The sequence below is a fragment of the Onychomys torridus genome, chromosome 3, assembly GCF_903995425.1.
Source record: "Onychomys torridus chromosome 3, mOncTor1.1, whole genome shotgun sequence".
Taxonomy (NCBI): Eukaryota; Metazoa; Chordata; class Mammalia; order Rodentia; family Cricetidae; genus Onychomys; species Onychomys torridus.
This window is the reverse complement of record NC_050445.1, coordinates 135,307,287-135,410,910: the sequence shown is the minus strand read 5'-3', so window position 1 is coordinate 135,410,910 and position 103,624 is coordinate 135,307,287. Positions and strand designations below refer to the sequence as shown.

The following is a 103,624-nucleotide window of genomic DNA, read 5'->3' as shown; positions in this document are numbered from 1 at the left end:
CCGAAAGGTACACAAACACTGCCTTTGGACTGCCTTTTCTTTCCCACTCCAGATGAACACCAGGCTCCATCTGTTAGTCTCCATGTTTTTGTCACGCTACTGGGTTCTGATGGTCCCTTCTCTCCTCCATCGGCCTGTGAGCCTGGTTCACTCTGCACCAGGTGTTACGTATCCTCTGCCAGCCTCCAAGCCTGATTCTCTCCCACACTGTTATGCTCTACCTTGTCAGTCTCTGGCCCCTCTCTCTCCCTGCTCCTCTGTCTGTTACCCTCCTCCACCAGTAGACAAGATCTGCGGCGGCAGCCCTACGGTGAAGTCAGTTTTTTCCTCCTCTGCTGAGCTCACCACTGATAGCATGAACATTGTCAAAATCCCAGGTTGGGTCTGAAGACTCCAAGGTACTTCTCAGTTGGTCCTTCAGGACAATGACTGCCAGTCATGGGCGTAGGGCATTCAGTCATTAGAACCATTGGCATCTTTCTTCCTTTACAGACCCCCCAACTCCTTGTCTCGGGCCCTTCCCTAACTCCTAAAAGCAGGGCAGCTCAAGTGGGCCCCACAGTCTGAAAGTTCCTTTCACTCCTTCCATAAAGATAAACTCTTTACCACCCTTCTCAAAGCTCGTAGCCACTCAGCTCCCCCCTCTCTCATTCCCCCTTTTGGCTGGCTTTTGTGAAAGACATGTGATGGTTAATTTTCAATACCAGAGTGTCTTAGATGGGCACAGACTTCAGATAAGCAAGAGACACGTGTGGCAGGAATCTTAAAGAGTCTTATTAATAAAACTAACTCAGGGCCTTGTACTGGGGTGAACGCTGGAAGATCAGAGAAGCAGAACAAGCCACAGCCACCTCACCTTGCCAGTTCCTCAGCTGATCCTGTTTCCTCAGACTGGAAGCCCCTGAGTCCTCATCCACATGAATTTCAGCTAAACTGCTTGCTGCTCTAAAGCCTAAAAGCTTAACCAGCCAAAAGCTTCTAGTTTCTGGTCTTCACGCCTTATATATCTTCCTGCATTCTGCCATCACTCCCTGGGATTAAAGACTGGCTTTCTGAGATTAAAAGCGTGATTCACCATGCTTGGCTGTATCCTTGTGGCCTTGAACTCACAGAGATCCAGAGGGATTTCTGCCTCTGGAATGCTAGGATTAAAGGCGTGAGTGCCACCATTTTCTAGCCTCAGTATCTAGTGGCTTTTCTGCTCTGACCCCAGATGAGTTTATTAGGGTACACAATATTTTTGGGGAATACAATACCACCACAGGCACTGGGTCCCCTGCCCCAAAGTTGGCACCTGCTTGTCAGCCTTTTCGTTACCCTTCATTCAAACAAAAAGCTTATCTCCAGGGCTGGAGAGATGGCTCAGAGGTTAAGAACACTGGCTGCTCTTCCAGAGGTCCTGAGATCAATTCCCAGCAACCACATGGTGGCTCACAACCATCTGTAATGAGATCTGGCTCCCTCTTCTGGCCTGCAGGGATACATGCAAACAGAACACTGTATACTTAATAAATAAATCTTAAAATTAAAAAAAAAAAAAGCTTATCTCCAGAGGAGAAAATGCAGGCTGCACACTATGTGGCTAAGCATGGGGGTGCGGGAGGGTGGGTAAAACTTGTGTGATGTGTGGGAAGCCTGTATTTCCCTCTGTATTGAACCAATGGCGAAGAGCGGGGGTCCTGTTGATTAGAGCCACAAGAATGACTTCCACTGGGCATGGTGACCCATGTCTCAGCACTCTGTAGAGGCAGGTGGATCTCTGCGAGTTCCAGGTCACCCTAGTTCAGTTACATAGTGAGGGAGTTCCAGACCAGCCAGGACTATATAGTGAGGTCTTGTCTCAAAAACGAAGAAAAACAACACAACACAAAACACCCGACTACGATGATGACAAAAGCCTGTTTCACGACTAATCAGAGCACCTGCCCTGCAGCTCATAAAAGTTAGCTTTCTCCGTTTGGCCATTCTGAGTCTCTGGGACTCAGTTTTGCTGTGGGATGTTCTGTATGTCAAATGTGTTGCTCTGATTGGTTAATAAATAAAACACTGATTGGCCAGTAGCCAGGCAGGAAGTATAGGCAGGACAAGCAGAGAAGAGAATTCAGAGAAGTGGAAGGCTGAGGAGAGAGACACCGCCAGCGGCTGCCATGACAAGGAAGATGTAAGGTACTGGTAAGCCATGAGCCACATGGCAACTTGTAGACTAATAGAAATGGGTTAATTTAAGATGTAAGAACTAGATAGCTAGAAGCCTGAGCCAATTAGGCCAAACAGTTTCAATAATGTAAGCGTCTGTGTGCTTCTTTTGTAAGTGGGCTGCAGGACTGCCAGGCTTGGCGGGACCCAGAGAGAAACTCTAGCTACAGGGTTTATGAATTTGGGGTTCCATTCCTCACAATCTGGGGGCTTCTCTGGTACATCTGTGTTTAGAGAAAAATCCTCCCAGAGAGTGGGAGGAGTCCTGTCTTACTTGAGAGTGGTCAGCTCTGCCAGATCTTTGCCTCTGGTGGGAAACCCATGCAGGAGACTTGGAGAGTGCTTTGTCAGAAAGGGACATCTGAATCAGCCACCTAAGTACACAGGCAAGGCAGGAAAAGTTGAACCTAGCACTGGCTTGGACAGTTTTGGAAGGTGAAAGTTTGTGATTACTAAGACAACTAACTGCTCAATGGTACTCACTACTAGGTAAAAGAGATCTTGGAAACAAGGACCCTGTTCTTAAGGGATGTACAAATACATCATGTATTGCAAAGTCTCCCCACCCCCCAGACAAATACATCATCTACTGTAAACTCCCATAGAAGAATAGTACAGGTCACTGTGAGAGTGAATAAAAGGCCTCTAGAGGGAGGCAATACTTGTGCCGACTTCTCAGAAATAAAGCTACAGCGTTACAGAGGCAAGCCTGGAATATACCGTGAATGACAGTATGGCTGAGGCACTCTGACTGTGGACTTCTGTAAAAGGTAAGCTTAGAGAGGGATGGCAGGCAGACTGCACAGGACAAAACAGATCAGTGCTATGGAATAATCCTCCTGTACACTGTCAAGATTAGTAATCACTCAAATTGGTTTAATAAAATGCTGATTGGCCAATCAGCAGGTAAGAAGTACAGATGGGGTGACCCAACTAAGAATGTTGGGAAGGGGAAGGGCAGAGTCAGGAGTCTCCAGCCAGATACAGAGGAAGCAAGATGAGAATGCCTTACTGAGAAAAGGTACCAAGCCACATGGCTAAACATAGATAAGAATTATGGGTTAATTTAAGTGTAAAAGCTAGTTAGTAATAAGCCTGAGCTACCAGTCCAGCATTTATAATTTATATTAAGCCTCTGAGTGATTGAGGGTGGCTGCAGGACACAGGAAAACTTCCATTTACACATCAGCTCTTCAATTACCAGACTAAATGCTGATCCAGAAACAGAAAGCAGGGGAAGAAGAGTCAAGGGCTTGAACCATTGCATTACAATGGCAACAGAGATGTCAAGTGACAATTTAGTGACAAGACTTGGGAATCACATCATCAAAAAGTAGTAATTAGGAAAACAGGATACAGAGAAGACTCCCTAATTTTAAGCAGGTAAAGGAAAATAAAAAAACAAAAAACTAGTGACTAGGCCAACAAAAAGTTCTTGGGTGGTGGTGGTGGACAACAGTCATGGCTGGAGAAGAACCAAAAGTCCACTGACTTAGCAACAGTGTTCATTGATGATCTTAGTAGGGATAACTTCAATGAGATGCAAAGGTAAATCTCAGATTGCTCTAAATGAGGAATGACTGGGAAGTGAAATAGTTTGGCAACAATGGAAAGAGAAAGCAGGAAAGAGTTAAGATGGATTCAAGAAAGAATATTAACATAGGAGAAACATATTCGTATGCTAAAAGTGGGAGACACCCAAGATAAAAGAGGGGACAATGGATTGAGGAGATGGCACAGTAAGGTGCTTAGTATGCAAGCATGAGGACTTCAGTTTGATTCCCTAAGAGCAAATAAAAGCTAGGTGCAGTGGCTTCCAAAGAGGTCGGTGATAAGCTGCTTGCCTTAATAAGGCCAAATACACTACAGCAGGCTAAGATCAGAAAGAAGAGCTGCTTGTACCCAGCTGACCTGTTCTCATGGGATATACAAACAAATCCCATGTGGAGGCAAGAAGGGAACCATGCACATTTTAGGAGAACATCCGTGCTCTTGACTGATGCACGGGACTGCAGTCTTGGGGTCCACGTGGAGATGCTTCTGCAAAGTTCAGAGCCAAGCAGAGGATGGCTAGCAGCAAGCCCTAAGAAGTGTCGTTGACCAGCCATTAGACACATCTTTCTGTAAGTCGACTGGGGACAGTCAACACAGGTTCAAAGAGTATGAGATCTTTCTGTATTTCCTTATGACATCGCCATTTACAAATGACTTCCCTCCTAAAGGTTACAGAGTAATTTCTGTATCAAGTAGGGATCTGTACCACTTAAGCTCTAGCACGTTCTTTACACCCTATAATCTCTCAAGGGAGTCATGTTCATTAAATTTGTCTGTCATATTCTGCCAAGGAGAAAGATAACTCAAATCCCTTTGGATTCACCCAAACTAACCTACAAATGGTAGGAAACCATGCTTACATATCTAACATAGAGCTAAAGCCCAAATTATCTCACTTCTAAATCCTTTTTTAAACTTCACCTAGAAGTCCCTGACAACTTAAAGGTTCCTTAGTAAAAGTTTAACACACGGAACCATGCCCTCATTTCTCAGGCTCCTCAGTGCCTTTTTGTTCACTGAGAAGATACACGATGCAGTTTCAAAACTCACATCTAACTTCCCTTTATAGAAATTATAAATATTTCCTTCCTATTAAATTACAGCAGAAACATACCTTATGGAGCAAACATATGGGAAATAATAGTTCCACAATCGCTCACTCAGGAGTTTATTTGCACAATACTTGGTTATGTTCTTTTGCATTTTTCTCTACTTCTATCATGTGGCCTTCCATTTAGTGATGAAAATGAAGAAAATCAGGATTATCTTTTTTTTTTTTTTTTTTTTTTTTGCTGTCAACTACTGAGTGAAGCCCCCAAGATATATTTCATCTAGAACAAGGAATACCACACAAGTCTGACAGGCCTTGTCAACTTAAGATTTCAAACATCTCTCAAAATCATTTTACAAGTTAAGAGATCACCAGCTCTCCTCCCAGCACATACATGGAACTGCACACTTCTTGAAGCTACCGGAGAGCAATACTACTTACTGCAGGCATTAGCTTTTCCAGCAATGATCTGTCAACCACACTTACACAATCTGGTAGTCTTGGCAATGGAAGTCATTTACTTTGCTTTTTTGAGACAGTTTTTTTTCTGTGTAGCCCTGGCTGTCCTGGAGCCTACTCTGTAGACCAGGCTGGCCTCAAACTCCAAGATCCGCCTGCCTCTGCCTCCTGAGTGATGTAATTAAAGGCATGTACCACCACCACCACCACCCAGTGTCATTTACTCTTCTAAGGTAACCTGGGTTTAAATTACTTGTGAGCATTAGAAGGCCAAAGGAAAAAAAGGAATTATTTCCTTGTTTTTCCCATTGTTGGCTCTCAGCAAAGGGAGTAAGTCTAAGAACCAAAAGTAATAAAGGTCTAATGGTGTAGGCTTCTATCACTAACTACATGGGAGCCAGGAGCAGACACAATGAAAGCAAAAGGCTCATCTGGGGGCTACAGAATAAGTTCAAGGCTAGCTTGAGCAACTTAATGTTAAAAGTAAAAAGGGGGGTTGGGGGTTTAGCTCAGTGGTAGAGCACTTGCCTAGCAAGCACAGGCCCTGGGTTTGGTCCTCAGCTCCAGAAAATAAAAATTAAAAAAAAAGTAAAAAGGTGGTTGAGACCATAACTCAGTGGTGGATGTACAATCTCCACTATTTGAGAGAGGCAAAGAAAGGATGTCTTTTGGTTATGGTTTCTTAATGAAAACAGGACAAGTGGGATGATATAAGCCTGTGCTAAATAGGTCATCTTGAAAAACAAAACAGAACAAAATAGACATGTAAAATCATCAGGAACTACTTCTTCCACATCCCATTCCAAACAAACACATACCCCATTTCTCAGCAGTGATAACAAGTTAACACCACCAATCAAGTTATTCTTCCAGCTTAGCTCTTTATGTTATAGATAATAAGTAAGGTATTAGAAACAGCTTTGGCCCAGGTTAAATGTGGCTCCCACTTATTGGCTAATTTTCCTCAATATTTCCGGTATTCATTCTCAGAATTTACCTTTACTTGGTTACCATTTGAAATCACACCAATACAAATGATGGGATGGGCTGAGAGTTGGGATGAGAAATCTGAGCACAGACACATAATGAAAAAAAAAAAGAGGTAATAAAATTCGCCATATTTACCACTATTTTAGAAGACAAAAACAAACAATAACAACAACAACAACAAAAAGACCATGCTCAAACATCATGAAACCAAGTTATTTCTGTAACTTACCATCAATAACTGGTAAATTTCAATGAGCATGTAAGTGGGAGGTTCAGGTCCTTAAAATACATTGTTTAGACAAACACATCATTGAGGGAGAGCATGATGGTGTCTTTTCAGTGCACATCCTATGCTGCACAGAGGTCAGTGGATCCAGGCCAAGAGAATACTCCAATTTCAAAGACACTAATGTTCATTCTTTCCCTCTTATGCTATAAATACCACCTGGCAAATCCCTACTCAAAGTAACAGTGTGGTTTGGCTTAAAGGAACAGGTTTGAATGGTGCTGTACTCAAGGACCTAAAACAAAAGAAACATTTTTTCCAGACTCTCCCCAAGCCTGGTCTCAGAGCCAGGGGAAGGGGAAGAGTTCTGGAGGTGGGGTGCAAGCAGCAGGGAAAATAAATTAAAAAAAAAAAAAAAAAAAAAAAAGAAACATTTTACACACATGAAGCTAATTCACATGTGAAACTTTATTGGACCTGGTCTTAAGGTTATATGGGGCTTCAACAACTTAAAATTTCCACAATTTGCAATTTTCAAAATTCATCCCAAATTGTTGCTTTCTCCTACAAGTAGACTTTCCTTTTTGAAAGGTAGGCTTTCTTAATTTCCCTTTTCCTACTTTATTGGCTGAGACACAGATGTATTACAGAATTAAATCACTGACAAATAGTTTCTTTTTTTCTTTTCAGACAGGTTTTCCCTATCATGTAGCTCTGGCTGTCCTGGAACGTGCTATGTAACCAGCCAGCTTCTGTCTCTCAGAGTGTCAGGATTAAAGGTGCGTGCCATCACACCCAGCTGACAAGCAGTGTCTTTACATGAACTGCATCCAGCAAACTAAGAAAACTGACGTTTCCTGAACTCCTGTTGAGGACAAGGCAGAGATGGAAGGGAAGCGCTAGGGAACTCATGCTAATCTTAGGGGTCTGGCTGTATCTGGCTCACTTTTATCATGGGCAATCACAGACTTAATGTTCGCCTTCTAGTTCTTTGAAGTGTGACATGCGGTAATTCATATCTCACTGAGGCACAAGTCAAGAGTCAGAAAGGCCACACTGGTTTACAGCAGCTTAGTGAGGGAGCCACGTCTCTCCATCTCCACATTCCACGTGGCTTCTGCAGAACACAGAAGTGAAATAACATTTATGAGAGGATGATGATATCTCTTCTCCCTAACTAGGGACTATTAGGTAACTATTGCCACCTTGTACTTCTGAATATGGGGAGTGCATATAGTTCTAATGACAAGAACTGCCCTGTCAAGAACTACCAAAGACTTAACTACTACTACTATTTTTTTGAGCCAGGGTCTTACTATGTAGCCCTGGCTAATGTGGAACTCGCTATGTTGACGAGGCTGGCCATGAACTCCTGCCTCTGCCTCCCACATGCTGGGATTAGTGTGTATATCACCACACTTCACAGACTTCAACTTTTTTTCATTCTGTTGAAATATCTATAATGTCAAAATATCTATAATGAAGGCAGTGAGAAATATTTAAAAAAAATATTAAACATTTAAGTTAAAACACTAATAATGAAGAATTGCAACTCTGAGGAGACAGAAAGAGAAACATTATAAATCAAGTTTTAATACAAAATGTAAACAAACAATACAGAATGGAGTTAGCTGTAATTTTTGTGAAACAATGTTTTACATTAGAACATCTACTTTTCCTTAAATAGATGACTCTTATTTCATTAACTCACAAACTATAGGTTTTTTTTAATTTGTGGTGTGGGTAGAGTGCTAGTTTCTTTCTCATATCCTTAGAAGAATATTTTATAATATAATTACTTCTATTTTATGTGTTTGAATATTTTCCTGAATGTATGTCTGTGCACACGTGTGCAGTGCTCTTGGAGGTCAGAAGAGGACATAAGATCCCCTGGAACTATAGTTACTGATGGTGTGGGCCACCATGTAGTGTTGAGAATTGAACCTGGGTCCTCTGGAAGAGCAGTCGGTGCTCTTAACTGTTGAAACATCTTTCTGGACCCTCTCTTATATTCTTTTGAGTTTTGGCATAAATCTATGGTTAAGATAAAAACCAAATTTCTCAAATAAGTACAGAAAGAGTCAAGTGAATCAATTAAATTATATATTTAAAGTTTCAAAATGTCAGAAGAGACAGGCAGCTAATCACAGGTACAGACTGCCTATTTCTGAGGTCTCCAGTGGACACTGTACAAAGTACACAAATTATTCCCCAAACAGTCACCCTTCAGCATCCTCATGGCTCTGTTCTGGTAACAGTTAATGGAAAATAGTTAATTGGAAGGAAAATCAAAATTTTTAAATGCATTCTGGGATTCCATCACTTACATTTTAAATTTCTGAAGGGTAGGAGTACACTCAATTTTTAAACCACAGGTATTTCAAGTCTTTTACAAAGACAAAAAGGTTAAAAAAAAAAAATTGTGCTGCTTTTTTTTTTTTTGTTATAACATCAACCAAATAAAATTCTTAAATGATAATCTTCATAGTTTGGTAAAACAAAATATATGAAATTAACTAATTAATTAATTAATCAGTAAATGCTACTCACACCCACATGGAGATGGAAATTCAGGACACAAGCACAACACGTTCAAACTACATAACTGGTCAAGATGTATCAAAGTTAGCTAGTAAGTGAAGAGACCAAAAAGTAGGTAGTATAAACCAGAAACTGGATGTTGTACCTACAGCCGTACCACCTGCATGTGTATGTCTCATCTGACCTCGAAAGCTAAGCAGGGTCAAGCCTGGCTAGCATTTGGGAAGGAGGCATTTTGTAAGAAAAACCTTTTCTCTTTTTAAGATGCCTTTTGAGGTAACCCTCATACCCACACAGTCTGTAACTGGACAGTACATCTTACTTCTAGTTACTAGAAGACAATTCCTTAAGAGACCGGGGCAATGGGGAGCAGAGACCACAAACTTTCTAGGTTTGCTCAATGCCCCCTTTAAGAGGACAACTGATGAGTTTAAGTCAAACTGCAGATTCTTAAACCAAAATAAAGAACACAGGATAGTGAAGATAAATATTTTTAGAAAATTGTTTGTCCTTTAAAATATATTAGTCCCTTCCAGTAGAGTTTACAGAGTACACCTAACACCTTTATAAGAGCACAGGACACAACAGGGGGAGAGGACACAGCACCATAGTTTCAAACATACAAAACATTCAGCACTGACTAGAGTAAGACCAAGCTGCCCAACAGACAGGGACAAGTCCCAACATGGAGGAAATATATTATCTATTCGAAGAGAAGAAAAGTGGAAGCTATGTTTAGGTGAGCATGGAGAAGGGAGTGCTAACCCTTGTACTACAAGGAAGGAATGGGATTTCTTTATCAAAAAGCAGGAAGAAAATGCAAGCTCCCAAATGGATTTCTGATGCTCAAACTCTGTCATACGCTGCTGGTAACAGTAAATATATATATATCTATATATCTATATTCATATATGTATATTAAAAAAGGAAAAATAATCTATAGAACAGTCAGTAGTCAGAGACATTTAGAAAAAAGTAAAAACAAGTCTTTCTTTCTTTTTAAAAACGGATTTACTAAAACAGCTTCACACCCAGAGGACCTATAACCCCATATCCTCTGATGAAGCCATGGTGTTATTCATCAACATCTTCTGGGGACTATGTTGGAAACTACAGGCATCAGGGGTTAGGTAGGGCTGCAAGGCAAAAGCTGTTATTTGCCAGTCTTGCTCATGGCCATGCCTGAAGCATGGTGGAGTCTGGAATACTTGTGAATGAGGGTTTCCCAGATAAGCATGCATCACTGAGGCTCAGTAAAATGTTCTCATTAGTCATCCCTATTCCCTCCAGAAACCTGGATCCATGTACCTCTTTTTTTCTAAAACAGACCCAGACAGACTTCTCAAACCAATGGGCTAACTTGCCTTGATATAAGAAAAAAACCTTCTTCCCAGAATCCAGTCTAGTCAGATTTCCTAACCTGCTGATATCCTCCTAAGGAAAGTGAGGGGCTCTTTTGGAGGATTTTCTTACTGGTATAAGTAAGCACAAGCAGCTGAGGTCCACACTGCCCCCCGAGACTTGTAGAAGGGATAACTCTGGCCTGCCCCTCCTAGCTGGATCAGCAGGGCCTAAATGCCAGTAAACTATGGAAAGAGTTGTACTCTGACTCCTGTTCAATTATCTTAATTAAGGAGATTCAAACAATCAGGGCCTTCTGATGGCACCACCTGCAGGTTGTAACCTTTTACAACTAGTTTCAGTTGGTCACAAGCCACCCCTAATATGCCCCACTAAGCACATCAATGTGTTAATGACACACAGCCTTCCAAGAGTTCCATCAAGAACCTGATCTTAATGTAGCAAACCATACTCAAAGGAGTCAAGAGCTAAAATACTGGCTGCTGTACCAAAGAAGACATCCTCTGCACAGATGATTGAGAATGTAGCCCACACAATCCATGCACAGAGGAAGCCAGCACTAAGAGGACTTTCTCTGAAGTCCATTCATCTTTGGAAACAACATTCTGAGTGGTCGAAACCACTCTGCTTGATGAGTAAGGTCTCAATGTGGTCCACTTCCCCCCATGTTGCAAGTTAACCAAGCATTTGCTAACTGGTCTCTTTAAGATCCTCCATTGGAAGTTTGTAGCTCATTATGAAGGGAGGAGGTGGTGCTTGGCCTGGGCTATCTGGCCCCTGCTTCTTTGCACAGTTTATACAGATGTAATCTTCATTTTCAGCCATTTCTGGGGATACACCAACACAAACTTGATGAAACCACTCATCACAGCCACCATCACATTGCACCCAGTCTACCTGTAGAAGATAAAGATTGGGAAATGTTTAGTATCCTAACAGTAAGACCAGAATAAAAGCAAACCAAAGAGCTTTCTTGGCTTAAAGGAGAGCAAACAATTGGGATATCCAGAGATAGATATGACTTCTTATGGGGTTATTTTTCAAAGAAAGAAGCTGATAAGTTAATTCCCCCAAATTATAGTTTACCATAGTGTGTCCACAAAATTAGGCCTCTTAGGTACTCTATTACCTCATGAATACCTGGGGTTCCGTGTGAGGCAGAAACATGATTGGGGAATACTTGACAAAAAAAGAAACTTCTAATAGAGCAGCCAAGTAGTTTTAGCTAATATTAACAGTTTCTAGGCTCTAAGACAATGCAATTAACAATCAAGAAAAGGAGGAGTACAACAATGTGAGGCAATCCTGTGGATTAGCTTTATTTCAAAGAGATAAGCCAAAGTACTAAGAGCATTAAATACCTTTTTAGAAAAGCAGTCACATAGGCCACTTTTAAAACTACTATTTTTTATTCTTCTCTTCTTCCGTTACAAATACAACTCCCTATAAAAAGTTAGCAAATATCAGAGGTCAAATCTTACAAGTTAACCAATTACAACAGTCAAAGACACAGGTCAATAGATTACTCTGGGGTTTAAAATTAGTCTGAAAAAATGACAAGTGTCAGTGGCAGATGCCAGGCCAACACTGATCCTTCAGGGCCTACAGTGACTACAGGAGACAGGAAAGGGCTTTGGCTTGGTGACCTTACACCTTGGTGTTTACAGTAAGGCAAGGTAGTGTAACTTCAGGCTTTCGTTTGGAAGGCAATGTGGTAATAAGTGTAATTCTTACACTTAATGTCACAGTAGACAAGATTCTATCAAGATGAAAAGAGCTAGTCCTCCTCCTTCACAATACAAAGGCTGATCACTGTGGTGGTGATACAGGAAGCAACTTAAAACCATGAGCTTTATCAGACATTAGAACAAAGGAAAATGAAGGGATCAAAGAGCTCTCTCAGCACAGCCAGTGGAGAACAAAGGAGGCCTTGGCTAAGGTAAGTAAGTTTTATTCAGGGAAAGTGAGTGGTTTTCAAAATGTTTCTGTAGCTTGTAAAATTTACAACAATCATGTCAGTAATTCTGGACTTGTAATAAAAGATGGAAAAATTATTTATAAAAAACTGTCATTTGGCTTTTGTTAACTTTTATCATTTCTATTTTAAGCACTCTTAAATAGTTGTATTTTTCTAAAATATTTTTTTTTCTTCCCGTAATCAAATTCTTCAGGTGTTCCCCTTAGGCATATAGTCTTACTGTATAGCCTAGGCTAGCCTGAAACTTCATCTTCGGTCTAGCACTCCACCAGATCTCTGTCTTAGCCTTCACAATGTTGGGATCTCTGAGGCAAAGTTTTAAGTTTGTTAAAGGAAAGTACACACTTAGAACTTGAGTGTGGACTTTAAGACATTCTAGATGATTCAGACCACTGTGTCTCTTCTTTGTGATATTGATTCCTGTAAGTTCAGAGCAACTTAACTACTCCCACCAAAACTAAATTCTATTTATTTGTAACTGTATGTTTTTCCTCAGAAGAAAACAAAAGTATTGTTAAGAAACAGATCACAATGATCCCGCTATAACCAGAGAAAAATTAGCAGATAACAGGCTGTAGAATAAAGTAAATATAAAGGAACTATAGGAAAGTAAACATTTATAAACTGCTAACCACTGCAGGTGAACTGAAGATGCACGTTTTAGGTGTTTGGAGTCTATAAAGGAATTAAAAAAATGATCTGTGTTTCATGGAATTGCATAAATTTGGGATAATATGATTCCCCCCATCCCCAAGACAGTGTTTCTCTGTGAAGCCCTGACTATCCTGGAACTTACACTGTAGATCAGGCTGGCCTTGAACTCAGAGATGTACCTGCTTTTGCCTCCCAAGTGCTGGGACTAAAAGTGTGCGCCATCATACCCAGCTACTATGATGTTTTATGATGCCACTCCAACCAACAGATTCCTCCACTCCTACCTCTAATCCTATTAATCCAATCAAGACATTTATGCTAGTCCACAGTAAAAAAAGCTACCAATTTAGAAATATTTGCTACCAAAAAAAAAAATCATTCTATGGTTTTTAAATTTTTCACTGTGCCCACTGGCTTCCAGTTTCTAAAAACTAAATCTATTATTTCTTTTTAAGGAAGGAAGGTATGAGCCAGGCATCATGGTGGTGCATGCCTTTAATCCCAGGACTTGGGAGGTAGAGGTGGGCAGATCTCTGCGAGTTTGAGGCCAGCCTAGTCTATAAAGTGAATTCTGAGACAGCTAAGGCTATTACACAAAGAAACCTTGTCTTGAAAAATAAAAAAACCAACAAATAAATAAATAAATAAATAAATGTGTGTGTCTGTGTGTGTATAATATATATAAAATTAAGAAAAAGCAGTATTTTCTCTTGTGTGATTTTGACTAGAAGTACCTTCCTGTTCTAGCTCTTCCACTATTTCAAAAAAGATACCATTTTTCTTGAGTTAGTCATTGATGCACACATTCTCCTGCAGCCTTCTAGTTATGGAACAATCTACCCTGATAATACAGTAAGGAAAACTGTATCCTTCACTTACCAATTCCTTTATGACAATCAACCTGAATTCCACTGCCATATGAAAATCCCCACAAGATCAAAAAAAAAAAAAAAAAAAAAAAAAAAAGTTCAGAATGTCAACTGAATCCACAGACAATTCTGAGAGAGGCAACAACCTATATAATAACCTAAAAGTTCCTAAGCAGGGAATCTGGCTAACTGCATTCTACATTCTAATAGTCATACCTACCTGCATGCACTGTTCAGGGAAACGGGCTTCATCATTCAGTAAATTAAAAAAATAGTAATTAACTAATTCCTCCAAAATGCAAGCATGGTGGCATGTGTCTACAGTCCCTTAGAGAGGCACTGGCAGGAGGATCCCTTGAAGCCTTACAGGCAGCATAGCAAGACTCTGGATCTTAAAAACAAACAAAAAAACCTACACCAACTATGAGCTGATAAACTAAATGGTAAAAATCTAGTAATACAGTACAAATTGATTACTGTGTTCAGATGTAAGAGAAACAGAGCCAGAAAGATCTCTTGTAGGAAGAGCACTTGCTGCCAAGCCTGACAATCAATATGAGTTGATGTCTTGGGTAGATTCCACATGGTGGAGAGAGAACTGACTACTCTCTCCTCTGACTACCATGTGAACCCCCCCCCCCCCCCCCCCCCACATAGACATACACGTTAAGTAATATATTGAGTTGGGGTGTTTAGCAGCTCAGTGCTAAGAATGCTTGCCTAGTGTCTTTAAGGATTTAAGGACCTGGGTTTTATTCCAGTATAATCAAGAGAGAAAGAAATGGAATGTGAAAAGAGAGGGAAACAGAGTAGCAGAAATAATGATAGCCTGACATTCTGTTGTATGATTTCACACTCATACTTAAGTTCTTGACAATTTGTAGTCTGTTCAGACCTTAGAGCATAATACTGTTTGGTGGGGGAAGGGGGGGGGGGAATTGCTATTTAGTAATACTCTTAGTTTACAAACAGTGTGAGTAACCCTTCCAGTTTGCCTAGGAATGACAGATTTTCTACAAAGGGAATAAATTAAATGGAGAGAAAAACGTATATCATTATATGTAAAATGATTATTCTTGTTTCATTTTTTTGTGAGACAGAGTCTCACTATGTAGCCTAATGCTGAAAATTTAAAAAGCTACTCAAATATTAACCTAAAAGAATTTTTTCTTTTAAGCATGTTTCACTGTTAACACAAGTAAGATAGATACAGGAGCAGACTTCAGGGAGAAAAGGCTTTTCTGGATTTTAAAACATTTCTGATCTCTCTCTCTCTCTCTCATATATATATACATATACAGGAGACAGGGTTTCTCTGTAGCTTTGGAGCCTATCCTGGACTAGCTCTGTAGACCAGGCTGGTCTCGAACTCAGAGAGATCTGCTTGCCTCTGGCTCCCTAGTGCTGGGATTATAGGTGTACGCTACCATCGCCCGGCCAATTTTTTTTTCCTCAGAGCTGAGGATCGAACCCAGGGCCTTGATGTAGGCAAGCACTCTACCACTGAGCCAAATCCCCAACCCTTAATGTTTTAAAAATTAATTTTAGCTCAAACTTCATAACTGATGGAAGAAACAGCCTTTCAGAACCCTTCACAGTACTCTGGTTTATCTTCCTTTACTCTTTCTGTTTTGAAACCGAAGCTAGGAACATTGAAATAACCACTTAATTTTTCTATCTTTAGAAAAAATAACAGCCATTACTGATAGGAGAAATGATGAAGGGACATTCAGCTAAAAACCAATGAACTCTAAGGTTTTTCTTCTTCGCATGATATTTTCCTGAGGAAGTGTTTTTCTTATCTGAAGCTATATGTCATTTGTTAGACACTTAACTGCAAATTAAGAAAGTTGGAAATTCTTAGTAAAACTAGTGCCAGAAATAAACTGCAAAATAGCAAAGGCAGATCAAATATTTATAATCTGAAATAATCTGTATAGAATTAACAGAGAAATATAACATTAAATTTATTTCACTTAAGTTAATGACAGGGAAAAACACATTATGCTCATCTTTAATATAGACATTTTCCCTGAATATGTAGCTAAATCTATGTTCTATGAAAATGTACCTACTCAAATATTATTATTATTGTAGGAGCAAATTTCATGGTTCATTTAAAAGTAATGATTGCCTCTTACACTTATATAGCACTTCCTGTTATGAAGTGTCTTCACAATGTTCTCTCTTTTTCGTAAGTTAATTTTATAGTTAATTATATAGTGAATGGGGTGGTAGTACCTGCAGTGTTTGCATGCTGAAGGAAGAGGACAGGATAATCAGTGAACTGACATATTGCTAGCACTGAAATTATTGAAAATTAGCCAAAGAAGAAGGAAGAAGAAAGAAGAAAGATCTAACAGCAATGAGCTACTAATATTTTCATAGCCAAAGAAGAAAAGCTAACCTTCCATCTGCCTGTTTAGTAAATAAACAAAAAAATTATCCAGGAGTTGGGAACCTGATAGAGAACTTCAGTCTGGAACAGTCAAAGAGCCAAGGTTGGCTTTTAAAAGGTTTTGGGTGGGGTTCTACCACTAGTTAGTTCTGTAAGTATGGTCATATCATATATGCAAATGTCTCCACATCTGCCCTCCCTCCCCGTTTTGCCTCAGTGCTGTTGTCACAGACATGACTGTGATGCCCAGCTTTGATATAGGTTCTTGTACTCAGAACCTTAGTTGCAAGCACTTCACAGCTGAGCTTTCTCCCTAGCCCTTTAAGATTATAATTATTGGTTTTACAATTTATTGTTGAGACAAGATCTCACTAGGTAGTCCAACTTAGTTTCTAAGTTGAAACCTTCCTTTTCTTTGCCACCCAGATGTTGAATTACAAATGTGTACCGCCAAATAACTCGTTATTAGTATTCTTGACTGGAAACATCTTTTATTCTTCCTATCACTTAAAGAACTGAAATCCCCCCCCAATAAAGTCTGTCCATTTCTTCCCAGAAATTAACATAACTATCACCTAAAAAATAGCCAACATGGAATTACTGTACTTAAAATTTAGGGTTAAGAATGTTATTACATGTATATGAAATAAAAATCACAGTCCACATATGTGAGTCAGAGGACAACTCAAGGAAGCTAGTTCTGTCCTTCTGCCATATAGTCCTTGGAATGAACTCAGACTGTCAAGCTTTGCAACAAGCACCTTTAACCACTGAGCCATCTACTAGCCCAAGCTGAAAAATTCTAAGAATACCATTAAGAGTATGAATTATTTGCTTAAAAAAATCATATTCTATTTAAGAGAGTATCCTTCATCTAGAGTGTGAGTAACCTAAGCATGGACTTTTTTCAGGTTATTGTGGCTAATAGACCAGTCATCTAGTTCTGAATCACACCAAGGGAGGTTGGAAGAGTGGTTTGAAGCTTGACCTTCACACTGTGTATGAAATACACAGCTTGCCAAGAGTGTCAAGTGACTTTTCTAGCCTTCTGTGTATCTCTAAATAAATGATTTAAAAAAACCCATTTCCTCCACTAGGCACACTTAAATAGCTTCACTATTTAAAATGGTTTATAAAAACTATAGAAAAAAAAATGATGCTAGCAGTCCCAATCCTGGAATCACAAATACAGTTATCATTTTGCATACACATCTCCACAAGCGTCATTAGCTCTGGCCCTTTCACACCCATCGATGGGCCCTGGCACCTCACCTTGTCCTTACACGGCCTCTGGCAGTTCTGTGCTGCACACACGGCATTCTCATCATCAGACTCCTCTGCTCCTGACCAGTCATACTTTGAGGGTATGTCCAGCACTTTTTTCTCTCTTTTCTTCTCAGTGTTCTCTTTCACAAGTTCAACTTTGGCTGCAGCAGCCTTTTCTTTCTTTTTCTTTCTCTCTTCTTCTTTTGCTAGCTTCTTGGCCAATTTGTTCAGCTCTTTTGATTTGTCCACATTTAATTTTAATTTTTTCTTTTTAGGTTTATCTATTTTCTTTAGCTCCTTGGTCTTCTGTTTTCCTTCTCCAAAAAACTGTTCTACCTTCTCTAGCTTCCGCTTCCGTTTCTTCTCTGAAGAATCCTTTCCTTTCATTTTCAGTGGTTTCTCTTCCATGCTATCATCCTTCAAAAATATAAATTCATCAGAATCTTAATGCAAAACTTTAAAGAAATAGTGCCATTCTATTCTGTGAGGTACTTAGAACAAATGAATTAGCAGACACAAAAAGTAGACTAGGAGGTGAAAGAGAGGAAACAGACTTATTGTCTAAAGGTACAGATTTCCTGTTTGGGATGATAGCAGAGTTGTGGGAAGCATTGGCTGTACACATCTGTAATCTCAACACTTGGGAAGCACTGGCAAGGGGGATGCAGCAGGTTCAAGGACAGCCTGGTCTATGTAATGAGAGTGTGTCTCAACTTCCCAGGCCCCAAAATGAGTTCTAGGGATGGACTGTGGTGGTATTTACACACCATATGAATGTACATAATACAACTGGGAGATGTAGCCACTGCACCAAAGATTTTTTTTCTTTTTTAAAGATTTATTTATTTATTATGGATACAGTATTCTGCCTAGATTTTTGCTTGCAGGTCAGAAGAGGGCGCCAGATCTCATTACAGATGGTTGTGAGTTACCATGTGGGTGCTGGGAATTGAACTTAGGACCGCTGGAAGAGCAGCCAGTGCTCTTAACCACTGAGCCATCCTACAGCTCTGCACCAAAAATTTTTAAATGACAAAAATGGTACTATTATAAAGCTGTTTAAGAGACAGATTGGCTGGGCATGTAGCTCAGCAGGTAGATCATTCATAAAGCCCTGAATTTGATCCCCAGTGCACCATAACAGATGTAAGGGAGGGGGAGGTGCTTGCCTATAACCCCATCACATGGGAGGTAGAGGCAGGAAGATCAGAAGGTTAAGGTCATCCTTTGCTACTCAGAAAGTTTGGGCTTCCAAAGTTCCTGTCTCAAAGAAAAAAGGAAAATAAATAAGAGACTGATTAAGCCAAGTACAGTTGTGCACACTTTTAACTGCCCAGCACACCAGAGGCAGGAGTAGGTGGATCTCCTCAAGATCAAAGACAGCCGAGGCTACATAGTGAGACCCATTTGAGAGAGAATATTTAATGAAGAAAAAAAATGCCTGACTTGGTTGCTGATGCCTATAATCCTAGTATGATCAAAGGAGATATACACCATTATGAAATACAAGCTGCTAATGTAAATGTAGTACATGACTGTGAATTCTCCTTTCCAACTTGTCTAGTTCTACATAACCACTCCCTTACCTTTTTTCCTGAGCACACGCGCACACCTGTGGCATGTGTATACATATGTATATAAGTTCCAATGTGTGTGGAAGCCTGAAGTTGATATCTGGGTCTTCCTCAATCACTCTCCACCTTATAAAAATTGAGGTATGTTTTCTTGCTCAACATGGAGTTCACCATTTTGGCTAGTGTGACTAGATAGTTTGCTCCAAAGATTCCCTGTCTCTCATCTACTGGGATTATTTAAAGACCAAGATCACCCATTTTTTGTTTGTTTGTTTGTTTGAATGTAGGTGCTAGAGATCCAAACTTTGGTCCTCATATTGGCACAGCAAGCACTTTACCTACTGAGCCATCTCCCCAGCCGCACCTTCTAAAAAGTACATTTATCCAATTCTAAGACAACTGTTCTAAAACTGTTTGATTTTTTAAAGAGACATTTTAAATTATATGTATATGTGTGTGTTTCTGTGTGGCTATATGCATGTGAGCTGAGGATATTCTCTCTTAAACACTGAGTTATCTCTCTAGCCCCTAAACTGCTTGATTTTTGTTTATTTGTTTGTAGCCCAGGATGGCTTCAAAGTAGCCAAGGATGACTTTTAATGCCTGCTCTTCTGCCTCCACATCCTTTGTTTTATTATTATAAGTCTGTACCATGATACTTGGTTAAACTGTTTTTGGTTTTTTTTTTTTTTTTTTTTTTTTTTTGAGCTGAGGACTGAACCCAGGGTCTCAAGCGCTCTAACACTGAGCTAAATCCCCAACCCCTGGCTAAACTGTTTTTTAATTCTTGCTTTTTTTCAAGCAAAAATAAAAGAACTAATTCATAAAATTTCAATAAAGAAAACAAAGGAGGCCAGGTGGTGGTGCACGCCTTTAATCCCAGCACTCGGAGGCAGAGCCAGGCAGATCTCTGTGAGTTCAAGGCCAGCCTGGGTTACAGAGTAAGATCCAGGACAGGCACCAAAAACTATACAGAGAAACCCTGCGGGGTTGGGATGGGGGGATGACACGACACACACATAGGAACAAATATTTTTGCTTAAATGAGAGAACAGGACTGCCAAATTACTACACACTCAGCCATCCCTTTGACAGTATTTGACATCCCTAAGGACATGTTAAACATCTTTAAAAATCACTATTCGGCTGGGCAGTGGTGGTGCACGCCTTTAATCCCAGCACTCGGGGAGGCAGAGGCAGGTGGATCTCTGTGAGTTCGAGGCCAGCCTGGTCTACAGAGAGTTCCAGGACAGCCTCCAAAAGCTACAGAGAAACCCTGTCTCGAAAAACCAAAAAAAAAAAAAATCACTATTAAAGTTAGTATGAAGTCCATACCTCCATGATATGTAAGAATCTGTCCTCTGAGGGTGGGTGTGTGGCCTGCAGAATCCGCCATATGTGCTGTGTCTCATCCAGAGACACTTCTAGGAGGTCTCCAACCATCATGAGTTCTTCTAGCTGGGCTTTTGCTCCAGGAGACAACTCCAACACTGGAGGCTCCAAACTTCGGGGGACCAAAGGGCTCTTCCGAGGCTGCTTTCTGGGTGTGCTAGAACCTTTCCCCAAAGGCATCAGGAAACAAAGAAGTGGAGATGGCACACAAATGTTTTCAAAGGAAATGTTTAGGAAAGGAATTTACCTCTCCCCTCTATAGTAAATTTAGATAGCTGAATTCATTATATCACTATCAAAAAAGGGCTTTCTGCAGGTTTTTGCTGGGGTGGGGGAGCAACCCCCTCCCAAAGAAAGTTATTATATTGCCTGGAATGGTTTCAAAAGGTTCCCTCATTTCAAGCTCCCAAGTAGCTAGAATATAGGCATGCACTATCAGACTTTAAAATAAAAATGAAATTAAAAAAATGAATATAGGAAGTTGGGGACATGGCTCAATGGGCAAAGCATTTGCTACACAAGCTTAAGGACCTGAGTTTGGATCCCCAGCACCCACCCACAGGAAGCTGGGTGTGGCAGTTGGCAACTCTAACTGTAACCTAGGGCTGTGATACAGAGACAGCAATACCCCAGTGGCAGCCAGTCTAGTCCATCAGTGAGCTTCAGGTTCGAATGAGAGGTCCTGTTACAAAAACCAGGACTGAAACTGACAGTGAAAACACCTGACATCTACTTTATGCCTTCAAGCACATACACCCCATATACACACCCCACACACGAAGCTAAAATCCTAAGGGCCACCCTCAACAGCTGATTTACAGTGTAAAACTGGTTTTTACAGAGCGGTGGTGGTGCACACCTTTAACCCCAGCACTAGGAATTAAGGGCAGAGGCAGGTGGATCTCTGGGAATTAGAGGCCATTATCCACAGCAGTGAAATAAAGTATTACTTATTTTCTTTGGGTAGAAGAAAAATGAACATCATTGAGAAAACATTCATCAATAGAAAGCATTGTCTTTCTAACAATTAAGAATAGCAAAACGTGGGACTTGAGAGATGGCTCAGTGGTTAAAAACACTTGTTGCTCTTGCAGAAGATACAGGTTAAATTCCCAGCACTCACATGGTTAGCTTACAACTACCCATAACTCTAGTTCCAAGGGATCCAATGTCTTCTTTTGACTTCCCTCGGCACTAGGCATAGACACAGTGCACATACATACAAGCAGGCTAAACACTCATACACATTTTAAAAAGAAAAAAAAATTAAGACAAAACAAAACAAAAACAACAACACAATAACAACAAGCCCATAATACTGAAACCCAATTGGGTACAGTGGCACACATTTGTAATCCCAACACTCAGGAAGCTGACACACAGGACTTTACAGAGAATTAAACCAGCTAAAGCTAGAGTAAGGCTGTCTCTAAACACCTCCCAAAAAACTCCACAAGAGAAAAGAATACTCAAGCCCAGCATGAATATTCTTAAGCAGCGCTGAGTTTCTTGACAGCTGGTAATGATCAAGCAGAGGGTTTAAGTGAAGGTCTGCCAGAGATTCTACAAATATGACATGTGACTGCAAGACCTATAAAATTTTCCTAATTAGGATTCTATAATTCTATTACCTTTTCAGGCTGTCATCTAATGAGAGAAAATGAAAAACAGATTTTTACTTTCTCCAAGCACAATAATGTTTTCAAGTTCTCTTAGTAAGTGACAATCAGGTATGTATTCAAGAGGGATTAACAACCTAAATTAATATGATGTCTTTTCTATCTGTTTCAATTTACTTTCTATACATATATAATTTTTGTTTTTTGTTTTTCTCAGTGCTGAGGATCAAACCCAGGCCCTGCACTTGTTAGGCAAACACTCTATCACTGAACTAAATACCCAATCCTTACGTTTTCAGTTAGTTTATTTTTTATTTATTGTGTGAGTACAGCCACAGCATGCGGGGGTTAGACGACAGTGTCTCCCGTCCTTGTTGAGGGACCTGTTTTTCCTGCTGTGCTGCTTACTGCAGACTAGCTGGCCAAGAATTCCTAGCCAAATCTCCTGCACCAGCACTAGGATTACAGAGGAAAGCCATTGTATGAGGGTTCTGGAAATCAGACCTAAGTTGTCAGACTTGCATGGATTGTGCTGAACCATCTCCCAGGCTCACTTCTGTTTTTATAAAGACATGCTCTCATGTAGTCCAGGCTGGCCTTAAACTTGCTATCTAGTTAGGAAAGAACTTGATCTCCTGGGCTCTCCTGTCTGTACCTCCTGTCTGTACCTAAGTGCTTGGATGACAAGCATGTGCCAGCATGTTCAAATCCTACACATCTTTCCAAGAGTAATTATTACCTTGAGAACAAGTCTTAGAAGCAGAAGAATATGCATGTTCTGCACAGAACGAAGGTGCTGTCCACATGTGAGTAACCACTTCCTCAGATTTGATGGGAATTTCTTCATCACAAAAGAGATTGGGTTCCAGACTACTAGAGGACTTCACACTGGCTGTATCCTAAAGAACAAAAAGAAGTTATCAAAATTATAACCCCTTAATCTGCAAAAAGCTATAAAAGAATGCTTTCAGGTTAAAAACTTCTGACATAGGGCTAGAAATGGCTCAACAGTTAAGAGCACTGGCTGCTCTTCCAGGGGTCCTGGATTCAATTCCCAGCACCTACATGGCAGCTCACAACTGTCTGTAACTCCAGTTCCAGGGGATCTGACACCCTCACACCAATGTACATAAAATAAATTTTAATAAATTATTAAAAAAATTCTCACATTAAGACACTAAAAACATGACATTAAAATTAACTATGATTTTAAAAAAGCAAAAAAAATGAACTATATTAATACAGAAAGTAACAACTAAGCGTGTACAAGCTCACACACGTGTGCACAAGCGCACACATGTGTACACACAGAGAGAGCTTAAGTGACTTGAGCCCAAAAGAGAAAATTAAACTAAAAGTATCTACAAAGATACCATTAAATAATCTACCTCCCAAAATCTATTTATTACCATAAAAACATCCTTACTAACAAGAATCCTAAATTAAAAAATTTTTTAATTATGTGTACATATATGTGACTGTACATTTGATTATAGGTACCCATTGAGGTCAGAGATAGTGGCTCTTCTTTGAGCTTGAATTACAGGAGGTTGTGAGCTATCCAATGTGGGTGCTAGGAAACAAACCCAGGTCCTCTGCAAGAGAAGTATGTGTTGGGGGTGGGGATTTAGCTCAGTGGTAGAGCACTTGCCTAGCAAGGGCAAGGTCCTGGGGGGGAAGTATGTGCTCTTAACCACTGGAACCATCTCTCCAAGTTAGTAAGTGTTGGTCATTTAACAGAAATATAAAATGGATTTAAGAAGAAGAAGAAAAGTTCAAATGTGACATTTTAAGACACAAGCAATTTAATCCCTTCTAAAGGTTTTCAAACCCATGTACTCTTACCAACTGACCTTAAGTAATACAATGAAGAAGTTGAATGGCAATATACAATTTCTACAATTCTTAACAGTTCTAGTTAGTTTTCAGATGATGAGCCAAGGAATTTTCCTCATCTTATTTTTCATTATCACTTTAACTTTAAATAATTTTCTTTCCTGTCTTTAGTTGCTAGTAAGTGTATTTCCTTTTTTTTTTTTTTTTTTTTAATAAATAAGGCAGTTTTCTTTTTCTTAAGACTTATTATGTATACAGAAGAGGGTGCCAGATCTCATTACAGATGGTTGTGAGCCATCATGTGGTTGCTGAGAATTGAACTCAGGACCTCAGGAAGAGCAGTCAGTGCTCTTAACCTCTGAGCCATCTCTCCAGCCTGTAAGTGTATTTCTATGTTTGATTTGTCTAATCACAGAGTGTCTTCTTCTTTCTGAGTAGTACTGGGCATTGAGCTATCAAGAAAGTACTGCTCACTAAGAAAGGCAGGTGGCTCTATCTCTACTGAGTTCAAAGCTAGCCTATTCTAGATATTGAGTTCCAGGTCAGCTGGGACTACATAATAAAAACCTTGTCTCAACAAAAGAAAAAGAAAAAGGAAAGAAGGAAAGGGAAAGAAATGGAATACAATAAGGTAGGGCCGCAGATAGCTCATCAGGTATTGGTACTTGCTGCCAAGCATGATAACTTAAGTTCGATCTCCAATACTCATGTGGTGAAAGGAAAGAACCGACTTCCACAAGCTGTCTTATGACCTCCATACATGTGTCATGGTGTGAATGAGTATCTGCAAACAAATGTGATTTTAAGAAATTTAAAATAGGGCTGGAGAGATGGCTCAGAGGTTAAGAGCACTGACTGTTCTTCCAGAGGTCCTGAGTTCAATTCCCAGCCCCGAAATGGTGGCTCAGAACCATCTAAAATGAGATCTGGTGCTCTCTTCAGGCGTGCAAGGTTACATGGAGGCAGAATGTTGTATACATAATAAATAAAATAAATCTAAAAAAAAAAAATTTTAAAATAAAGTTGATGCTGCCTTGAGAAATCATACCCAAGATTGATTTCTGGTATCCACATACATGCACACCTATCCACATAGACATATACATAACTGTATACTCACACACCAACATTTATATACATAAGACTCAACAAGAGAATTTTTAGAGATGGTTGAGTGGCTAAAAGCACTTGCAACTCTTGCAGAAGACTGGGGTTTGATTCTCAGGCAAAGTACTCATACACATAAAAAATGAAATAAATAAACTTTTAGATATGGTAAATACTTTAAGCAAGCATCGGGACACAAAACCAACAGAAAAATCAGTAGCTTTAGGTGGGAGATGGGTCACAGTCATTAAAATGCTTGCTGTTCAAACATAAGAACATTGAGTCTGAACCCTAGAATCTATGCAGAAAAATAAAGCCAGATATGGCAGCACACCTGTACTCTAAGAACTGGGGAAGTGGAGACAGAAAAAGTCCTGGGGCTTCCTAGCCCAAGGTTGTGGAGATAGCTTTGTGGATAGAAGTGCTGCAAAAGTGTGATGACCAGAATTTGGATCACCAGAACTGATGAAAAACCTGATTGGGCAAGGCAACCATCTGTGTTTAGGATGGAGACAGAAGATCTTTAGGGCAAGATAACTAGCTGAATCAGAGAGCTCCAGATTCAACAAGTGGAAAGTGGCCGAGAAAGACACACCCAACATCAATTTCAGACCTCTACACAAAAATGCTCATGCAAAACCCATTGGCCAGGTGGTGGCAGCACACACCTTTAGTCTCAGCACTCAGGAGGCAGAGGCAGGCAGAGCTCTGTGAATCTGAGGCCAGTTTGGTCTACAGAGCGAGTTCTAGACAGCCAGGACTACACAAAGAAATCCTGTCTCAAAAAAACAAACAAACAAACAGACAAACAAACAAACAAAAAACAAAAAGCAAACAAACAAAAAACAAAACAAAACAAAAAAACCCCCAAACCTCAAAAAACAAAAAACAGAAACAAAAACAAAAAAAACCAAAACAAAAAAAAAAAAAGCAAATGAGAGATAATCAATGGGTACAGATAGAATCTCTCCTAACTCTCTGAAGAATGTCATTATATCAGAGTACTAAGCTCCCAGGTTATAGGCATCGATTCTAACAGAACAACCAAGTCACACATAAAACTACTGCCTACATCTAGGTCTCTCTGCAGATCCAGATGTTATTTCTAGGAAAACACAGTGCTAATGAAAGGCTAGCTGGATCTAACACAGGTGCTGAAGTCAGTTGTAGTATCACTAACAAAACAATCATACTAATGATAATTTGTTCTGACCCTAACTGTACCCTTGCAAATGCTAACCAGGGGCAAAGTACGACATTGTACCTATCTCTCTGTGTAAGGAAGGCAATTATTAAGAGATCAGAAGAATAGACCAGGTCCCCACCAGGGAACTACTAAAGCTTGGTCCAGAAATTCCCAAGCAGAAAAACTTTGCCTCCATTAAAAAAAACAAGTACTTGAGTACTTCAAACTAATACCACAGAATTGTAGCCCTGAAGCCTCATAGTCCAAGGCTAGGTCCAGAACCCAATATTCTTGAATCAGAACCATTAGCAGAGACTGCCTAACTAGAAATAACCTGCACAGCTCATACTAACCTTCCATGACCAACACTGGCCAATCTTGACTGTTTTTACTCTAATACGGTGGGACTTACACGCTAGAAACAGAACACAAAGTACTCACTCTAACTGAACAAGAACATCTTCAAAGTGGGAGATCATTCCTGTACCCTGTTGTCTTATGCTACAGAAAGTCTCTTTGTTACAACCTAACCATTTGCCCCTTACAATGTACTATTTTCTTTTTATTTATATGTATTATTTGTGCAAATTTACATGCAATACGTGTGAAAGAGACCAGAAGAGGGTATTGGATTCCTGGAATTAAGAGTTATAGACATTTATGAGCTTCCATGTGCTGGAAACTAAATTCAGGTCTTCTGTAAGAGAAGGAAGCACTTTAAGCCCCCCCCCCCCAATCATTTCTCCAACTGCATAGTTTTCTATTACATGAGAGGTGAATTCATTCACTGCATCAATCCCATCCCTACCAACAGTGTCTAGCACACTGTGCAGAAAAAAAGAGACCAGAGCAAAAGACTCTTAGTACATTTAGGGTGGGATAGTTAGTTTTTGACTGACTAAACAGGGTTTCACTAAGCAGCTATCTGGCCTGGAACTCACTATGTAGACCAAGTCTACCTCTGCCTCCCAACTGCTGGGATTAAAGGTGTGCTAAGGGGCTGGAGAGATGGCTCAGAGGTTAAGAGCACTGACTGATCTTCCAGAGGTCCGGAGTTCAATTCCCAGCAACCACATGGTGCCTCACAACCATCTGTAACGAGATCTGGTGCCCTCTTCTGGCTAGCAGTCACACATGCTGTATACATAATAGTAAATAAATAAATCCTTTAAAAAAATCTTAAAAAAAAAAAAATTTTAGCCGGGCGGTGGTGGCACACGCCTGTAATCCCAGCACTCGGGAGCAGAGGCAGGCGGATCTCTGTGCGTTCGAGGCCAGCCTGGTCTACCAAGTGAGTTCCAGGAAAGGTGCAAAGTTACACAGAGAAACCCTGTCTCAAAAAAACCAACAACAACAACAAAAAATTTAAAGGTGTGCTAAATGTCTGCCAAGCCTAGGGTTTTTGTTTTGTTTTGTTTTTAAATCTGAGACAGGATTTCTGTGTAGCTGGTGTAGGCTGTCCTGAAACACTGTAGACTAGGGATCTGCCTTTCTCTGCCTCCAAGAGCTAGGATTCAAGGTGTGGGCCACCATACCTATGGCTTGGGATTCTTAAAATATACTGTACAGGGTTTCTTTGGTAGTAGTGAGGCAAGAACCCGGTTTCTCACACACAACAGCCTACCAAAAAACCTCCATTTCTAGCCTCCAGACTTTTAACAACTCAAAGAAAATCTAAAAATGTTTTATTAGCAATAAAGCTATATATAGCTTAAATATTTTAACCATAAACATTTTGATTTTGTTGAGTCATAGGATTTATAAGATGACAAAGCATACAGTAAGTAGCTTTAGACACTATCTTTGTGTGCATGCACAAGTGTGTATTCATATGCATGTGTCTGAGGCCTCGGGTGCCATTCATCTTTGTGTTTTGGAGGCAGGGTCTCTCTGAGAAGAGTGAATCCCAGGGATCCAGCTGTCTCTACCTCCCTAGTATGAAATTACAAGCACACACATCACAACCTTTCTTGTGAGAGTACAGGGGACTAAACTCAAGTACTCAAGTACTTGCTCATGTAGTAAGCAGTTTACTGACTGAGTTTTCCATGTAGCCTTTTTAAATTATCTTTAAAAAAAATTTTGAAATGAGCAAGGTTGCTCAGCAGGAAAAGGTGCTACACCATCAAGCCTGACTACTTGAGCAGGATCCCTGAAATCATACAGTGGCAGGAGAAAACTGAATCTGCCACGCTGTCCTCTGGCCTTGTACTCGCCGTCACAGGGACTTCACCACAAATGTAAGGGTTTTTTAGGTTTCAGCATTGCTTTTCCCTTGAAGTTTTAGAAATGCTGACATCACATACCGAAGACTCATTTCTCTTCTGCCTTCAGTCCAATTATCAGTGGTCAGCAGTTTGAAAAAGAGAACTCACCAGCTATGTATCCCTTGCCTGCCCTGTAATTACCTTCATGTCATAGCCATATGTCTCCCGAACATCTTCATCAGAATCTGTCTCTTCATCATCATAGTCCATTGTTTGGCGGGGGGAAGATGACACACTGCTCGCCACCCGGTTAAAAGCAGACTGCTGGAAACTGGGTAAGTGTCCCTAACAACAAAGATGAACAGACAAACAGACTAAACAAACGTAAGCAATTAATATATGCTTTAACATCAACAAAATGAAACTAACTTACTTAAAAAGCAGCTAGCAGAAAATAAATGATACTACAGTCTACCTGAATATTTTCAGATAGTATTTCACCGAAATGACTTGAATTTTTACCAAAAGGAAGAAAGCAAAGCTGTGTATGCCAAAGGAAGGTGATGCTACGGATCATATAACTGCTGGCAATTATAGCTGCTTTCCTGTCTAAGTCAACAAGTACAGTACACTGAATTTACTAGTCACAAGCTGACAAATACTACCACGAGAAACAAAGTGGGCAAATTAGAGGCTGACCTGTAAGTCTGGATTGGCAGCTGCTTTTTGGAGTTCTGCACTGATAATCTTCTCAGTTTTTTCTCGAGCTGCTTGTTCCACCATACGTTGGCTTAACACAGAGAGTTTGGCCAGGGCCGAGGACAGTTCATCTGTGGCTAAGGCTTGCCGTGCTCTATCTTGCCAACTCATGGCACGTTCTGTCAAACACTGAAGTGCTTCTCCTTCAGGTAACCGAACAGGCAACTTCTGAAGGGATACCAGGAGTGACAGAATAGTCTCGAGCCTGGGCCTTCGAGATCTCATGCAAAGAGGGCAAAGGAATTTTACATCTTTAGCCTGCCAGCTGGATCCCTTTTTCTGGGAACTCGATTTTGGAAGGGGAACACAATTATTATGGAACCAGTCTTTGCAGAGCTCACACTGCAGCATAAACCCACTGGCTGTCTTGCGGCAAACACAAAATTTTACTTCTTCTATGCGGTCCACAATTGTCATCTTGGCTAGGTTGGCTGCTCTGAGGGAATGCATGGCCTCAATCTCCTTTTGTTCTCGTTCTTTGAAAACTGCCACCTATACACAACAAGCATTTAATTAAAAGGAGTCATTCTAAAATATCCACAAAATATCAAAGAATGCCAGTGGCAATTTCCTGAAAGGTGGGTTACCCTTCTAGTTTCCACATAAACATTTCTCATCTGTAAAATGGACAAACTGCTATGATATTTGATAATTTATATCAAGAGTACTTTGTGTAGAGTACAGTATAAAGGGGGTATTTCTTTCTTTTTTCTTTTTTGTGGAGTTGAGGATCGAACCTTGGGCCTTTTGCTTGCTAGGCAATCACTCTATCAGAGCTAAATCCCCAACCCCAAGAGGGTATTTCTTGAGATCAAGCACTCATACCAAGTTCCTGGCTCTTGGACTTACAGACTATTGATCTGCAGCACAACTTTTCTAGATCTTAGTTTTCTGAAAAGTGCACACATGCCACCAACCACATTTTATTGTTTTAAGGATTGAATACAATAATACACCAAGGTACCTTAATCTGACACCCAGAACAACAAACAGTAAGTAATGGTTTCCTGTTCCATTCTTACTTTCCTCTGGAGACCTCTCCATTTCATTTAGAAGCAGAACAAAGCCTGATGATCTACTACAACAGTATCTCATAAAACTCTTTTTAACACAGTAAATAAGAACAAACAGAATTAAAGGATCACAATATCATTAGCATATATTCTTTTTTTTTTTTTTTTTTTTGAGGCAGGGTTTCTCTGTAGTTTTGCGCCTTTCCTGGAACTCGCTTTGTAGACCAGGCTGGCGTTGAACTCACAGAGATCCACCTGTCTCTGTCTCCCGAGTGCTGGGATTAAAGGTGTGCGCCACCATCACTCGGTCACATATTCTTTTTAAATTACTAATAGTTCTGAAATAATTTTGAAATAATTTCTAGTTTTACTTGCTGATAAGAATGACTTACTAGGCAAGCTCTCTAATGAAGACTATTTTCTTTGGCCTCAAAAATTGGATTACTTGGGTTGGGGATTTAGCTCAGTGGTAGAGTGCTTGCCTAGCAAGCGCAAGGCCCTGGGTTCAATCCTCAGCTCAAACAAAAAAACCAAAAAAACAAAACAAAACAAAAAAACCTGGATTACTTATGGAAAGAATCCTATCAAGTTACTTAGTGCATGCAAACACCTACAATTATGTATTTCCCAAACTAATTTTTATTTTTATTCTTACTTCTCAGGCTCCTAATAATTCTATTCTTCCTAGTCTGTCAGTTTTTAAAAAGCACAATCCTTGTAACCACAGACGTTTTACTGACCACTCACTGTACTGCTGGTTACTAATTAGAGACTGATGAGAGGGCTCTTTGTTGTTGTTTACTCCGAGACAGGGTTTTTCTGTACAGCTCTGGACGGCCTGGAACTCAGAGACCGCCTGCCTCTGCCTCCTGAGTGCTGGGATTAAAGGCCTGTGCCATCACTGCCTGGTGAGAGGTTTTTATTTTTTGAAAGATTTATTTATTTACTATGTATACAGCACGTATGACTGCAGGCCAGAAGAGGGCACCAGATCCCGTTACAGATGGTTGTGAGCCACCATGTGGTTGCTGGGAATTGAACTCAGGACCTCTGGAAGAGCAGTCAGTGCTCTTAACCTCTGAGCCATCTCTCCAGTCCCCTGGTGAGAGTTTTTAAAGTAAGTGTTATCAATAAACTAGTAGTTTCTTTGAAAACCAAGATAAAGTACTAAGAACCATAAAATGCTATTAATTCTAATTCAGTGATCCATTCCTACAGGTCAAGACTAAGAAAATGATTTTTCAAAAAGAAATGGGCAGAGAATTCGTGGAAAACACCCATGCCTTTCATTCAGTTTTCCTAGAAATTAAAACTACCTTCCCCAAAAGGCCTAATTTTAAAAATGCACAAAGTAGCTTTTATCCATGTAGTTGATAATAATGTAAGGTACCATTTCAAGATTATCAAAAGGTAACTTTTATAGCTCAGTGGCCATGGTGGCAGTGCATTCCTTTAATCCCAACACTCAGGAAGCAGAGGCAGGTGGAGCTCTGTGAGTTCAAGGCCAGTCTGGTCTACAAAAGAGTTTCAGGACAGCCAGGACTCTTACACAGAGAGACACTGTCTTGAAAAACAAACAAGCAGGGGTTGGGGTTTGAGCTCAGTGGTAGAGCGCTTGCCTAGCAAGCACAAGGCCCGGAGTTAGATCCTCAGCTCAAAAAAAAAGAGAAAAAAACAAAACAAAACAAAACAAAAAAACCAAGCAAAAAAACAGAAAAAAAAAAAGACGACTTTACTTATTCTTGCTACAAATAAATGATAAATATTAGAGGTCCTACAAAGAAATTCACATTCTTACTTATAACAGAAAAAGCTTATTAAAAGGCAAAAAATTTAACTTTCGGTGACTACTGAGTAGGCAAGGGAATAGCTCAATAGTAGAACATTCTAGCATTCAAGAGACCCACATTTAATCCCAAGAACAACAAAAACAAAACTACTCAGTAAAGTATGGACTAATATGATGAACTATTTTATATGTATTAATGTAGGAAAAAGGGGCTGGCTAAAGAAAACCACCCTGACCCTGGGGCCCAGAGCTAGAGAAAGATGGCTCATACCAGGGCAGAAAGAAACAAAATTTGGATCAGATTAGGGCCATCTTTGCCCCTGGCCAACTGACTTGTGAAACCAACCAATCACAGAGAAGGAAAGTAGCACCCTGGCCCTGGGGCCCAGCACCAGGGAAAGAAACACAGCCTGGGTTTGGGACTTGAGCCAGAGAAATGAACACTTTATCCCCAAACCCAGAATCAAGGAAATATGCCCTGACTCTGAAACCAGTACAAACCAATACCAAAGAAACACTCTTGGTCCCTAGAATCAGAGTCAGTGAAAGAAATATACCCTGGCCTTAGAATTAGTGTCAAAAAGTCAAGAAAAGGCCAGCAAAAGAAACACAGTTTGGTTCTGAAATCAGAGCCATCTCTGCCCCTAGCCCAACTAAACTGACCAATCCCTGGGCAGAAAAAAACTAACCAATCACTGGTTGACTCTGTCCCAAGACATCCTATATAAACCCCCATGCCTGGTCAGTTGTGGGCTGTTCTCTCCACCCTGGTAGAGACAGCCACTCCTCTGAACTCGTCCTTCCCAAATGAATCTCTTTCTCAAAAGAGTTTTGGGTATGAAGATCTTCATTCACTGGTGCAGAGAAGAACCTTGCTGAGACATCCCATAGTGGACAGAGAGCATGGAGGAGCTGAACAGAAGAACCTTGCTGAGATGTGCCTCAGTGGACAGAGCAAGGGAAAGCTGAAAAAGTAACACTTTTCTCTGGAGCCAGAGGAGATTGCTACATTTCTGTAGGGGATTCCCCTTTTGTACACTGAAGCAAAAGAAGCAACATCTTAGACCTGAGAAGCAGAGCTCTGCTAGGAAGCCTCCTTAAAAAGTGGGAGCTGAGCAAAGCTCAGCTGTAGCAGCTCTCCAGGAGAGGAGCAGGATTGCTATATTCTGCGGGGAGACCATCCCCCACCACACCAGGTATAGCCTGACTCCTGAATAGTCAGGATACACTTCCCCTGCTGAACTGTCCTAGCAGCTCCAGGCCTGATCCTCCCAAGCAGTCAGCATTAACTTCCCCTCCAGTACTGAGCTGACCTAAGTGGCTTGAGGTTTCCCTTGCCCTCCAGGGCTGCTGTCTCATTGCTGCTCCAGCCTTGGCCTGACTCCCCAAGTGGTCAGGACACCTCTCCCCAGAGTCACAAAACTCATATTTTGGTGCCGAAATCCCGGGACCAAACCCATAGAATTGCAACAAATTTACTTACAATTAAAAGAACAACAGTAAGTAATAAATGTGGAGCTTGGGGATGTAACTCAGTGAGACAGCATTTGACCAGCATATATGAGGTCCAAGGATGCATTCCCAATAGCAGCACCCCACCCACACCCCCCAAAAAAGAAAAGAAAAAAATAGAAGAAAAAAATAAACGAACCCTTTTGGGAAGAGAACAAACAGTAAACTTTTTATACTATGATACACACACATTAATAAACAACACAGGAAAATAAACAGTTAAAAACCTGCTAACATCTTCCACAAACCTTTGCATTCACAAAGCAAATTCAAGGTCCTTACCACCATGGCTGTATCTCTGGTCTCCTCTAGTCCTTCTTCTAAGTCACTCAAAGGCTCAAGGTCTAGGTCCTTCTCCTTTTCTTTTTCTATTACTTCTTTTACTTTTTTTCTCCTGTTTTTACCACTCCCATATACACCAATGTCAGTTCTGGGACTTAGCACCTGCAAAATTTAAAAAACATAACTCCAGTTTAAAAACGAACAAACAAACATCAAAACTCCTGAGAGTGAGAGTAACTATTAATGGACCACTCATCATGTTCAAGGTACCTTTTTATTTATTATCTTTAATATTTTATAGGCAGGATCTTACTCTGTGTATCACAGGCTGGCCTACAATTTGTGGTGATTTTCTTGCCTCAGCCACCAAACCAGGGATCCATGTATGTTATTTAAATTTTCATAACAACTGTACATTAATGGCATTACTTCCCAGGTTTCATTGACAAGAGAGACAAGGGACACTTTGAGGAAAAAGGTTGAAATTCTGCTGGGGGTTAATGCTCTTGTTCACTGTAAAGATTTGTCACTCAAATTGGTTTAATAAAATGCTGACTGGCCAGCAGCCAGGTAAGAAGTATAGGCGAGGCGACCAGACTAGGAGAATTCTGGGAAGAGGAAGGGCAGGCGCCAGTCAGATGCAGAGGAAACAGGATGAGAATGCTGAACTGAGAAAAGGCACCAAACCATGTGGCTAAACACAGGTAAGAATTATGGGTTAATTTAACTGTAAGATCTAGATAGTAATAAATGGTGGAGCATTTATAAGTAATATTAAGCCTCTGAGTCAATTATTTGGGAAGCAGGTATTTGGGAACAGGCAGGTGGGAGAGAAACGGCCTACAAAATTCTAAAGTCTATCCTCTTTAACTACTGTGTTCAACTGCTCAAGATAAAAAGAATTAAATGTTTTTTATAAGGTATTATAAGGGTTAAGGTATATGCTGGTTGCTTTTTCTGGATACAGCACAGACTAATGAAGAAGAGCTTGCCTAAGACTTCAGGTTTCAATTTAACATCTAACACTACCTAAGAGAATTTAGTTATAATGATGACTACATTAACTGAAAAGAAACTTTCACCAGCATCACTACAGGGAGCCATTTATCAGCTGCTGTGATAGTGCTGAAGAACACACACACACAGGAGATACTCGTCACCTGTAACAACGTATGGCTGGAATTCTTCTTAAGGAAGGTCCGCCCAGTCCGTTCTCTCCAGGCTCGTGCTGCTGCAACCTGTGATTCCACTTGAGGCAATGCATCAAGACGCACAGGGATAGGGCGGCCTTTAGCAGATAAGCTCTCAAGCTGCTCCAAGTAAGCATAGTTGCTGCCGCTCTGGAAACAGAATGGTGTTTGGGAATATGTTAGGGGAACTTGGTTCAATGTTGTTGTTATTATTATTTTAATACAAAACAAGGAATGGAACCTAGGCCTTGTATTAACTAGGCAGGCACTATACCACTAAGGGACATTTTCAATCTTAGTGTTAACTTTTGTGCTAAACCAACTAGTTGGAAATCTTTAAGAAAATTTATAAATTTTCTATAGAAAGTTTATAAAAATTAATTTGAAAGCCCTGAATGGCCTGGAACTCACTTTGTAGGCCAGGCTGGCCTCATATTCAACAGAGATTCACTTGTTTCTGCCTTCCAAGGAATTAATTTTGTTTTGTTTTTTGAGACAGGGTTTCTCTGTGTAACAATCCTGGCTGTCCTGAAACTCCCTTTGTGGACCAGGCTGGCCTCAAACTCACTCAGATCCACCTGCCTCTCCTTCCTAAATGCTGAGATTAAAGGTGAACACCCAGCAGTGGAATTAATTTTTTTTTTAAGAGGAATTAACTTTTTAACAAAGATTTTCTTTTAATAATTAATATAATAAGGGGATCAGTAAGATAAAAATACTTCAAAGGACAAGTGAAGAACAGAAATGTATAAATGCAACTAGAAATAAAGAATGAATTTGCTACTAGATGCAAATAAGTCTTTTTTTAAAAAGATTTATTTATTTTTATTTTATGTGTATGAGTGTCTTGCCTGAATGTGTATGTAATCATGTACAGTGTCCATTAGCAGTCAGAGGTGTTGTATCTCCTGGAACTGGAGTTATAGATCATTGTGAGCTGCCATGTGGGTGCTGAGAAGTGAAGCCAGGTCCTCTGCAAAAGCAGTAAGTCCTCTTAACCCCTGAGCCATTGCTTAAACCCTTGTAAACAATGTCATAGAGGATAACGGAAGAATATTTTCTGCAGAGTTGAAATCCATTTTACCATTACAAGTCCAAATTTAACTCCTACTAAAAGCAGTACCTTAGATTGGGTAGCCACCTACTGCTCATGTCATACAATGAAAGCTATGAACTACTACTTTCCTCTTAAATTCATGGTGTTTCAGTATTTCCATGCAATGAAAACAATACTGTTTTTAGAATCATTATACTCTATTCTAGTAAAAGATTATTTCTCATGTAGCAACTGACATAATTGCCTGAAAATTTACTTTGAAAGATATATCTGGGAAAACAGAGACAAGAAATCTATGAATTAATGCCAGGAGTGGTAGTGCATGCCTATAATCCCAGCACTCAGAAGATAGAAAGCAGATTCAGAGTTCAAAGCCCACTTCAGCTACACAGCAAATTAGAAGCCAGCTTGTGCTATTTGAAATACTGTTGTAAAAAATGAACAAGTAAATCTTATGAATTCTTTAAAACAGTAATACAGAGATTGGGACTGGAGAGATGGCTTAGTGGTTAAGAGTTTTCTGCTCATGTAGAAGACCCAGGTTCAGTTCCCAACACCCACATGTCAGCTCATATTAGTCTATAACTCTAGTTCCTGGAAATCCAATACCCTTTTCTAGCTTTTGTGAGCTTCTGTGTATATGTGGTACACATACAAACACTCAGACACAAATACATACATATAAAAATGATTTTAAATAGTAATATACTCTGTTGTTATGAAATACTATAAACACAAATCACTAGGTACCAAGATAAAGAGTTAGCTAAACATACAGATAAAAAATGCTCAGATATCGAAAGGGTCACAAATAATATATTCATTCTTATTCTGTCTGGTGCAAAACTATTGTCCCTTGACTACAGAACACCTTAGTGGTAAACCTAGAAATCACACTGGGTGGTGGTGGCGCACACCTTTAATCCCAGTACTCAGGAGTCAGAGGCAGGTTGCTCTTGAGGCCAGCCTGGTCTATAAAGTGAATTCCAGGACAGGCTCCGAAGCGACACAGAGAAATCCTGTCTCAAGCCCCCCAACCCTCCTAAAAAAACCTTGAAATCACGTAATCTGAAGAAGGGTTGTCCTACTAAAAGAATGTGTTCACTTAGAGCCTACAAGTTAGCACCCTATCAAAGGGAAAGACTAACAGACAGACAGTCCTTCAAAATTATTAAGGAGGCAAGCCAAGAATAGTGGTACATGACTTTAACTCCAGGACTGTGATGGCAGAGGCAGGCAGATCTTTCTGAGTTTGAGGCTAGCCTGGGCTACATAGTAAGTTTCAGGCTAGTTTCCAGGCCTCTTCTGAGTTTCAGGCCAGTCAGTGCTACAAAGTAAGACCCTGCTTCAAAGAACAAAAATAGATAAATGAATGAATGAATGAGTGAATGAATGAATGAATAAAATATAAAACGTGAAATAATTTATATGCCATAAAATATAAACGCCCCTGGGGCTGGAGAGATGGCTCAGAGGTTAAGAGCACTGGCTGCTCTTCCAAAGGTCCCGAGTTCAATTCCCAGCAACCACATGGTGGCTCTTAGCCATCTATAATGAGATCTGGGGCCTTCTTCTGGCCTGCAGGCATACATGCAGGCAGAACACTGTATACACAATCAATCAATCAATAAACAAATGGCCCTTTCTCTGAAAAGTTGAATACCTAACTCTATCACCTTTCCTACCCAAAACTAGTAACCTTTAAATATTTACTATTTATTCTGAACTATAAAATCAGAGGAAGAATAGGTGAACTTTATTTATTTATTTTTTTGGTTTTTTGAGACAGGGTTTCTCTGTGCAGCTTTGCGCACTTCCTGGATCTTGCTTGGTAGCCTAGGCTGGCCTTGAACTCACAGAGATCCACCTGCCTCTGCCTCCCGAATGCTGGGACTAAAGGCGTGCACCACCACCGCCCGGCTAGGTATGATTACTTTACTATGATTACTCTAAAGTAAGGTTCACACAATTGATTTATAAGAATGTATTACCTGGTAGGTTGGCTAATCTGAAAGGTTTTTTTTACCTGAATAGCTTCCACTTTAGCTGTCCAGTCACGAGCCTTTTGTAAGGCTTCTTTTAAGGACAACACATTGGGTAGAAAGGCTGGAATGTTCTTGGCTTCATTCACAATATTTTCTAAATTTGCCATACTGTGCCGAGGTCTAAATGAATAAAATAGTAAGATACTAAGTAAAAGATACTAAGAATTAAAATAGCATTCTATAATATGTAAATAACTCATATTCATGATCTTATTTAATTCTTACCATACTCCCATAAGCAATCAAAGCAGCTACCATCTTTATTTCTATTTTACAGACAAGAAAACTAAGGAGTCATTCCTCTTAAAATAATATAGTTCATGACACACCTGATGTACTGATTTAGGATGAGTCTTGGCTCTAGACTCCGTTTACTGCTTAGTCCTAGACTACCTCCATTCTACCTCTCTAAAATACCTGCAATGATCAGAGATGGGCTACCAACATAGGAAGTAATAGAACAGAAACCCATTCATGTTAACACATACTTTCCTTCAACTATATTCATTAACATCTAATTATTCATGATGGACAAAACAAAGACCTCGGAATCATTCATCAAAATCCAAGAATTATATTAGAACTGGAAACTAGCAACAAATTTCTTTAGACTCATAGACATGGGAAGTAGTAAATAGCTCTGCCCAGAGAATTGAAAGTGCTTCTGACCAAGGCCCTAAACAAACATATTATCTGACGAAAGTAAGAAAAAAGTATGGACAAATTTTGTCTTTAAGTTGGCAATTTCAGCCAGAGATAGGAGATAGAGTGATGGGTGCAGGGACAAGCTGGGGTATGAGTTATGTATGAAGTAGAAGAGGTTGGGCAGTAAACACATGAAGAATTTTGAGTCCCACGGGCCCAATCTGTAAAGCAATCGGAAGCTTACAAAGACTGCAACTGTGGAAAAGTCAGGAAGCATTCCAGGTACTGCAGACTACTAATGAGCCAGAGTGGCTGGTTTTTGCCTCATAAATCTTTTCAAACTTGGCAGGAGAATTTTGTTCTGTTTTTTTAGGTTGTCATGTAGCTTAGGCTGGCCTTGAATTCTTTGTCCTTTGGCTTCTATTTCTCAAGTCCTGGGGTGAGCCACCACATCCAGACACAGAAAGAGAACTGCTAATAAGGAAGTAAGCTGTGTGGTGGTGAGAGGCACCATGATGAAAGAAAGTCAAGGTGTCATCAAATATGGTGTAGGAACCGTCATGGTGTCTCTGTCTGTCTGTCTGTCTGTCTCTCTCTCTCTCTCTCTCTCTCTCTCTCTCTCTCTCTCTCTCACACACACACACACACACACACACACACACACACACACACACACACGTCGTTTCAGTACTCAAGAAGCAGAGGAAGGTGGAGCTCTCTGAGTTCAAGTTTCAGGCCAGTCAGGGCTATGCAGTGAGACTCTGTCTCAGATAGTCAACAAAACTAAACAAAATGAAGGAATACTTCACTGACTTGTCAGAAGAAAAGAAAGTTTCTCAGAAATGATATTTAACTGTTTGCATCCTTTCTAAAAATAAGTTAGTGAACAATGGTAGGGCCAAAGATAGAGTAGGTAGTAGAAGTCTATCACAGATGCTACAGGAAGAGGGAACAAAGTAAATCCACAAAGGTATGAAGAGAAAGCACAGTATGTTTGAGGAATGTGGGGTTGGGTGGACGGGTATAAACTACTATCTTTGGAATATGCAATAATAATGACAAAAGATGAGACTAGACAAAAATTAAGCGAACAGTTAGATGACAAATGGCCTTAGAAATCAGCTTAAGGAATTTGGGCTTCATATTGTGGGCAATGGAAACCAGTCTAGGGTCCTGAGCAAGAGAAGAAGTGACACTTATACTTAGGATAACAGCAGTCAGTGTAGAATGGGTAAGAAAGGGTAAGGTTAGACCACAGACAGATGAGCTGGGACAGCAGCTTGAGAGAACAACAGGAAACAATAATCCCACAAGCAGACTGAGCAAAACTACTCTTTTAAAACAGTGAGTTTTAGGAGCTGAAGAGATAGCTCAGGGGTTAAGAGCACTGGCTGCTCTTCCAGAGGACCTGGGTTCAAGTCCCAACAACCACATAGTGGCTCACAACCACCTGTAATGAGATCTGGTGCCCTCTTCTGGCCTGTAGGCAGAGCACTGTATACATAATAAATCTTAAAAAACAAACAAACAAAAAAAAAAAACCAACAAAAAAAACCCCACAACAAAACAGTGAGTTTTAAAGGACTAAGAAAGATAACTGTGAACCTTTTAAAGTTCTACATCTTTTGAATGAAGATAGAACAAACTTGTGGGCTGGGGATATAGCTCAGCACTACAAGGCTGGTCTAGCATACACAAGACATTATTTTCAATCTCCAGCACTGCAAATATAAATTGATTTCATCAAACAATCCCCAGAAAACAAAAATGAGTAAGAGTCAGAGCCACTGAGGAAAAACCAACATGCTGAGTTTGAGGGTAAGAAAGTAAGAGAGGTCAAGGGTAAACGAGTAACAAAGTACTTGCTGCAATATTTGAAAGTTGGAATAACTTATAGAAGAAAGAAACAAAGGACAGGGTTGGAAATGAGTTAATTTAGACATAGGGAGAAATCTGTGGGAAAATCCAGTGAGATTAGCTAAAAAGCACAAGGCATTTACTAAAGAAATTTATGTTAGAAACTAAAATTTTAGGAGTTAGGATGGAGTGGTGATGTATGTCTTTAATGCCAGCACTTGCGAGGAAAAGGCAGGTAGATCTTTCTGAGTTCAAAGCCACCCTGGTCTACCTATCGAGTTCCAGAACAGCCAGAGCTACACAGTGAGATCCTATCTTCAAACAAACAAACAAACAAACAAACAAACAAACGTTTAAGGAAAAAGAGTAAAAGTTATGCTAGATAAATATATACAAAGACGGTAAACAAAGCCAAGAAATTTCCAAGGAAAACATACAGAGTAAAAAGAGGAAGCTGCTATTTAGGAGGCAAAGAGAAGGAAACGAAAGACTTACTAGTCAATGCTAAGAGAGCAAATGTACTAAGACATGGCTGAGAAAGTTCATTCCAACAGAATCAGAAAATATTTCATTTCCCACTATTTCTACCAATGACACCACCACCTTTTATTTTCTTCATGGCATTAAATATCTGAAATTCATTTATCCACTTTTCTCTCTTCACTAAGACGTTAGCTCTATAGGAGTTGGGACCTTCTGCGTCTTGTTCACTACTGTCCTCACAGAAATAGGTGTGATAGGTAGCAGGTACTCCACAACCCTGCACTACAAAACTCAAGGGAAAATATATAAGGGTTATTATACTTAGATTACTGGAAATAGAATTAAAAGAGATTAAAAACACAGTGAAGCAAAATCATCAGAGCTTACTTAGTGACTGATGAAACACAGGAAATGAGAAGAAAGGCTTCAAAAATTATTACCAACAAAACTTCACTGGGTAATTGAAGAGGACCAATCAGTTTCCTATTCCAAAGTCATTTCCCTTCCCCATTTAAAATGTTCCCATCTCCATGAACTGTCACAAATCAGAAGACGTAGTTATTTGAATATTTAGGATATTAGAAGTTACAAATAAATTTTGGTGTGTATTCTGCACAGCATTTACTTTTTTTTTCTTTTCTTTTTTTTTTTTTTTTTACTGCTTTATGTATATAACATTTTGCCTGCATGTACATTTTGTTTTGTTTTTTTGAGACAGGGTTTCTCTGGCCTCGAACTCACAGAGATCTGCCTGGCTCTGCCTTCTGAGTGCTGGGATTAAAGGTGTGTGCCACCATGGCCTGGCCTGCACAGCATTTACAAAGCAAAATATCCAGACTATAGAGAGGCTCCTTTTAACTAAACAAAACTGTATGAAGTCATCTAAGTGTTTCCAATCAAATGCTTCCAAGGGCGTTTTGCCTATGCACATGTCTGTGTTTTGATCCTCTGGAACTAGAGTTACAGACACTGCTCAGCTACCATGTGGGTGCTAAGAATCAAACCAGGAATCCTCCCTCTGGTAGAGTAGCCTGTTCTCTTAACTGCTGAGCCAGCACTCTGCCCCCTCAATGAGCATTTTGTAGTTCTTATTTCCTAACTGTATCAACAACATGGACTTGAAACAATACTGTTTCCTATCATTTGCAGTTACCTAACAAAATCTACTAAAGAACAGTCTGGATACATCTGAAACTCTACATGTAGCCCCATTTGATTCTCATTCCACTGTTTAATTTTTTAAAAAAAATTATGACTTGAACCTGGGTCCTCTGGAGAAGCAACTAGTGCTCTTAAGTACTGAGACATCTCTGTACCCTTGACTTAAGTTATTAGAGAGGTAACTGTCACCAAAAAGTTTTCACCTTGCCTGAAGGCAGACCTTAGCCTTCTCTTCCCATCGTTCAGAAACTGTGAGGAGCTCCTGCAGTTCAGCCATGGCTTTTTCTACAGCGTGATGAGGTGCCAACCCTACCCCAGAGTCAATCAGTTTCTTCATGACATCCAGAGTGACCTGTTGTGGATCTGACAGGGTTAGTCTTACTTCATCCAGCCACCGAGCCTGCTGGAGCTCTTGCTTCAGCCGAGGCAATTCAGGTAGCTCTACATAGAGACTCGAGCCCATGTCTATCAATGTTTGAAGTTTAGAAGAATCTGGGGTTTCATCCATCATGGCCTCCTGGGCACGCTCATGAAATTCTTCTACATCATCCAGCAGATTCTGAAAAGGTAAAAAAAAAAAAAAAATACAATAAAATAAAAACAAAAATAAACAGCTAGTTTGAAACTACAGCTAGTTAGTTACAGAGTACCTGCCTAGCATGTACAAGGCCTTGGGTTTGATCCCCTATCCTCAACACTACTACCAAAAACATAAAAGAGCAAGTGCTAAAAATAGCTCAGGCAAACTTTCGATTCTAGGCCCTCTTATAATCTCATCCTATCAGCACCAAATATTCAGGCAAGTATGTTACCTGGTAACTAATTTCTTTCTGAACTCCCTTTTAAGATTTACTATTTATGTGTATAACTGTTGTGCCCACATGTATGTATGTATGTATATGCATCGCGTGTGTGCGTGTATGTGAGGGTGGGGTGGGTGGGGGTGGGTGGGGGGGGGTAGGGGTGTGTGTGTGGCACCCTCAGAGGGCAGAATAGGACATCAGATCTCTTGGAAATGGAGGTAAGGATGGTTGTGAGCCACCGTGTGGGTGCTGGGATCCAAACCTGATCCTCTGGAAGAGGAACCAGTGCTCTTTACTGCTGAGCCACCTCTCTAGCTCCCATCTACACAATTAAAATATGGCTGAATCAATCAGACGTGTCTTTTTATGACAAAAGAAACATAACTGCTCCATCAGTAGATATTAAATGCTGACTCACTTAGCCATAGGCACTGTTGTAGCATATAGTATAGAGCAAGGTAAGTTCTTTGAAGTCTTAGTGTAGTATGAATCCTACTTGGTCTTAATAATAAAAACTCGGAGCCAGGTATGGGGTAAATGCTCAAAGATAGAGAGACAAAGGAGTAAGCCTTAGCCACCTCTCACCTCGCCAACTCCTCAGCTGAAAAGGGTGAATTCCTGTTTCCTCCTGCCTTATATTCCTCTGCCGCCCAGTCATATCACTGCCTGTCTCCACCTCCCTAGTGCTGGGATTAAAGGTGTGTGCCACCACTGCCTGGCCTCTATGGTTAACTAGTGGCCAGTTCCATACTCTGATCTCCAGGCAAGCTTTATTTGTTAGAGCACAAACAAAATACCACCACATTTTGCAATCAAAGAACCAGCTTATATCCCTTGTTCCTCCCTTTCTTTCCTGGGGATGGAGAGGAGGGGAATGTGCCATGATGTGTGTACATGGAGGTCAGAAGATAACTTGTGGAAGGTGGGTCCCACCGTAGATTACACAGGTCTCAGGGATGGAACTGAGGTCAGCAGACTTGATAGCAAGCACTTTTACCTACCGAGCCATCTTGCTAGACCCCATACATTGTAATATGTAGGTAGACAGTAATAAAAAAAATTTCAATTAGTTAGATATTCTAAATGTAAAATAGGGCAACCTAACAGAGAATGACCAAAGGTGAGAAAGGGCATACTAGTTAGCAGTAGTAACAGTATATGACATAGAATCAAAACTAAAACAAAGGCTTAGGGAGATGGCTCAGGAGATAAAGTGCTTTCTATATAAATGTTGAAGACTCACATAAAGTCGGGCAAGAATGGTAGCGAGCTTGTAATAAGGATTTTTGGGAGCTATAGCAAGGGAACCCCCAGGGCAAGCTGGCTAGCAGGACTAGCTGAATACGAGAGCTCAGGATTCAGAGAGGAGCCACGCCTCAGCAAACAAAGTGGAAAGAGACACCACCTCATGTACCTGCACAAACGTATGCCCACATATGAACGTGAATATGTAAGTTCATGCACACTACGAAAGAGAGAGAGGGAGGGAGGGAGGGAGGGAGGGAAGGAAAGAGGAGAAGGGGAGGGAGAGGAAAGATTTAAGAACTGGAAGAAGAATGTGGTGGAAATGGTTCAAGCCAGGCAAATATTAATGTCCCCTCACCCCCCTTTTTTGAGACAGGTCTCCATGTATCCCAGGGTGACCTTGAACTTCTGCCTCTCTGTGATGACTATTCATGATTGTCAACTTGACTATATCTGAAATGAACTACATACAATCCAGCATGACATAAGTGATATTTATTGAAACGAGATAAACAAGAAGGTATCAGGAAAGGGTCCACCTAAAGAAAGAGGTATATTTCCTGATACAGTCCAACACTTACTAGTAGTCAAGCTAAGGTGCTTTAAAAAGAGGAAAAAAAGAAAATCAAATTGTGTCATATGTACCTTTAGAAGAAAATGACATACCCTTGAGATTTTTATATCATCATTAAATAATAATAGTACTGGAAATGTCAGAGCCCTGATTTAAAAGCTCATGTATTATTAGTAACTTATCACTACATTCTGAGATTCTTTTTATTAACATGGTACTTAAAATACATTTGTGTTAGATGGGGGCTCTGACCAAAAATTAGTATAGATAAGAATAATTCTAAGCTGCTCATAGTTCAAGATAAAAACTAAGAATAAAGCCAAGAGGCTGGAGAGATGATGGTTCAGTGGTTATGAGCACTAGCAGGGGCTGTTCTCTCAGAGGACCCAAGTTTGACTCCTAGCACCCACATGGTGGTTAATAACCACCTGTAACTGCAGCTACAGGGGATCGGGCAAAACTAAAAAAAACAAAAAAACAAAAAAAACCCCAAGAGATTGCCCACTAAAGAACCTTAGATAGCATATATATGAGAAAAAAGAAATCATGGGTCCAAACACTAGTCTATACATACAATTCTACTAAGTTGGAACAGAAGCTGTGAAACAAAAAACAATATTTAAAAAGAAAAAAGAAAAAAGAATTAAATGTTTCACCTTTACTTGTCGAGTTTGGCTGATGACACACGGAAGACTAAAAAGTTGCTGGACAAAGGCCTTCAATTCTTCTACTGTCAGTTTGGTCCGAGTCTTCCCACTATCTGAGCTCTGCCTGATATGAAATAATATTGAGACACAGAAAAATATGGTCATTTTGTTATCAAATGGGGTTCCAGCTCTCTTTAAAATTCAGCCCTTAGCAATCTTAGATTTCTAATGTTGAATAATTCACCTGCAGATAACTATCAAAAAGTATAACTTGCAAGTGACAGTCTTTCTAGTCTATAACTGCTATATGTTTGAAACATTAAATAAATTAGGATGGTAGAACATTGAGCTCACTGAGAAAATGAAATCCTTGTGTCTTAAGAGACTCACACTGGGAACACGAGTTTTTTAGCTGCCTTAGATTAATGAACCTCTTGGATCTATCTTAAATTCTTTTTTGTTTTAAAGGTATTTTAAGTGTATGGATGCTTTGCTTGCATGTATGTGTGTACCACGAGTGCAGTGCTCAAGGAAGACAGAAGGCGGCACCAGGTCTCTTAGAACTAGAACCATGTGGGTGCTAGGAACTGAACTTGGGTTCTCTGGAAGAACAGTCAGTGGTCTTAACTACTGAGCCATCTCTTCAGTCCCCCAAAATCTTTTTTTTTTTTTTTTTTTGTGGCGCTAAGGATCGAACCCAGGGCATTGCGCTTGCTAGGCAAGCACTCTACCACTGAGCTAAATCCCCAACCCCAAAAGATTTATTTATTTGTTTGTTTGTTTATTTATTATGCATACAGTATTCTGCCTGCATGTATCCCTGCAGGCCAGAAGAGGGCGCCAGATCTCATTACAGGTGGTTGTGAGCCACCATGTGGGTGCTGGGAATTGAACTCAGGTCCTCTGGAAGAGCAGTCAGTACTCTTAACCTCTGAGCCATCTCTCCAGCCCTCCCCCAAAATCTTTTACATAGACATTTTTTTCAAAAAGGGTCCTCAAGCTTTTATCAGACTCTCCAAAGAAGTCAATGTCCTAAAAGCAAGTTAATGTCCACTGGAAATGTCCCTAGTAAAGGTTCTCTGATTAGATTAAAAAAAAACCCCAAACGTTAAAACTTAAAATCCAATGAAAAGTACTACAGAAAAAGGCACATAGAGGAATACATTAAACAACTACAAAATAATACCACAGAAAACGTTTACTAAAGAAAGGGAGGATGGAAGGAGAAAGAAGTGAACAAGTCACCTAGATGTGGCAGGAAGAAAACTCCAAGCTGAATGAAGAGCAAATGGGAACCCTAAACAAGAATATACCCGGCCTGTATGAAGAACAGGAGGTCAAAGAGTGTTGCAGAATGAATGAACAAGAGTTTGTTGAAGGTAAAAAATGTAAAATTAGAAATATAACTTCTCTTTAAAAAGTAAATCAGATCTAATAAAAGGTAGAAAATAAAGCCAATCACTTGAACTCAAAATATTTTATTCAGATCTCTTACAAGACTATAATTTACTGGATGTTGTGTTGTGGTACATGCCTTTTAATCCCAGCACTCATGAGGCACAGGTAGGTAGAGCTCTGTGAGCTTGAGTCTATGTGTCTATATTCTTAATTACTTCAGATAAAGCTAAATATACAGCTAAGTCTTTGTCCCAAAGACACTAACTACATAAACTTCAGTGTTATTTTCAGCAATGAAACTAGGTCAACTTGCTGTTTTCTTGTTGTTGTTTACAATTCGCTTAAATTTAAAAAGCTTTTTACAATTTATGAACATGGAGAAAGAGTGAGTAGTGAAGAAGGATGGGAAGTTACTAGGGATTGAAGAGACATGGCCAGGGGGTAAAAATAACACAAGGCCTCAATGTCCAATTAAAACTGGAAGATCAGAAGTCCCGGGGAGAACTAGACTCTTCTTAGTTTTACCTGTGTTTTTGCTTTTTGCTCAGAAGCAGCTGAGCCACAGAACCACAAGTCTCAGCTTCTTTTACTGCATCCCTGAGCTTTCGAAAGAGATCATTCTCTGGGTATTTCCTATCCTCAGCATCTTCCAGCATTACCCTCAATTCAATCAAATCTGTAAAGATAAATACAATGATAGACACAAAACACCATTCTACAATAGTCACAAAGCTTACTCAAGAGTCACTAACATACTAGATAGAAACAATGAAGCTTTGACAGTCTCCAATGTAAAAGCTTCCGACCAGATGATTATTCTAAATAGATGACTTCACTGACGTAAAGTATGTTTGATCTCTCTCCTTCATCCCTATTCCCTCCCTCCCTCTCTATCTACCCTCTTCATTGTCTCTCTCAAAAACAATAAAAAAAATCAAAGGCTTTCAGTGTTACTGAACTAAATTTGACTCTCTAAAATACATACCTATTACAATTTATCTGTCCGATTTTATGTCAGCTTTTTCATTTAAAAAGGGATTCTCACTGGGTGTAGTGGCATGGTCATGTAACCTTAGCCATGACACCAAGGAAAGAAAGGTTAGGAAACTGAGGGCAGACAGGACCACGAAGCACGTTTCCAGATCAGAATAGACTATCTTAAAACTAGGCATACTTATAGCCATCGCAAATGGCCATGATATCTTATCACAGAAGGTAAGTTTTTCAGGTCTGCTTAGTACACAGATGAGAGAAAACTAAGTGTATATTCAACTATGAGATTATAAGCTAGGACTTCCATTAGTTAATGGAGAACAAAAACATTCAATTAAAGGTTTCTTTTAAGTAACAATTTTTCATAACAAAGGAGGAAACTTAACCTTTCTTATGGTTGAAGCTAGCTGATAATGCTTCTGTAACACGACTGACCCAAGTGTCATAGGATTGTGCCCTCACTTTTACACCATAAAGTAGAGAAGGGAGGTCTTCTAGTGGGTAGCGGTACCTATAAAACAAAAACAAACAAAAAAACAAGTAAAAGCTTCAAAATAAAATAATCTGAAAGAAGAGAAAAATCAAAGAAACTCAGATTCAATGCAGAGAGAGGCAAGAAACACACAGCTTTAACTGGCCACAAAACTAATTACAATTAGGCTGGTTAAGGGCTAATTTCAAAAGCCTAGTCCCTCATTTGGGAAGTAAATAATCAAGGAAAAGTTATCTGTTTATGATCATGAAAGAAAGCAAAGAGTAACATTAAGATGTGGTTTTCTTGCCAGGTAGTGGCACACATCTTTAATCTCAGCACTCAGGAGGCAGAGGCAGGAGGATCTCTGTGAGTTCAAGGCCAGCCTGGCCTACAGATCAAGTTCCAGGACAGCTGGGGCTACACAGAGAAACCCTGTCCAAAATAAAACAATAATTAAAAAAAAAACAAAACAACCAAGCAAAGGACAATGTGCAGTAATTTTTAAATACCTAAGACATTTGTTCTGCATGGGGCAGGAGCACAAGTCTGTTGGATGGTACAGACATACAAGTCGCTCCGGATTACAGGAGCAGGTGAGAGCTGAGAGAAAACATGTGGTTCTGCATGCTGAACACTGCCGCTCATCATCAGGAACAAGTTCAAAAACTTCTTCTTCTGACATCACGACACCCTGGAATATAATTTATATCATCAGATCAGGTCTCAACTGAAATATAAAGCAGTAGCTTAAAAGGAATTAAAAGCTAGGCATGGTGGCACATCCTTTAATCCCAGCACTCAGAAGACAGAAGCAGTCAGATCTCTGTGGGTTTCAGGGCAGCCAGGACTACATAGTGAAACCCTGTCTTTAAAAAAAAAAAAAAAAGATTTGAAATTCTATCAATAGAAACAGCACAAAAGAGTAGCATGTGAGGAAATGAGGAGACAGAGTAGTCCCATCTGACAAGTCTAGAATCACACAATTTGCAAATTTGCAAGAAAACAACACCAGCAACAACAACAATCCAGGATCTATTTTTCTTGTTTAAAGTAATTGATATTAGGGGGGCAGTTAGATGGCTCAGTGGGTAGACTTGCTTGCATGAAGGCCTGATTTCCTTGAATTCAATGTCTGGATTTCACAAGGCAGCAGGAGAGAACCAGTTTCTGAGAGTTGTCCTCTGACTTCTACATGCACCATGGCACATAGATGCTTACATTCACATATATTTATGTATCAAATAAGAAAAAAATTCAACAATACCAGAGCCTGAAGGCTCGCATCTCTAATCTGAGCACTCAAAAGGCCAAGGCAAGAGTATTGCCAGGACTGCCACTTCAAGGCCACTCCTGGCTTCATAGTCAGTTCTGAGCTACAGTAAGAATCTGTCTCAAAAAAGTATGAAAATGGGGGGCTGGATAGATGGCTCAGTGATCAAGAGCACTTACTGTTCTTGCAGAGGACCTAGATTCAGTTCCTATCACCCACATGGTGGCTCACAAATGTGTTTAACTCTAGTTCCATGACATCTGATAACCTCTTTTGGCCTCTGTGGGTACCTGGCACAAATTTGGTGCATAGGCAAAACACACACACACACACACACACACACACACACACACCCCAAATCTCAAGTCAGAATGGCTAAGATCAAGAAAACAACTGGGGCTGGAGAGATGACCCAGTGGTTAAGAACACGGGGTGTTCTTCCAGAGGACCTAGACTCAGTTTTCGGCACCCACATCACTCACAACTATTCTGTAACTCTGGTTCCAAAGCACCCAATACCACCTTCTACCCTCCAAGGGCACTGCATGTATGTGCTGCACATATATACATGCAGGCAGAACACTTCCACACAGAAGGAACAAACAAACAAACAAAACAACTGACAACAAATACAAAGATATGGGAAAGGAGAACCCTCAACTCACTGCTGGTGGGACTGCGAACAGTTCAGCCAATCTGGAAATCAGTTGGAGAATTCTCAAAAAGCTGAAAATAAATCTTCCTTATGACCCAGTTATACCACTACTTGGCACATGCCCAAAGGACTTGACATTCTTTTCCATAGATATTTATTCAGCCATGCTCATTGCTGCTCTATTCACAATAGCTAGGGAATGGCAACAACCTAAATGTCCTTCAACTGATGAATGGATTATGAAAATGTTTTTCATATAGATAACAGATACTATTCAGCTGCAAGAAAAATGAAATCATGAAGTCTGCAGGTAAATGGAAAGAACTAGAAAACATTATACTGAGTGAGGAAACCCAGACCCAGAAAGAGAAACACTGCAAGTTCTCTCTTAATTGTGGCTCCTAGCTCTGAATCTTCAGATGTAAGTATATAACCTGGAGAAACCACAGAAACCAGGAAAGAAAAAGAGGATCTCAGTGGGTGGTGATTGGGTGGGCATAATTCTAGAGAGAACAGCAGTACACAGGTGCTATGAAGGAGGAAATAGAAAACATGGGGGGAAGGGAACAATACTGAGGGAGAAGGAACAAAGAGGGATAAATAACACTAAGGGTATTTATAAAAGCTATAGAGAATCATATTATTTATGTAAAATATACATACGTATATGTAGACACACACCCCAATAAGACACACACACACACAGTTTAAATAAAGTTATATGACACTTGATAATGTTCCCCTTAAGTTTCACAGAGTATGTAACAAAAAAACCCAGTTTTAGACATGAAAAAGAAATCTCCTTTCAAGTTGCTGGTCAAGTGAGTTTAAGTGACTCCCAAAAGAATATAGGCTAACATCGTCCTTGGTTGCCTCCCAGAAGTTGAAGTTAAGTCCCTGTTGCTGAAGATACCATATACTTTGGAAACAGGATTCAGAGAAATCAAGTTCAATCTAACCCAAAAGCCTCCTTCCTGAGGCCTAGCTTTCATAATACCAGAAGGAACTCTGCAGGCTGCCAAAGGAGAAATGCAGTCAATAGTCCTACCCAGCTGGGACACTTACAAAGCACAACATAATGACCAACATAAGCAAGATGGCACCAAAGGTTCAATGGTGCCACTTATATTGTGGCAAACTAACAGTAGCCTAACTGGACTTAAGGCCCACTCAACAGAAGGAATTCATACCCGGTACTGTACATCTAGCCAATTACCTAGAGAAGAATTTACCACTTTCCTAAACTTGGATAATTTCTAGCTGCATCCTAAATACTTAGCTTTATAATCACTGCTTAAGTGTAGCTTCCATCCCTCATCAAAGCAGTTTCTTTTTGTAGCAGGCAGAGACCAATATAAAAACCCCTAACTAGCCAAAATGGAGACAATAACTGACTGTGGGTTGCCCAGACCCAAATGACTCATCTACAATATAAATCCTACACCCAAGGTTCAGGAAACATTGTGGAAGGGGGGCAATGAAAGATAGATGAGTGTCTGCTAGGAGATGTACCTTCTATATATGACAGGGAAGTTGTACTCATGGAATTTCAACAAAATGGTAGCCTACAAACAAGATCTGAACAATGATACCACCAGCTGACATGCCAATGAGGAATGGGGAAATCTCACAAGCCCCATCCCCCACACCACCCATGAAGAGCTACAGGCAATTAATTGACAACTCAGAGAGAGAATCAGTCTTCTTAGCAATGAGTCCTTTAATTGGTTATCTAATACTACATAGTCAGCCCTAAAACATATACGTACAAGCAAAAGAAAACTCAAGCCGGACAGTGGTGGAGCACACCTTTAATCCCAGCACTCAGGAGGCAGAAGAAGATGGATCTATGTGAGTTCGAGGCCAGCCTGGTCTACAAAGTGAGTTCCAGGACAGGCTCCATAAAGCTACAGAGAAACCGTGTCTTGAAAAACCAAAAAACAAAACAAAATGAACTCAGCAGGTTGTACTTATATATTAACTCATATACATGTACCAATAATAATTAAAGAAAAGGAGGCCATGAATTTGAGGGGTGTGTGCATGTGTAGGATGATACGGGAGGAGTTGGAGCAAGGAGCAGGGAATGATAGAAATACAGTGTATATGTGTGTGTGTGTGTGTGTGTGTGTGTGTGTGTGTGTGTGTAATTTATAAGAACAAAAAATAAAACAAAACAGCTATTTAAAAGAGGAAAGAAATGTACTCAGCATACTCACCATTTGTACAACTGATTCCCTTAATCGTGTTTCTTCTTCAGTCATGAGAGTCAACTCTTTGCAAACCATGGCAGCCAGCCCTACATCTAAGCATTCTGGATCAGCTGCCATCTTGAAAATGAGTTCCTCATGTGAAAAGACACAATGGCGCCTTAGCCGTCGATAGTGATTTACACACTGACGTCCAATAGGCAACTAAAAACAACAGATTTCCAAATTAAATTACTTACGATATATTCTAGCTCAGAACCTCTATTTACCTTCAGGTATTCACTTTTATTATAAAAAAATAAAGTAAATCCTATCTAAACATAAACCATAACATAAATAGTAATTCTCTGTAACCCAGCCAAAATTTTACAGGTCTTTCTCCAGATGATGTCCATAAGCTGAGATGCTAAGTTTCTGCTCTGAGCTGCAGATTCTTGTATACACCATTGTATATGCCAAGAAACTGAAGAAGGCTAGGCCTACTGACACACGTCTTTAATCCCAGCATTGCGGAGGCAGAGGCAGGCAAATCTCTGTGAGTTCAAGACCAGCCTGGTTTACATAGTGAGACCCTGTCTCAAGAAAAACAGATCAAAACTAAAAAGAAACGAAAGAGCAGGACAGGGTGGCATAAAGTTGTAATTCCATCATTTGGGAAATACAAAGATCAAGAGTTCAAGGCCATCCTTTGCTTATTTAAGGCCAGCCTGGGGCACATAAGACTCCATTTAAAAAAAATGAAATAAAAAAGTGAAGTGCCTTGTTATATGAGGCAGCAAGCTCTTAACCGAGTCTAACACAGTGCTACCATTAAGCAAAAAAGAAAATACATTGTAAAAAAAAAAAAAAATTAACGTTCAGGTCATAAAGTGGAAGTATTCAAACTTTAAGATTCCATAGAACAACAAAAAAGTATTATCAGAAAGGGCAAAAAATGAAAAAGAAAGAAGGGGGTTATTACTTATGCAATTTACATAGTCTGATTTGTCATTTTAAAAAAATAATAAACAAAGCAAAGGATAATTTGGATTCCAGAGTCTGGAAATTCTTTCAGTAACAAGCAGCCTTACATAAAGACTTCAAAACTGTGAAATCACTAGAGAATATACTTTGTTTTCTCTAACAGTAAAATACAATAAATGACTATAAATGACCACTTTTCACAAATCAACACATGTAGTTGGAGATGTGGTTCAGTGGTACAGCATGCCCTTAGCAAGCACAGGCCTGGGTTAGAACAGCATCTCCAATAAAACAAACTCAAATATAAAGTCTCCTTAAGATAGAATCTGGGGGTTGGGAATTTAGCTCAGTGGTAGAGCGTTTGCCTAGCAAGCGCAAGGCCCTGGGTTCGATCCTCAGCCCCCCACCCCAAAAAGATGGAATCTGAAAATTTCTACAGCCAGTTTGTAATCCAAAGTATGACAAACTACACACACTCATTTCATATTCCTATACTCAGTGAAAACATTGTGGTGGCGAAAGCTATCTTATTTAAATATAAAACTGTAACACAATGGGGGAAAATAAGAAAGTGGACCTTTAAGAGCCTTTTAGAATTCTCTTCCATTTTGAGAAAGGCAGAAAGGAATCAGGATCACAGAGTGTATGAGAGAATTAATTATCTGAACCAAAGTATAGTTGTACCCATTAAACAATCCAAGAAAACGTATTTGAACTTGTGGTTAGCAACCAGTTTCCTAGTAATGGCATACAGCTCTTCTGTAACTTACTCTGTACCCTTCAGGGTTTCTGACACCGTAGCCCAGCCTGACCTCAAACTCATGGCAATCCTCTTGCCTCAACCTACCAAGTGCTAGGATGACAGACAAGAGCCACTAGGCCTGCCTCACATTTTATTCTTAAACATTTATTCTTTAAGCATTTCTCACATAGCTACAATACGAAAGCAAGAAGAGCCACCAAACTAGGGTTTCTGGAGTCCTTAATTACTATAATATGTGAGAAAGCCAAAATGATACTCATTGCAACTTATAAAAAAGTTAGCCCTATAGCCCTAGAGACAAGGTTGTTGTTAAGTTTTCATTCATGGGCTGGAGAGATGGCTCAGAGGTTAAGAGCACAGACTCCTCTTCCAGAGGTCCTGAGTTCAATTCCCAGCACCCACATGGTGGCTCACAACCATCTGTAATGAGATCTGGTGCCCTCTTCTGGCCTGCAAGGACACATGCAGACAGAACACTGTATAAATAAATAAAAGTTTTTATTCATATCATAACCTTCACCTTAAAAGTACCAACAACTCTCAACTCTAACATTTAACTTGTTTAAGGTTAGTAAGTCAATCTATTAGTGTCTTGACACACAAGGTGAAAAAGACTTAGGCCCTTGGGCTGATGAGATGATTCAACAGGACAAGGCACTTTGCTGCCAAGCTTGATGACCTGAATTCAATCCCTGGGAACCACATGGTAGAAGTATAACCAACTCCTGCAAGATGTCTAATGACCTCCACATGCATGCTGTGGCACATATACCAAATGTAAAACAAAACAAAACAAAACAAAACTCAACAAAATCCAAAAGTCTTAGGACCACTAAAATTAAAAGTTCCTCAAGATCAAATATCAGTATTAGCTAGGTATGGTGGTGCACACCTTTAACGCCAGCACTCAGGAGGCAGAGGCAGGTGGATCCGAGTTTGTAGCCAACCTAGTCTACATAAGGGGTTGCAGGCCAGCTAGGACTACATAGTAAGACCTTGCCTCAAATAAATAAATAAATAATAGATAGATAAGTAAATGAAGTGCATATTGGTGAGTATGCTAAAGACATTGAGATCATCTTCAACTCTTACCTGAATCATCCTGCATCCTGTCTTATACCTATCCAGCATGGTATAAATCATATCATTAGCTATTTTTTTTAAAGATTTATTTATTTATTATGTATATACATCATGTATGCCTGCAAGCCAGAAGAGGGCACCAGATCTCATTACAGTTGGTTGTGAGCCACCATGTGGTTGCTGGGAATTGAACTCAGGACCTCTGGAAGAACAGTCAGTGCTCTTAACCTCTGAGCTATCTCTCCAGCCCTCATTAGCTATTTTTAAAAGAGCTCAGGCCCAAAGCAAACCCTTAACTGAATCTTAATTACGCTGTATTATATGATTCCACAGCCAAATAAGGAAGGAGTTTTAAATGCTGAACCAAAACAAGAAAATTCACAGAGCCCAGAAGTTCAAGGGCAGGGTAGGCAACTCAGCAAAGCTACACATCAAAACATAAAATAATACCCACTATATTTTCCCTGTATGATTAATTATGAAATGTAGTCAGATTAAGTTGCCCACAGAAAATATAAGATCAGTGTTACAAAAGGGTTCCCCCACCAAAAATGTTAATAGGCCAAAGAACATCACTGGGGAAAAAATAAAGCCAGTGTATATTAAGTATTCAATCTTTGGCAGTCTTTTCTCTATCATGATGTAGCCATAACTAATTGCATTTTGATACAGCAATTCTTGTATTATCATTCATACATTTTAAGATTCAAAAGTACTCAGAGAAAATGAAGACAGAGGTACCATGTAGTCCCCTCAGGAAAAGAATAAACAAATAACTGCCCATTGTAATGCAAACATACCAGGGAAAATAATGAATAAACAATGCAATGAAATTTCTAAATTCCAATAGCTATTCCAATAAACCCTGAAATACTCATGGGCCCTACCCAAAACCCAGCTAAGTAAAATACTACATTTTATAGGGGTGTTAGTAGACGTACAACAGCCACGTGCTATAGAACAGACCCAGTCAGCAGTACAGAAGTTCACAGCTTCAGCAAAGTTGTATCCCTGGTTAAATCCAGAGTGATAGGCACGAGGAAACGTCACAACGAACTCTCCAGCACACTGATTAGTCCTGTACACCTAAATGCAAATTAGGAACAGGGATTAAAAGAAAAGGAAAAAAAAAAGGAAGACAGGTTCACTCAGATAACTTCAAAGATATTTTCTAAAAGTGGAAATAACAGCGCATTACCTTATACATATCGGAAATAGTAATAGGATTTAAGAAATAGCTAGAACAGCTAGGCAGTGGTGGGGCGCACACACCTTTAATTCCAGCACTCGGGAAGCAGAGGCAGGTGGATCTTTGTGAGCTCAAGGCCAGCCTGGTCTACAGAGCTAGTTCCAGCACAGCCAGGGCTACACAGAGAAAGCCTGTCTAAAAAACAAAACGAAACAAAAAGCTAGAACTGTTTTCTTAAAATACTGATTAACATTACAATATAAAAGAATTACGGGTTGGGGATTTAGCTCAGTGGTAGAGTGCTTGCCTAGCAAGCGCAGGGCCCTAGGTTCGGGTCCTCAACTCTGGAAAAAAAAAAAAGAATTAGCAGCCAAAAGAAATTCTCAAACAGAAAATGGTACTCTCTTTCGAAGTTAAAATTTCTACACTTAATGGTGAATATCTATTATCCCAGCACTTGGGAGGTAGAAACAGGAGGAACACAGAATCTACATCATTCATTGCTACAAGCTTGGGCCAAGTAAGATCTTGTTTAAAAATTTTTTTTTTTTCTTTAAAAACTAAGAAAATCATTTTCTTTGTTCCTGTGTTGTAAACAGAAATAAATGATTAAATTCCCTAGAATCATCATATAATTTTTAGAATCTATCAGTTACTGTCATAAGATATCTATCCCCCAAGCAGTTTTTTCAAATGTTACTTTGTTTTGTGATAATACTATGAGTATTGTTTAATTAATTTGAATACCATTTTCTTTTTATTTTATTTATTTATTTAGGTTTTTCCACACAAGACAAAGTTTCTCTGTATTACAGACCTGGCTGTACTGGGACTCTATCTGCAGACCAGGCTGGCCTGGTACTCAGAGATCCACCTGCCTCTGCCTCCAATTGCTGGGTTTAAAGGCGTGCGCCACCAAGCCCAATTTAATACTAGTTTAATTAGGACTTTTAAAAAGATCTTCTGACAGTGTAACCAAGTGATAAATGTCAGTTTTCTAATTCAGACAGAATTAGTATGTAAATATGAAAGATATTCCAAGACAGTGGCAATAATTGTTTTGAATACGTTTAACTTTAATATGCTAAGTCCTAGTCTAAGTACACCTTTTGAAGACAACAGTAACAAACTATTTTATCTATCTTTGCATTACAAGTATATGAAGTGAATGTGGTAGCATAGTTATAAACTCAGAACCTGGGAGGCCAAAACAGGAGGATCACAAGTTCAGTGCCAAACCTGCACAAAATAAGTAAGTTCTGAGGGAATGTAGCTCAGTGGAAGAACAACTGCACAAGGTCCTAAGTTCCAGCCTCAGCAGCTCATAAAAATAAAGAAAGAAAAGTTTTAACGAATGGCAAATTGTATGTAGCAAGCTTATATAGCAAATTCCAGGCCAGCTGCTACCCAAGACTAGGTCTCAAAACAAAGCAAAACTCAGTCACAAAAAAAAAAAAAAAAAAAGGAAAAGGAAAAACAAATCTGAGCTAAAAGGAGATTCCACAGTACATTTTTATGTCATTATCTTCTCCCCCTGCCCTCAGACAGGGTTTCTTTCTTCCTTTCTTTTTTCTTTTTGGTTTTTCGAGACAGGGTTTCTCTATACAGCTTTTGAAGTCTATCCTGGAACTTGCTCTGTAGACCAGACTGGCCTCAAACTCACAGAGATCTGCCTGCCTCTGCCTCCAGAGTGCTGAGATTACAGGCGTGTGGCCACTACTGTCCAATTATTATCTTCTATATTTAAAAACTGAAATGTGACGGCATACGCCTTTGATCCTAGCACTTAGGAAGCAGGAGCTGGTAGGTATCTATGATTTTGAGCCCATACTGTCAATATAGTGAGTTCCAGGCCAACCAGAGCTATATTATAGTAAGACCCTTTCTCCAATAGAAATAAATATAAAAGTTAAACAAAACAAAATGAAATATAAAACCTGAAATGGACTCCCTGACTGGCATGAACTACCATGTCCAGCTTTTAAAAAAAAATTCCTTTCCTAGTTAGCTTTAACTGTCAACTTGTCACAACAGTCACCTGAGTAGTGTGTCAACTGAAGAATGTCCTAGAATAGACTGGCCTATGGAAGAGGACTGTCTTGATTAATGTAGGCTGGCCAGTGCACTACCCAGCTCCCACCATGTGATGGTACTGTTCCCTAGGAAGATGGTCCTGGGCTATACAAAAAAAGATAGCTAAGCATCAGCCTGTCTTAGCCAACAAGAGGTATTCTCCATGGTTTTTACAGTATTTTTTAGCTTTCATTTCCTTGGCCAGAGGAAATGCTGTGTTGGAATAGCAATGCAGGCTTCTCTTCAACTTCCTGCCTTGATTTCCCTCAATGATGAACTATGTATAATCTGGAATTTTACGCTGATATAAACCCTTTCCCTAAGTTGTTTTGATCAGTATTTTTATTACAGTAACAGAATGAAACTAGAACAGCTATCACTTTAAAGAACTTGATTAGTCTAGTTAAGTAGGGAGAACACAGAACATGAGATCTGAGAGTCATGAGTTAGTTCAGTAGGAACAGGCCCTTGCTACCACGACTGATGACCTGAATTCTCCAGGACTCACATGGTATAATTAGAGAACGGACTCTAACAAGCTGTTCTCCAAACTACTACACATGCACCATGGCACAACAAGGCATAAAAGATGGCTCAGCTGTTAAAGGATAAGCTCACAAACAGAAGCACAAATAGCACCCAAAAAATGCAATTAAAAACAACAAAAATGTTTTAAAAGGGGGCTGGAGAGATGGCTCAGCAGTTAAGAGCACTTACTGCTCTTTCAGTTTCCACCACCTGCTGGCAGCTAACAACAAGCTGTAATGCCTATTCCAGTGTCCTCTTCTGGCCTCTGAAGGCACCAGGAATGCACATAGGGCACATATATACATGAAACAAAACACTCATACACATAAAATAAAGTAAACCTTAAAAAAAAATTCCCAAAGGCTGGAGAGATGGCTCATCCACTAAGAGCACTTACTGCTCTTAAGGAGGATCTAGGTCAGTTTCCACCACCCACATGGTGATTCACAACCATCCTCATCTGCAGTTCCAAAGCCCTCTTCTAACTTCCTCAGACAACCACCATATACATGGTGCACATACATACTTGCAGGCAAAACATTCATATACATTACGTAAATCTTCAAAAAAATATTTTTGAAATCTCATACATTTGGAAAACATCCACAGTACACATTTGAATATATGTGTGTGTGTGTGTATGTGTGTGTGACAGAGAGAAACGTGTATGTATTTGTGAAAATTGAATGTCTTAATGAAAACAAAAATGTATTTTAAACTGAATGAAAATGACCATACAAGATATTTTTTAAAAACTTCTCAGAGTCACACACACATGGTGGTGTACACTTTTAATGACAGCACTTGGGAGGCAGAAGCAGGGGGATCTCTATGCGTCAGAGTCCAGCCTAGTCTATACTGTAAGTCCAGGCTACACAGAGAGCTACTAAGCAACATTCTAAATAAAAAAAAAACAAACAAAACCCAACAACAACAGAAGCTTAAAAAGAACAAAGAATTAACAGTTTTTATAAAAACAGGAGCCTATTCAAATAGGTAGCTGTAAGACATAATATATGATTCATACTTTAAAGCACCCCTTCTTAATCAGATTGAAGTTCTATTCAAGGTATAAATTCTAATTCGTCTATACTACAGGGCCTTTTACATAGTTACAAACCCCTGCCCAAATCAAAACAAAAACACCCTTGTGATTCTATCTAATCAAAAGCTAGAAAATCTTTGAAAATGCTGAAAGAAGACACAAAAAGACTCACAGGCACACCATGCTCCATGAGCACATTTGGGTTCATGATGGTTACTAACTGGTGTAGGAGATCAGGCTGTGATTCAAATAACTCAGGGGCCAGCTCCCTCATCACCTCTTCCAGTTGTTCTGCAGCATGAGATGGTACACCATACCATGTCTTTGGCTCGCCCCTAGCAAAAGAAATAACTGTTTAGCTAGGTAGAACATGGTACCAATGAAGCCAGGGTCTTTCATTCAAATCCACTAAATCATAATTAATCTTGTCATATTCCTGGCCATAGGTTATATGACCAGAATCCTGGCAACCATCCCATAAATCTATGCTACTAATAATAACAGGAAATAAGGCAAGACTATATGGACAACTAAGATACACACTCACTGCCACTGGGAAATAATCCACAGCACACGAACAGAGGACTAGTAAAAGTACCTTTCGAACAGAAACTATGTCACATGGAAATCACTGTTCAAAAGGTTATGGACACACTCACTGTCTTGATTCCCAGAACATGAGTCTTTCCAATTACCATCACAATAGTTAAAGCAAAGCATCAATTATCTCCAGAACGCGTATAAATAACTTCATTAAGTTCAATTTTCCTATCCATGTAAGTTAATACTACAAACTACTTAAACTTTAAATATAGTTGCCAACAAAAAGACCAAAACCCCGGCATCATTAACCTATTATATTTTAGTGGATTAGAGTTCATTTTGAATACTAAATAGTTATAAACTATTAGGAAATCGTGCTGGCTAGGTTTTACATAAACTTACCACAAGCTAGAGTCATTCTGAAAGAGGGACTCTAAAGCGGGAAATGACCCTAGCAGACTGACAGTGAGCAAGCCTGTGGGACACTGTCTTGACTGGTGACTAAGGCAGGAGGGTGCAGCTAGCCGTGTGCGATATACCCTAAGCTGGTGGTCCTAGGTGCTGGAAGAAAGCAAGCTAAGTAAGCCATGAAGAGGAAGCCAGTAAGGAGTACTCTACGACCTCTGAATAGGTTCCTGCCTCTAGATTTCTGCCCCGACATCCCTGAATGACTGACTACAAGCTGTAAAATGAATGTTTGGGGCAGGAGACTAGAGAGATTGCTCAGCAGTTGAGAGCAGTTGCTGCTCCTGCAAGAATATCCAGGTTCAGTTCCCAGCGTCTACATAGGGCAGCGCACAACTGTCTGTAACTCTACTTCCAGGGAATCTAAAGCCATCTTCTGGCCTCCACAGGCACCTGTACTCTTATGGTGTATGCGTGTGCACTCACTCATGCATGCACAGATTCATATACGTACACATAAATAGAATGAAAGAAAAATAGAAGAAATCTTTAAAAAAGCAGTATTTTAAAAAATATATTTTGTGGCCATGTGGTGGCGGTGCACACCTTTAATCCCAGCACTCAGTAGGAAGAGGCAGGCGGATCTCTGAGTTGAGGTCAGCCTGGTCTGCAGAGTGAGTTCCAGGACAGCAAGGACCAAACAGAGAAACCCTGTCTTGAAAAAACAAACAAAATTTTGTTTGAGCTGGTAAATCAAATAGCTCCTAATCACATATGACCATAAAGCACTTGAAATGTGCCTACTCTAACCAAGGTAGTAATTTCCAATTTCATTTACTCTTAATTAGTATTAAAAATGAAGACAGATACACACACACAAAGAACAAAAGAAGACAGCCAGTTAAAATAGTATTAATACTAGAAAGGGGATTAGTTAAGTGAATAAAAATCTTTGAGGTAAAAAAAGGAATTTATTTACTGCATATTACATTTTAGGCATTTTTAGAGGAAATGTTACTAAAATGAAAAATGTTTTAAGTTCCAAATACCAAATCAAATCTTTCAACTATAAGTTTAAATATCCCATTTTGCCTGTCAAGATATATCAAAACTGGAGGAATGGAGATGACTTAGTGGCTGAAATCACTGCTCTTTCAGAGGACCCAGGATATTCTTGCAGGAGCAGCAACTGCTCTCAACTGCTGAGCAATCTCTCTAGCCTCCTGCCCCAAACATTCTTATCACTGCAGTAAATCCTGTAGGGAACAGGGATCTGACATCTAAAGTCTTCTGACTTAGGAGAATTAGGAAGTATAGCTATTTTGTAAATAGCTTGGTTAATTAAATAGTTTCTACTGCTATAATAAAATACTATGACCAAGCACCCACATGGTAACTCATAACCTCCCAAAGCTCCAGTTCAAGGTGATCAGAGCACTCTTTTGACCTCCACATGCTTATACACACATAGTACAAATATGCATACACTCAAGACACACATACATACACATAAAATGAAAATTATTAAAAATACATATCAAAATTTGGCCGGGGATATAGCTCAGAACTTCAATACTAACATGAACAAGGCCTTTTAATCCCTAACATGCAAAATAAAAATTATCATTAATTATTTTCTCATATATTACACAAGCATAATTTAATTTAAAACTTGGAGCTGGAAAGATGGCTCAGAGGTTGAGAGTTCTAGATACTCTGAAAGAGTATCTTAGTTAAATTCTCTGAGCCCATGTGGCACTGCAGAACTGCATCTCTGGTTCCAGAAGATCCAGGGCCCTCTTTTGGCCTGTACCACTGCATATACATGGGTCCATTGACACACATGCAGGGGAAACACTCATATACATAAAATAAAAAATAACAGATAACATCTCAAAAAACAAACCAAAAAACCAACTCTAGCCTCGGGTAATTACACACACTTTCAGAGAAGATGGTCTGGGACAACTCCCCGCTCCTCCTCAATACACTATGCTTTTATGTAAAAATACTTTCAAAGCCAGTTCTCTGTAATATATGAGCTATTATTATTAGATCTTAAAAATAAAATACCAGTGCTAGTGTGGTGAAACATGTCTACAATCCTAGTACTCTGGAAGTAGTAGAGTCAGGAAATCCAGAAGCTCAAGTTGAGCTACACCTAAATTTGAGACTAGCTTGTCTCAAAAAAATAAAAAAATAAAAATAAAAATTAAATGACAACAATAAAAAATAGGGTTGGGGATTTAGCTCAGTGGTAGAGCGCTTGCCTAGCAAGTGCAAGGCCCTGGGTTCGGTCCTCAGCTCCAAAAAAAAAAAAAAAAAAAAAAATCAGGGCTCAGGGTATAGCTCAGTGGTAAATCAAGTACTTGGCACATATGACTCTCTGGATTTAATTTGTATCACCAACCTCCCCGGCAAAAAGCAAAGTCACTAAGTACATATGATATAATCAGATTGGACATACCAATGCAAGTAGTTAATGGAATAGCTCCAGTGATCTTCAATATGCCAGCAAAAAGAAGAAAAACACATCCCCACATACAGCCATGGCACTTTCATACCAGAAATGTCCACATTAATATGTGCAAGAACAGACTGTTCCAGAACAGGCATGTTATTCAAATTCCAACCAGAAAGTGCATATTCCTATAAAAGAAAAAAAAAAGTTAAACAAACAAACAAACAAAAAATCAGAGTTTATAAGTGCTAAACAAAAATCTTAAGAGAATCTAAAAAGGCAATTATTTTATAATACATACTATCATCCAGTGCATATAACCTGCTCTTTGTAACCCACAGCAAATCTATAACTCATCTACTAATCTAACTAATGCACCTACAACTAATTTAAATAAATATTTGGTATCTAAATATCTACACAGACTTTTCAAGTTTCTACTGACAGTTACAGTAAAAGTTTGCCCCATGTAAGCAGATTGCTTTTATACTTCTACTGTACCCCAGCAGCATAACTTTCCAGAATAATTATTACAGTATACACAACACAGTGCTGGACACTGACAGAATATATGATCCTGAATTTATAGCACTATATGAAGTTGGTATAATGCAGAATGTCATTATACTATTTTCCTTCACCAGAAATACATCAGGAAAAACTGGATAAAATTTAAGATTAACAAAGAAACTTATGGAGCTGAAGCAAAGGCTCAGTGGTTAAGATCATTGGCTGCTCTTCCAGAGGACCAGGTTCAATTCCCAGCACCCATATGGCAGTTCACAACTGTCTGCAACTCCAGGTCCACCCTAACATAGACATGAAGACAAAACACTAGTGCACAGGAAAATAAAACACAAACACACACACACACACACACACACACACACACACACACAATTTATTTCATAGATGAACTTGAAAAACTTGAAAATTCCTAGTTTCTAGAGACAGAAATGAATCAAACACAGAATATAAAAGGTACTATCAGCCAAGCATTGGTGGCACATGCCTTTAATCCCAGTTCTCTGGAGGCAGAAGCAGGCAAATCTTTGTGAGTTCAATGACAGCCTGGTCTATACAGCAAGACCTAGGAGATCCAGGGCTATATATAGAGACCCCCTCCAAATAAATGAATGAATGAATGAATAAATAACCAAATAAATGAATGAATAAATAAATAAATTGTTGGTAACTGAATGTGGATATAGGTAGACAGCTATTCTTTTTTTCTTTTGTATGTTTCTATGAGAACAAAAAATTTAAACTCTTACTGAGAAGTGGCATATGCCTATAACCCCAGCATTTAGGAAGCTAAGGCAAAAAGAAGGATCACAAGTTCAAAGCTAAGCAAAATTGTATAGTGTAACCCTGCCTCAAAAAATAAAATAAAATAAAAATTCCCAAACCCTTAAAGTAAGAGGGAAAATAAATTATCCATCACAAAGCTAACCAGAAAACTTGTCAACTGTAAGACAGATATCAGAAAGTTATATATAAAACAACACAAAGAATAGAAATCAGATCTAGCAGTGGTAGCGCACACCTTTAATCCCAGTACTTGGGAGGCAGAGCCAGGTGGATCTCTGTGAGTTCGAGGCCAGCCTGGGCTCCAGAGTGAGTTCTAGGAAAGTCGCCAAAGCTACACAGAGAAACTCTGTCTCAAAAAACAAAAAAGAAAAAAGAAAGAAACCAGTATTATAGCAGTGCATGCCAGTAATTCCAGCAAACAGAAAGCACAGGTAAGATGAATCATAGCCACATGGTGTGTTTGTCATCTAGGAGTATATAGGGAGATTCTGGCTCCAAATAGAATTTTAAATGAAAATTAAGGAAATGACAGAAGTATACTTAAGAATCAAAGGGTATAGAATCGAAAATCCTAAATACATTTAATTAAGAATAAATCTCAGTGAAAAATATCAAAGAAGATGGGCAGTGGCACCCATACACCAAAGGCAGCCCTGGAATAAAAATTCTAATATGCTAAAATAAAAAAGAAAGAAAGAAAAGAAAAAGAAAAAGAGAAATTGGAGGCCAGCTGGTGGCAGTGCATGCTTCTTTAAAAAATGATTTATTTATTTGCATTGGTGTTTGCCTACATGTGTGTCTGTGTAAAGGTGTTGGATCCCCTGGAACTGGAATTACAGGCAGCTGTGAGCTGCCAGGTAGGTACTGGGCAGAGGAGCCAGTGCTCTTAACTGCTGAGCCACCTCTCCAGTCCCGGCACACGCCTTTAATCCTAGCACTTGGGAGACAGGGAGTTCAAGGGGTACTATTCACGAGTAAACCTAGCTGAAGAGAAAAGGTCTATAAAAAAGTTATTAAGACAAGGCAATTGGAAGAGAATATTTTATCTTCAAGAGTCAATGAAGAGTAATTAACATGGGTTTGAAGTATAGGAAAAAATTATGTAAAAGCAAGGACTAGAGTTGAGTCTTGAAGGATCTATGAAGTTTGAATAGGGGACTAGAGGCATTGTTTAATGGTCTAACACATACTTAGTACATATAAGACTCTGGGTTCCATCTCTAGCATAAAAAATTTTTTTTTCAATTACCATTGTAGGAAAGAAAGACTTTGTGTGCCTCACACAAAATAATGATGTAATCACATCACTTGAACTAGAAGGAAGCAAGAGGATCTAGAGCAGTGGTTCTCAACCTTTCTAATGCTGTGACCCTTTAATACAGTTCCTCATGTTGTGGTGACCCCCAACCATAACATTATTTTCGTTGCTATTTCATAACTAATTTTTCTACTGTTATGAGTAGTAATGTACATATTAGTATTTTCCAATTATCTTAGGTGACCCCTGTAAAAGGGTTATCTGACCCCCAAAGGGTTGTGACCCACAGGTTGAAGACCACTGGTCTGGAATTTAAAGTCATCGGTCAGTTTCAAATCTGTGGTAAATGTTGTTGTTCTTCCTCAACTGCTCCTCATCTCATCGTATTCATTGTTTATTTATGGACGAGGCAAGGTTACAGCCCTGGCTGTCCTAGGGCTTGCTCTACCAGGTTGGATTCAAATTTACAAGCTCCTCCGGCCTCTATGCTGAGATTAAGTCAACACCACCACACTCTGTGCCACCTTATTTTTGGAGATGAGGTTACTTGCTGATCCTGGAGTTCAGATTGGCCTAGATTGTCTGGCCATCAAGCCTAGGGGTCCTGCTGTCTCCACTAGTAGTGGGATTACAGGCACACCAAGCTATTTCCCCAGTCCTAAATTACTTCCTTCTAATTGAAGACAATATGTTTAAATTATTGCCAACAATGGAGAACGAGAAAGTGATCAGTTAAAACGAAAAAGAAATGGGTCTTAATTCAGTTCTATGAATATTAATGGGGCAAAGATCTAAAAAGTAAAAGCATACTTGAAATTCTACCAAGTCAGCTCTTGAAGAAAACTTATTTCAAAAAATACCAATAAAACTAATTTTAAAAAATGTGTCATTTTCTTTTTTTATAAAATGATGTCTTACTATATTGCTGAGGCCAGACAAACCCTAGTGCAGGCAATAGTCTTTGCTCAACCTGCTAAGGAGGATTATAGGAGTGCAACAAGTACCCAATTACATGCATCTAACTTTCTCGATTTTCTTTATGCATGTGTGCCTTTACGTATATATGTGAATCATATACACATCTGGTACCCTCAGAGGCCAGAAGAACATGGTGGAGCTCTGGAACAAGCATTCTTAACCACTGAGCCATCCCTCTAGCCCACTTTCTAGACTGGAGAACAGAAAGGCACAAACTTTAAACTAGAGCCAGTGAGATGGCTGTGTGGAGAAAGGGACCTGCTGCTAACCTGACAACCTGAGTTAGAGCCTTGGAATCCTCTCCACAGAAGGAGGGGAGTGACTCTCCTAAGTTGTCCTTTGACTGCCCACACCACCCTCCAAGCATATGGCACACACAAACACAAAACAAAAATGTTTTCGTTTTGTTTGTTTTTCCTGGAACTCACTATGTAGACAAGGCTGGCCTCAGAAAGATCTGCCTATCTCTGCCTCCTTAGTGTAAAAAACAACTTTCAAATTAGATTAAAATTCTAACTAAATTAGCTTTAAAATTTAGAGATAAAATAATTCTTAAAAGATATGCTGGATTTGCTTTGTATATGACAGTCTCAGTATGTAGCTCAAGCTGAACTACTTACAACTTTCCTACCTCAGTTTCCAAATTACTGTAATTACAGGTATGTACACCAAAGGCCAGTTCAAAAATCATTGTTTATAAAATCAGAGATTATTTATGTTGGTCCCTCAACATTAGAGAAAGAATGTTTTCTATGAAAATGCAAAATCAGCTTCAGAGTAAAAAGTTATAGAACAGTATCCACACCTCTTCTTCTGGCAACATCTTTTTCTGACCATCCTTTACAGGAAATCCACTTCCAAAATCTTTTGAAGAGATATCGGCTCCATACTCTACAATAACATCTTCTTCAATGCTACTTACTAGCCGCCAGAATTCCTTCTCTACTAGTTCTGTAGGAACCATCTATAAAACAAAGATGACAATTAACTCATTGTAACTATAACCCTAAAACATGAAATACAGAACTGTACAAAACATGATATAAACAAACGAAACACCACCTATCTCAGAGCAGAATTAATTCCTCTATTTCTCCACTGAGAAAAGGGAAAAGCAAAAGATAATTAAAATAACTAAAGATAACTAGAAAGCTAAAGATAACTAAAATTTAAACATCAAGATGCTTTTCATACTGCTTGTGGTGGCACACACCTTTGATCTCAGCACCAGGAGGCAGAGGAAGGTAGATCTCAGTGAGTTCGAAACCAGCCTGGTCTACATAGTGAGTTCTAGGACAGCCAGGGCTATACAGTGAGACCTCATTCTCAAAAACAACAACAAAAAAACCAAACCAAACCAACCAGAGTGAAAATAAAAAAACAGATTAGCAGGTCCCTAATTTTAAGATTTGGTGTTCTCTAACCTTTTTTATATTGTTCCTGGTTTCTACAAAATCTGACCAAAAAAAAAAAATCTTCATTTCCCTCTAAATGACAGCTACTCACATGGACTGGCATATTGAAATAATCAGATTTAAAATTATCTGCCATCTCTCCAAAGCTTTGAAGTGTATATTCTCTTATAGCTTGCTCAAATCCAAAGGCTTCTCGAGGTTTGTTACATTCCTGGGGGTAAAAAAGATATCTGAAGTAAACTCACTGAAACTGAAAAAGAAAGCATTAAAACCCTCATATACCAAAGATTTGAATGGTAGCTAAGTAGTATAATGCTCTTGGACTCTGGGTTCAATAACCAGCAATACAATAAATAAAATTCTCAAATATGGCTTTTCTTGATCATTTCTCTAGCTGAAATAAAACTATTTACCCTTACACAGCAAAACAAGTTATCAGTTATTTGCAACATATTAGTTACTTGAAACTAGAATCTTAACTGCATGTTCACTCTTCCGAGATAATCAGACAGCGCTAGGTACTGGAGCTAGTATTATGCTTTGCCTCCAAGACAAATCCCAAGATGAATACTAACTTGGAATCAAACATAAGGATGCTGACATTCTTAACATTTATAAAGTAAATAAATACAGAGGAAAGAAAGGCTTGTGTAATATGATATCCACTGGACTGGTAGGCTATGGCTTCTTCACACTACCAGTCACCAGAAATTCAAATGCCTCTACGTCTCCTAATAGTAAACAAGTAGTAATGAAAAGGCCATAAAAGCCTCTGATTGCATCCAAATATCCCAAACATTCCTACTTTCCAGAGACCATTTTGTTAAAATAAATACAGACAGGGCATTTCCTAACATTATTATCTTCCAGTAAGGCCAGACATGATGATGCATGTCTGTAATTCTAGCACTCATACAGGAGGATCATAAGTTGCAGGTCAGCCAGGGCTACCTAAAAGATCTTCTCAAGAAAAACGAAGAAAGAGAAGGAAGGAGACAGAATGAAGGAAAAAGAAAGATTAAAAATAAAAGTACAATCAAGTCAAATTTGCAATGTTAATAAACATCATCCATTTATTTATAATGGATATATAAATCCCAAATTTTAGAGTTTCAAGTCTAACTCTAGCTTTAATTTAAAAAACATCAGGCTGGAGAGATGGCTCAGAGGTTAAGAGCACTGGCTGCTCTTCCAGAGGTCCTGAGTTCAATTTTCAGCAACCATATGGTGGCTCACAACCATCTGTAATGAGATCTGGTCTTCTGGCCTATAGACACACATGCAAGCAGAACACTGTATACATAATAAATAAATAAATCTTAAAAACAACAACAACAAAAATCCATGAGACTAGAGTTAGGAGTACTAGCTATTCTTCCAGAGGACCTGGGTTTATTTCCCAGTACCCACATGGCAGCTCCCAAATGTCTATAATACAAAGCTCTGTGTATAAAATCACATACATTCTATCACAGGAGCTGAGTCTTATTTCAATAATTTGGTGTTTAGTTATACAATTTCAGGAGATTTTGTATTTCATATTTGTGGTGCTGTTAACAAACACAAAAAGATTTGATAATCACTTAGGGAGTATTTGCTAATCCTTGATTTTAAGAATTGGTTGTGAGCCAGGCAGTGATGGTGTATGCCCTTAAACCCAGCATTTTGGGAGGCAGAGGCAAGAGGCAGGTGGATCTCTCTGAGTTGGAGGCCAGCCTGGTCTACAGAGGGAGTTCCAGGACAGCCAGTCTTTAAAAAAAAAAAAAAAAAAAAAAGAATTGGTTATCTTCTGAAAGTGGTTACTACGTCAGAGACTACTTAAATGTAATGCAAATCACTGTCTCAAGTCTAGGAAATAACTACCATACATCTAAAAGTTGAATAACTTCAAGTAAACCAGGGCTTTAGTACTTTGTAATTTAATTTTAAAAATTGTATGTGTATGAGTATTTTGTTTACATGTAAGTCTCTATACCATGTGCACGCCTTGTGCCCAAGGAGGACAGAAAAGGGTGTAGGATTCTCTGGAATTAAAATTATACATGGTAAAAAAATAAAATAAAATAAAAAGAATTACACATGGTTGTGAACTACTATGTAGGTTCTGGGAATCAAACCTGGGTCCTCAGGAAAAGCAGCAAATACTCTTACTAATGAGTCATCTCTCCATCTCCTTAAAATATTTTTATATTCCTGCTTAGCTCTACTCACATTTTAAACTGCTGTTATTTATATAATGAAATAATTTATAATTTAAAAAGTCTTAGTAACTAAAATATTAAAATTATCCAACCAATAGTCAGAGAAGGGAAAAAATAAGACAAGTTGCTGTAAATACAGTTGTTATACAGTCATTCAAAATAGCTCTTTAAAATTCTGGAGAATTTGTGTGTGTGTGTGTGTGTGTGTGTGTGTGTGTGTGTGTGTGTGTGTTTGTTTTGTTTTTCGAGACAGGGTTTCTCTGTGTAGTTTTGGTGCCTGTCCTGGATCTCACTCTATAGACCAGGCTGGCCTCGAACTCACAGGCTGGCCTGGCTCTGCCTCCCAAGTGTTTACGTTACATGCATGGATTACAATCCTTAGATTTCAATGGATCTATAATGTTAAGTTTATACCTCAGCAACACATTTAGGACACCTCCAGTCTCCTTTGGGCACGTCAGGTAGTGGTGGAAGTAGACAAAATGTATGATAGCTGTCATCACATCCATCACACAAAAGCAATTTATCTTCATTGTTTCCGCGACCACAAAACATACAAACATAGAGATCAACCTATAAAGAGAAATAAAAATAATAAGTATATTTTCTATAGTATATTGTATTTTTTCTCATGAACTACTCCTTAATTAAAATAAATAAAACAATGTACATTAAACATTAAACAAGCTTAATCCTAAAGAATCTATTTCAAATAATTCTCCCCAGAACTTTTACAGGAAAATTAGTAAAAATATGAGCAGGTGTCAAAAGCTCCACAGTCGTGGCACATGCCTTTAATGTGCAGAGGCATGAATCTCTGTGAGTTCAAGACCAGCCTGGTCTACAAACCGACTTTCAGGACAGCCAGAGCTACACAGAGAAACCCTGTCTCAAAAAACCAACCAACCAACCAACCAACCAACAACAACCAAAAGGTATCAGAACCAAGAAACACTATAATCTAGGGAATGGAAAATAAGTTTATGCTTCAAAACCATCATTCATTCTACATACAAATACTATAATACTAAATGTGTAGCTAGAGAGTTTCTTTTCAGCTTCCGCCATGCCTTGGCAGTCCCGTAGCCCATTTATAAAATGAACATACAGATGCTTACATTATTTAAACTGTTTGGCCTAATGGCTCATACTTTTGGCTATCTACTTTTTACATCTTAAATTAATCCATTTTTATGAATCTATACTTTGTTATATGGCTCATGGCTTACCAGTATCTTACATGTTGGCATTCATGGCAGCATCTGGCAGCGTCTCCTGACCCAGGCTTCCTGTTTTTAGAATTTTCTTTTCTGTTTGTTTTACCTATACTTCTTGTCTGGCTACTGGCCAATCAGCATTTTATTTATACAGAGCTATGATATAGATATAATAGATGAAAGGGTAGATTAATGAACCTACTTTTTTTTTAAAGAGTAACAACTTGCTTAGAAAGGTTTTACATTGCTATGGATTTTAGTTTATTGATACAAGTTTAAACTTAATTTTGTTATACTGTCTATATATTTCTATTCTTGTTTGAGGTATTATGTTTATGTAACTCATTTAGATTGTAATGGATATAAAACCTTAAACTCACAAATAGAAGATAGATAGGCTATCTTCTTTAATCTTGCCAAATACAAATAGAGTAGATATTGTAACTGTAATTCTTGCTAGATAACTGTTTTGTTGTATGTAAATTTACTATGTTAAAGTTAAAATCTTCCTTTAAAAAAAAATAGGGGCTGGAGAGATGGCTCAGAGGTTAAGAGCACTGACTACTCTTCCAGAGGTCCTGAGTTCAATTCCCAGCAACCACATGGTGCCTCACAACCATCTGTAATGAGATCTGGTGCCCACTTCTGTGTACATAATAAATAAAGAAATCTTAAAAAAAAGAAAGAAAATACAGAAAAGGGGGAGTGCTGTGGGATGTCCTGTATGTTGTAAATAAATAAAATGCTGATTGGCCAGTAGCCAGACAAAAAGTATAGGATAGGCAGGACAAACAGAGAAGAGAGGCTGGGAGGTAAAAGTCTAATGCCAGCCTGTCATCCAGAGAGCATCAAGTAAAGACAAAAGGTAAAGCCATGAAACACGTGGCGACATACAGATTAATAAAATGGGCTAAGTATAAGAGTAAGAGCTAGACAATGGTAGGCCTGAGCTAATGGCCAGTTTAAATAATATAAGCAACTGTATGTTTATTTTGTAAGTGGGCTACGGGACTTTCAGGGCTTGGCGGGACCCGGAGAGAAAAACTAGCTCAAGAATGAATACTGAAAACTGCCTATTAAATACCCCACCTTAATGATTGTGAAGAATCCTTGGAGGGGGCTGGAGAGATGGCCCAGCGGTTAAGAGCACTGGCTGCTCTTCCAGAGGACCCAGGTCAATTCATAACACCCACATGGCAGCTCTCAACTGTCTGTAACTCCAGTTCCAGGGGATCTGACATCCTCACATAGACATACATACAGGTGAAACACCAATGTACATGAACTAAAAATCCATCCATCCATCCATCCATCCATCCTTCCTTCCTTCCTTTGAATCTCCCAAGGTTATCCAACTACCATTAACCACCCCAGTAGATACCAAAACCCATGGGTGCTTAAATCCTTTACATAAAATGGCTTAATATTTGTCTATCTTCTGTACATAGCCTCCCTCAGAGTAAGTCACCTCTGGTTTATTTAAATAATTTTATGTAAATACTTTTGAAATTTCACACTATGTTGCTTAGTAAATAATGCCAAGGAAAAAAGTCAGTTATGATGGGCTTGTTGTGCAGGCCTATGACCCCAGCAGCCAAGAGGTTAAGGCAGCATGAGCTCATGTTTAAGGCCCTTAGGCTTCACGTGGAGTTTTGGGCCAGCCTGGGCTACATAGCCAGAATCTGTCCCATTTTTTTTTTTTTTAAGTCAAAGTTAAGAAAGCAAAGAAAAAAAGATCTGTATCACCCAGCATAGAAACAATTTATTATTATAATTTTTTAATGTGTATGGGGTTTTTTGCTGTGAACCACCTGCATGCCTGGTGCTCTCAGAGGCCAAAGGCCCGAAGAGGGCATCAGATCCCCAGCAAGTAGAATTACAGACAGTTGTGAGCTGCCAGGTGGGTGCTGGCAGTCGAACTCAGGTCTTCTGGAAGAGAACCCAGTGTGTTTAACCACTGAGCATCTCTCCAGCTCCAGAAACAATTTTTAAAAAGTTTTCAATCTATATTTGGTTGAACCCATGAAGGCAGAACCTGAAGATACAAAGGGCTAACTAAGCCGGGCGGTGGTGGAACACGCCTGTAATCCCAGCACTCGGGAGACAGAAGCAGGTGGATCTCTGTGAGTTCGAGGCCAGCCTGGTCTACAAAGTGAGTTCCAGGACATAAACTAACTATATACAGATTTACATTCACTTCTTTAACTCAGTTACCCACAGGCATATGGTTTAGGGGAGTCTAGGCAAAGCAGAGTTAAATGCTACACTGAGATTTCCCCCGTGTCTTCTAATCAAATGATCTAATTGAACACCATCTATCTATCCAGACACAGTAGGATGAAGAGGCCCTCTCCCTCCTGACAAACCCCAAAGACTTACGAAGTTAACAGAGAGAGCTCCTTTCCGTTGCCTCATCTGCATGTTAAAGGCGTCTGACCTGTTGGTAACTTTTCGTCTTCGGGTAACCTCATCTTGAAATAAAGAGTTATATAATGAAAGTAAAAACTAAAGCTGAGCGCTTACTATGGACCACACATTATTTAAAATTATTTAAATTAGATAAAGTTTCACAACATTATGAGGTTGACTGTTATTGTCTGCAGCTGAAGATTAAAAAAAAAAAAAAAAACAAATCAGGCCGGGCGGTGGTGGCGCATGCCTTTAATCCCGGTGAGTTTGAGGCCAGCCTGGTCTACAGAATGAGTTCCAGGAAAGGCACAAAGCTACACAGAGAGACTGTCTCGAAAAACCAAAAAAAAAAAAAATTAGATAACTTGTTCAAGATCATATAGTTAGTATAGAGCAGATTTGGAATTCGAATCTAGCCAAATCCAGGGAGTTAAATCTTGAATGACTGTGCATGCAGTACTTACTACTTACTGTCTGTCTGTATGCTCTAGAGGAGCTCTCAAGTTAGTCCTAGCCTTTTCTAGGATCTAACCACCACAGACAAAACAGTAATTTCAAGAATGGCACAGGTCGGGAATGGTGTGCACAACTTTAATTCCAGCACTCAGGAGGCAAAGCAGGCAGATTTGTATGAGTTCAAAGCCAGACTGGTCTACAGAGCAAGTTCTAGGACAGCCACAGCTACCCAGTGACACCCTGACACAAAATACAAGAGTAGAGCTCAGGAACAGTGGCTCACATCTGTAATCTCAGGCTTGTGAGGAGGATTGCCAGAAAGAATAAAGAAAAGAAATCCACACAAAAAAAAGGGTTTTTTAAAACAGGGTCTCACAAGCCAGTCAGCCTGGTCTACAGAGGGAGTTCCAGAACAGCCAAGGCTACACAGAGAAACCCTGTCTCGGAAACAAAATAAAACAAGTAGGGTCTCATAATGTCTGAAATTCTTAAGTTCTTTTTGGTTTTTTAAGACAGTGTTTCTCCATATTGTTTTGGTGCCTGTCCTGGATCTCTGCCTGCTGAGTGCTGAGATTAAAGGCATGTACCACTGCCTCCAAGCCTGAAGTACTTAATTCTTAAAAAGAGTAATTTCAGCTGGGTGGTGGTACACGCCCTTAATCCCAGCACTTGGGAGTCAGAGCCTCTGTGAGTTCGAGGCCAGCCTGGTCTACAGAGCAAGATCCAGGACAGGCACCAAAACTACACTGAGAAATCCTGTCTCAAAACAAACAAAACAAAACAACAACAAAAAAAGAGTAATTTCAAAAAGCATGTCTGATAAGTATTATTATATTGATTGTATGTTGTTGTTTTTCATTTTTTTTGTAGTACTAGAATTGATTTTGTATACAGTAGGCACATATTCTACCACTGAGCTACATTTCTAGCCTTTTTTTTTTTTTTTTTTTGGTTTTTCGAGACAAGATTTCTCTGTGTAGCTTTGTGCCTTTCCTGGAATTCACTTGGTAGACCAGGCTGGCCTCGAACTCACAGAGATCCGCCTGGCTCTGCCTCCTGAGTGCTGGGATTAAGGGCTTGTGCCACCACTGCTGGGCATTTCTAGCCTTTTTTTTAACTGCTACTTTGTATCTCCAAATTGCCCAGATTGGCCGAAAACTCATTGATATGCCTGTTGAACTCAGAGATCTGCCTGGCTCTACCTCCTGAATGCTGGGATTAAAGATGTATGCCACTGCCACCTGGCCTCATTAAATTCTTATAGTCAACTATGTGCAGTATATCGTTCATTAATACAAGTTTTTAAATTAACATGTTATATAAGAATAGTACAATTTGATTTTTGCATCAAGAATTCTACTCACAGAAATTTTGAATATGGTGCTAAATTAGGCTTTAAAGAAAATTTATTTCAATAGTATATCATATAGAGGACCAATTATTTAAAATTTTTAAATGATGGTCAGAGTTTAAAGTTCTAACCTCTTCTCAGTATGTTTCCATACTAAAAGTCTGAGAATTCCTTTAATTTAAAAGTAACAACTTTTGAACAGTATGTGACAACCAGTAATCATTATTGAAACTTAACTAGCCTTCTGACACTAAATGTTGTATGTTAGACATGAGGATGATTCTTCTAAAAGTCAAAAAATGCAATGTAATATTTGTTTCTTACACATTAAATTTAATTATTTGTACCATTAAAAAATCCAGTCTGCCTACAAACTATGTAGCAGTTCACAAATGTTAAGAATTCTCAGCACAGAGTGAAATTCGAGCAACAATGTCACAGCACTTCATTTTATACAAGTAATAGATTTTACCTTCTTTATCTTTTGCTCCTACTGCCAGGCCCACAACTTTGGGTCCAGCCCCAAAAATCTGAAGTTTCTTCAGTTCTGTGTTCCTGTTTACTTCTCCAGAGTCTGACTAAAAAGAAAAAGAAAAGTGAACATTAGCATAATTACTCTGAATCACACAATTAGTTTTCTTTAAGAGATAGGGTATCGGCCAGGTGGTGGTGGTGCACGTCTTTAATCTCACCACTTGAGAGGCAGAGGCAGGACGATCTCTGTGAGTTTGAGGTCAGCCTGGTCTACAGAGCAAGATCCAGGATAGCCAGGGCTACACAGAGCAACCCTGTCTCAGAGAAAAAAGAAAGAAAGAGAGAGGGGTGGGGGTGGGGGAGACAGGGTCTTGCAATGTTGCCCAGCCTGGTTACAAATCCTGGACTTCAACAATCTTCTTAATCTGCCTCCCAAGGATCTATGACTATGCATTAAAAAAATTTTTTTTTTAATCTAATACAACGATCCTCTAAAATGAAGGGAAAACTGACTGACAAAGTGGCTGATTTGGGGTTTCTTCTGAGAGTGTTTCATTCTGCACTATAAGCTGGTCTCAAACTCACAGCTATACTTTCGTCTTTCAAATGCTAGGAATACAAAATGAGCCAAGATGCTCAGCTTCTGATTTCTTTCTAAATCTACTCACTGCCTCCATTACAACAGTCTCCAAAGCACAATGCAACACCCAGATTTCTTTCCATTGAAATTCATCTACGTCCCATAAAAGATGTATGCCCAATCAGTCCTGGTAGACAGTGCTGGTTTTTAAAAACTGTTGTTAAGTTTGTTAGGGTGCACATACTGAGGTCAGAGGACAACTTGTAGGACTTTTTTTCTCCATTCACCATATGGGTACAGATAGGGTCTAAGGAACCAAACTCAGGTCATCGCCCTGGCGGCATCTTTACCCACTGAGCCATTTCTTTGATCCAACACTACTGATTATTATGCAACAGAAAGTCCCACTTCTAATTTGCTAGCTGACATCTGTCTTTGATTAGCAGGCGACTATGCCCTTCACAGGAAAAGGTATGGCTCCCCTAGAATAGTCACGTTAATACCTCTTGGCTGGTGACGACATAACCAGAGGTGGAAATTTGGAACAAGTTTTAAGCGATGACATACTAAGTTTCCAGGAAGCCTCTGGGAAAGATATTTCCACCACCACCACCACCACCACCACCCCAGTTTCTAATAAAACTCCTGGGCTACTGAGATGTTTCAGTGGATAAGGGTACTTGCTGCCTGCCAGGACTCACAACCTGATCTCAGCTTCCTGGATCCACATGGTGGAAGGAGAGAATGGACTGCTGCCAGGTGTTCTGACATCAACACAAGCACACAGCACAGCATACCCACACCCCTCCACATACATATACATAAATAAGAGTTTAAAAACTTTTTTTTTTTTTCAAAAAAAAAAAAGGAAACTCCTACCAGACATGGTGTAACACAGTAATTCCAGATCTTGGGAGGCTGAGGCAAAGCAATCATAAGGGTTTTGTTTGGTTGGTTTTTTCGAGACAGGGTTTCTCTGTGTAGCTTTGTCCCTTTCCTGGAACTCGCTTTGGAGACCGGGCTGGCCTCAAACTCACAGAGATCCGCCTGGCTCTGCCTCCCGAGTGCTGGGATTAAAGGCATGTGCCACCACCGCCCAGCGAGCAATCCTAAATTTAAGGTAGCCTGAGCTACATAGAAAGTTCAAGGCCAACAGGAGCCACGAAAGAAAGGAAGGAGGGAGGGAAGGAGGGAGGGAGGGAGGGAGGGAAGGAAGGAAGGGAGGGAGGGCGGGCTGGAGAGATGGTTCAGCAGTTAAGGGCACTGGCTGCTCTTCTAGAGGATGGACCCAAGTTGAATTCCAAGCAAATTCTCCAAAGGTTAAATTCTGGCTCAACAGATTAAAGGAACTTGCCACTGAGCCTGACAATCTCCAAAACCCCATGGTGGAAGAAGCAGACCAACACCCACAGTTCCTAGAAGCTGTAAGTTACTCAACAAAAATCGTAGTGCTAGATGAAGAATACTGATCTGACTAACATGTTGGTCAGAGAGGCCCCAGAGGCTCCTGAGACAATACAACCTATTGCCTGTACTCAAGCCTACACACAAAACACCTACATACATATACACAAACACACAAAAGCATGGAGAAACAGAAAAGCTATGCAGAGAAAAAATTTTATATATTTTTTTCTTTAAATCCATAGTTCTACGTGGCATAGGGGAAGCTGAATCTACATCTATAAAGTAACACAAACAGCTCTGGCAAAAACAGACCCTGGCAGTCTAAGCCACAAGACAAGCCACTGCTCTCCCAAGCCCTAACTCCAGTGTGACTATGTGGTACCCCAGTGACTCTTCCTGCATTGCAGTTAAGTACTGGGAGAAAAAATCCAGTTTGTTATTTCTCACTATCTTGGAATGCTATATATAGCTACAGCACTGTTTCAAGATTTACTTACTTGTGTTTTACATGTATGTATGAGCATGTATGTATGCACACAATGTATATAACCAAGGAAGTAAAAAAAGGGTATTGGAGCCCCTGGAACTAGCGTTACCCATGGGTGCTGGGAGATGAACCTTGGTCCTCTGCAAGAGCATCAGGTACTCTTAAGAGGGCAGTAGATCCTTTGGAGCTAGATAGCACTCGTCTTGCTCACTACACTTGGGACCTGAAAATAAGAAACGCTTCCAGGTCGGGGAGACGGACAATCATGTTCACGATGTATGACGGCAGTTGTGAGAGGGAAAGGGGTCACACTAGAACGGCAGACTCAGGCCGCGGATGGGAAGCTGTGACACACATGTCAGTAAACTGCTGTGTATTGTTTGAGCTCACTTCTTAGACACTGGCTCTGGAAACAGGATTAAGTCATCCGTTGCAAATCCAAATCCAATCACCATTTGTCTCAGTGTTCTCTAAGGTCCTGTCTGGATGGGCTTCTCCCTAACTCTGTGACAGTGACTGAAGAGAAAAGCAAACACCCCAAGAGTAAATCATGTCCTTGAAAACTGCCAGAAGACGACTTCTAAGAGATATTTATCTCATGATATAAAAGTCCTTACAGTGGGAAAAAGTAACCAGAATTTCAACATAAGAAGCTCATCTATGAGCCAGGCGCTGGTGGCACATGCCTTTAATCCCAGCACTCAGGAGGCAAAGGCAGGTGGATCTCTGTGAGTTCGAGGCCAGTCTGGGCTACAGAGTGAGTTCCAGGACAGCCTCCAAAGCTACAGAGAAACCCTGTCCCAAAAAACCAAAAAAAAAAAAAAAACAAAACAAAACAAAACCAAAACCAAAACCAAAAAAAGCTTGTCTATGGAGAGGGAGAAAGCTCAATCAGGAACTTCCACAGTCAGATTCTCCTGGATGTTCTGAGCACCCAATTTGAGGATGCTATCTCTAGTTACTATTTGTTCTTTTCCTTGGAAGCCTGACCTGAGGGGATACTCTGCTTTGAGACCCTAGATGGGTAAAAGCAGCTGACTGCCATAATGAGGCTTGCTCAGTCAGCTTTTTCAAGATGTTAGCAAGTCCCCAATTCCACTCTATTTTTCTACTGTTATTTGTACTTTTACTCAGAAGCCTCACCTGAGCACCCACTCTGCTCTCCGAGAGTCTATTGGGAACTCCAGATGGCTGCCTCAATGGGACTTCCCTAGTCAGTTCCTGATGGATGTTTTTTTTTTTTAAGACTCATTTATTTGTGTTTCTGTATACATGTACATGTACATATCCTGAGAGGCCATCAGAGGGCACTGGATCCCTTAGAAGTGGAGTTACACTCATTTATGGAATCTGGGGTTTAAATTCCAGTCCTCATGACTGAGCAGCAACCACTCTTAACTGCCAGATGTTTTGAACACCCAAATTCACGATGTTTTGCTATTTATCAAACACTTGCTATTTATTCTTTTATTTTGGTTTGCTATATACTTAATAAACTGAACTCACTCAAAATTCGAAGCATGGACATTGTAGAGTATTCTCAGGACTGTACAGAATAGAAGCAAACCCCATCTCTGGGAGATAAAATCTGAAAGCAGGAACCTGTAGCTAGTGAACTGCTGAGCACCGAGAGCTGGCCATCAGCAGGACTGAGAACACTGAGCTAGCCCCAGCTGACTGGATCGCTAGATTGCAGCAATCTCTGCTTTCCTCCAGTGGCTCACTGCAGGCCAGGCTGGAGAGCACTGACACTAGGAACACAAGACGAGTTGTTCTTCAGTTCTCTCGCTTGTCCCTTTTCCCAATGAATTAACAGCACCCCTGGCTTGTGACATGGACCATTCACAGTCAACCTTGAGTCTCTGGAGAGAATGAGGAAGGTTCAAAAAGAGAGATGTTGCCTTGGGCTCTACCCCCTTGATTTTTGGAAAGCATCTCACTAAACTGGCTTATAAATCACGACAAACTTCCTGTCTCAGTCTCCCAAGTGATATATTGTTAGGGACCAAGATTTCAGGAACCAAACATGAACCATGGAAAGTACCAGCTAAGACAGAGAACAAGCCATAAACCCACCGCCCTCCCTTAGAGCAGTAACACCTGTTTGCTAACTGGAGGCCCCCAAAGATAAGAGCATTCCATGGTCAGGTAGCCTAGCAACAGATCAAATGGCCCATGACCAGTCACCTTAGCAGACTTCTTGTAGTTGCACGACCTGCGCGTCTCCCACATTCTGCACACCTTCCACGTCCCTTCCCCTTCCCTCCTTCCTGCCCCTTCCCCTCTTATGCTATATAAGCCATATGGAGGAAAATAAAGTTTGGTGGCTTGATCAGAATACTGTTTTGCTGCTGTCTCTTGTGTCCCCTGTCCTGTCATTCACTCCCACAGGTGGGTCACCCCGTTGAAATCCCGCTGGCCGGGGCAATATATGCCACCACATTTGGCTTAAAGAACTGCTGTTTGTCAGTACTGGGTTTGTCAATACAAGGACCTCCTGCAGCATGCTAAGCAAGCACTCTGCTACTGAACTAAATTCCCAGCTCTGAGAAGGATGCAGTCCTAAGGGACAAATGACTCTTCACCATCCCTAGGTTCACATCAAGCCCAAGCCATAGGTAAAACAAAATTCTGATTTCAACAACATCCCACTTCACCTGGCAGAAGCTACTCAGAAGGCTGAGGCAGAAGAATTTCAAGTTCAAGGCCTACTTGTGCTTTAGATATTTTCAATGCCAGCATAGGCAATGCAGAAAGACCTAGTCTCAAAATAGTGAAAGAGAATCTGGAGGAGAGATAGAGGCTACAGAGAAGGAATACTGACTGTTCTTCCAGAGCACCTAGATTAGATTCCCAGCATCTGCATGGCAGCTCACAAACATCTGTAACTCTAGTTCCATGGGATCCAACACTCTCATCCCACCTCCAATGGAACCAGGCATGCATATGGTGCACAGATATACATGTAGGCAAAAACACCCCATAATTAAATTAAAAAGAAAATAGGTTCTGAGACCTAGGGAAGCTGGTTCAGTGTGTAAAGAGATTTCTGTACAAGAATGAGGATCTGAGTTTGGATCCTTAGCACCCATGTAAAAAACCAGGTATGGTGTGTTCCTGGAATTCCAAGGCTGGAAGGCAAAGAAATAAGGATACCAGGGCCTGCTGACTAGCTAGTCTAGTCAATTTGAGGTGTACAATTTCGGTGAGAGACCCTGTTTCAAAAGATAAAGTAGCCTTTAAAGGTATTGATATACACCTTTAATCCCAGCACACAGAGGCAGAGGCAGGTTATGAGTTAGAAAGTTGTAGGAAAGTCAAGGCTACATAAAGAGACCCTGTCTCAGAAAAAAAAAAAAAAAAAAAAGTGATATTAAGTTAGAGTGACTACAGTAGATCCAACACTGATCTCTTGCTGTGGGATGTTCTGTATGTCAAATGTGTTGCTCTGATTGGGTAAAATAAAGTGCTGATTGGCCAGTAGCCAGGCAGGAAAGATAGGGTAGGCAGGACAAGGAGGAGGAGAATGATGGGAAGTGGGAAGGCTGGAGGAGGGACTGCCAGGCGCCATCATGAGAAGCAACACGTAAAGACACCGGTAAGCTACAAGCCACGTGGCAAAGTATAGATTAATAGAAATGGGCTAAATATAAGAGTAAGAGCTAGACAATGGTAAGCCTGAGCTAATGGCCAAGCAGTTTAAGTAATATAAATGTCTGAGTGATTATTTTATACATGGATTGTGGGACCACAGGAGGGCTTGGTGGCACCTGGAGAGAAGATCTCCAACTACAATCTCTGGCCTCTACATACTTGCATATCCACCAATATGCATGAGCACATTCACACATACACATGCACACAGAGAAATATATTGCTTTTAAAAGAATGGGTAAAAAAAAAAATAGGGCTGTGTGTGGTGGCACACTCCTTTAGTCCCAGCACTAGGGAGGCAGAGGCAGGTGGATCTCTATCAGTTTGGGAGGTCAGCCTGATCCACATAGTGAGTTTCAGGCCAGCCAGAGCTACACAGTGGGACCCCACCTCAAAACATTGAACTAGTGCATACCTTTAATCCCAGCACTCAGGAGGCAGAGGCAGGTGGATCTCTGTGAGTTCAAGGCAGAGTTCCAGGATAGCTAAGGCTGTTACACAGTAAAACTCTGTCTTAAGAAACAAAAAAACCTAACTAAACAAATAAAAATAAATCAAGGGGCTGGAGAGATGGCTCAGAGGTTAAGAGCACTGACTGCTCTTCCAGAGGTCCTGAGTTCAATTCCCTGCAACCACATGGTGGCTCACAACCATCTGTAATGAGATCTGGTGCCCTCTTCTGTATACATAATAAATAAATAAATCTTTAAAAAAATAAATCAATCAATAAACAAAATGTTCTTTTCTATTGCTAACTATGGAAATTATGATGTGTAAAAATTCATCAACATGGGGGGGCTGAAGAGATGGCTCAGAGGTTAAGAGCACTGGCAGTTCTTCCAGAGGTCCTGAGTTCAATTCCCTGCAACCACATGGTGGCTCACAACCATCTATAATGAGATCTGGTGCCCTCTTCTGGTGTGCAAGCATACACAAAGAACCCTGTATAGATAATAAATAAAATCTTAAAAAAAAAAATTCATCAACATGCCTATGAAACTGGCAGTATAGTGACCCTTTGTCATCCCTGTCAAAAGCTGCCAAAAGTAAGTTTTCTAAGTCAAATCACACTGAATTTCACAACTTCTCCATTCACTTGAAAAGGGAGAAAATATGCCTTTTCAAGTATTAAACAACTGTTTATGAATGACCTTCTATGACCAGAAAATTACTCACATGGTCAAAATGCACTAAAACTTAACTTTAGGCTGGGCGGTGGTGGCATATGCCTTTAATCCCAGCACTTGAGAGGCAGAGACAGAGGAATCCGAGTTCAAAGCCAGCCAGGTCTACAGAGTGAGTTCCAGGACAATAGCCAGGGCTACACAGAGAAACCCTGTGGCTCAGAGGTTAAGAGCACTGGCTGTTCTTCCAGAGGTCCTGAGTTCAATTCTCAGTTCATATGGTGGCTCACAACCATCTATAATGAGATCTAGTACCCTCTCCTGGAGGCAGAACACTGTATACATAGTAAAAAAAAGTTTAAAAAAAAAAAAACCCCAAAGCATCCCAACAACAACAAAGGGCCATGGGGCCTCCTGAAGATGGCTCACCAAGTAAAGGCACCTTTCACCAGGCAAGCATGACAACCTGAGTTGTGTCCTGGGACACACATGATAGGAGAGAAATGACCTTCAAAAATTGTCCTCTGACCTGCACATTACATACTATGGTATGTACATACACACACGCATGCATGCACGCACGCACGCACACAAAACTTGTAAATAGCCCATGGACACTGAAAAGTACCTGAGACTTGACACGTCTTGTTCTCTTTGGTGGAACATTCATTCTTGTTCCCCGCTCGGGGGAAGGCTGGATATCAGTACTGAGAACCTCAGCCTCAACTTTTTCTTTAATATCTAAATCTGGCATTTGTACACCCTTAAAGAGAAGGACACAAAAAGAGAAAATTTACTAATAAAACAAGTTTGAGAATGAGTGGAAAATTAGCAAATTTCCAGTAAGTTCCTAACACTACATGAAATCAGATGGCAATTCTGACCTCAAATTCAACTACAGGCTCGAAGCAATTCCTGACAAAGCCAACTCCGTTTTGCTTTTCAGAGTGTCTTATGTATTCTGTAAGGCACTGGACCTGGCCTGGAACTCTCTATGTAGCAGAGAATGATTCTGAATTTCTGATCTTCTAGGATTACAGGCATGCACCAATAATATACCAAGCTACCAATGGGCTTTGTTTGTATTTTTCAACATGCCCAGCAAGACTTCTTTTTATGGAAATTGAAAGCAAACACTAAAACGTAAGTAAAAATGCAAACTGTTTGAAAATAATGAAAAGGAACAAAATTAGATAACTTACTCTACTAGGTATCAAAATTTACTATAAGACAACAATACTAAAGAGAGTGCACTGGGGGTAGAGATGGCTCTGCAGTTAAGATCATGTACTGCTCTTGGATAGGACCCAAGTACGGTTCCCAACAATATCAGACAGCTCTCAACTGTCTATGACTCCAGCTCCTGAAGGATCCAACTTTTCTGACCTCTGTGGGCACTTGCACTCATTTGCACATACCCACATACAGACATACACAAACAGGACTGGAGAGATGGCTCAGCCATTAAAGGCTAGGTTCACAACCAAAACTGAACATGAAAAGACCTTTAAAAACAAAAGAGTACAGTATTGGTAATGGGGTAGACATATAGACAAGTTCCTATCTATGGGGAATTTGTTTCAAGCTCTCAGTAAATGTCTGAAACCCTCTATGCTTTTTCTGTACATTTATACTTAGGATATACCTTAACTTGCAAAAAAAATTTTTTTTAAATTTTATGTGTGCTGAATGTTTTGCCCCTGCATGTCTGGTGCCCTTGAAGGCCAGAGAAGGCACCAGATCCCCAGAAACTGGAGTTTCAGATAGTTGTAAGCTGCCATGCAGGTGGCTAAGAACTGAAGCTGGTTCCTTTGCAAGGGCATTCTGTGACTGAACATCTCTCTGACCCCAAAACTTTAACTTGTTTAAGATAATGACTATTGTTGGGCAGTGCAGGCACAGAGGAAAGTATATCTCTGAGGTCTATAAAAGGAGTTCCAAAGCTGGGCAGTGGTGGCACACGCCTTTAATCCCAGCACTCAGGAGGCAGAGGAAGGTGGATCTCTGTGAGTTCGAGGCTAGCCTGGTCTCCAAAGCAAGTTCCAGGAAAGGCGCAAAGCTACACAGAGAAACCCTGTCTCAAAAAACAAACAAACAAACAAACAAAAAAAAAAAGGAGTTCCAAGACAGCCAGGACTACACAAAGAAACCCTGTCTTACACACACACACACACACACACACACACACACACACACACAATCTAAAAAGAAAAGAAAGCAACGAATTTAAATCTTCAAACTGACATCACTATAAAACTGTCAAACAGCTACATCACAAATATCACAAAATATTTACAAAAATAATATATTTGAAAAAAAGATGCATCCAGAATAAATATCAAATCCATACAAGATTAGGTCAGCAGCTCAATTTTAATGAAAAAAGGTATGAGGAGACACTTCATGAAGATTACAATAATGCAAGGGAGCTAGAGAAGGCTCAGTGGTTGAGAGCACTCTCAGCCACTTGCAGAGGACCTGAGTTCCATTCCCAGCACCTATATGGCAGTTCACAAACCTCTTTAACTCCAGTTCCAGGGGATCTAACATTCTCTTTGGGCCTCCACATGCAACAGGCATGGTGCACATACATTTATATAAGAAAACACTACTACATATAAAATATTTTTTAAATGTTTTAAAGAAGATTATAATAATAGCTATTATAAACATGAAAGATGCAGTGATATCACTACTCTTTGAGAATGAAAATAAAAATTGCAACCAGAGACCATTACATACACACAAGAATGTTTTTAATTCAAAAAAGTCAACCATATCAAATGCTTGCTAGAACATGGAGAACCCAGATTTTTGTAAATATTTTGTGATATTTGTGATATTTGTGATGTAGCTGTTTGACAGTTTTATAGTGATGTCAGTTTGAAGATTTAAATTCATTGCTGTCTTTTCTTTTTAGATTGTGTGTGTGTGTGTGTGTATGCGTGTGTGTGTGTGTGTGTGTGTGTGTGTGTGTGTGTGGTGGATGACTTTAACACAGAGCAGGCACACAGAGCAGATGTTGTGGGAAAAAAAAAAAAAAAGCAGCAGCAGCAGCTGGACAGGTGAACAGGGTGAGAAGATAGGGACAGGGACAGGTGCCTACTTGGGGCTTGTTGGCTAGCCAGTAAAGCCCACTTGGAAGGCCAATGAGAAAGAAAAGCATTCAAGATTGAGCCATCATACCACCTCAAAAAGTTTAACAAGTTAAAATAAGTTAGACCTGAGCTAGAAGCTTTCTTCAGTTGGACGGTTTTCACAGTGCTAGAAGGTGCTATACATGCTGCTGCAGAGCCTTATCATCAACAATCATAGGGCATGCTTGACTACCAACTTGCCAGACATGATGGGCCTACTAGAATAATAGTGGCATGACAGCTAAGGTGTTAACCAATCACTTCATGCTTCACACTTTTTTGAGGACTGTTCCACAGAAGGGAAGTCATCTTTGATATTATACAGATAATCAAAAAACCCTATGGCTGGAAAGGTGTTAGACTTCCCCTACTGAGGAATTTACTGCTGTTATTTTGCTAAATGGTCAGGACATGCCTGTCATTGCACTGTAAATGTTTATGAGCATATACTAGTGCTGCTATCTGCTTTGATCAGAAAAGCTTCTCTCTGCAGTGTGTGGTGGTTCCTGCAAAGACTCGTAACTGATCAAAGTGCTGAGAATAGAGACTATTTAAGGCTCAGCCTCAAAAAGAACCTCTGAAATGTCTGCCTTAAGGTCTAGGCAACATTAGAAAAGAGGGGTTGGGTCTAGGCATAGCAGCTCACACAGTGAGACATTGTCTCAAAAAAAATAACAAAACAGACCAAAACCTTTTTCCTGAAACCATGAAGGTATGATGACACCCTTCATTGCCATTATCCTTTACCCTGTAAACCACTAGAAATAGCTAACTTTTAAACTTTTTCTTCTCAAAATTTGGTGCTTAGAGAAAGCTATCCTCACTTTGCCATGCATAAACTTATCACTTACAGTGAATATCACTTGAAGTTTATACTTGTCAAATTAAATTTATGCACTCTAAGAACAATGATGCATCTTACCATAAGGCTGACACCAGACTGGAAAAGCTCATATGGGTAGAGAATTCTTTCATAGTGTGACTTCAAAAGAGACCCAGTTCCTTTTCCTGGCAGATATCCCAAGCGGCTACCCACTTTAGACCATTTCTTCTCTTTGGTAACTATTTCAAAACCTCCTTTGCTGGCAACAATCTGAAAAGGAAATAGTAATTCTTTAAGAAAAGATGTTAGGGGCTAGAGAGATGGCTCAGAGGTTAAGAGCACAGGCTGCTCTTCCAGAGGTCCTGAGTTCAATTCCCAGCAACCCCATGGCAGCTCACAACCATCTGTAATGAGATCTGGTGCCCTCTTCTGTCATGCAGGCAGAAACACTGTATACATAATAAATAAGTAAATCTTTTAAAAAAAAAAAAAAAGAAAGAAAGAAAAAAGAAAAAAAAGAAAAGATGTTAGTTCCAAGCATCCTAACTTCTATAATCTCAAAAAATAAAAGCTTTCCCTCCAGAGCTGCAGGTAGGGTGTTTGCCTAGTATACATGAAGCCCTGAGTTGATCCCCAGTACCAGAAATCCTGGTTGTGGTAGTGCACACCTGTAATTCCAGCTCTTAGGAGGTGGAGGCAGTAGGACTTTTGACATTCAAAGTCATCTTTGGCTACATAGTAAGTTGGAAGCCAGATTAGGATACATGAGATCCTGACTTTAAAAATAAAAAAGTAGGCCAGCAAGATAGTTCAGCAGGTAGAATCTTGCTGACAAGCATGTTGAACAGAGTTCCAGCCCTGGAACCCACATGGTAGAAGAAGCAGTTTCTATATTATGCTCTGACTTCCACAAACACTTCATGTCCAACATCGAACAGGTGCATACACACAAAATTAATGTTTTAAAAGTAAAGTTTCACCAAGTAAGTAAAATTCCAGCATCCTAATTCTATATCTTGTCTGCTAAATATAAAAATTATTCTGGACTTAAAATGTGTATTTCCTTTTAGTAAACTGATACTCTGTTAACATACAAAAGAATACAAGGAGTTTTATAAATATCAAATCTTCAAATTTAATGTTATAGGATCTACTTTCAAAGAAATGCACTCAAAAGTATTTAATAATTTTTTTAAAGGTCTACTTATTTATTATGTATACAGTGTTCTGTCTGCATGTATGCATGCAAGCCAGAAGAGGGCGCCAGATCTCATTACAGATGGTTGTGAGCCACCATGTGGATGCTGGGAATTGAACTCAGGACCTCTGAAGAGCAGCCAGTGCTCTTAACAGCTGTCACTGGGCTATATTCTTTTTCTTTTTTTTAAATTAAATGTTTACTTATTAAAATTTTTTTTCATTTTACATACCAACCCCAGTTCCCCCTTCCTCTCTTTCTCCCGCCTCCTCACCTCCCTCCCACTCTACCCCCATCCACTCCTCAGAGTGGGTAAGGCCTCCCATGGTAGTCAACAAAGTCTGGCATACCAAGTTGAAGGAGAGCCTAGCCTCTCCCCATTGTATCAAGGCTGAGCAAGGTATCCCACCACAGGGAATAGGCTCCAAAAAGTCAGTTCATGCACCTGGGATAAGTCCTGGTCCCGCTGCCAGGGACCCCACAAACAGATCAAGCCACACAACTGTCACCCACATTCAGCGGGCCTAGTTCAGTCCCATGCAGGTTCCTGAGCTGTCAGTCCAGAGTCAGTGAGCTCCAACTAGCACCGGTCAGCTGTCTCTGTGGGTTTCCCCATCATGTTCTTGACCCCTCTTCTTATGCCGAATGCCGTTTATAGAGGAGGGAGGAGGTCTTAAATACAGGGTTACAGCACAATGGGAGAACCTGGGATGGCAGAAGTTCGCTTCTGATTTTTTTTTTTTCGAGCTAAGGATCAAACCCAGGGCCTTGCGCTTGCAGGCAAACTCTCTACCATTGAGCTAACACCACCCCCACCCATCCCCACCCCCCGCCCTGATGTTTTACAATCCTGCATCTAAGCAATTAACGGACAAGGAGCTTCCCTTAAGCATTCAGGAGGATGGAATCTCGCAGGGAATTAGCATAGGGAGGATATCAAGGTCAAGGTCAGCAAGAAAGGCAACAGTTACCCAAACCGGAGCCAGGGACCCACCTCCCCCTTTTACTAAAAAATGAGCTTCTGACTTAGGTTGCATGGGGCCCGTAGGTCTTTTAGACCTACAAGTCAGAGTAAAAAATTACTATATAACACATAGACCTGTAAAGGGAAAAGCATCATAAACCTATTATTTGGAAATATAAGAGTTCAAAACCAAAAACATCCCAAAGAACTGCAAGTAACTAGTATGAGGAATAAAAATGGATGTGGAGAAAGAGAATGATTTTCATTTGAAGTCTCATTTATTTTTGTAAAAGCCATCAAGATGGTTCATCACATAAAAGTACCTGCTGGCCTATGCCTGAGAGACTTTGACTCTGTGGCACCCATAGTGGAAGGAGAATCAACTCCTGTGACCTCCTCATATGCACCATGGCACACAAAAACACTATTTTGTAACATAATGACATTTTTAAAAACTATTCTTAGCCGGGCGGTGGTGGCACACACCTGTAATCCCAGCACTCGGGAGGCAGAGGCAGGTGGATCTCTGTGAGTTCGAGACCAGCCTGGTCTACATAGTGAGTTCCAGGACAGCCTCCAAAGCTACAGAGAAACCCTGTCTCAAAAAACCAAAAAACAAAAAGCAAACAAACCAACAAAAAAACTATTCTTTTTTAGAAGTATAACTGTGTCGAGCATTAACAAAATGTTGAGGGATGAAGAGGTGGATGAGTGGTAGCAGGTCTGACTAGCATATGTGTGGTATTTGATTCTAACCCCAGTAATACAAAAACAAACCAACAAAATGAATAAATTTGTTTTTTAAAGGGCTATGGGGCTAGAGATGGATCAGCAGTTAAGACCACTTACAGGATAAAACAAAACAAAAACAAAAACTATGACAGCTATGTGTCTCGATCTGTTTGTGGGGTCCCTGGCAGTGGGACCAGGACTTATCCCAGGTGCATGAACTGACTTTTTGGAGCCCATTCCCTGTGGTAGGATACCTTGCTCAACCTTGATACAATGGGCAGGGGCTAGGCTCTCCTTCAACTTGGTATGCCAGACTTTGTTGACTACCATGGGAGGCCTTACCCACTCTGAGGAGTGGATGGGGGTAGAGTGGGAGGGAGGTGAGAAGGTGGGAGAAAGAGAGGGAGGGGGAACTGGGGTTGGTATGTAAAATGAAAAAAAATTTTTTTAATAAATATATTTAAAAAAAAAAAAAAGCACTAGGGAACCGCAGTATTTAAAAAACAAAAAAACCTTAAAAGGCATACACTTAACGACTTTGAAATTTAATGCTGGAAGTCAGTATTTTCTCCAGTTTTTTACGTGAGCCTCTTACCAGAAAATATATTAATTAAATAATCACCTAATGATTGAAAAGAAACATGACATTGGAGTTAAGAGCCCTGTAGAGGCTATAAAAATGTTCTGGATCTTGATCTGGGTAGTAGTCATACAGATGTGTAATACATTTACTGAAATGAACATTTCACATCTGTGCATTGTGCCCTACGTTCCATTTAAAGGTAAAAGAAAAAGCGCGTGAAGCAGCACATGAGCGGCATTTAAGGAACAGTTGTACCACAGGGTATGAATAAACAAAGAGTCCACTTCGGTCGCCACCGTTAGCACTCTCAACGGTTAGGGGAAGATGTCCACTAGCACCTAAGGAATGCACTAAGTGCTGGAGATGGCTCAGCAGCTGGAGTACTGCTTCTTCCAGAGACCCCCCAGGTGTTGACTCACAACTCTCGGCAATGGCAGTTCCAAAGGACTGGAAACTCTCTTCTCATTTTCACAGGCACTGCGTGCACATGGTACACAGACTTACACGCAAGTAAAACACCCAGATACATAAGATAAAAATAGATATTAAAAACAAAAGACAAAACTCCAACAAATCCTTACAAATTTAACCTAACAACGTATTTCTAGTAAGTTCTCTTCAGTATCTAAACAAGATACATGAAGCCAGGCATGGTGGTATGGCGGCACATGCCTCTATTTGCAGCACTCAGGAGCAAAGGTGGAAGGATCACCATGAACACTAGGCCACCAGAGGCTACCTGGTGAGTAAAGGCCCAGGCTTTAAAAAGAGAAAAAGGCCAAATCCCAAATATTTTATAAGATTTATTCCCAACAAAAGGAATTAGATTTCTCAAGATGCAATTAAACAATATGAATTACAAATGTGACACTGGCATTCTGATGAGGTTACCTCTAAAAAAGAAATGCAATCTAACTTCGGATTAAACCAGTATTGACTTTTTTTTAATTTTTAAAAAAGATTTATTTATCATATATAGCATTCTGTCTGCAGGCCAGAAGAGGGCACCAGATCTCAGTACAGATGGTTGTGAGCCACCATATGGTTGCTGGGAATTGAACTCAGGACCTTTGGAAGAACAAGCAGTGCTCTTAACCTCTGAGCCATCTCTCCAGCCCCCAGTATTGACTTTTTTTTTTTTTGAGCTGAGGCTTGAACCCAGAGCCTTGCGCTTGCTAGGCAAGCGCTCTACCACTGAGCTAAATCCCCAACCAGTATTGACTTTTTAATTGGGGGTGAAAAAAAAATCACTGGAAGTTAAATTAAATGTTTTGGTGGTAGTGTTTGGGGGGTTTTTGGGTTGTTGTTTTTCTACAAGATTTTTATTATTTTTTTAATCATGTGTATTAAGTGTATCTGTGTGAGTATATGCATGCAAGTGCGGGTGCCCAGAGAGTCTAGAAGAAGGTATCAGATCCCTTGGAGTTGAAGTTGTGAATGCTGCGAACCAAACATGTCCAATGCAAGAGCAGTTAACTCTAAATCATCTCCACAGCCTGTTTGTTTTAGAGACAGTCTTACTATTTAATAGCCCAGGCTGGCAAAGAACCCAATGTAACTCAGGCTGGCCTTGAATTTGTAGCAATACTTCTACCTAAGCCTCTTGAGTCCTGGGATTACAAATGTATAATACCATACCTGGCTAAGAGTGTGTGTGCGAATCAGAGAGACAGAGAGACAGAGGCAGAGGGAGACAGGGAGAGGGAGAGGGAGGAGAGGAAGGGAGATAGAGGGAAAGAGGGAGATGGAGGGTGGGGAAGGGGGAGAGGGAGAGAGAGAGAGAGAGAGAGGGAGGTCTTTTTTTTTAAAGACAGGATCTCACTATGTAGCACTGGTTGGCCTAGAACTCACTACTTAGACCAAGATGGCCTCACTCTGAGAGATGTTCTGAGTTATTTGTACACTGTGAAGATGTATTTGCTGCAATTGGTGTAATATAAAGCTGAACAGCTGATAGCTAGGCAGGTGGTACAGGTAGGATTTCTGGAGAGAGAAAGGAAGAGATGAATTGAGGTGCACAGAAGATGCCATGAAGACACAGTAAGTCGGACATACAGAATAAAAGAAAGGTAAAAAGCCACATGGTAAAATGTATACTAATAAAAGCAGGTTAATTTGAGTTCTAAGAGCTAGTGGCACAAGAGTAAGCTAAAGCCAAGCTTTCATAACTAATAATAAAGTCTCCCTGTCATTTTTGTGAGCTGGCAGCATAAAAAAAAAAAAAAAAACAAAACTGTCTACAGAGGGAGAGCTGCCTCTACCTCCCAAGTGACAGGATTAAAGGTATGGACCAACCATGCCTAGCCAAAGGAGAAGTCTTCCTTTTCTTTTTAATGATTTCATTTATTTATTTTATGTGCATTTGTTTTTGTCTGCATGCATGCATGTCTGTTGTGTGACAGTATCTGATCCCCTGAAACTGGAGTTACAGTTATGAGCTGTCATGTGGGCACTGGGAATTGAACCTAGGTCCTCTAGAAAAGCAACCAGTGCTCTTAACCACTGAGCCATCTCTCCAGCCCCAAAAGAGAATCCTTAAAAGAAACTTTTAGGGGCTAGAGAGAGAGCTCAGTGGTTACAATCAATTGCTATGCAACTGTGAGGACATGAGTTTGCTACTAGTACCCACATAATAATCTAGGTAGGGTTTCAAGTGTACCCGAAACTCCAACGCTGTAGAAAACAGAGACAGGAGGATTGCTAGGGCTTGCTGGATTCCAGGTTCATGAACTTAGTTTTCAGGACCTTGCCTCAAAGGAGTAAGGTCGTGGTTCTTAGCCTTCCTAATGCTGCAACTCTTTAATATACTTCCTCATGTTGTGTTGACCCCCAACCACAAAATTATTCCATTGCCACTTCATTATTTTTACATTTTACTTCATTTTTCTACACTTATGAACCGTAATGCAAATATCTGATATGCAAGTTTTCTGGCACAAGTGTGGGGTTGCGACCCACAGGATAAAAACTGCTGGAGTAAGTAGAGAGGAACACTCAATGCCTTTCTCTGCTTCCAAATGTATGCGCGCTCGCGCTCGCTCTCTGCTCTCTCTCTCTCTTTCTCTCTCTCACACACACACACACACACACACACACACACACACACACAAAGAAATTTTATAGGTCAGGCATGCTTTTGTATGCCTATGTAAATTTGATGCCACTGAGGGCAGGGTTGGGGACACAGTTCAGTGGGTTGTGATGTGACCTCCACATATGCACAATGCAGCATGTGTGTGTACAAACACACAAAGTCTGAGACCAGCTTGGTCTAAATAGAAAATTTGAGGCCAGCCATATAGAAGATCCTGTCCCCAAAAAAGAATGAATTGATCTTTATAAATTAATTAATTAATTAATTAATTAATAGGTGGTGGTGGCCCATGCCTTTACTCTCAGGACTTGGGAGGCAGAGACAGGCAGATCTCTGTGAGTTCAAGGCCAGCCTGGACTTCAAAGTAATTCAAAGTGAGTTCTAGGACAGCCAGTGCTACTACACAGAGAAACCCTATCTCCCCCACACCAAAAAAAAAAAAAAAAATCCAAAAAACAAAAACACACAAATAACAAAAAACAAAAACCACCTACACCAAAACAAATAAACACAAAAAAAGAAAGATTATTTAAAATTCTTAATTTAATGAATCACAAACCTCTGCTCAATTTCTTCATGGGAGGACTGGGCACAAACTAAGCATCTACTCACTATCACTGATCTATATTTCAGCTCCTGTTAAACTTCTAAGCCAAGTATTAGCCTTACCTTGCTTAAAGCATACAAATCCAGGATTTTTCTCTCAACCACGGGGATCTTCAAAGTAGATCCTTGAAGTTCCCAAAACTTTGCCAGTTGATCCAAGAAGTCCAATCTCACTCTAGTCATTGCCTAAAATTATTAAAATACAGAAATCAAAAACACAGGGCTAGGATTAGTGGTAGACCATATGTCCAGCATGCTCAAGGCTCTAGGTTCAATTCCCAGTACTGAGAGAGAGAAAGCAAGGCCAGCAAGGGGGCTTAGCAGGTGAAAATGCTTGCCACCAAAACCCGATGACCCAAGTTCAATAATTAGATCCCCTAACAGAAGGAGAGTAGATCTTAGTATGGAACTTGGGTTGTTTGGCTGCCGGAAGATTTGGTAAACTGAATGTTAGCAGGCTTGGACAAGGAAAACAGCCAACACAAGTGGAGCTTCTACTACAAGTACAATGACAGCTGTGAATAATGATCATGTTGTAATATGTCAACACCTCACTGACCAGCAAAAGGCCTGAAACCTTTTGTTATCTTTGCCTCCAATCGGAGAAAAGTATCAGTGCCTCAGTCATGTCTACCTCAGTTTCACCTTCTTCCCCATCATCCTGTCCGTGGTGGCTGTCTCTCTCACTTTCAGCTGCTATTATTATTATTATTATTATTATTATTACTATATGTCTTAAAGATTTATTTTTATGTGCATTGGTATTTTGCCTGCATCTATGTCCATGTGAGGGTATCAGAACCTCTAGAACTGGAGTTGTAAGCTGCCACGTGGGTGCTGGAAATTAAACCTGGGTCATCTGTAAAAGCAGCCAGTACTCTTAACCCCTGAACCATCTCTGCAGCCCAAGCTACCCTTCTTAATAAAATTCTTTGCTAGATGTTTAAAGAAAGCCTTTCCCTCCATTTAAGGCCCTGTTTATGCTGTTTTGGTTCATTTTTGTTGTTATTGTTGTTTTTACAGTGTATGGTGTAGTATGCCTAAGGATACTAAAAGAGGGCATCTGATTCCCCTGGAACTAGAGCTCTAGCAGGTGGCAAACCACCATGTGGATGTTGGGGATCCAACCCAGGGCCTCTGAAAGAGCAACAAGTGCTCTTAACCACAAAGCCATCTCTCCAACCACTGTTAAGCTGTTTAAATGTGATTCTGTTTCTTTCTAATGTTCTCCTACCTAAAGGCACAATACTTGTCTATAGGTCCTTTCTCTTAATAAACTTCATTCCTAAAGAGTAATTATTTGTCAGCTCCTTTCCTGAACTAACTAACCACTGCTGCCTCCATTTTTACATCTAACAATATAAAAATATCATAATGAAATCCGTTATTTTGTATGCTAACATAAATTTAATTAGGAAAAAAAATTCCCAAGTTTGGAGCTGAGCATCATGGCAAAAGCCTTTTGTAACCCCAGTACACTCAGGAGGCTGAAACAGGAGGATTGCCATGAATTCAAAGCTAGCCTGGGCTACATAGTAAGTTCTAGACCAGACCACATTGGCTACGAAGAAAGACTGGCTCAGGAAGGTGAGAGTGGAGGGATAGGGGCTGGGGGAGCAGCTCAGTCGGTGGGAGTGCTTGCCTAGCTTCCCCAAGGCCAGGGTTCGATCCCTAGCATCATATAAACTGGCGCAGTGATGCACACCTGTGACTCCAACAGATGAGAGAGGCAGGAAGATCAGGAGATTCAGGTAGGCCTGGGCTATATATCAAGCTAAATGACATCTTGGTCCATATGAGACCATGTTTCAAAAAAGGGAAAGACAGACAGACTTCTGCTTCTCTAAAAGCAAGCCCTGGATTTTCTATTATGAAAATATGTAACCGGGAGGTGGTGGCACACGCCTGTAATCCCAGCACTCAGGAGGCAGAGGCAGGTGGATCTCTGTGAGTTCGAGGCCAGCCTGGGCTACAGAGTGAGATCCAAGACAGGATCTAAAACTACAGAGGAAACCTGTCTCAAACATCCAAAAAAAAAAAAAAAAAAACAAAACAAAAAAAAAACAAAAACAAAAACCACACACACACAACATGTTTTGCAAATGGCACACACCTTTAATCCCAGCACTCGGGAGGCTGAGGCAGAGGCAGAGGGATTTTTGTGAGTTCCAGGACAGCCAGGTCCACACAGAGAAACCCTGTCTCAAAAAACTAAAGGGGAAAAAAAAAAAAAGAAGAAAAAGAAAGGAAATATGTTTTAAAAAGTAGTTTTCTATTATCTCAGTTAAGTGAAGAAGAAAAAATGTAGTAACTACTTGAAACAATCTTAAAAACACTTTTCTCAAATATCAAATAACTATTATTCTATTAAATCCTAGTTAACATAAACTCTGGGTCCTAGCACATGAGCTTTTCAAAGTTCTATTTAAAATCCTAAGGCAAGCAATCAGGAGGCTGGAGCTATAAGGCATTTGCTTGGTCTGTGTGAAGCCCTGAGTCCCAAACACCACCACCACCACCACTCAGAGAAAAACAAACAAACAAACAAACAAACAAACAAAAAACAGAAAGCAGAAACACTGGTCTAATACTCACCTCAAGTTCATTCAGGCGCTGGACTCTGGGAGTGAAACGGAAGGTTTTTACTTCACATGCAAATGGAGGTTGCCAATCCTAAAAGAAAATAATTATTCTGGTAATTTATCATGGAGTTGCCACAAATAATAGTAACAGCATATTAGCATATGTAAGTCTTCACTATAAAGACAGAAAGAACAATATTCTTAAAGAAAGTTTTCATTTTAATGATACTTGGAAAAGCAATTCTCAAATCTTACCATCCCACAATTCACAATTACACTCTCCAAGGTTATCCAGAAAGAACACAAGAGCTTGGAAAACACGAAACAGTGTCCAATAAACAAACAAGTTTACCAAGTAAAACTTAAAACAAAAAAGAACCCAGTGACTAGATATGGAACATGCCGGTAATCCTAGTACTCAGGAGGCAGGATCGAGAGTTCCAAGTCAGCCTAGACTACATAGCTTGACCATCTCAATAGCAACAACAAAAATCACCTTCATACTTGCTAGAAAAGGAAACAGACTGTAAAATGTTCACACTCAGAAACTGGTTCTACTCTTAACAGGGCATAGGATCTCATTTGAACAGTATCTGACTTGACCCTGGTGCTGACCGTCCAGCAACAACTGGACAAGGTTTTTCTCTCATGTTGCTGGGGATTGAACCCAGGGCCTTGGAGCACTCTCCCCACCCTAACAACATTATTTGGAAAGCACTGGTCTAATTAATAAAGGAAAAAATACTTGTGACCTTGGGCATATAACTTAACCTCTTAGGGAATTAATTCTGCACACAAGGTAGTATCTGCTTTCCTAACCTTAAAAATCGAGGATAATTAACCAACTTATAGGCAAACTTGATTATTTATATTACAATTCTGAAATCTTTCTTATATCAAGAGATTTCAACGTTTTCCTCTATGCCCATTTATTGACCAATTCTCCCTAAACCTCTACATTTTAAAAAAATAATTAATGAATGCTCTTTTTCTTCCCAAGGATGCCTTCTCTAGTTGCAGTAGTAATTAGCTGGGGGGGAGGGGTCTAGTCTAGTGACATCATCATGGGGTCAAGTACAGCTCGGATGACATTTTAAGAAACCTGAGTTAGTGGCCTGCAAAGGTCTGATAAACGGGGCATTAGCAGGCTTGGACACAGAAAAGAGCCGACAGAAGCGTAGTTTTTAGTATGCAAACACAATGATTGTGCATGAGCGCACGACGTGACACGTCAAACACCTTTCCTCGAAAGGGCCTGAAGCCTTTGGTTACCCTTACCTCCCATCCAAGGAACAGTATCCGTGCCCAAGTTAAGTTCTGCAAGGAAAAGGCCCCAGAGACACTACTTTCTCTGGTCTGAGGGCGGACCTGAGAGCTAGTGAGACGGCTCAGCCGTGAGGTCCAAGCCCGACAATCTGAGTTCGATCCCTGAGACCCACACAACGCAGGAGACAATCGACTCCCACAAAATGTCCTCTGACCTCTCCGCGCGCACGCGCGCACACACACACACACACACACACACACACACACACACATGTAAAAGTGGACGTGAAACTACCTAAGAAACCAAGGCGAGACATCCTCCAACGTAGCCCCGGATTACCAAAACCTGAGGGAGGGGCGACATGAAGGCAGAGAAGACCCGAACCAGGAAAGGCGACAGCAAGAGTAACGACCCTCCCGTCCCGTCCCGTCCCGTCCCCGGCCCCCGGCCGCCACACACCCCTCCCCCGACCCCGCTACCTTGGGAGGACGGATTTTGCAGATGCCCGTTTTCTCAGCCAAAGGCCGGATGCGGCCGATAAAACTGAGAGGGTCTGAGAACTCCTCCCAGCTGGGCTCGAAGACCGGGCACTCGGGCGGCGGCACGAACTCCGCCGCGTAGCCCCCCGGGCCCACGCCCGCCATGGCACTAGCCAGGGGGTCCCCGAAGTGCACCAGCGGGGCGAGGCTGGGTGACGGCCACCAAGCCGGCTCACGTCCCCTCACAGGGGCCGCAGAGCATCTTCTCAGGCGAGAACCGGTCCTCGCAGAAAACCCAGAAGCGCTTCCTCCGGGCGTTTGTTATTGTTTCCTTCAGGGCTTTTCCTCTCGGGGCCGGGACGCTTCCGGAAGTTAACGTACTGCCAAATCAGTCCGCCGCCGCAGGAAACAGAATCCCCCCCGCCTCCACACACACCCCGCCGCGACGTCTAGTCGGGGCCTGCCGCCTTCCCCCGTTTCATGGCAGCCCCGGCGTGGCTTCTTCTCGGCTTGCCCGCCAAAGTTCTGCGCCCTCGGCCCACGCTGGGTGCGCGGCCTCGGAAGGCTCCACGACCTCGAGCGAAGGCGAGGGAGCAGCTAGCCCGCAAGGTGGAGCGCGCTCTTCCGGCGCGCGGAGGAATGTGTAATGCCTCAGAGAGCAGAGGTTCTGTTTCCGGGGAGGAGGTTCCTCTTCCTCTTTGTGTCGGGCCTGGCCCAGGCGCTCGGCCTCGTCTGTTCCGCGAGAGCCGTTTTTAACTCGGCTGGCTCGCGTCCGGCCAAGTCGCTGACTCTTGACGGCATCCCCGCGTCTCTGATCTCCCCAACGCGAGTCCGTTACGGCTAACCTAACGTGGTCTCTGTCCTCCGCGCTCTCGCTTCTCCGCGACCGGCTGCTTGGTTGCGGTTCATCTCCGTCGGCAGAGCCGCAGAGCCGGCCTGAGCCGGCAGCCGCCAATGGCTGTTCTCACCCACCGGGAGCTAGAGCGCCCTGGCCTTGCTAGGCTAGCTGTTGGCAGCCGTCCTCAAGCCTCGCACTTGAGAAGTAAGCAGGTCCTGAAAAGACCTGCTGTAACTTTTTTTTTTTTTCCCCTATGAAACTGGTCACCTTGTCAGAAACCTCTATGTGTAAGGCCGGGCATGATTGCGCACGCCTAGAGTTCCGATCATCCAAGGCTGTATAATGAAGCCCTGTCTCAAAAAAATAAAAGCCATGTTGCTGGTATACGCTCCTATAATTCCTTTGTACGTTTAAGCTTGTTTCAGTAAGATGAAGAAGGCAAGAACAGGCTCCCAAAAGTTGTCCTGTGGCTTCCACATGCCTGGTGTGTGTGTACATAAATAACACCCACAATGATAAATGATTCAGGAGCAAAAGGAAATGCATGCCTGGTTGTGTGTGTGTGTGTGTGTGTGTGTGTGTGTGTACGTAAATAACGCCCACAACAATGATAAATGATTCAGGAGCAGTCCGAACTGCACATGAATTTGAGGTCTGGGGGGAGACCTTGTCTAAATAAGAAAACACCCTGAGTGGTGGCACAGGACTATGAACTCAACACTGGGAAGGAGATGTAAGAGCACCACTACTTCAAAGCCCACCTGCTACACATACTGAGTTCCAGGTCAGTCAGTATGTGGCAAGGGCCAGAACAATGGCACAATGGCTCAGCTGGTAAGGGCACTTTGCCACCAAGCCTGAAAACCTGAGTTTCATTTCTGGAACCCACATGGTTGACTTCTGCTAATCAGAAGATTGGCCCACCTTCTCAGGAAAGTGGCAAAATGGACTCTAGTTTATTCACTTATTTCTCTGGTACTAAAAATTGAACCCAAGTCCTTGAATATATTAGGCAAATGTGCTCCTGAGATTAACTCCAGTCTGGTCTCCATTTCTTGCTTTAAAAAAAGTGATGTACAAACAGATATGGACACAGGAAGGTATGACATTGTATATAAGTAATAGTTTATAACAAGACTTAGATTGTTTAGTACTTAATCTAGAAAACCAAAGTATGCGCACATAAAAAGAAAATAGTGGAATTCAAAATTTAAAAGTCATCAAAATAATTTTTTTCATTAAGCATGCAATCAAAATAGCTTGTTAGTGAGAGTTGATCCCCAGCAGCACATAGAGCAGAGGTAGGAGAGTATCCCTGTCATCACAGCACTTAGGAGATGGAAGGATCATAATTTCAAGATCATCCTCAGCTAACCAGGTCTTTTATCCTGGGATAAAAGAATGACAACAAAAAAAGGCAACTTTTGAGGAAAAATAAATCATTTCAAGTGCCACATATGTATCTGTAATTTGCTTTGTCGGTGTTAGAGTAGTGTGAAATTAATATCGAAGTCTGGTAGTTATTTGGCAAGGCTGTGAGATATGACCTCTGATTTATTTTATTTTTGAGACAGGGTTCTACCTGAGTCATCCAGACTATTATTGTACTGAACCCAAAGGATCTCAGCCTCCCCAGTATCTGGGACTACAAATATACACCACTCATTAATTAATTTTTTTAATTAATTAATTTTTAATTAATTAATTTTTTTCAAGGCAGAGTTTCTGAACCCACTCTGTAGACCAGGCTGTCCTTGAACTCAGAGATCTACCTACCTCTGCCTCCTGTGCCACCACTGCTTGGCCAGTTTTTATTTATTTTTCTGAACTTTTTTTTTTTTTTCGAGACTGAACTTATTTTTTAATACAATAAAACCTCACAAAATCAGAATAACAGGTGAGGTAAATCTCATCATATAACAAAGGTTTAAAAATACTGAATTTCAGCCGGGTGGTGGTGGCGCACACCTTTAATCCCAGCACTCAGGAGGCAGAGCCAGGCGGATCTCTGTGAGTTCGAGGCCAGCCTGGCTGGTCTACAAAGCGAGTTCCAGGAAAGGCACAAAGCTACACAGAGAAACTCTATCTCGAAAAACCAAAAAAAAAAAACAAAAACAAAAAACCTGAATTTCTGCTGGTCGGTGTTGCATGCCTTTAATCCCAGAACTCAGGAAGCAGAGGCAGGTCTCTGTGACAGGCAGGTCTCTGAGAGTTTGAGGCCAGCCTGGTCTACATAGCTAATTCCAGGACAGCCAGGGCCACACAGAGAAACCCTGTCTTGAAAAACAAAAACCTGAATTTCTGAAGAAGTGCCTTTAATTTCAACAGTACTGGGCTAATTTGATTTCATAATACTAGGGATTAACTCAGGGCTCTTACATGCAAGTACTCTGCCACTGAGCAGTAAAAAAAAGAAAAGAAAAGAAAAAGTTATTATGTTAGTGTGTGTGTGTAGGTGTAGTACACAGTGCCAAGATGCACATGTGGAAATCAGAGGACAACTTGCTGAAGTCAGTCCAGGAACTGAGCTCAAGTCATCAGGCTTGACATCAAGTGCCTCCATTGGTTACGCATCTCAGCAGCCGTCCACCCCTTTTTTAAAAACCTTATTTTTGATACAGGGTCTTGCTAAGTTGCCTGTGCTGTCTTTGAACTCAGTTCCCAGGGTCTTGCTAAGTTGCATGTGCTGTCTTTGAACTCAGTTCCCAGGGTCTTGCTAAGTTGCCTGTGCTGTCTTTGAACTCAGTTCCTCCTACCTTACTTTCCATACCCGTTTGGTCCTCAAACATTTTGCTAAGAGCCCATGATAGCCGGGAGGTGGTAGCCTTTAATCCCAGCACTTGGGAGGCAGAGGCAGGCAGATCTCTGAGGGAGTTCCAGGACAATGGGGCTACATAGAGAAACCTTGTCTCAAAACAAAAACAAACAGACAACCCCCCAGAAGCCCATTATAAAGATGGATCAGCAGCCCATAGCACTGGCTACTGAGTTCAGATCCCATTACCCACACTGGGGCTCACAACTGCCTGTAACCACTCCCAGGAGGTCTAATGCTCTCTTTAACCTTCTGAGTGCACTTGCACCCCTTCAGCAGATACATAGATACATACGTAAGTAAATAATACTTTTTAAGACCTCACTATAGGATGGCCATACCTGATAATCAGGCATTCACTGTCCTCCGCTGCTAAAAAGTAAGTTCAAAACCAGTCTGGGCTATATGAGATCTTGTCTTAAAAGTGAAAATAACAACAAAAAGCCTTTATACATTTTAAAGTATTGAAAGACCCAAAAGTTCTCACTTACATAGATCGTGTGGATGGATAGCGATATTCTCCATATAGTAGTAATTTAAGCTAAGGAACATGGCATGGCAGGTTAGCCAATAATTCCAGTAGAGTAGCACGTAAGACATGAG

General features: G+C 40.3%; 1 protein-coding gene across 1 annotated transcript; it reads right to left on the bottom strand.

Annotated features, from left to right (window-relative positions):
- Nucleotides 1-8,962: 8,962 nt before the first annotated feature.
- Kdm5a (lysine demethylase 5A) lies at nt 8,963-100,027 on the bottom strand. The gene is made up of 28 exons (XM_036180890.1): nt 99,369-100,027; nt 97,636-97,713; nt 95,104-95,226; nt 87,963-88,133; nt 84,532-84,666; nt 76,650-76,755; nt 74,341-74,432; nt 71,159-71,317; nt 68,635-68,754; nt 67,934-68,092; nt 63,588-63,769; nt 60,345-60,507; nt 56,304-56,423; nt 52,538-52,732; nt 48,903-49,084; nt 48,305-48,429; nt 47,451-47,601; nt 45,537-45,651; nt 42,462-42,817; nt 38,094-38,232; nt 34,981-35,160; nt 33,821-33,982; nt 29,165-29,716; nt 28,667-28,810; nt 22,869-23,028; nt 20,454-20,674; nt 17,551-17,961; nt 8,963-11,276 (listed from the first exon to the last, which is right to left on the bottom strand). The coding sequence occupies exons 1-28, from the start codon at nt 99,531-99,533 to the stop codon at nt 11,070-11,072; spliced, it is 5,073 nt and encodes a 1,690-aa protein (XP_036036783.1). The 5' UTR covers nt 99,534-100,027; the 3' UTR covers nt 8,963-11,069.
- Between the last annotated feature and the right edge of the window lie 3,597 nt (nt 100,028-103,624).

Excerpts from the sequence above, each read along its gene's own strand:
- Kdm5a (XM_036180890.1), bottom strand. The coding sequence starts at position 99,533 with ATGGCGGGCGTGGGCCCGGGGGGCTACGCGGCGGAGTTCGTGCCGCCG. Across the intron at positions 47,602-48,304 it reads TAGCTTCAACCATAAGAAAG|ATTTGATTGAATTGAGGGTA; the intron begins GTTAAGTTTCCT and ends TTATCTTTACAG. Across the intron at positions 20,675-22,868 it reads TTCTAAGACTTGTTCTCAAG|GTTCTAGCACACCCAGAAAG; the intron begins GTAATAATTACT and ends CTTTGGGGAAAG.